The 121,896-nt window shown below is 44.5% G+C and overlaps 1 protein-coding gene across 1 annotated transcript; it reads right to left on the bottom strand.

Moving 5' to 3' along the window:
• Positions 1–4,232: 4,232 nt before the first annotated feature.
• ccdc92ba (coiled-coil domain containing 92Ba) lies at positions 4,233–69,992 on the bottom strand. Its single transcript, XM_078547816.1, has 4 exons — positions 69,936–69,992; positions 61,473–61,620; positions 36,527–36,574; positions 4,233–5,103 (listed from the first exon to the last, which is right to left on the bottom strand). The coding sequence occupies exons 2-4, from the start codon at positions 61,600–61,602 to the stop codon at positions 4,364–4,366; spliced, it is 918 nt and encodes a 305-aa protein (XP_078403942.1). The 5' UTR covers positions 61,603–61,620; positions 69,936–69,992; the 3' UTR covers positions 4,233–4,363.
• Positions 69,993–121,896: the final 51,904 nt, after the last annotated feature.

Raw genomic sequence — 121,896 nt, 5'->3', positions numbered from 1 at the left:
AAAAAGAAAGAATGAAGTAGCATTTAAAGGGTTAAGGAGAAGGAGCAAGCTGCAGTGGAAGCCACTGTCACCATGTGATCAAGGCAGCACCTCTGCTAACTTGCTGCTGCATAAGGCTGACATCCAACTCATTCAATGTTTGGCACCTTGAAGCAAAATCTTACAAGGTACTTGGAAATGCACAAGGCAAGTGAAGCTCTTCTATTGTCTCTTGGCCCAATTAACACAATTTCTGTTGAAATTAACCCAACTGACCGCAAAACGCACCTCCCCATCTTAAAATAGGTGCTGAGGATCCGGCGCTCTGAAATCAGGGCCTATTAACCCCTATTCATCCCCTTTTCTTGTCACACGTCCAGGGGATAACGTGCACCAATGAAGCTGCAGCAGTACAGAGAAGTCAGGTAAAACCCATCCTTCACACAAGGGAATTCAACAGTAGGCATGGAAAATTAAAAAAAAACAGAACTCAAAGGGAATTGATGGCAGTAACCCCGCCGCATTCTTTGATTGGCCGGCTAACTTTGCTCTTGTGTTTTATCAGATGGGTTGAACCTTCAATTAGATTAAGATACTGTTATTTCATTCCCTGGAACCTTTTATTCGCCATTTACTGTTTGAGATTTTGAACAGGACTCTTCGGGAATTCAATTTAAAGTCTATTTTTGTAAATTGCATTTGCACAAAGCCCAGGCTTCAGTCTGCCAATCATGCTTTCAAAATACATGACAGGACAGCAGATTCAGAGTCAGATAAAAGCGGCTCTGGAGAAGAGTCATACGGACTCGAAACGTTAGCTCTGTTTCTCTCTCCACAGATGCTGTCAGACCTGCTGAATCTTCCCAGAATTTTCTGTTTTTAATTTCGGATTCACAGCCAGGTTGGTATTTAACTGACTGGAGGTTACGTATTCCAGATGTCGGGCCTAATAATCTCCGGAGTTTAGAGGAATTGGCGGTGATCTCAATGAAATGTTCAAAATTCCTAGAGGGCTTGATAGAGGCTGGTTTCCCTGGTGGGTGAGCCTTGAGCTAGTGGTGGTCCGTCTCAGGATAAGGGGTCGGGTATTTAGGACTGAGGTGAGGAGAAATTTATTCACTCAGAGGGTTGCGAATCTTTGAATTTCTCTAACCCAGCGGGTTGTGGATGCTTAGTTGCTGAAGACTGAGACTGATGGATTTTTGAACACCAAGGGAATCAAGGGTGGGAAAGTGCAGTGGAGGTGGAAGATCAGCCATGGTCTTACTGAATGCTGGAGCAGGTTTTAGGGGTTTATAATCTACTCTAGCTCCTATTTCTTACACCACGTTCCTATGTCTTCTGCAGTCTGTGGGCAAAACTAACTTATATTTCAGAGCAAATAAACAAGTGTGAAGACAAAAGGATGATGCCAGAATATGTCCCTGCTAAGCTTCACAGTGAGAGGCTTGTTTAAGAGCAGGGGCTGCACATCTGAATGTTGGCTTGGAGGCAAGTGGCATCCGCCCCCCCCACCTCAAACAACATCACTGGAATGTGTTGACAGTGAAGCTGCTGCAATGGGTGCTAACTGCACTGTCCAGCATGGTACTGCATCAGGCAACCCAGGGTAGTCTGAAGTCAATCTGTTGGGTTCTCTGGGTCTCTACACTCTTAGCAACAAGGATGGATGGAAGAATGGTCAGAAGCTCAGCTGCGATGTGCCCCACTGCACAACTAGTCGAGATTCACTGCCTAGGCACACTTGGAGAAGGGAGCAGCTTTGGGCTAGTGCTCAGGGAACTGTGCTGGGGTGACAGCATCTTCCAGGGAGGAAGGGGAGAAAACTAAGAGCAAGAAAGGTAATGGAAGACTCCTGCCCAGTAATGGCATGACCCTCCCCCAAACCCCTTGAAGTCTCTTCACACCACTTGCCTCCTTCTGTTCTTCTGAGAATTTTCCTTTGCCAAACAACATAAAGTTATGTTAAAGGTGAAGGCACTGCCCCTTTAACTTGGGAACAGAGCCAAAAGAAAGTCTTCAGCAAGGTCACATGGGACATTATTTAGGCATCAAATTCAATTATAACTGCACTTACGTTTCAAACATTGCGATTTTGCTTTGATTTATCCTTTTTAAACTTGCTGTAGAGATAAAACGATTAACTATTAGTCTTAACAGAAACGTTCTTGTCAAGAAACTATGGAAATTCAATTGCGGTGCATGTGATTATTACAGTATCAAAGCCAGCTTATACAAATATGAATTCTGATACAACAGTTTATATATACCCTGCTAATTATGGAAAACAAAACTTACAGTCGGGCCCTTATTCATAATTGCAAACAGGGAGACTGCCCAGTTCTACCGGATAGTATTGGGCTGATGATTTATTCAATATATTAATCTTTTGCTCTCATTCAGAGATTTCCTCCCCAAGTCTTTTTCCTCCCACCCAGAAAATGATTATGGAAGTTTCTCGTGAGGGCAAAGTGTTAATTCCCGCCAGTGGTAAGGTTTTCAAGGTTTGTCAGTTAAGCAGCAACCAGGAAGTGTTAACCGGTAATTGCGGCAACCATCCAGATCTGATTAAATGTCATGTGTTCACAGCTCACCCCAGGATGTCTATGTCACTCAATAGCAAGTCTATATAAAAATTGATGGACCTCCCTTAGTATTGATAATAGTGAGTAAGAGAACACAAAGTTAGTGAGTGTTGTGGAGGGAAACAGCGCATTATGTTGATATTGAGAAAGAAAATCTGTGCGGTTCTGGCAATATGAGGCTAATTGGAATAAGTGGTTAGCGGTGAAGTGCTTTCTGACTGGTTTAAACTTTTAAGCCACAGTGTCTCAGTGGAAAGTGCTCTCACCCCTGACTCAGAAGGTTCAGAGTTCAAGTCCCACCCTAAGAGACCTGAGCACAAAATAGTAATCTGATGCTTCAGTACAGTACTGAGATGGTGTTAACATTAGATAAGATATTAAACCAAGATTCCATCTAGGTGAATGTAAAAGATCTTGTGGCACTATTTTGAAGAAGAGTTGGGGAATTATCCCTGGTGTCCAGGCCAATATTTATCTCACAATCAATATCGCAAAAACAGATTATCTGGCCATTGCCGCATTACTGTTTGTGGGATCTTGCTGTACACAAATTGGCTGACATGTTTCCTACATTACAATGGGTTGTCCTGAGGTCATGAAAGGTGCTATATCGATGCAAATCTTTCTTGAGGTGAACAGTGAAGTGTTGCTTTGTTTGGTTTTGAGAGTTTTTGAATAATTTATAGTCTTAGCAAATCTCTTGAGACACTGACTGTGGTAAGTTGGATTTGTTCTAACAGTAGGGCCGTTGTTCTTAAAGTGCTCCATGTTTCAGTTTGCTGCCAAGGGGGAGCCTGTGTCCCTTTAAAGTCACAACATCTAATTATTGGTCAGTAACCAGAGCCTAATCGTTATTTGTTGAGGGTTAGAAAATGTTTGTTCGTCGTACTGTACAGGCCAGAAGCACCCAATGATTTTTTTAAAGATTAACCATCGATGTCTCAATGGTTACGAACAAAGCATGTGCTAGATTCAATGGTTTTATATCAAGGGTTGTGAATCTCCCGTGATGCTGCTCATGGTCAATCAGCACCTGTACTGCTTTATAAGGACACAAACAATGTTCTGCTGGTAAAGTGTCACTTTAAGGCTTTAATGCCTAACTGGTAGTCGGTAAACACCGAGTGAGTTCATACAGAAGTCAGTTAAATAATGAAGATACTGTGCGTGTGGTATTTTCGGTTGCTGGAGTCTCTCTGTAAGTTCCACATCATTGCATTATTGCTTTGCATTTTTTTAAAAAGTGTGTCAGAAGTTTACATTAGGCTGATATCTGCAGCGTGATGAACAAGAGGTGTGTGCCTGTCTAGAGTTTTTCAATAAAATGATTGGATAAATGTAATATTCTCAAAGATTTGTTATGAAATTGAGTCCACCCACTGATTTGTTTTAATGAACTTTTCTGATGATCAGGCCCCTGAGGTTAAGGAGAAAGCACTGTGACATTTGCCAGTGCTCTTCCTGCCTACCTTTCGTTTTAAATAGTCTGCTTTTCCAAGATGTTACTTAGGTAGATTTAGGCCCAGCTTGGGGCTCTAGATCAATGAGGTGTGGCCTCCCTGTACTATATAAGGAGGGGTGGCTGCAGCTGAGAATAGCTGGTCATTCACCCCATTGACGTCTGTGGGGCCTTGCTTTGTTCAAAAATGGCTGCTGCTTTTGCCTATACAGTGACCGATTAGAAAATTCATTGCATGCAACATGCTTTGGGATGTCTCTGATGTGAAAAGGCGCTGTATCAACGCAAGTTCCCTCTTTTAACTGATTGTTAACCTTGAAAACCCAGGACAAAGCGGCACCTATTTTCGAAAACTTTCCCGCGCCTTTTGCAAATCCTCGCCGGCGCTTTCCTCGTCAGTGAGGGGGATCTCCGTCTCGGCAGGAGGCCCCAGAATGTTCGAACTCTTTGAGCTCCCCTCTGGTACAGTCCTGGGCGTTTGCAATGCTGCTGCCGGGCTGCCGCTCTCAAGTCCGCACTCCTGGCTAACGGGCGCAGCCGAACGGCTTGCCTGGTTCTGCCTCTGGCCGTAATGCCACCTCGCTCGTAGGAAAAGTGCAGGGTCAGGCATGGGGTCCAGTTCGTCCTGTGTCACCCGTCGCCTTTGCTGAGAGGAGCCTGTCCCCATTGCTCTGTCACTGCAGGTCTTATCAGTCATTTTGGAATGGACCTTATGGTTCCTTTTCAGTGATATTGATGTGTAGACTGGAGATGTAGGGATGGCTTTGTCAGAAGGCTTGTCTGAAGGCCGATTACCTTGCCTAGAGTTACTTAGCTTCTGTTTGACGCTGTGCAACTGAAATGAGAGATGAGCCGCAGTCTCAGACTGCTTCTGCAGTTCGCTATTCAGGAGGGTCATCCTGTGACTCCGTCTCTTGAGTTCCTCCAGGAACAGCCGCTCCCTCCTCCGTAGGCTGCCCTCCAGCGCAGTTATCAGGGCCTCTTTGTGGCAGAGTTCTTTTCTCAGTGCAGCGTTTTGCAGCTCCTTCTCTCTGATTTGAGCCTCGAGGGGCGCGCAGTCCTCCTGCTGCTCACAGTCGTCTGCAAAAGGATTGAGAAACAGAGGTCAGTTGAAAACTCAGAATACTTGCAACAGGCTCCTTTCAAGAAAATGGTTTAAGTCACGTAATCCCCCCAGGATCAGGAAATTCTCCCACTCTTACCACCTGCCATATTGGAAGGATTTTCTGGTTGATAACCAACCTGTTTGGTCACATTATGAACACACCTTCCATGGACATCAAGTCCTGAAGTGAGATTTGAACTCAGAGCTTCTGGCCCAGAGGTAGAAACACTGCGCTACAAGACCTTCTTTGTTTCTTTACTTGCCCCATTACCACTTCCTTTGGCCATCTCCATTGGCCTCATTGCTTGTACGGGAAAAGCTGTCCTCCTGAAGGCCTGACTCTCTCTATAAGCATGAATGCCAACACATGGTGAGCCAGCAGAAGACTTGAGGAACAGCATTCAACATGGGCACTTTACAGCCTTCCAGGCTCAACACTGAGTTCAATAATTTTAGATTGTACCGTTGCCCACATTTTGTTTCCTTTTTCTTCACTGGTTCTGTTTTTTTTTCCCCTCTCTCTTGTGTCTCTTTTTGCTTTCAGATGGCAACTGTTCATGACCCTGCCACCTCTAGACAAGTCTCTTATTTTTTTCCAGTTCTGAAGAAAAGTCATATTCAACTCAAAACATTAACTGTTTCACTCCCCATAGATGCTGCCAGACCTGCTGTGTATTTTCACCACTCTTCTTAATTTTAGATTTTGCTTTTATCTCTTTCCTCAACACCCTAAGCAGGACTTCCTTTGGATTGGTCCATGATTATGTTTGGCAAAGTAATGCAGTAGTTTGGCGTTGCCTCCTGCAGCATGGCTGACCAGGAAATTCTCCCACTCTTACCACCTGCCATTTTGGAAGGATTTGCTGGTTGATAACCAACCTGTTTGGTCACATTATGAACACACCTTCCATGGACATCAAGTCCTGAAGTGAGACTTGAAGCCAGAACTTCTGGCCCAGAGGTAGAAACGCTACCACTGTGCTACAAGACATCCTTTGTTCTTTTACTTGCCCCATGACCACTCCCTTTGGCTTTGTACCTCCAAGCCTTTAATCTATATTGCCTTCCACCCTGTCACAGACCTTTCCTTTTATTCTTATTCTCACCTTCCCCTATTTCATTGCTTAGAACTTATTACATCTGATGAAAAAGCATTGACCTGAAATGTTATTTCCATTTCTCTCACCAGTGATGTTGCCAGACCCGAGTATTTCCAATATTTTCTTTTTCTCCGTTCACCTACAATGGCTGATGACGCTATTCTTTATATTTTCCATCGCCTCACTCCCAGAAATGCAGCTTCTCCAAATTTCTCCCTCTATTTTTCAGTATTTTTTCTCTGACCATTGAAGACTTTTACTCATCCTGAAGTACGATTGCTGCAGCCCTCCAGTATCTCACCCACATGTCTGTTCTTCATAGAATCACAGAGCACAAACGGAGGCCATTAGGGTCATCATTAGGCTCTTTGAAAGACCTGTCCAATTAGCCCCACTCTCCCGCTCTTTCTCCATAATCCTGAAAATGATTCATTTTCAAGTATATATCCAATTCCTTTTCTAAAGTTACCACTGCATCTGCTTACACTAGTCAGCGTGTTCCAGAACATGACAACTCGCTATGTAAAACAAAAAATTCTTCTCATTCCTCCCCTGAACTTTTTGCCAGTGATCTTCAATCTCTGTCTTCTGATAACTGACCCTCCTTCCAATGGAACCAGTTTCTCCTTACCCACTCTATTTAAAACAGTCACAACCTTACCTTGAACACCTTCGACAGATCTCTCCTTAAGCAGCTTTGAGTCCCCACAGCATTTTTGACTTGGGGTTGGTGAAACATCACAGTTAAGCCTGAACATGTCCTCCCATAATACCCACACACATCTGTTTTCCATCGGAATAACTGGACAGTAATTTAAAGTCACAGATCATGCTCAGTCTTGCCTTCCCTCCCTAGCCCAAAGAGATCAACTGTAGGACTAGGGTCACATTTCTGACTGGGATCAGGTAATTGAACCGAGGCCAGGCAATCTGGAATCGCTTTGGGATAAGTTGATGTGTAATACACTACACAATCCATTTACTCACTAAGCCACTGTGACATTTACCTTATTGTTTCTTAAACATTTTATATTTTGAAATATTCCTGACATCAGGAAGCTGGGAATGTAGATAATAATAACAATGTTCCCAGTTCTGCCAAGCGGGCCATATTTGGAGTGTTATAGCTTGGTTCATCTCATACAGATGGATTTTATCCATTAGAGATGGAAACATAAATGATATATGTTATTTAACAGGGATGAGAACAGCGTTATGTTAAGAGACAAGAGAGATTGAGAGCTATCAATGCTTGAGGGATAGAACATTTTTCCTTTTTACTAGCCAGGTCAGCACCAGTAAACTCTGGGTCAGGTACAAACTCGTGTCTCATAATCTGCAGTGATCTGAGTGAAGAATCATCATGTCTGGCCGCTTCTCGGCCTTTTGGCTAAGATCAAGTGTTGCAGGGGCGACACCATGATCCTGCCAAGGCAAGGTCGGGATGGAAAGGCTATAACCAATCGAAATCCATACCGTGGGTTACCTATCACCGTCCGAGTCACGGTGAAGGACAGCGAAGGAGGATCACCTATGGATCGGGTCTTCTTCGCCAGGAGGATCCTGTTGAAGGCGTGCGGCTTCGAAGCTCCGGAGATCTACACCCTGCAGGACTTCCCCGAAGCTGGTTGTTTCGACGTGACGTTCAAGCGGGTGGCAGACTGCGTCCAGCTCCTGAGGGTGTTCGAGGAGAAGAGAGACCTGCCGGAGATGAAGATCCTGACGGCAGAGCCGCACTTTTCTCTGCCGTTGCAACGGGAACGTGTGGTGATGGTGCATGTGTACAACCCCTTCGTCCCTGTCGCCGACGTGGTCACCTTCCTCACCAGGTACTTCGATAAGGTGGGGAGCGGCACCGAGATTCGAGACGAGTTGGGGATCTGGACAGGCAAACGCCTGTTTAAGGTCACGCTAAAGACCGATGGTAAGGGAGTCATTTTCCACCCTCCTTCCAGTTTCGCTATCGGGGGAAACCGTGGCTACCTGGTCTACGCTGGGCAACCCAAGCATTGTCGCTCATGCGGCAAGGCTGGTCATGTGGCGGCCAACTGCAGCGCCTCCCTCTGCAAGATCTGCAAACAGGAAGGGCACCAGACAAAAGACTGCAAACAGGCCAAGTGCTGCAACCTGTGTGGCGAGGCAGGTCACCTCTACAGGACCTGCCCCAAACGCTGCCGTACTTACGCACAGGCAGCCAAAGCCGACGAGGGGGAAGCAGAAGAAATGTTTCGTGTCACTCCAACCACCAAGGCCCCCAGGGAGCTCAACGGGACAAAGGAGGACACAGAGAGAGACAAGGTGGAGAAAGAGATTGAGGCAACAGAGAGCCAATCAATGGCACTACCCCCTAAACCTCCCAGTCCTCAGGACAGCGAATCAATGGAGGAGGAGGCAGCAGTGGAAAAGCAGCAGGGGGAGTGGCGGACGGTGAAGAACACCAAAAGTAAGAAGGAGCGAAGAAGAAGCAAAGCCATTTCCCAGAAAAGCGGCAAGAGGCGTCTCCCATCCGACATGGACGACAAGGGCAGCAGCTCTTCGGATGATGAAGTGCCAGGGCGGCACCGACAGAAGAGGCGGCAAAGCTCCAGGGCGTTGGAGGACGAGACACCCGAGCTCCAGAAAATTGGAGACAACAAGGAGACCAGCGCACCCCAACTTTGCCTGCAACCTGAGGAGGCCAGTGCACCACAGCCCCTGGAATCTGGGAGCAGTGAGGCAATCATCGCACCCCAGCTCCAGGAAGCCGGGAACAGCAACACCCCAGAGGGGGTGAGTTTTGGAGAAGCTTCTCCAGCAAAGGTCATCTCAAAACCCGCTCTCTACGTGAACCTCCAGATGCCACCTGAGCAGAACACTGCCAAGGAGATCTACCTCAGCCCATCCAAAGTGAAGGAATTTGAGCTCACTACGGGTATGAAGGAGCAGACTAAAAGTCTGGGACTCTCAGAGACAGTGGGTTTGGTAGGAGAATAAATGCTTTAAAATGGGTTTAAAGATTGTATCCATAAATGTGCGTAGCATTAAATCTACTACGCGATGTGTTGCGACCTTGGACTACCTAGCCAAGGTCAAAGCTGACCTGTTGTTTCTGCAGGAGTGTGCGATACCGCACCTCAGCTCCTACAGGCAATGGTCACGATGGTGGTCCCATGGGCCATCGATCTGGTCGGGCGGAAATGACTCTCGTTCCTCCGGCCTGGGTATTCTGCTGCGGGGAGGCAACTTCACCGTCTCCGAGGTTAAGGAGGTGGTGGGCGGGCGACTCCTCGTAGCAGACGTAATGTACAAGAACGCTCCACTCCGGTTAATTAACGTGTATGGCCCGGCACAAGGGGCTGAGCGGCTGGAGGTTTTTCAGCAGCTCCCACTGCTGCTGGCGACCTCCAGGCCGGTCATTCTGGGCGGTGACTTCAACTGCATCATCGATGCGGCTGGACGATCCAGCAGGGCCGGCAGCAGATTGGATGCTACGTCCAGATCCCTGATGGAAACAGTTAAGGATGCCAAGCTGCACGACGTCTTCAGCAACCCTGCAGACGGAGCGCAGCGTAGATACACCTGGTCACGGCCAGACGGGTCCATTCGTTCCAGGATAGACTTCCTGTTTGTGTCCCGTGCACTCACAGTCAGATCCACCGACGTCAAGCCGGTGTTCTTCTCTGACCACTGCCTCCTACTGGCGGACTGCCACTTGGAGAAGGACCTGAGGGTGGGCAGGGGGGCATGGAAGCTAAATGTGCAACTGCTGACCCCAGAGAACATTGAGGAGCTCAAGAGGGATTACAAAGGTTGGAGAACCGTGAAACCCCTCTTTGAGTCCCTGACACACTGGTGGGAAGCGATCAAGGGAAACATCAAGAGGTTTTTCATCCTCAAAGGCACCCAGAAAGCTAGAAAGGAACAGAGGGAAATGTCCCGACTCCAGAAAAACATGCAGAATCTGCTCCGGCTGCAGTCGATGGGGGTCGATGTCAAGGAGGAGCTCCAAGAGGTGAAGAGCCAGCAAGCCTCGCACTTTGCTTCGGAGGCCTCCAAGATCATCTTCCGTTCCAGAGTCCGCTCCGTGGAGCAGGATGAGACGTGCTCACGTTTCTTCTTCCAAAAGGTACACAGAGAGAGCTCTGTGATCAGCAGCCTGAAGGAAGAAGACGGCTCAGTAAAGTCATCACGGTCCGACATTTTGAGGATCAGCAAATCCTTTTATGCCGGATTGTATGACGTGAAGCCCACGGACAGCACGGCCTCCCAGTCCTTCCTGTCCTCTATCACGGAGGTCTTAGACGACAGTACGCGGGAGAGCCTGGACAAACCGCTAACTCCTGACGAACTAAGGCCCTTGAGTCCTTCGAGAAGAGTAAAACTCCCGGAAGCGACGGCTTGCCGGCGGAGTTGTATTCGGCTCTGTGGGACTTGATCGGCCCAGACCTGCTAGGAGCGTATGAGAGTATGCTCCTGGCCGGTAGTATGTCAGAATCCATGAGGAAAGGCATCATCACCCTCATCTACAAGCACAAGGGGGAAAGGGAGGAAATTAGAAATTGGCGACCCATTTCACTGTTGAATGTGGACTATAAGATTCTGTCCAAGGTCATCGCCAATCGGGTCAAATCCGCTCTGGAATTGGTGATTCACCCTGACCAGACCTGCTCTGTGCCAGGCAGGAAGATCTCTGACAGCCTCGCGCTGCTCAGGGATACGATTGCCTATGTACAGGACAGGGGTGTGGATACCTGCCTCATCAGCTTGGATCAGGAGAAGGCCTTTGACAGAATATCGCACACCTACATGGGGGATGTGCTCTCCAAAATGGGGTTTGGGGAGGGAATTCGAAATTGGATCCAACTGCTCTACACTAACATCAGTAGCGCAGTCTCAATCAATGGGTGGGAATCAGATAGCTTTCCGATTAAATCTGGAGTCAGGCAGGGCTGTCCTCTCTCGCCTGTTCTTTTCGTGTGTTGCATAGAACCCTTTGCCGAGTCCATCAGGAAGGATCCGGGCATAAGAGGAGTGACGATCCCAGGCAGTGGAGGCACTCAGGTAAAAGCCTCCCTGTACATGGACGACGTCGCCGTCTTCTGCTCGGACCCGCTGTCGGTGCGCAGACTGATGCACATCTGCGACCAGTTCGAACTGGCCTCGGGAGCCAAGGTAAATCGTGGGAAGAGCGAGGCCATGTTCTTTGGGAACTGGGCTGACCGATCCTTTGTCCCCTTCACTGTCAGGGCTGACGGCCTGAAGGTTGCTGGGGATATGGTTCGGAGGGACCAGGGCATGCGTTAGAAACTGGAAGGAGCGAGTGGCTATGGTGAAAAGGAAACTGGGCATGTGGGAGCGACGCTCCCTCTCCATTGCGGGTAAGAACCTGGTCATCAGGTGTGAGGCACTCTCGCTGTTGCTGTACGTGGCGCAGGTCTGGCCCATTCCAGACTCCTGCGCGATGGCGATCACTCGAGCCATCTTCCGCTTTATCTGGAGGTCGAAAATGGATCGTGTCCGCAGGGACGCGATGTACAAGCCTCTAGATAAAGGGGGAAAAAACGTGCCCAATATCGCCCTCATACTGATGGCCACCTTTGTGTGTGGCTGCATCAAGCGGTGCGTAGACCCTCAGTACGCAAACACCAAGTGTCACTACGTGCTGAGGTTCTACCTGTCCCCGGTGTTGCGAAGGATGGGCCTGGCCACGCTGCCGCGGAACGCTCCAAGTAGTTGGACCGTGCCGTACCACCTGTCCCTCGTGGAAAAATTTATGCAGAAAAACACCTTTGACCACAAGTCCATCAGGCAGTGGTCAGCACGTAACGTCCTAGAGGCCCTGAGGGAAAAGGAGAGGGTGGACCCTGTGGGATGGTTCCCCGAGCAGACTGTCAAAGTCATTTGGCAGAATGCCTCATCGCCAGAACTTTCCAACAAGCACCAAGACGTAGCTTGGCTGGTGGTGAGAAAGGCCCTCCCCGTCAGATCCTTCCTACACGCCAGGAGTCTCACCCCCTCTGCACGTTGCCCTCGAGGTGGCTGTGGTGGGGAAGAGACCGTTGTTCACCTCCTTGTGGATTGTGCCTTTGCAAAGAAAGTCTGGAGAGAGATGCAGTGGTTGCTGTCGAGGTTCATCCCGAGCAGTTCTGTGACACAGGACTCTGTGCTCTACGGGCTGTTCCCAGGGACACACACCGAGACAAACATCAACTGCAGCTGGAGGATCATCAACTCGGTGAAAGACGCGCTTTGGTCTGCCCGAAACTTGTTGGTCTTCCAGCACAAAGAGTTGTCCCCGACCGATTGTTGCGGACTGGCACAATCCAAAGTCCAGGACTACGTGCTGAGGGACGCACTAAAGCTTGGGGCAGCTGCCGCAAAGGCGCAATGGGGAAGGGTCGCTGTCTAAGACCTTTCTGCCACAGCGCACCGAGAGACTGGGAACTGTTTAGAGCCCCTCAGGCTGTACAGCTCAAAATGAAAGGCTGTAAATGATTGTAATATTGTTTGTACTGATGCACCTGGTGATACATTTTGTAAAAGTTTAACCTGGATTGTACCCTTGTAATGGTGTTTTTGAAATGGTTTGGAATGTGATTGAAGATATTTTATGAATAAAGTATATTTTTGCAAAAAAAGACAAACTGTCAGAAATGGTGATGAGGGAAAACGGCAAACTGTGATCTTTAGCTTCCTGCCTTGAATCACTGAACAATGCCTTATGAAGCAACGGTCTGCTGGCTCTGCCCAGGTAATGAAGTACCAGGAGGTAATGTGAATTTAATGATGCCAGGAATCTAATTTGAGTTTTTATTCCTCCTTTTGAAGTGTCATGCTTATTAATGAGGAAACATTGGAATTAATGACTAACTGTAGAAAATCCCAAAACAAATAGTCCAAATATTATTGTTCTTTGATGCCTGGTCTCCAAATGAAGGCCTACAATCTATCCAGCCTTAGTAATACTAAGTCACCGTGAGCATCCTTGAAGCAGTGCTTTGAGTATCCTAATGGTCTTCACCATACAGAAAATACGTGGGTATATATCTATCTTCCATCCTGTGAACATGCCCATGCCAGCGAAGCCATTAGTGACCCTTTTTGTTTGGTATTTTCTTCTCCGTGCTCCAGATCTTGGCCTTATGGAAGGAGTTTGCCTGCATAATAGTCAGACTGCAAGCTCTACAACCTATCCAGACTGAAAGTGAAGATAAAGGTACTGCACATCTTGATCGGAGGACTCCCCTACGCCTATGAAACGGCACTAGTCACTCACATGGAAACTCAGCTCCAAAGGCTCATGGGCTGCCTGCTCCCATTCCTGTAACTTGTCTCCCTTACTAAAAAAATGTGCTTTTGGGACAGGGTGTCACATCCTCTGCCCTCGATCACTAAACACCACACCCCTCCCGGCTCAAAGTGGTTAGCAAATTCTGCTACCTTGGGCACACGGTGACAGGCAATCTGTCTTTTGATCCAGAACGCAATACATGCATAGGGAAAGCAGCTACCGCCTTTGGCTTATTCACGAAACATGCATGGCACAACATCAAGTTGACTCTGAGGACCAATTTGCAGGTTTGAGGCCTGTGTTCTCAACATCTTGTTGTATAGCTGTGAAACATGGATAACTTACAGCTATCCAGAAAGGAAGCTCAACAACTTCCATCTTTTCTGTTTGCAGTCTTTTCTGGGCATCTCATGGAAGGATCAAATCATGAATGCAGCAGTTATCTCAAAGGCAAAGCTCCCAAGTATGTTGGCATTCCTCAGCCAGAGACAAATTTGCTGGATCACAGGACAGAAGACAGAAAATCCTTGGGTACATGTCTATCTGGTGAGGTAGATGGAGCCAGAATACCAGTAGGGTGCCAAAGCTCCACTTTAAGGATCCTTGCAAATGTGACATGAAGGCCCTAAAGATTGATCCTCACACCTGGGAGACACTAGCCAATGAGAAAGGAAAATAGCGACTTCACCTATGGGCTGGCGTGCATTACCATGACGATCAGTGGCTACAGCGGCTTGGCAACAAGCACCAACATGAACAACAACCCATAACTACACCTGGCAATCTCTTCATATGTGGCCCCTGTGGCAGAACCTGTCTCCCAGATCGATCTGTGCAGCCATCAGCAAAAGTGCATCAGATGAAGCTTCACCAACCCCAACAGGCTTGATTTACTGTGTATCCATCGTCTTATGTGGATGGAAGGATGCCAACAATTGGGCCCCCAGCAACTTGCTGAACTGCCTTATTGTGAAGATTTGCATCCATCGGAATTAGAGGCAGGCTATCATGTGGTACTCCTGACCTGAGAATCCTCAACTGTGTATTTGGGAGATATCAGCTGGTGATTGTTCGTTTGAGTATTATGTGAAATGTTGGTTATGATCCCAAGCTAACTTCCACCTTTGTTTAATTTCTGTTTCTGATTTTCTCTTTTTCCTACCTCTCCCCATCTTACCCCCCCACCCCCACCAGCAATCCATAATGCTGGGGTAAATTCTGACCTCTCTGGTATGTTAAGAAAGTATGTTAAGATGGAGTTTAGAAGGATGAGGGGGGATCTGATTGAAACTTACAGAATACTGAAAGGCCTGGATAGAGTGGACGTGGGGAAGATGTTTCCATTAGTAGGAGAGACTAGGACCCGAGGGCACAGCCTCAGAGTAAAGAGAAGACCTTTTAGAACAGAGATGAGGAGAAGCTTCTTTAGCTAGAGAGTGGTGAATCTATGGAATTCATTGCCACATAAGGCTGTGGAGGCCAGGTCATCGAGTGTATTTAAAACCGAGATAGATAGGTTCTTGATTGGTAAGGGGATCAAAGGTTACAGGGAGAAGGCGGGAGAATGGGGTTGAGAAACTTATCAGCCATGATTGAATGGCAGAGCAGACTCGATGGGCCGAATGGTCTAATTTCTGCTCCTATGTCTTATGGTCTTATGGTCTTAAGCAAATAGCTGTCCATTTGGCAGGCTGTGGGAGCATTGAAAAGGAAAGGACTCGCATTTATCTAGCACCTTTCACAACTTCAGGATGCCTTAAAGTGCTATACAGCCACAAAGTACTTTCGAAGCACGGTCACTGTAGTAATGCAGGAAACTTGGCAGCCAATTTGCACACAGCAAGCTCCCACAAACTGTCATGTAAAAATGAGCAGATAATCTGTTTATGTGATGCTGACTGAGGGATAAAGATTGGCCAGGACACTGGGCAGAAATCTCCTTCTCTTCCTCAAAATAGTGCTCGTGTCCTCCTGAGGGTGATGGGGCCATGGTTTAACACCACACCTGAAAGATGACACTACCTCTGACAGTGCAGCACTCCCCCACTGCATTGGAGTGTCGGCCTAGATTTTTGTACTCAAGTCCTAGTTCATAAGTCTCTGGAGTGGGATCTGAACCCACAACATTCTGACCTCCCACTGAGGGGGGTCAGGAGCAGTCATTCCCTTGTTCTCACTTAACATTGGTCACTGAAAATTAATGGATTTCTACTATCTCATAATATCTGCCTTCCACATATAGCCATCTGAAGAGAAACAGGAATTATTCTAACCACATTTAGAGATTTTAAACGAGGCGAAATATGTTAGTCTGCTGTGGCTGCTTTAACTGTACCAATTCCCACTGACTTGTCCGAGGCCACTGTTACCCACTCCTATTAAAAGAAATCGGTACAACACCTCTGATAATCAAGACACTTTTGCCATTGTGTGCACCATAGGTCATGGTCAGCAGAATCTATCACCTCACAATGAAGGACACGTAAGGTGCTATCTGCATATTTCAGGGTTTTGATTTTAAATCCTCCACCCCTACACCCCCACCCCCACCCCCAATTGTTGAGTTAAATTAGTTAAATTGTCACAATTGAGTAACTCAACCATAACCTATTCTTGGCATTTTAGGACATTGAGGCTCACAGCAGGTGGGGTTCCAATGAACATTTAAACACATCACGTCCCAATAACGTCATCGTGACACGACTTAAACTTAACGATAGGTCAGGGGGAGGGCTGAGCTATTCCTGCCCGGCAGCAGGTCTGAGGTGGCAGTTGTCAATTGTCTAAACTAAGTGCCAAAGGTCAGCTCCATTGTGGTACTCGTTGTGGGCCAGGAGAAGGAGTGCAGCCGCCCCCGTGGGCCTCACAAGGAAGCCTTCGGCACCTCAGCCTGACCCACGTGGTGATGCTGATCTTCTGTCTGCCCTTGGTCACCGCCCCGAATGGCGCCAGACCAGCCCCGTGGGTCCCCAGCTGTGGCCTTCTGCCTCTACTTACCATTCCCATCTGCCCAAAATTATTCAGAAGTGGATATCAGACACTAGCAACACCTCCCCCACTCCAACCATCCCCTGTTAATATCGGGGCCCAGTTCTCTGCTTCCTACTTCAGTGATGACAGATATTCACATATTTTTAGGCCACCATCTTGTGGGTACCAACTTATTACTGCCCACCGAGGTGGTATTACTGGTGCTGTTAGGCTGCCATTGATAAAGAGTGACAGGAATGCTGAATTTCCGATGTCACTCGTTCCACAGAAACATGACAATCGTGTGTAGCTGCCCACTTACAATGGTTATTATCTTGCTTTGGCCAATGATGTGTGATAGGCAACCAGCCATGGTTCAGCAATGAACCTATGAGTTGGTAGACATTTTGGAGTGTTCTTTGAGTTCATGCAGACATTTTGTGGGCTTTTACATAAGGAGATTAAATAAGTGATATGGAGTGTAGAGTGTATGACAGGATGGATTATACACTGTGTGGAACATGAACATGATCGCCAAATAGCCTTGTCTCATTCTGTGTTTAATGTGACCTCGAAAACATTCTTTAGCAATCACTTTATTTGCAGGATGTGTACATTTTCATCTGTTGGCTAACTGAACTTAAGATTTGTTTGTGAAAGTAGGTCCATGTATTAAGATTAAATGACTAATCAATGGCTCAGCTCCCTGAGGAATAAGCAAGCAACTGATATAATGGGAACATGTAAACTGGTGCTGAGACAGTAAGTGAATCCAGTTAACAAGCAATTAATATGGAGGCTGACAACACTGAGGTCCCATTCCAAGATGTTTCTTATGAAGAATAAAACAGTAATGTGTCAAAAGAAAATGAACGATAAGACTTCAGCAGCCTGGCTAGATTAGTGTCACAAAAGGTTACTCTCACTGTGTTCAATTGTCATTCCATTTTCCTGCCTGTCTTTTGCCAAACATCATTTAAAGATTTTCCTTTTTTTCTCAAGGAACTGTCTAGTACATTAGAGCAGTTACCATGGTGACAGACAATGAACCCCCTGGGTGTAAGTTCCCTATCACAGTTATGACAATACAGGGAGGTACAGAGTGGAAGTCACATACTTCTTCATCAGGGGTGTGGCGGGTATTGAAATTAAAGGGGAAGGCACCCCAAGCTCCTTTCGTGAAGATTTTAGGGTAAACTATACAATGGCAATGGTACAGGCTTAGAAGCAGGACATCTGCCTGTAGTCTTAGTTAAAATATTGTGTGCAACAAGGAAAGTAAGACATGCAAGAGGAGAATGGAACACCTTTAAATAGACAAAAATTGGGAGTTTGTTTTTTTTTGTTTCCATTTTATGTCCTTGCACATCATTCACCAGAATGCCCCCCACAACTAGGAGAATCTGAAATAATGAAACATTGGTAAATTCAATTTATTGTGGATAAGCATAAAGTACAGCAAATAGGAAGATAAAAAATAGATGACTTCAGTTGTTACAAATTTGGATTTGGCACAGATGCCTTCTTGGGTTCATTGGTTTCAATCATTCCTATAAATGGTCCGAGTGTCTTACTTTTTTATGGGAGTTAATTCAAGCTGTCCTACATCTATTTGTTTGATCACTCAATCCTGAGACGTACAATCCTTGTGATCTGGACTGGATATTCTTGTATTTCACATACATCTCCAACTGTTCCAAAAGCAAGACAAGTAAACACTTGGTGATTGATACAAATTATGAAGTTGATTTATTTCACAGCAGAGGGAACATACTGAACAGCAGTTACGATTGGACTCTCTGCATCAATCTTCACAATTTATCTACACACAATGCAAACTAAAGAAAATGCCACACTTCCCCACATTGTTTCGTCATCTTTCTTGAAGTAAACAAGATAGTTTCTGACCGTCCTTTACCATTTACAGCCTTTCTGCCTCAACAAAAGCTTTTAATTTGTTTAGTTCCCTCCTGAAAGGCAGACAGATAAAATGATTTTCCAGCGCAATGGGTATTAGTCTTTTTTGACCATCTAAACAAGCTAACAAATTGCTTATTGTTCAGCCTCTGGGGAATATTATTTATCTTTCAACAAGATGACTTTTTTGGGAACTTGTGAGGAAACATCATGCTTAAATCCTACAGTGGAAAAATGGTCGATAAATCCTGAAATGAAGCATTTAAGTGGTCGCCAAATGATGTCAAGCTATTTAAAAATTACATTCAAAAGAGATGTGGCTCAATGGAAATCCAACACCTCTGACAATGCAGCATTCCCTCAGTGCTGCAACTGAAGGGAGTTAATTAGGGTTTGATTCTTTTTTTCTTTCTTCAAAGTTTTCCGATGCTAAAACCTGCTTGCGATTGCAGTTCTTGTCAATATTTTAATACCTAAGATCACCGCGCGGATGGGAGAGTGATGGGGTTATGGAGATGCTGCAGTATTTTGGGGAAAGATGATGCGTCCTTGTGGTATTAATTGCTGTGGGGACTATTTGCTGCTGAGTAAACCCCCTGAGTTCCACCTGAGTTGACATTTGTAATGTATTCTGAGTGCTGTTGGACAAGAAAACATTTGGATATAATTGAAATTCAATTTTACGTACCTATTGGAGTGATCTAATGCAGCAAGCAGTGAGAGATTCTGAAATATATTTGCATCATTAGTTGTCAGAAACAATTATTTTTGTTTATTCTTGGGGAGATCACAGAATCATTTGGTAGTACAGCACAGGAGGAGGCCATTCAGTCCACTGAGTCTCCACTGGCTCTTCTGAAGTATATGGACTCCCAGAAATGTAAAATCTGGTCACATGAAAACATGATTTCAATCTCATTCTGTTAATACTGTAATGCAGCATGACCCTTTGTATTCCTAAGAGGTGGCCAAGTGACTTGTTTTCACTTAAAAGCCAGGATACTAAACTCACAAAAAGGCTGCAATGAAGACTGACTTGACAGATACCAGACATAACAGCAGTTATGGCTATGAAGAGAGACTTTAAACAAATTGGGGCTTTCTTTTTCTCCATTTGATCACAGAGACTAATGGGGAGGAATCTAAAGAGAGCTTTTCAGCATTATGATTTTGAAAGGAAGAGTAGTGAAAGTAGTGAACAACACCGCCTGGAAGATCCCCTCCAAGCCACTCACCATCCTGACTTGGAAATATATCACCGTTCCTTCACTGTTGCTGGGTCAAAATCCTGGAACTCCCTCCCAAACAGCACTGTGGGTGTACCTACACCACATGTACTGCAGCGGTTCAAGAAAGCAGCTCACTAACCCCTTCTCAAGGGCAATTAGGGATGGGCAATAAATGTTGGCCTAGCCAGCAATGCCCACATCCCATGAGTGAATAAAAAAAGAGATTGTTTTCACTGGCTAGCAAATTGGATACAAGAGGTCACAGGCTCAAGAGTACTGGTAGAATAACAAAGCAGAAAGTGTCAACTTTTTTCAACACAAGATTTATAGAGCCTGCAATGCTTTATTGCAAATAGCTATTGATGCAGGGACAGTGATGTTTATTAAAAAGGAACTGGATGAAGCCATTCAGCCCGTTGGACCTGCTCTGCTATTAGTTCTTCAACTGGCGTTAATTATGGTAATCCCATTTCCCTGCTCTTCCTTGTATCTTTCTACAGTTTGCTTAAGAATCTCAAATCTTGGGCATATTCCCATGTCTATATTCAACTGAGGAGAAGAAGGCCACCAAGGTTAAAATGAATAGGGGAAAAAAATAAAAGGAGATGGCGTGATTAGACAATGCCAAGTTTTTGAAAGCTTGCAGACTGTAGGAGGGAGAGGCTCAGGGTTTAAAGAGTTCCACAATTTGAAAGAAATTTAGTTAATCTCTTGCCTAAATTCGCCAAGGACAAATTTGTTAAGCGGATAAATACCCGATGCAACATGCCATTTTGAATAAGATATTATCCTAATAGTGACTGACAGAAATTTACCCAGTGTATTAAATGAGACCAGATTAATTTGATGTTTTAATATTGGCTAAGTTGAAGACACATATCACTGTGCTGATCCGAACACATGGAATAAAAAACATCAACTTTTACTGGTTGTTTATCCGATTATAACTGGAAGATAATTACTGTGTAATTTTACTTTGAAGATTTACATTTTTTTTTGCTGTCTATGTTTAAAAAAAGAACCAACCAAACTGCCAGGGATGTGATCATAAGACAGCGTGTTTAAAATCCAAGTGAGTGAGAATTTCTGTTAAATCTACTCTTCAGGTCCTTGCTAAAGTGTGAAAGTGATCCCCTGCACTGGGACTCAACAGTTAGATCAAATAATGGGAACACAGTGCATCCATCTGAAGGTCAGAGAGACCTCCTGTAACAACGGGTAGCCAGATATTTGGCCTGACTTCAAGATTTTTAGGAGGGTGGGGGACTAGTAGCAATTGGAACTTCTTTAGCTATCAAGTTACTGAAAAGGAATGGAGTATTTGTAAAACAAAATGCCAAAAAAGCTGGTTTCAACAAGCACCGGGGCTGTACTTACACACCGCTCTACACATTTGATGTAACAGAGCTTGGTATTTCAGTGTCTTGCTATGCAGTGATACCTAATCCACCATGTTAGCTCTGCTGAAGAAATTATTGTAAGCCTCAAGAATCCTGGAAGATAACTCTTCGGTACTGTGTGCCTCTTGGGTAGCACTCCAGCCTCTAAGTCCATAGGTTCAAGCTCCAGGACAGACCTGAGAATATAATCAAGACTGATCCTTCAGCTCGATACTGAGGGAGTGCTATTTTGCCAGAAGCTAGGTCTGTTGGATGGTGAGGTTCTGTCTGCCTGTTTCAATGGACACAAAAAATCCCAGGCTTTTCAAAGAACAATTCCCAGTTTTATGGGAGTCCTGGCCAACAGCCATTCTTCCAGCACCACAAACACATCTACTCATTCAATAATTTGCCATTTGTGGGAGCTTGCAGTGCACAAAGTGGCTGCTGCATTCACCCCCAAAACAATAGCTACTTCAATTCAAAATAACTGATTGGCTGTGAAGCATCCTAGAACATTTATAGGATGTGACAGGCACTATATAAATGCAAAATGCTCTCTTTTTCCCCCACCTTGTAATTAAAATAAATACAGATGAAGACCAGCAATTTTAGCTTATCCATGCAGATGAGTTCAGGCAGTTTGAGCCCAGTTCAATGTGGGCAGGTACATATGGTTAAAAAAAAAACTCTTTCCAATTTGGCACTAATTGGTAAACCCACCTATAGAGGCTTCTCAGCAACTGCGGTGGGCGGCTCCCATTTGTCCGATAGAACTCCACAGGCTGATTTCCAAGGCCCAAATTTTCACAAAGTCGGAAGGGCTCCGTGCCTTAGCCAAAATGGCACCGGAGCCCCAAATCCGGAAGTCCCGTATCTGGCACCCACCGTTTTTGCCAATGTGGTTCATGGAGGCAGCGGCACATTTAAAAGTGCAGCTGCCTTCGCTCGGGGGCAATTTTCATCACGGAGGCTTCTGGAACACGACTCTATGAATTTGGTGAAAAGGTCTAAACCTACCAGGTTTCTTTGGCGGTCAGATACCCTTTTGGGATTTTTAAGAGTAGACGTTAGTGTGTGTAAAAGGTGGATAAGATCTGTGGAACTGTCAAGCTGTCAAGTTATTTAAAATCCCCTTCTCTTTATCTTTTGCGGAAAAAACCCAGTTTGCTGTGTCCCTCAGCTAAAAAAAAAATCGGTGCTTGCAATTTCAAAAGCTGTTTGTAGACATAAACCTAAGGGCTACCATTATAGTATTATTTCTGCTTGACTGCTTCCACAAACTATTATCACAATGGGTGGGGGGGGGGGGGCGGGGGGTGCCCTGTAAATTCACAGCTTGATTGACAGCTCAGAAAGGTTATTAAGGGATTAGCTGTCTTTGATCTGGGGCTATGAATACAAATGATGTTTTTATAAAGGATTAAGTACTTGAAGGAATTTAAATGTATTGAATGGTCTTTTATCAATGACAGTTTTAATATATAGCGCAGTAACTCAGAACTATATTTTGTTTCACCTCACGATGGCTCCTGAGGTCTTCCCATGGTGGATACTAAATGAGTTGGCATGGAAATTGTAAGGGCAAAGCATGGTGGGTTGGGGGCATGGGTTGGTATGAGTTGTTACTATGTTGGCAAAGGGGTTACAAGAGACCATGGAGGGGTATAAGGCTATAAGGGGCCATGAAGGGTGGATAGAGGGGCATAGGTTGGTATGGAAGGTATGAGGTACCATGGAGGATGGGTGGAGGCATGAGGTGGCATGAGTTTGCATTAATAGGGCATGGAAACAATCCACCTCAGCACTTGGCAGCCCCTGTGGCTGCCACCAAACCATTTCCAGGGGCAGCAGGCCTGACTCCACACACTCATTCCTAGAAAAAAAGTCCTGCTGCTCAGGGAAGTTTCTCCCAAGTCGAGATGGGGGAGTTGGGAAATTTCCCAACTCTGTGCACACGACTTGGGAGCAAAAATTCGGGCCCCAAGTGTAAGAAAGAACAAACTCACCAAAAAAATAAGCTGACTTTCCTGATCGCAGGATGTGCCAAAGCGCTTCATAGTCGATGAGGTTATTTGAAGCGTATCCAGTGTTGTAATAAAGAGAAACAGAGCAACCATTCTGCACATTGAGGTCTCTCAAATCACAATGAGTTGAATAGCCAGATGAACTGTTCTAATGATGTTGGTTGAGAGATAAATGGTGCACTGGACACCAGGGCAACTTCCCCTGTTCTCCCTCTTTTAGTTTCGCCATGGGATCCATCTCCAAGGGGGAACAGGGCTTCTGTTTTGCATCTCATCTAAAACATTGCAACTCCAACTATGCAGCACTTCCTCAGTACTGCTCTGCAATGTCAGCCTGGATAACTGTTCAAGCCCTGAAATGGGGATTAAACCCATAACCTTACAACTGTGAGGTTGAAGTGTTGCCCCTGACCGGAGCCAAGATTGCTGTCTCGATATTAATTTGTTTACAGTCATTTCCACCCATCAACTTTGTCAGAGGGACTGAGGTTCTTGTCTGCTGAAATCACCATCGAAGGTTTGCCAATCTGAGCAGCTTTGCAATGCTTTCACTCAGCTGGTCATCCATCCTGACCGTGTTGGCCAGGAGGCAGGGGCTACGTGTAACGACAGTTCCTGAGTACCCAAGGTCGTGAGCTTTACGCGACTTGATTGAAAGAGGCAGGTCAGCTCCCTAAAAACTAATTAATATGAACAAGGAGCAGGAGTCCGTCATTCAGCCCCTCAAGCCTGCTCTCTACCATTTTAATAAGATCATGGCTAATCTGATTAATGTGAAAGCAGATTACTCAAAGACATGTTGATAGGATGGGATAAAGGAAAGTGGAAGGGGAGCTCATGTGGAACATCAACATTGGTGTAGACCTGTTAGGCTAAATGGTCAGTTTCTGTGCTGTAAAATTCATTGCAATTTTAAAAAAAAAAATCATTCATGGGACGTGAGCGTCGCTGGCTAAGCCAGCATTTATTGCCTAGCCCTAATTGTCCTTGTTCAAAGGGCATTTAAGAGTCAACCACTTTGCTGCGGGTCTGGAGTCACATGTAGGCCAGACCAGGTAAGGACAGCAGATTTCCTTCCCTAAAGGACATTAGCATTGGTGAAACAGATGGGTTTTTACCACAATCGGCAATGGTCGTCATCAGACTTTTAATTCCAAATTTTTATTGAGTTCAAATTTCACCATCTGCCGTGGTGGGATTTGAACTCATGTCCATAGAGTATTACTCTGGATCTCTGGAATACTAGTCAGTGACAATACCACAGCCTCCCCTAAATTCCATGATTACTGAACAGTTCAGTCCACACTTGCATCCCATTCTGAAATCGCGAAGGCGACAAGACTGCTGTGCTTGTATAATATCTTCACAAGGGACCTTTTATGACTGAATTACAGAGGACTAAGTATGTTTGACGAACAGACTGACTACTTACCAAAATAGCTACACGGCAGCAGAGCCTGGAGCTGAAAGCTTACTGAGTGAAAGGGTGAAATTATCTCCATAGAAAAGAAAGGTTTCTAAGATGCTGCATCAATTGGTGAAGAGTGAATAATAGCTCAGCGAAGACTGCAAGTTTAGCCTATGCAGTATTTAACAATCTAGACATTTACCCAAAAGCAACTGCAAATCTTCTGTGAGTATCAAAAAGGTAAATATTCTTCAGTGTGACTTTTTTTTTTGTACTCTTCAAGGTGAAGGATGTTACTGGTGAAGCAATGAAATATTCAGGTCAGTCAGGTCAGGTGTCGCACACCAAGATACTGAGGTAAATGCCCTTCTATTGTGCTGGACAACATGGACTGGATTTTTCACTCTGGGTGGTGGGGGGTGGGGGGTGGGGGGTGGGGGGGGAGGTGCGGGAAACAGAAGTTGGGACTGTTTCCACGTCCTACACCTGCCCCTGGCCTGGGGTTAAACAATCATTGACCTGTGATTTTCCCAGAGGCGGCCAATTAAAGATGGTGGACAGGCTCTCAAAGCCAGAGGCCCTCGAGCTTGAGAGGAGCACCAGGCTAGAATGCAGGGGTTCCCAAACTGTGGGTCACAACCCCCAGTGGGGTCGCAGAAGTCACATTCGGGGTCTGGAGTTCCCCTTCCTCTGCAGTAATGGTGACTGTGGAGAGAAGACTGCACATTCTCGAGACTGTGGCTGGATTGACTGGATCGACGCTGCCAAACAGCAAGGGGCAGGCAGTGAGCCCAAAGCACCCTTTAACCTAAGAAACTACTTTTAGCAGGGTATTTGAGTGGGCCCATGATGTTTGTGTGTGCTGACTTGGCGCAGGCAGAGGCCTGCAAGTGTAACTCTGTCACTGCCTGATTGCGAGAAAAAGTGGGCTGAGCTGGGAAGGTAAGCGGAGGCTTCAAAAGTTACTGTATTTCTGCTCGTATCTGCCCCTTTACGTCGTGCTGACAACTCTTGTCTCGCAGGCACTGGCAACTCGACCCAACAGGAGGAGAGGAAGGGGAGAGGGGCTGGTGAGTGTGGGGGAGAGGGTTGGAAAGAGAGGCTGCTGAGTGTGTTGGGGGGAGCAGGGGTTGTGAAGAGGGACTGTTGAGTGAGAGTATTTGTGTGTTGGGGGGGTGCGGAGCGGGGGTTGGGAAGAAAGGTTGCCGAGTGAGTGAGTGTGTGTATGTGTGTGTGTGTGGGGGTGGAGCGGGGGTTGGGAAAAGAGCTTGCTGAGTGAGTGGGGGAGGTTTGGGCAGAGAGGCTGGGGTGTGTGTGGGGGCTTGTGTGGGATTGTGAGGAGGGGGCATGTGCTTGGGCGGGGTTAGTGAGGGATGTTGTGAAGTGACCATAAGACATAGGAGCAGAAATTAGGCCATTCGGCCCATCGAGTCTGCTCCGCCATTCAATCATGGCTGATAAGTTTCTCAACCTCATTCTCCCCGCCTTCTGCCCGTAACATTTGATCCCCTTACCAATCAAGAACCTATCTATCTCGGTCTTAAATACACTCAATGACCCGGCCTCCACAGCCTTCTGTGGCAATGAATTCCATAGATTCACCACTCTCTGGCTAAAGAAGTTTCTCCTCATCTCTGTTCTAAAAGGCCTTCCCTTTACTCTGAGTAAGTGGGGCATTTGTGTGTGTGTGTTGGGGGAGAGGGGCTGATTCCAATGTGTGAGAGGGTGGGGTAGGACAGGGGCTTTACTGAGTCTTCTGTCACTGGGGAATATGGAGGGCTTGGCAGAAACCTACATATTTTTATTCATTCATGGGATCTGGGCATCACTGACTAGGCCAGTATTGCCCATCCCTAATTGCCCTTGAGAAGGGCAATGTTAATATTTATGTTTATATGTTGATCAATATTGCACAAATTTTAATAATTATATACTGAATGTTACGCTGCTGTTTTATTGCTGATTTGTCTTTGCTGGCATCTGGGGTCACGTTAATTTTCAGATGTTAAAATGGGGTCACCTTGGAAAATAGTTGGGGAAGCATTCCTAATATGGAAGGTAATGGGGCTTCAATCTTCATTAAAAAATAAATTCAGTCGCTTGGCCACCACAGTGGGAGTGGGGGTGTGTAGGCGGGGGGTGGGGGGGTTCCATCTATAGAACAGCCTGTGGCTGCTCCTAAACCCAGGCAAGAAGGGTGGCCTGTGGGTGTCTGGAGGCTGAATTGGCCTCAATAAGGCTGTTGACATTCAATGGCATTACCATCACTGAATCTTCCACTATCAACATCCTGGGGGTTACCTTTGACCAGAACCTGAACCGGACCAGCTATATAAATACTGTGGCTACAAAAGCAGGTCAGAGGCTAGGAATCCTGCAGTGGGTAACTCACCTCCTGACTCCCCAAAGCTTGATTAGCACCCCTTCCACATACATTAACACTCCCCACCACCAACGCACAGTAGCAGCAGTGTGTACCATCTACAAGATGCACTGCAGAAACTCACTAAGGCTCCTTAGGCAGCACCTTCCAAACCCACAACCACTACCATCTAGAAGGACAAGGACAGCAGATATATGGGAAAACCACCACCTGGAAGTGCCCCTCTAAGCAACTCACTATCCTGACTTGGAAATATATCACCGTTCCTTCACTGTCATTGGGTCAAAATCCTGGAACTCCCTTCCTAGCAGCACTGTGGGTGTACCTATGCCACATGGACTGCAGCAGTTCAAGAAGGCAGCTCACCACCATCTTCTCAAGGGCAATTAGGGATGGGCAATAAATACTGGCCCAGCTAGTGACGCCCACGTCCATAAATGAATAATAAAAAAAAGAGACTAATTGGCTATCTGCACACACATCAGTGGGGCTATTTTAGCTCCCCCCCAAACCAATCTCGGCCCCGGGGAGGGTAAAAAATCAAGCTCTGTGCCTCTTCCAAAATCTGTCAAGCCTCCTAGTTATATACAGTATTATTTGTCCTATGTGAGTCCATCCAAGTGAGTTAATGCTGTACTATTGGATCATTTATGTTGTTGGGCCATACCCACAAGCAACTGGATAGAGACAACACACACACACATTTCACATGGGATCTCAGAGTCACCAGACAGCGGAGACCCATCAATCTGGGCTGCATTTGTACCCAGGTCCAGAAGTGGAAAGCCAATGTGTAGCTCAAAGAACTACTTGGCCAAAAGATAGTGCCTCTTGAAAATTCTCTCAGTGATGCACTGGAGCATCTGACCAGATTATGTACTTTTAAGTCTTGGAGTGGGATTTGAACCCAAACCCCCAGGGGGTGCAGGAACAGAGGCACCTGAGGGCATATGTGCACAAATCATTGAAGGTGGCAGGGCAGGTTGAGAAAGTGGTTAATAAAGCTTATGGGATCCTGAGATTTATAAATAGAGACGATAGGATACAAAAACAAGGTGGTTATGGTGAATCTTTATAAAACACTGGTTCGTCCTCAACTGGAGTATTGTGACCAATTCTTTGCACCGCACTTTAGGAAGATGTGAAGGCATTAGAGAGGGTGCAGAAAAGATTTACAGGGATAGCTCCAGGGATGAGGAACTTCAGTTACATGGATAGATTGGAGAAGCTGGGCCGGTTGTCCTCGGAGAAGGGAAGATTAGGAGAATTGATAGAGGTGTTCCAAATCATGAGGGGTCTGGTCAGAGTAGATGGAGAGAAACTGTTCCAACTGGCGAGGGGGTGGAGGACCAGAGGATACCGATGTAAGGTGTTTGGCAAAAGAACAAAGGGTAACGTGAGGAAAAGCCTTTTACGCAACACGTGGATAGGATCTGGAATGCACTGCCTGGGAGTGTGGTGGAGGAGGATTCAACCATGGTTTTCAAAAGACAATAGGATAATTATCTGAAGGGAAAAAAACATTGCAGGACCACGGGGAAAGGGACTAGCTGATTTACTCTTGCAGAGAGCTGTGCAAACACACAGGCTCAATAGTACCCCCATTTGCTATAACCATTCTATACTTTTCTAACTGTGAGGCAAGAAAGATGGCCACCAATGAGCCAAGCTGATATTTGTTATTAACTGCCTTAAGGGATGGTGGGGAAAGATTTCTTTTGTTTGTAGTTTCTGGTGAAATCCTAAATATAACACCATTTAATGAGAGCAAGTGAAGTTATTCACAAAGACTTGGCTTTATTGATACTACAATGAGCTTTGTGCCTCTTATTCCCATGGTGTTCAATACACATCATCCACATAATCTTCCTCCTTCCTTTGTTCAAATTAAAACTTAACACATCATGTCTCACTATAATTCAATGTTTCCCAGTTCATGAAAACCACAGCACTCTGTCTCCCCAAGTCCAGTCATTCTCCTACAGAGTATAAACTTTTAAAACCTAGATTGGTGTCACCTACGTGTAATACTCAATTTATTTCAAGATCTATTCTTAACACCCTCAATGGCATCTTAGCAGAAGGGTCAAACCTTTTGTACTAGTTTCTGAATTTTATTTTAAAAGGATTTGTTTTATTATTAGAAGATGGCTGGATTGTGGGATCATATGAAGTGTGTATCCAGCCCAACTAGTTGATTAAACTGAGAGGGTCAAACATGTGTAAATTGTTTCGTATTAACATGCCTACAAAGGCTTACTACACAAGCTGTTCACTGTCACAGGATGCTGCATCATGTACAGCAATTTCAATGTTTGTATCATCTTTCTCCTGGTATCCTCGATGGATATTTCAGACCGTTGTCAGATTCTGGTGAGATTTTTGCTGAATGTCTTAGCTTTTGGGTGTCAGCCGTGGCCCAGTTGGTAGCACACTTGCCTCTGAGTCACAAGGTTCCGGCTTCGGCTCCCACTCCAGGGCTTGAGCATAGAAATCAAGGCTGAGGTTCTGGGGTGTGAGGGAATGCTGCACTGTGGGAGGTGGCACCTTTTTGGATGAGACTGAAGCCCCATCTGCCTGCTTGGGTAGATGCAAAAGGTCCCATTTTGAAGGAGAGCAGGGGAGTTATCTCTGGTGTTCTGGCCAATATTCATCCCCCATTCAACACCACAAACACAAATGTCTGGTCATTATCACATTCGTTGTTTGTGGGAGCTTGCTGTGTGCAAATTGGCTGCCGCGTTCCCTACATTACAACAGTGACTATACTTCAAAAAGTACTTCATTGGCTATAAAGCACTTTGAGACAAAAACAGAAAATGCTGGAAAAACTCAAACATGAACCCTCACCCCTTTTTTAATCCCTTTTTTCTACATCCGTTTTTATTTTTTATCCACTAATTTTTATTTTTATTCATTTATCCATGGTTTTATCCCCCCTTCTATCCTATTTCCTATCCTTTTTTCTCACTCCATGTAACAGGCAAACAAGAACGGACAATTTGATTCAACTTTTTTAACATTCGTTTATGGGATGTGGGTGTTGCTGGCTGGACCAGCATTTATTGCCCATCCCTAATTGCCCTTGAGAAGGTGGTGGTGAGCTGCCTTCTTGAACCGCTGCAGTCCCCCCGTGGTGTAGGTACACCAAAGGTGCTGTTCGGGAGGGAGGGTGATTTTTCAGTGTAGAGAATTGGGCTTAAGCTCTGCCATTACTGGGCTACTGCTGTCCATTTATGAGTGAGAAATTGGGTGAGTGCTTTGCCAATACTTTTGTAATGGCATTGTGGGGACAGGGTGGTGTGAGTGATGCCAATCGATGAGGCAGTTATGGAATTTCCCTGGCTGGGGAATCTAGAACATGGGGGGTCACAGCCTCAGAATATGTGGCCGGCTGTTTAGGACTGAAATGGGGAGAAATTTCCTCACATTGTGGAATACTCTACCCCAACGAGCTCTGGATGCTCAGTCATTGAGTAGATTCAAGACAGAGGTAGATAGGTTTTTGGGTACTATGGGAATTAAGGGACATGGGGATAGAGCAGGAAGGTGGATTTGAAGTCCAATATCAGTGATGATCTTGCTGAATGGTGGCGCAGGCTTGATAGGCCAAATGACCTTTCCAGCTCCTATTTCTTGTGTTCTAACAAATTCTGACATTGGGTTTGCACCAAAATCCAACTTTAGCAAGGGTATGGTTACCTCAGACTTTGTTTCAATCTTAATATCATTTACTGATTAATAATAAAAAAAAACCTTGATTTCCCTCGAGTGCGCACAGAAATAAATGAGAAATAAGTGTGATTAAAAATGGTTCAGTACACAACATAAATCATAAACTCAGCCTTTCAAAGTGCTATGTTTCATAAGTTTTGGATTGCATTAAGTGTTAGTGCGAAAGGAATTTTAGTGAAACCAGCAGTATCTGCCCAGTTCATGATGCTGACCGTTACAAATTTTGTGAAATACTAGGAGGAGAAAGGAACACCTTCCATAATTATTGATCCAAATATGAATTTCTGAGCTTTAATATTAGAAATATTTATTTTACTTGTGAGAGAAGCACAGTAGATCCATACGGAGATTGACCAGGGAAAATTGTCTTCTCTTCATCCAGGACTTTGTCGTTCCTGGTATCAGACATGACTCAGTGGATAACACTCTTGCCTCTGAGTCAGAAGGTTGTGGGATCAAGTTCCATTCCAGAGCACAACATTTAGGCTACACTCCAGCGCAGTACTGCAAGAGTGCGGCACTCAGAGGTGCCATATTTTGGATGAGATTTTAAACTGAGGCCCCTCTGGCAGAATTAAAAAGATCCCATAGGCACTATTTTGAAGAGAAGCAGGGGAGTTAAACCCAGTGTCATTTATTCCTGAAGCAGCATTACTAAATCGGATGTGGGATGGTGAAATTTTGCCGTGCCTACAACATAAATGAAACTATTGTGAGTTGTAAAGGAGTTTTGTTCCCCATTCTGATCCTAGAGAGTCAACGATATGGGATTGTTGTCTTTTAACAGGTTACACTATCCCATAACAGGGTGTTGCAATATGGAAATATGAAACTCTGCTGCCTGTGTTCATTCTTGCACCCAAATCCTGTTCATGCATCACCTCGCTGACCGACATTGGCTTCTTCTTAAGCAATGCCTCGATTTTAAAATTCTCATACCTTGCACCTCCATTTCTCTAATCTCCTACAACTCTCAGAGAGATCTAGTTCTGATCTCTTAGAGGATCCCCAATTTTAATCGCTCTGTCATTGGTGGCCATGGCTTCAGCTGCCTAGGCTCCGAGCTCTGGAATTCACATCCTACACCTCTCCCTATTCCTGCCTCCCTTTCCTCCTTTAAGGGGCTCCTATTAACATCCTGGGGGTTACCATTGACCAGAAACTGAACTGGGCCAGCCATATAAATTCTGTGCTTACAAGGGCAGGGCAGAGGCTGGGAATTCTGCAGCAATTAACTCACCTCCTGACTCTCCAAAGCCTGTCCACAATCTACAAGGCACAAGTCAGGAGTATGATGGAATACTCCCACTTGTCTGGATGAGTGCAGCTCCAACAATCAAAAAATGAGACACCATCCAGGACAAATTAGCCTGCTTGATTGGCACCTCATCCACCGCTGTCAACATTCACACTCTCCACCACCGATGCACAGTAGCACCAGTGTGTACCATCTACGAGATGCACTGCGGGAACTCACCAAGGCTCCTCAGACAGTACCTTCCAAACCTGCGACCTCTACCATCTAGAAGGACGAGGCCAGCAGATGCACGGGAACAGCACCACCTGCAAGTTCTCCTCCAAGCCACACACCATCCTGACTTGAAAATATATTACTGTTCCTTCACTGTCGCTGGGTCAAAATCCTGGAATTCCCTGCCTAACATCTCTGTGGGCGTTCCTACACATGGACAGCAGTGGTCCAAGAAGATGTCTCACCACCTTGTCAAGGGCAATTAGGGCAATAAATGCTGGCCCAGCCAGTGACGCCCATATCCCATGAATGGATAATAAAAAAAAACCTTTAATCAAGCTGTTGGCCACCTGTCCTAATGTAGCATTTTGTGGCTGAGTGTCAAATTTTGCTAAATAATGCACCTTGGGAGGTTTTATTATGATAACAATGCTATATAAATACAATTTGCTATCCTTGAAACAGTTTGTTTTCATGAAAAGGCAAGCACTCTGAGCTCTGCTGATGGCTTATTGAGTTTAACCAGTGAGTGAGTTGGCTGACAAGGTCTCTCTGACTTGGGTCCTGATCTAATCTCTGCTGAGACAGCGATTTGCATGATATAGTTGGCATCAGCACTGCTGAGCTGGGGGGGAATGCGCTCAGGTTTTTGCTCTTGTGTATTACCTTTATCCTGAGAGAAAACATATGACTTCTGCTGGGTTTAAGGTCACTGAGTTAGCCTGCTGGGAATCTTGAGCAGGGATCTACACTGTACCACTCATGATGGCTCACTTGAGTTCCAAGATAGGGTCACACTCCCCATATACAACAGCCCCATGATGTGCTACTATGTTCACTAGCTGACAGGGCGCTATCCCAACAAAAAATTGCCCTCTTTAAAGCCTTGTTATAACCTTCCTTGACTCACATACCATAGCGCTGAATAATAATCGGCCACCATGTTCTCCTGTGAAGGCTGACTTGAACAGTCACATATCAACCCCAGGGCCACAAAATGAGGCTCCCTGACACCACTGGTGCTGATGCTATGGAAACCCTGAAAGACAAAAATGGTGCAGGCTACACTTCCGACACAGGAAGAGCACTAGCGTGGGTGCATTGTGCGCGTGCCAGGTGTGTCAGGAGAAGTCCTGTCAGGATTTCACTCAGCCGCTGCGGCTGGTTTCACACACATTTCAGAAACTTGGGCTGCACATGTTCACTGAACACCTGTGGTAAACACTCTTAGTTCAGGCATTCAACAGCACCAGGGAACCACCCCATCCTCCATCCCCAACTAGTCTTATTTCCAGGACCAGGCATCAAATTTGTAGGTGAAGGTGCTTCTGACTCACTTCTGCTATTGCAAAGCTAGTGACACTTGCTGTCGCTTGTTTTTGGAGGTTTTGCGGTGAGCTGCTGCATACATTCAGCGAGGCTAGAGGAGTTGGTAGCCCAACTCTGCACAAGGTATGGGAGGCTGTGGTTACAGTGCCTTTGGACCAGCGAGAAAATCGAAAAATGTAGCAGTACCTGTAGTGAGGCAAAGCTCTGAGAGGAACGCCCTACCAGTTCCATTCTAATGAAAGCGGCTGACTATTTGAAGGTGGTGGTGACCCCCAGGGAAATGCTTCTAATGAATCTTTTGTGGGCCACTCCTTTCTTCCTTTTTCCATTTCTGGAGCCTCAAGTGTGTCAGGCTCAGAGTGGAAGGTCAGCTGTGGATGCCTGTATAATACCCTGGCACTCTACCGTAGCTGGCAGACAACTGACTTTGGATGCAATTCCCCCGCCATCCAGTCCGCTTTCTACATATTTAGATGGTCTACAGTGCCAAGGCTGAAACTGGACATTTGGTGTGCGAGAAATTACTGCATCAACCCACATCGTACTACTCGACACGCAGTCGATTATTGCTGTAATGTCCTGTAGCGAACAGCATAGATGCATTTACCTGGAAGTTAAATAAGCACATGAGGGAGAAAGTACTAGAAGGACATGTCGATGGGGTTAGATGAAGGAGGACTGGAGCATAACCAATGGCATAGACCTGTTGGGCTGAATGGCTTGTAACTCTGCTGTAAATAAGTTGCAGTAGTAGGACTTATTTGCCAAATTTGCACCGTTGTCATGTAAATTTGGTATGAGAATTTAATTTAACTGTGATAAAGAGTGAGCAGTACTTTCTTTCTCTGGTAACAATCTTCACTAGGTCTAGGTATCAAACTCACGGCAGCCAAAAGGATCTCCTGGAACTTACTGGGTTCTTACGAAATCCTTTGAGAGCCACAAAAACCGAAACAAGAGTAAAATGCTTGCTCCAGTCCAAGTGACTTGTGTAAGTGGAGAAAATGAAAATGAAAAAGTGAAAGATAAACCAATTAACAAAGGTGACTGTCGGTAAATATTCACCAGAAAATAACTACTTCATTCATTGTGGGAGGAAAAATGGGTATTTAGTAGAAGCTCTTTGTAACTTTCTCAATGGTACAAGGGACGTTATTAAAGAGATTCTGTATTGGTGTGAAAGTCATTAGCAATGCACGTTAAATCAGAGGTCATGGGCAAGTCCATTGGCTTTCGGTTTTTACACAAAAACAGATTTGACCCACACCCCCCAGAAGATCTGTTAAAATTCCATCCAATCCAAAAAAACAGAACTTCAATTATTCAGTCACCATAAAGCATCAAGTTTTAGCAGGGAACAGCAGCCCCATTGTACAATATTACTTCAGCCAAAATGGACAGGATAATTGGATGTGATCCCCAAGGCATTGGTACAAATTCTGCAATCCCATGTGATGATGAATGAAATTTGACATACTCAAGTCACCTGATACCCTCATTACCGGTTATCCATGGCTGTTACCATGACTCAATGATGCTTCAATTCCTAATGGGTTAACAAGAGATACATCAGCACTTTTGGATTTGAACCTGTGGGAGTGGCTTAAAACTTACATTGAAAAGAATTGCAGGTAAGGTATCAAATAGGGAATTGGGGTTGATTCTCCCAGTCGACTTCAGTAGCACCACTGTTCATTTTACATTTCCAATTAAGGTAACGGTACTATTGACTACCACAATGTACAAATCTTACCAAATTGGTCGTTTTCTGAGACTTCATGGAGTCATAAGCCAGCTGTGCAAAAGAAAGCCACTTTATTTAAACATTAGACTTAAGCCATTAGTGAGTTCATATTGATGCCTGTCTGTAATACTCATCTTTAGAATGGCCAATGGCACATCTGTTGTCAACTTGTGTGACCAATCCTGCTCTGAATGGCATGCCAAGCCTCTGAAAGCAGCTTCTGTCCGTCCCTATGCTGCAAACTCTTGGTTTTCCCTCATCTTGTATTACTGGTCCGCAGCCCCTTGTTTTAAATCCCTACAATCCAAACAGTTCTGGAGACAAGATGATGAGATGTGGGTGTAATTATCTCGTGGCAGTGGATATATCTAAATGAAGGACTCACAGAAAAAGGACTATTTTGGGAATATCAATTACACCAGAGTATAAGACATGAATGGTTTTGAAAAAAAAATAAATTAGGAGAAATTGTTTCCAGTGACACATGGATTAGGAACTAGAGGATATGGATTTAAGGTGATTGTCAAAAGAGCTAAATGTGACATTTTTTGATGCAGCAAGTTACTTTTATCAGGAATACACTGTCTGAAAGGGCAGTGGAAGCAGAGGCAGTGGTGACATTTGAAAGGAAATTGGATAAATACTCAGAAAAAATTAGAATGCAATGGGGAAAGAGCAGGGCAGTGGGACTAATTGGACAGCTCTACCAAATGGGTTGAATGACCTCATTCTGTGCAACACCATGCTATGCTGTGACACCGTCAACTCATCCATCATAGGAACTAATTAGTCCAAAGGACTCTAGTTGGTGTTATTTTTCCCATCATGTGAGACGATAGTGCACAAACCGCTGTTGCATCAGTGAAATTGTTAACGTTAGAAAACAGCTGACTATCCCCGTCATCACCAAGATATAGGTGACTCCGCATCCTTTCAGTGTTCTTCTTAATTGTCAGTTGTATTTTGGGATGACTACTGAGGTCTAGTTACTATTGCATAGCAGGACTGGTGGGATGGACCCACCCAGGTAACTTTGCATTGTGAAGGAGATTCCAAATCAGCAGGGTTGCACTGAATGCAGAAAACAAGCACAAGGCATCCAAATCTGCTCCATTTAGCTAGTCAGTGCCATCTTTAGAAATTGGAGGCTTAGCACTTTAAGGTGGTAGCTATTCCTCACTGTGAGGCAAACATGTTGCTGGTACAGTTACTCATCCTATTAATACTGAGTTAAAGTCCTAAGTATTGATGGCATCAAGGGGGAGGATCTGTGCAGGTGGCAATTTGTTGTTCGTAGGCTGTCATACTGATGCAGTAGTTTACACTAAAGATTATTTCTTTAGGCTGATGACTCAGATGTTACTTCTAGCTTTATGATGCAAAGTCTCACAACAAATCACCCCAACATAATAGGTTACCAGGTTGTAATCTCTTACCTGACTGGCCACTTTTTGACGACTTCAATGTTAGTTCATATGTCAACTCTGTAAAAGACAGCCAACAGCACAAATCAGTAGGTAGAAGGTTTAACCCTCGCGCACTAGTGTGCACAGGATTAGGAGGAGGGGGTGGAACAGGAGAGGGGCAGGGTTGCCATCTGTCTCTTTTATGGAGTCAACTGTCTGATATGTCTAAGCGGATATCAAGAGGGTAACGTTACGAGTCTGCACTCCGCAGTTGGATATTTTATCTTCCGGGGGTTCATATTGGATGTCTGGATATGCACTGGGCATGGTTTCCTGAGCATGGTTGTAAAATCCTGGGCATGGCAAGCCTAAATTCCTGATGTACACTTGCAGCAAACAAGGCTTCCCACCAAGAGCATGGACTCGTAAAATTAACGCCTCCCAAACAACGTCTGCTTTGATATGAACATAATTTTTCTCCCATTCTGCTTAAGACTTGGAGGCGCCAGTAAGTAACTTCAACAACATAGTTTACAATGAGTTTTCATCAGCAGCAATAACACAATGCTAAGAACTCAGGACAACATCCGTTTGCATTGCCTGAGATCCTTCAATGCACTAAGGCACTTTACAGAGGTGAAATGGAAGATGATGTGTAGAAGGAGCTGAAATAGCAGCATCACAGTACAGTGTGATTTCTTCTGCATTGCAATATATTTTGAATTGGCAAAAGGTAAAAGCCCTAGAGGGCCAGTAGATCACCTCCAGCTGGTAGGACTGTTCCCCGACGCCTCCAACAAAAGGCCATAATCGGTGACCAGCCACTTTCAGGCGGGTAGCCTTGCTGCCCCACCCCCCCATGCTGCATCCAGGAAAATAGCGCAGGGACTGGATGGTGTCAGGAAACTGGCATGTTGGCCAGCGGTGCAAATATTTGAGTCCGTTTACCTTGGTGTTTGCTTCCATTGGGAGCTCAAAAATCCCGGACTTGCATATCGATAGCAATGCCATGTCCATGTGCTCGTTCAACATTGCCAGCCTATTCACCAATGTACTGCTCAAGAAAGCCATAAACATTTGCACCACATCACTATACTATGGCGATCTAGACACTCTGCCATTGTCTGAATCTGTATTCGTTGAGCTAATGAACTCAGCAACTCGCACAGTTGAGTTCAGTTTTAACGACACCATGTATGCCTAAATAGATGATGTTGCCATGGGATCCCCTCTAGGCCAAGCTCTTGCAGCCATCTTTGTTGGTTTCCATGAGAAACATGTCCGCAATGGAATGATATCTAACCTCCTATCCGTCGGATATTTCTGATACGTAGGTGATACACTTGTTTTGTTTGAATCCGTTGCTGCATGTAAGAATTTCCTTACACTTCTTAATGGGCACTATCCTGTGCTCAAATTCACCTTCAAATTCGAACGAGCTCCCTTTCCTCGATGTGCTAGTTGAGAAATCTGCCAGTGGGTTCTCTACTACTGTCTAGCACAAGCCTACCTTCACTGGTCATTATACACATCGGCATTCCTATAATTCCACCCGCTATAAGATTGGCCTTGTCAGCAACTTTGTAAATAGGGCCTGAGCTATTTACTCACCATGCAACTTGATGCTGAAATAGGGCGCATCACAGCAATCCTGTGGGATAATGGTTACCCTGATCGTGTCATTGCTCACTGTATATTGTACAAACTCATAAATGGGCCTAAGGCTGCCACTTTGGGATTTGAAAAGTGCCCAGTCAACCTCAGATTACCCTGGAAGGGTAAAGAGTCTCAAAAAGTTGAGCTACAGGTGAAGCTAGCCATTTCACGCTGCTGCTATGTAGTAGCAACACTGGTGGTATTCTCCACTGACAGGATGCTGCCGTCAAGACAAAATGACATTCTGCCTATTGCACAAAGGAGTAATGTGGTATTTGAATTTCAGTGCCAGAGTGACGCCAGGTACACAGGCCATATGTCCCAACTACTGGTGGATCGTATCACACAGCGCATCCCTTCTGCTATTCTCAACAGGCAAAGTACTGACCTTACCCAGCCAGCCTGTGCTTGCAAAACTCAAAATGTAGTGTCCTACATTAGATGTGATTCTGTGATTGGTCAGCACTTACTAAACAATCTTGATTGCGCTAAAAATTACACTGACAATCAATTTAAGATTATCAGTCGTGCTCGCAGTGTGGCTCACTTATGCTACATATACTCACACACATGGCCCTGTCCTTTGCAGACAGAAGGAGCATGTCCACGCATTGTACCTTTTTCAACTAAAGAAAAGCTTGGGGGTCAGCCATCCTTGGTTCATTCCCCAGGGCAATGCTTTGACCAATCAGAGTTGACCTGTCTGATTTGAAATTAAACAAAAGCTTGGCAGTTAACTGTTCCCTGGTGCATTCTCCATGGCAATGCCTCTACCAATCAGAGTCCACTTGCCAACCAATTAGCACTCTCTTCTCATGCAGTATAAACTGTTGTTTCCTTTACAATTGGTATTCTTGTGAATCTGTCCTGATGAGTGCAAGATGAAAAGCTTCTCGACAGCAGGTCTCTTCTCAAGTTCTGTGCTACCAAATGGCTATCAGGAAAGACTGAACAAGCTGAAACACTTTTCTTTAGGAAAAGGAAGGCTGTGGAGTGACCTAATAAAGGGTTCGATAAGGTAGACAGAGAGAATATTGCTGCTTGTGGAAAAATTCAAAACTAGGTGCTAACAATATAGAATTGTCATGAATAAATCCAATAAGGAATTCAGGAGAACTTTCTTTGTCCAGAGCGTGGTTAGAATGTGGAACTTGCAACCACACGCAGTAGTTCAGGTGAATAGCACAGATGCTTTTAAGGGGAACTTTGATAAGTACATAACTTTTATAAGAAAAGAAAGTTATGGTGCAAGGGTGAGATGAAATAAGGTGGGATGGGGCTCATGTGGAGCATAAATACACACCAGTGAGGCCAAAAGCCCTGTTTCTGTGCTGCAATTCTATGTAGCGCCTTGTCATGTTGTCACAATACTTCTTTTAAAATAATTTTTGAAGTACACCCTTTTATGTAGGCAAATGTCAATCACACATCTCAATATCCCATGTGGTGAATCACTAATTTAGTTTTGGTGGTATTGGTTGAGGGAGGATTTTTGTTGAGGACATTGGGAGAATTTCCTGGTCATTACCTCTTTCCCTTGTCTCTGAGATACATTGGTGGAATCCAAAGTATTGTAGAAATTTGACACCTTTCCCTGTCCCCCAGCGTCCCCTTAGAAAGACTCGCATTTATATAGCGCCTTTCATGACCGCCAGGCATCTCAAAGTACGTTACAGCTGATGAAGTACTTTAGAAGCGTAGCCACTGTTGTAATGTAGGGAATACGTCAGCCAATTTGCACACAAACTCCCACAAACAGCAATGTGATAATGACCAGATAATCCGTTTCTTTGGTGATGTTGATTGAGGGATAAATATCGGCCGGGACATCAGAGGTAACTCCCCTGCTCTTCAAAACAGCGCCATGGGATCTTTGACATCAACCCAAGCAGGCAGATGGTGCCTCGGTTTAACATCCCATCTGAAAAACAGCAGCTCCGACATTGCGGCACTCCCTCAGTGCTGCACTGGAATGTCAGCCTTGATTTTTGCAGTCAAGCCCTGGAATGGGAGTTGAACTCGGAACCGTGTGATTCAGAGGCAGGAGTGCTACCAACTGAGCCATGTTGACACCTATGGTGAAATCTAAAGCATTGTACAAATGGGAACTAATATTCATGTAGGGAAGAAAATCCGGTCATATTTCACAAATGTGGAGAAAAGATGTCTATCATCCCGTGAATGATCCCCCAGAGGCCAGCAGAAAGCACTTGTGAATCACGTGCTGCTTGGAGTTCTCTGTGAGCTGAGCTGCTTACAGAGAACCAGGAACAGTAGATGATTCATAAAAGCTTCCTGCCGGTTGAGCCACTTAACAAGGCTCCCTTAAACAGCACACTTCCTTTAAGTGCGGAGTTTTAAAATTTATTATGCAAGCTTCATTGATTCAAGAGAAAACAAACACAAGTCCTTGTGCGTTCGATGAAACAGTTAAAGTTACTGAGCCCAGGACTGAATGCAATTACTGTATTATCATCCAGCCCTGAACCATTCCACAGAATCTCCGCATCAGTGACAATAACTCCCACATAGCTTTCAGGGCCAAGGCTGCCTGCAGCTCACATACATCCTTGAGCCTACAAAACATTTTCTTCTAACATCACTACTGATGAAATGGCTCCATTTTCCCGTTTTCATTTATTTTCTTTTGCTTCAAGCGGGGCTGTCACATCACATACTAAGAGTTGTGATGGAATACTCTCCACTTGCCTGGATGAACACAGCTCCAACAACACTCAAGAAGCTGGACACCATCTGGGACAAAGCAGCCGCTTGATTGGCACCCCATCCACAAACATTCACTCCCTCCACCACCGACGCACAGTGGCAGCAGTGTGTACCAGCTACAAGATGCACTGCAGAAACTCACCAAGGCTCCATAGGCTGCACCTTCCAAACCCATGACCACTACCATCAAGGGCAAGCTGATACATGGGAACACCACCACCTGGAAGATCCCCTCCAAGCCACTCATCATCCTGACTTGGAAATGTATCGCTGTTCCTTCACTGTCGCTGGGTCAAAATCCTGGAACTCCCTCCCTAACAGCACTGCGGATGTACCTACACCACAGGGATGCAACGGTTCAAGAAGGCAGCTCGCCACCACCTCCTCGAGGGCAATTAGGGATGGGCAGTAAATGCTGGCCTAGCCAACGAAGCTCACATCCCTTGAATGAATAAAAAGAAAGACTGATAAAGTGCCATACTAGAGACATCCTACAGAAATGAAAGCATGTAGTATTAAAGCTACATTTGGAGACGGCTAGAGGATTGACAGAAAACAGGAGGGGTCAAAAGTTCCTTTTAGGATTGTTGGAACGTGGATAGTGGTATGCCCCAGGGATTTGTCTTTGATCCTCTTTCACTGGTCTGGGCCTACTTTTAGGCTTCTGATACGTTACTAAGAAACCAAACCATGCGAGTGTGGCAAAGTGCTTAAGTCCTGATTTTCCCCTTCTTCCCCGCGGGTAAGGGGTCGGGCCTGTGTTTCAGCATTCAGCAGCACAGTGAGACCAGCAATTCAACTCTTCACTATCACACAGTTTTGGCTGGAGCCCCGGGTAAAACTCAATCTGGCAGGTATTTATGCCTCTATTCCGTGCAGCACCGGGTGCATCAAGCTGTGTCATTAACCGAACACAGTAAGCTCTGGCTGATTGATTCGTGCATCAGTCAGCATTGAGACTCCAATTTGCTGACGATGGCTGTGGGGAACATGCATTTGAACTTTAACATTACTTTATAAAGTGGAAGGTCCAGGCTGATTAAGAGACAAGAGGGTGTAAGTTATGCGGTAATGATTGGGTGACAGTGAGCCTGCATTTCTACGCGACCTTATAGCACAAACTGGGACAAAAAGCTGTGCGAGGGCAGCGGGGTGGAGATGAGGAGCAATATTTTTAATTAGCAAGTTGTTATGATGTGGAATGCAGTTGTTGAAAGGGTGGGTGAAGTATATTTTGATGGTAATTTTCATAAGGGGATTGGATCTCTACTTAAAAAAGACAAAACTTGCAGGGCTATGGGGCAAGAGCAGGGGAGTGGGACTAATCTGGATAGCTCTTGCACAAGTCTGATGGACTGAATGGCTTCCTGCTATGCTATATGATTTTATGGTGCCAGTAAGGTCTTGCTCATAGTGGGGTTGGGGAAGCAGGGGTTTGGGGACCTTTAGACGGACAACGGAATCAAGTCACGGAAATAAACAGTGGATAAACGCTCGAAGGGGAATGGGACTAAATGAATAACTCTCTTGGAGAGATGCAGTGGGCAAATGGCTTCCTTGTGCTCTGTGGAGATACTCATGATTCTAATCCCCCCGCGCCGCTCTTCTGTACCCTTGGAGACTTGAGAGGTCTAGAGCAGGTTGCCCGCCTAATCGTTCAGTTGAGGCAGGGATGTGTGACACTGGGGTGGGTGGAGCAGAAAAGGTAAGCCTGGGGATCGGGAGAAATAAGTGCCTTAAAGATGTAAAATCAGTCTGAATATTGAGTTCATAGATGGGCTATCACCAGATTGTGGGGAATTAAATTTAATTATTTTGTGCAGTGAACGTAATGTTGTCACTGCCATTCAAAATAAGATCACAGCAGAGAGCAGACTGTGTTATTTGTTTCTATATCACTTCCTCTGTCACACTGGCACCAGCTACAGAATAAGGAGATGTGAAGGAAATCATAAGTTTTTTCCATGAGCATTGTATTCACATGAATCAGGAGGGACTGCTAATCACGTATTTACATATGCACCAAGCTTTCTCTTTTCCTTTTAAAGCACTAAAATAAATTGATCATTGACGTTATTCCAAAAGGTAACTGGTCTTGAGCTGTTAACCACTTAGGGCTTGTCAAGAACTGAAATGATGGGCAGAAAGCTGCACTGTGTACAGTCAGCGACAGTTCCGACATCCCTCAGTGTACACAAAAAGACAAAAGAAAGACTCCCATTTATATAGTGCCTTTCACAACCTCAGGATGTCCCAAAGCACATTACAGTTATTAAAGTGCTTTTTGGAGTGCAGTCACTGTTGTAATGTCAGAAATGTGACAGCCAATTTGCTCACAGCAAACTCCACAAATAGCAAGGTGATAATGACAAGATAATCTGTTTTGCGTGAAGAAGTTGGGCCAGGACATTGGGAATAACTACCCTGCTCTTCTTTGAAATAGTGCTACATGATTGGTTATGTCCACCTGACGGAGCAGGCAGATCTTGGTTTAACGTCTCATCCAAAAGATGTCATCTCTAACAATGCAGCGCCCCCCTCAGTGCAGCACTGGAATGTCAGCCTGAACTTTTTTTGTGTGTGCGCTCAAGTCTCTGGAGTCAAACTTCAACCCACAACCTTCCGACTCAAAGGTGAGAGTGCTACCAACTGAACCATGGCTGACACTGACCGAAGTGCATCAGCCTTAGTGAAGGGGATATTAGTTTGATTCAGAGAGTGAGAGTTAGATGCTGAAGTGGATTAGAACAAAAGTTGTTCTGAAACAGATGCATTCAATGGATGCAGTGGTGGTCATCTTCCGACATTTTATAGGCTCTGGAACAGTTCCTACAGATTGGAGGGTAGCTGATGTAACCCCACTATTTAAAAATGGAGGTAGAGAGAAAACAGGGAATTATAGACCAGTCAGCCTGACGTCAGTAGTGGGGAAAATTCTAGAGTCCATTATAAAATAGCTGAGCACTTGGAAAACAGTGGCAGAATCGGCCAGAGTCAGCATGGATTTACGAAAGGCAAGTCATGCTTGACAAATCTACCAGAGTTTTTCGAGGACGTAACTAGTAGAGTTGATGAGGGGGAGCCAGTGAATGTAGTTTATTTGGACTTTCAGAAGGCTTTCGACCAAGTCCCACATAAAAGATTAGCATGTAAAATTAAAGCGCATAGGATTGGGGGTAGTGTATTGAGATGGTTAGAAAACTGGTTGGCAGACAGGAAACAAAGAATAGGAGTAAACGCGTCTTTTTCTGAATGGCAGGCAGTGATTGGAAGGATTGGCACTGGAACCCCAGCTATTCACAATATATATTAATGATTTAGATGAGGGAACTAAATTTAATATCTCCAAATTTGCAGATGACACCAAGCTGGGTGGGAGGGTGAGCTGTGAGGAGGATGCAGAGATGCTTCAGTGTGATTTGGACAAGCTGAGTGAGTGGCCAAATGCATGGCAGATGCAGTATAATGTGGATAAATGTGAGGTCATCCACTTTGGTAGCAAAAACAGGAAGGCAGATTATTATCTGAATGGCTATAAATTGATAGAGGGGAATGTACAACGAGACCTGGGTGTCCTTGTACACTAGTCGCTGAAGGTAAGCATGCAGGTGCAGCAGGCGGTAAAGAAGGCAAATGGTATGTTGGCCTTCATAGCAAGAGGATTCAAGTACAGGAACAGGGATGTCTTGCTGCAATTATACAGGGTCTTTGTGAGACCATAGCTGGAATATTGTGTGCAATTTTGGTCTCCTTATCTGAGGAAGGATGTTCCTGCTATAGAGGGAGTGCAGCGAAAGTTTACCGGACTGATTCCTGGGATGGCGGGACTGACATATGAGGAGAGATTGAGTCAGTTAGGATTATATTTGCTGGAGTTCAGAAGAATGAGGGGGGATCACATAGAAACCTATAAAATTCTAACAGGACTAGACAGGGTACATGCAGGGAAGATGTTCCCGATGGTGGGGGAGTCCAGAGCCAGGGGTCACAGACTGAGGATATGGGGTAAACCATTTAGGACTGAAATGAGGAGAAATGTCTTCACCCAGAGAGTGGTGAGCCTGTGGAATTCGCTACCAAAGTAATTGAGGGCAAAACATTGTATGTTTTCATGGAGGAGTTAGATATAGCTCTTGGGGCGAAAGGGATCAAAGGATATGGGGAGAAAGTGGGAGCAGGCTACTGAGTTGGATGATCAGCCATGATCATAATGAATGATGGAGCAGGCTCGAAGGGCCGAATGGCCTACTCCTCCTGTTTTCTATGTTTCTATGGAAAATCATACCTTTCATATATAGGTTCCAAATTGTTATGAGAAGGTTTGTTAGGGCACTACACTGGACCTCAGAGCCCTTGGGCAAGTGATGGGTAAACCTAAATCCATCAATCCTGCCTCCTCATCGTTCTTCAGTGAACTCGTGCTGGGGAGTGAGTGTGCTTGCTTGTCTGATGATGACCAGTTCTGGCTTGTTTTTGTGTTGTCCTAGAGAGTGAATCATTTGCTGATGTTCAATGACTGGATCCACAAGTAGCCAGTTAAGCAAGAGGTTGCAGAGCGCTGGATGTGTTTCATAGGAACTAAAATTACACTCCTGCTACCCATCTTGCTGTTAAATATCTCCCACCAACTGTCTGCTGTTTGATCTGCCATTTTATTTGTACAACAAATTACTCTGGGGTTAGGTCCCTTTTTCCCTCACTGAAATGAGCTCCATTTCCAGTCAAATGTGCTTAGCTTGGATTCTTTTTTTATTTAATTTGTTTCCCATGGAACCTAATGAGTTACTATTCTCAAAATGTTTGCCTACCTGCAGGTTTATGTTCTGCTTTATAACCCAGACACAGATCCAGCATTGCATCCTCTGTGGCCAGATGTGCAACAGACAGATAGGAACCCCTCCCCATTTTCACCACAAGCCTTTGCTGTATCCCAGCAGCACCAGTTTAGAGTCATAGAGGTCTACAGCACAGAAAAAGGACCTTCGGCCCATCGAATCTGCACCGGTCAAACAAGTATCTAACTATTCCAATCCCATTTTCCAGCACTAGGCCCATAGCCTTGTATGCCATGGCATCGCAAGTGCACATCCAAATCCTTCTTAAATGTCATGAGGGTTTCTGCCTCTACCACCCTTTCAGGCAGTGAGTTCCAGATTCTCACCACCCTCTGGGTGAAAAAATTCTTCCTCTCATCCCCTCTAAACCTCCTGCCCCTTACCTTAAATCTATGCCCCCTGGTTATTGATCCCTCCACCAAGGGGAAAAGTTGCTTCCTGTCTACCCTATCTATGCCCCTCAATCATGTCCCCCCTCAATCTCCTCTGCTCCAGGGAAAATAACCCCAGTCTATCCAATCTCTCCTCATAACTAAAACTCTCCAGTCCAGGCAACATCCTGGTAAACCTCCTCTGCACTCTCTCTAGTGCAATCACATCCTTCCTGTAATGCGATTCCAGAACTGCACGCAATACTCCAGCTGTGGCCTAACCAGCATTTTATACAGTTCCAGCATAACCTCCCTGCTCTTATATTCTATGCCTTGGCTAATAAAGGCAAGTATCCCATATGCCTTCTTAACCACCTTATCTACTTGTCCTGCTATCTTAAGGGACCGGTGGACATGCACACCAAGGTCCTTCTGATCCTCAGTACATCGCAGTGTCCTACCATTCATCGTGTATTCCCGTGCCTTGTTTGTCCTGCCCAAGTGCATCACCTCACACTTATCAGAATTAAATTCCATTTGCCACTGATCAGCCCATCTGACCAGCCCGTCTATATCCTCCTGTAATCTAAGGCCATCCTCCTCAATTTTTGTGTCATCTGTGAACTTACTGATCAACCCTCCTACATTCAAGTCTAAATCATTTATATATACCACAAACAGCAAGGGACCCAACACCGATCCCTGTGGAACCCCAGTGGACACAGGCATCCAGTCACCAAAACACTCCCCGACCATCACCCTCTGCTTCCCGCCACTCAGCCAATTCTGGATCCAAGTTGCCAAATTGCCTTGGATCCCATGGGCTCTTATATTCGTTATCAGTCTCCCATGCGGGACCCTATCAAAAGCCTTGCTGAAGTCCAAGTAGACAATGTCAAATGCATTGCCCTCATCTACACACCTGGTCACCTCTTCCAAAAAATCAATCAAATTGGTCAGACATGACCTCCCCTTAACAAAACCATGCTGACTGTCCTTGATTAATCCCTGCCTCTCCAAGTGTAGATTAATTCTGTCCCTCAGAATTGCTTCCAATAGTTTCCCCACCACTGAGGTTAGACTGACTGGCCTGTAGTTCCCTGGTTTATCCCTTCCTCTCTTCTTGAATAACAGTACCACATTGGCTGTCCTCCAGTCCTCTGGCACCTCTCCTGTGGCCAGAGAGGTATTGAAAACTATTGCCAGAAGATTTTACCCGTCAGTGAGCGGGGCCCGCCCCCGCACACCGACCAGAAGATTCAGGCCCAGATTTTTTCCCCCTTGTTAATTGGGTTTAAATTCCACCAGCAGCTGTGGTGGTATTTAAACCCATGTCGCCACAGCAAGGATTGATAACCCAGCGGCATTACCACTACACTACCATCTCCCCTAACTCGTTTTTGTATACTCTCTTTCACATAAGAGAAGTTATCCAGACACAAATAAACGCCAAAATATAGAAGAAATAAATATCAGGAAAGGTAACCAAAAGGTTGGTCAAAGTGGTGGGTTTTAAGGAGGGTGTTATTCAAGAGGGAGGGAGTTCCATAGTGTTGGGCCTAGGCAGCTGAAGACATGGCCATCAATGGGGAGAAGGAGAGGGGGTTACAGAAAGGCCAGAGCCACAGCAATGCAGCGTAGAGATGCTGTAGGGCTGGAGGAGATTACCGGGAAAGGGAGGGATGGTGTCATGAAGGGATTTAAACACGATGCTGAGAATTTTAAATTTAAGATGTTGGGGAATTGGGATGTGGGTCAGCAAGGACATGGCTGTTAAGTGAGCAGGGGTGATGTGGGATAGGATACAGGTATCAGGATTTTGGACAAGTTGATGTTTATGTAACATGGAAGTTGAGGGACTGGAGCCTTGGAATAGACAAGGTTGAGATGAAAAGGGCATGGGTGAGGGTTTCATTGGCAGAGGCACGATGTAATGGAGGCGGTTGTGATGAAGAGAATATGGCTTCTTTTTTCCTCATGTTTAGCTGGAGGAATTTGTGATTATTGATCCACTGGCAGCGGTGGGCAGGATGAGCAAGACAGGAAGGGGGTTAACGAGGTTAGCATCCTGTGGGCATGCTGGGCAGGACAGTCAGTGAATGAGGATTATAGGGCAACTTGAGTCACTGCTTGTGAGGGGGCAGCAGCGGGTACATCAGTTGGCACATTAGAGAATCCCAAGAGAGGCACAGAGGGTAGCTGTGGGTTTATGCAAGGGGGCATACAAGTTTAGAATGGCAGCAGGAGTGTAGCAAGATCAAGGAGCTGTGATGGGTTGGGGTCGGGATTGAGGGAAGAACTGAAAGATGGTATAGCTGGTTGATGGCAAGGGGAGAAAAGGAGAAGAGAAAAGGCCAAGACTGTCAAAAACATAAATAGAAGTAATGGACTCTGGTCTGGAATAGCAGCCAAAATGTGCATATAAAATTAAAGGCCATAAACCCATTGAAAGACAGATCTCCTCCTCCCACTCCAACCCCACCCAGCTGAGCCTTGGGAACCAAAACAAACAAAATGACTTCAATCACTAACCGGCTTTCCACAAGCAGAGCTGTATCGAGAAACCCTTACACATCTGTCCTTCCAAAAAACTAAAAACATGCAACAGCCTTAACAAATATGCATCAGAATAGAAATTCTTAAATACAACAAGCAATAATAAACACAGATCTAAATTAAAATATAACTAGAAAATACAACAGACAAAATTAAATGCGCTTAAGCCAAGCTGCAGTTACGGAGCAGATATTGTTTAATGTGACACGCTAGAAATGATACTGATGTGTCGCGAGGCATTATGCTCGATATAATTTCAGGGGAAATATCAGAGGCAAGGACCTAGACTAAATACTAAAGTAGCTGGTCAGAAAACTGTAGGTAGCAGAGTCCCACACTAACTCCCACCACCTCCCCTCCACAAGGCTAAGTAATCCCCTGCCCAACCCACTCAGAGGATTTGGCGGGGGTTGAACAAGGTCAAAAAAACCCACGTCTCTCCTGCTACAGAATGAACTGTGACACACAGTCTCTCTGGAGGCTATGTAAAAGATCCTGGCCGGATTTTCCATTCAAGCTTAAGCTGGCTCCAGCCAGCATAAAATTCTTTGGGAGCTGATCCACTGGCTGTCCGGGATTTTTCCACAGGGAGTGACTCGAGATGTATAATATAGTTGTTATACCACACAGATGACAGAAATACACCCCTGAGGGTATTTTCTGCTGTTTGCATTGAAGCAACGTAGATTCTACCGTCCATTTCTGGTGTCCACCATGCTGTTGAAACGAGGGCTGGTGGAGGGAGCTTGATTCAACATTGTAAAGTCCCAAACCTAACAAAATTAGCATTAATCAGACTGCCAACCACCGAACAGACCTCCGAAGCCCTGCCACAGCCAATCACCACCAGAGGACAGGGATCCCACTCTGCCAAACCTGCATTGAGGTTCCATTCCGACTCCATCTTTTTATTTAAATGTAGATTTTCCACTTATTCAGTCAACAGACACAGATTTTAGCCCAGTGATCCCTGTCATTAAAATACTACCTTTTGGAGAGGGCCTGATTTTAATATTCTCACCCATGTATTCAAATCCCTCCATGGCCTCGCTCCTCCCTATTTCTGAATCTCCTCCAGCCCCACAAGTGTCTGAGATAACTGCACTCTCCATATTTTGGCCTCTTGGATATACCCAATTTGAATCTCCACCATTGGTGGCCACACCTTCAGTTGCCTATGCCTCGAGCTCTGGGATACCCTTCCTACACCTCTGCCTCACTTTCCTCCTTAAAGACACTCTTTAAAAAAAAAACTACCCCTTTGACCAAGCTCTTGATCATCTGACCTAATATCTCCTTATGTGGCTTGTGGTATCATACTTTGTTTTATAATTCTCCTGTGAAGCGCCTTGGGACATTTCATTTTGTTAAAGGTGCGATATAAATATAAGCTATTGTTGCTTCACGGGCGTGATCGCCTCACGATCCTCACTATTTCACCGAGAGGAGCAGCAGATGTGGAATCTGAAATGCCGTCACTCGGTTTTACGGCTCTGATTCAGCATTACCACATTCTCTTCAGCTGCATTCCTGGACGTACTGGGTTTCAGTCAATAACTTACTGGCAGCTGACCTAATGCTTTGTATTGAAGTTCCTCGAAACCTCATCCTACCTTGAGAATTCGGTGACTTTGAAAACCTGGCATTCTCGCTTGCAGGAGGAGAGATTACAGTTTAAGAGCCTGCCTTGTCGTCCCTATCCCTCTGCAGCTGCAGTGGGGAGCCATTTTTCACAAAGACGGCAGCCAGCTGGGACATGTTCTTTCACCTTGAGGACACGAGACTGAACCCCGTCCCCAGATCGTTGCTGAAAGTCATGCGTGTCACAGCGGTTTAGAATGCAATCTGGTCACCTCTCAGGCTTCCAGTCTAGACTAACGGAGGTGAATCGTGATAGCGCCTGTCTCCCTTTTTCCAGTCATTAAGATCCAATTCTGTGATGTGCCATACTGCACATTCCCTACAATTTTCAACCTCGCTCAGACCCCACAACAAGGGACCATGTATGAATTTAACAAGCAGCTAGGTGAAGGTTGCTAACCCAGTAAAAATTGGGGTGAGGGCTGGCTCAGGAATGGCTGCCTCCTGGTGTCACAGTTCCTCCTTTAGCCTCAGGGAGATTCTTAAATAATTAAAGGAATAGACAAACAAGCCAAGGTGAGGGATCACGTTTACAAAATACACAAGCCTTTCTCAAAGAAAGAAGGAACTTGCATTTATATAGCACCTTTCACAATCTCAGCATGTCCCAAAAGTGCTTTACTGCTGATGAAGTACCGTTGAAGTGTACTCGTTGTTGTAATGTAGGAAACAAGGCAGCCAGTTTGTGCACAGCAAGATCCCACTAAATGATGGCCAAGACAGCAGAAGAACCCTTTGAAAACCATGATGGCACATTTTGCCTCCACCCAAGTAGGAAGATGGGGCCTTGGTTTAATGTCTCATCCAAAAAAACAATACAACACTGTCATTATTGTACTGAAGTGCCAGCCTAAATTTGTGCTCAAGTTTCTGGATTAGGGCCTGAACCCACATCCCCCGACCCAGAGATGGGATTGCTAGCACTCAGGTGAAGAGCCCTATTGTGGATCACTTACACCCCCTGCAGAAATAGTCTTGAACTCTAATGACCAGCAGTGAAGTTCGCTTTAGTTCTGATAGAAACTCATCTGGCTGCTGCATCCTTCACAACTGTCTCCATGACACTAGTCTTTATGCAATAACACTCTGCCTCGTGTGACATCCCCACCCCCAAAGGGTCTGCAACAGCCGGGCAACCTTTGGGTTAGCAATTGCATCCCCAGCATCAACTTGACTCAGATCTTTGAGGCAGGGTGTGGAAGTCTGAACCAGGTAAGTCTCGAGAAGTTCTGTACAAATGAATCCAGCGTGTTCGCTAACAGTAGCACTGAAGTATCTCGGGGGAGGATCTGCAGTCTGCACTGTTCACGTGAGGCTGGCAAAGGATTCGGCTGTTCAGAGTTGTTAGATTTGGTGACTTTTCCTGGCGTTCACATTATGGCAATAATGCCTCATTTTGCATTAGAGGACATGAGTGGTAGGCCGTTCAGATGCTGACTGATTATGGGTAGACTATTGAGCCTTGTTCACTGCCCTGTTCCCAGAATAAGGGGCCGATCATTTAGGACTGAGATGAGGAGAAATTACTTCACTCAAAGGGTTGTGAATCTTTGGAATTCTCTACCTCAGAGGGTTGTGGATGTTCCATTGTTGAATACATTTAAAGGCTGGGAAAGATAGATTTTTGGTGTCTCGGGGAATAAAGGGACATGGGGAACACGCAGGAAAGTGGAGTTGAAGTGCAAGATCTTACTAAATGGCAGAGCAGGCTCAACAGGGCACATAGCCTACTCCTGCTCCTATTTCTTGTGTTCAATTAGATCACAGTTTATCTGTATCTCAACTCTATTTCACTCCCTTTGCTCCATATCCATTGATATCCTTGCCAAACAAAATCTATCAATTTTCGTCTTGGAAATGTTCAATTGTCCTTGCATCCACCAAAATTTGGGGAGAATTTCAGATTTGTATGTGGAAAAAGTGATTCCTGATTTCACTCCTGAATGGCCTAGATCTTATTTTGAGATTATGTCTCCCCATTCTTGATTCCTCTCCTCTCTCCCTGCCCTCAACAGAGGGAATTTTCCTGTACCTACCCTATCAAATCCTTTTAACATTTTAAATACCTTGTGTTTACCAGGTACAGCAACACATTTGACCTTAAACAGACCGTGTACCTTTTCTCATTCCTCAGCAAGAACAGCCTTTTTACTGCAAATTGTCCCATTGTATTTCACACTGGGGCTCAGTATGTTTTTGCGCTGACATGCATGGATTTTGACGGTGTCCCACTGAGGGATCAGCTACTTCCACAACGGGTAGTTGTGCGATCCAGACCAGGGACAGTCCCAGATTAGGCCGAATTAGCTGATCTCATTTGGGACAGCAGTGGTGGGGGCCTTAAATGTGCAACAGATGGCAACTGGATTCGATTCAGCTGTGATGCTCCCTGCAGTTGAATAGGTCGCTGACTCATGCTGTCTAAGTTCACATTTGGGGCCAGGGCCTGCACGATCATCAACCCAGTCAAGAGCTAAATTGATGGGAAAATGAGAGATTTAAATAAAAATACTAGGTTAGCATCGCTGCAGAGGTGTTGATAATTTTTGTCTGGGCAACAAGACAATCATAATAGTTGTATGGCCGTAATTAATACAGCCAAGAGATATTTATTAACACTGAGGTAAACGTTAAAGGAGAAGTGCCCTCTTCCTGGGAAAGCGATGTTGAGTGAGTTTAGTTTTAAGAACAATCTGCATCACATGACTGGTTGTAGCTGATGGACCTGAGGGGCAAAGTTGGAAATTCAGTGACACCTTCACATGAATACACGTGTTTGTTTCGGTTAGAAAAGTCCAACTTTGTCGCTTCTTCAAAGATTGTTAATTGGATGGTCACAGCAGCTCTTTCAAATCTGTCGAGGGTGCCAAGCAGGACAGAAAGGTCAAGCTGAGCCTCAGAGCCTAGGCTGGCTGGAGGGAGGGGTTACTGCTCAACCACAGGTAGGCCAAACGCTGTTAACACTGGACAAAGAACTGATGCTTATGAATCACAACCGATCTTTTCCAATGGGTGACCCGCTTTCTCCCCCTTTTTTCTTTGGATGATTTTTCAGTCAACCCCAGCCAAAAAACCCTCACCCTCCAAAAGTATTCTCATTCTCCACCTCCCTCGACCCTATAGCTGTCTCTAAATTGTTAAGACAGCTTGCGCTGCAGAAATTTCCCCCGGTCTGCCTCGGAGAGAAAATTTCACTTGACTAGTAATCCAGTGATCCAGGCTAATGCTCTAGGTTCAAATCCCACAATGGCAGCTGGTGGAATTTAAATTCAATTCAATTAATCTGGAATTGAAAGCCAGTCTCAGTGATGGTGACCATGAAATGACCATCGATTGTTGTAAAAAAACCCATCTGGTTCACTAATGCCCCTTTAAGGGAAGGAAATCTGCCACCCTTACCTGGTCTGGCCTACATGTGACTCCTGACTCGTGGCAATGTGTTTGGCTCTTAACTGCCCTCTGAAATGGCCACTCAGTTCAAGAGCAATCAGGAATGGACAACAAGTGCTGGCCCTGCCATCTCATGAAAGAACAATATTAAAAAAAAATGTCCATTTAGCCTGAGGTATGCTTTTACTGTTGAGCCCTTTAATAGCTTTTCGCAAACAATGCTTTCCAAACAGGAAATCTTACCAATCACAAACCAAAATAGGAATGAGGAAGGTTATCTGTTCAGCTCCAGTCAGCTGCTGCTTGTCCCAATCAAAATTTCCAGCCACTTCTCAAACGGGTAAGATTTTTCTCTGCACTGCCTGAGCCAAAACATGTATTCCAGGTATTGATCATTTCTCGCATCAAAAGTTTCCTGATGTTCTTCCTAAGTCTGCCTTTTGACAGCGGGACAAGTCTCAAACTGTAACCTTTTCGCTTGCTGTGGTGTTCTGGGTCTCCCTATTCTGTACACTACATCTTGGAATAATAATGCTGCCCATTCAGATGGAAATTCTGACGGCAGCGCAGTATATAAAGGTTGAGGTGAGAAGCTGTTTCTTCGTCGTGCGAGGAATGATATTGATCTCTCCTTGCGCCCGCAGCAGTTAAACTAAAGGTTGCAGACAGCTCTTCCCTGTCTGGGGTTTGAGCTATTACTGGCCACGCATTCAAATATACAAGAGGACTCCCCTGAACGCAACTGGGGGAGAAAATTAAGCAGCTTTACAAATTGTCTCTACTGACTATCGCCATAGTTGTTTTTGAAGCTAATCTGCTTCCTAGTATTTTGATAAATTAGATGGCGCTGGCCAAGCTGTTGTCACAAGATTGGCCTGGATGAGAAAGGCCATTCAGGCCCATTTGACCTCATTCTTAGAGTACCGCTGTTACCTCTGGCGTTCCCCCACACAGATTGATCCTTGGCCCCTCCAATTTCTCATCAACGTGCGCTGCCCTCATCAACATTATCCAAAAACCCCTCGGGTTCCACAAGTGTGCTGATGACACCCAGCACTACCTCATGCACACCTCGCTTGACCCTACAGCTGTCTCTAAGAACTTTCCCCCAACTAAATAATGGAAAGATCAAAGCCATTGTCGTGAGGGTCCTGCCACAAACTCCATTCCCTAGCCATTCACTCCATGGCAACTGTCTGAGGGCAAAACATATTGTTTGCATCCTTAGTGTTTTTTATTTGACCCCTGCAATGGCCTTTGACCACATATCCAAGTCTTCACTAAAACTGCCGATTTCCACCTCTGTAAAATCGCCTGACTCTGCCACTGCCTCAGCTTATCCGCTGCTGAAACCCTCATCTATGCATTTGTTACCTCTAAACTACTCTAATGTAGTCCTGACTGGCCTCCCATTCTCCCCTCTTCCATAAACTTAAGCTCATCCAAAACTCTGCTGCACATATCGTAAAATCACCATGTCTCATTCGCTGGCCTACACCTGGCTCCGAGTTAATTTTAAAATTCTAAGATAAAAGCAAAATTCTGCGGATGTTGGGAATCTGAAACAAAAACAAAAATATCTGGAAAAACTCAGCAGGTCTGACAGCATCTGCGGAGAGGAACACAGTTGACATTTCGAGTCCGTATGACTCTCCACCAGAACTAAGGAAATAGAGAAATGAGGTGAAATATAAGCTGGTTGAGGGGGGTGGGATATAGGGCCAGTGATAGGTGGAGGCGAAGAAGAGATTGCCAAAGATGTCATATACAAAAGGACAAAGGGGTGCTGACGCTGGTGATATTATCTAAGGAATGTGCTAATGGGGACATTAAGGGTAGCAAGCAGGACAAGCAAGTGGCAGATGGCCCTAGTGGGGGTGGGGTGGGGGGAAGGGATCGAAATGGGCTAAAAGATGGAGATAAAACAATAGATCGAAATAAATTTTAAAATAGGTGGGAAAAGAAAAATATATATATTTTTAATTATAAATTATCGGAAAGGGGGTGGGGATGGAGGAGAGAGTTCATGATCTAAAGTTGTTAAAATTCTCATCCTTGTTTTCAAATCCCAGTGGCCTCACCCCTCCCTTTCTCTGTAATCTCTCCCAGCCCCACAACCGTCTGAAATATCTGCCCTCCTCCAGCTCTGGTCTTGAGCATCCCCAGTGTTAATTGCCCCACCGTTGGTGGTCATGCCTTCAGCTGCTGAGGCCCTAAGGTTGGGAATTCATTCCTTTCCTAAACCTCTTTGCCTCTCGAACTCTCTTTCCTCCTTTTGAGACACTCCTTAGAATCTACCTCTAACCGAGTTTTTGGCCATCTGCCCAAATACCTCCACTTGTGGCTTGGTGTCAAATTTTATTTGTGAGGTACCTTGGGATGTTTTACTGAATTAAAGGGGCTATATAAATGCAAGTTGTTGTCATTGTCTACCATCTGCTGACTTCAGCATCTTTCAATTCTTAATTGAGTCCAGTGGCCTAGTCTCAATGACCTTGTTTGCCTAGGTGTCCCTGCTGTGGATGACTCTGTTACTGACGTCTGTCTGCAGCTTGCTTTTGAAGGTGAAGGTGAGCTGAACTTGTGCCCCGCCTTCTTGCTGCCCTGGCGCAGCTTAAAGAGTTTTGTTTAGCATTCGTTTCCTCGCTGTCAATTATCACTTTAAAGTCACCTTGAAGTGTCTTGGTCTCAGGTTTGTAGAGCTCGCCTGTCTAAGGCTGGGGGAATCATCCTTATTAATGTCCTCTGCTATTGTCTCCAGGTTTCGGATGGCCACCGGTGACTGGAACTGTACACAGTTCTCCAGTTCTGTGCTTACAAAGGTACCACTTCAGCACAACTCGAGATTTGAACACAACCAATTTGTCTGCAAAACCAAGCGTTCTTATTTATTATTTTAAATTTACAGTCACATATTGATCCTGAGGATGCAACTCTCATATTCCATTCAAATCGCTACTTGGAAAAGTTCTATTTTAATGTATGCATTAGATGTACCACTTATTCCTTCTTCATGTTTCAAGAACTTTACACGCTCACATTGAGCTTCATTTGCCACTGAGTAAGCCCAGCCTGCAACCTCTGCGCAGTACTCCTCATGAGACCGTGACTGCCTCCTCTCAGCCTACGTTGTTCCTCCTTCCTCCAAGGTTCCTCCTTTCTCCTTCAGGTCATCAATGTGTAGCAGGAACAGGAAGTGTCCCAGCATGTACCTTGCCAGAACCTGACCCACACACACCTGACCTGCCACTTCCATTGTGATTTGGTTTTCCTTGGCTTCCATCCCTTTAGTGAATAACTAATCCGTGTCTCAGCCTTGATATTCCTGGTTTCAGAGACAAACCAGAAACGAGCTGCCTCATCCCTCCTTGCTGTTTATCCTTGGGTGGTATCACTTTTCCGTGAGCTAACTACATGTGTTTTTTATTTATTCTATCACGGGTGTGGGCATCTCTGGCTGGGCCAGCATTTATTGCCCATCCCTAATTGCCCTTGAGACCTTGAGAAGGTGGTGGTGAGCTGTCACCTTGAACCGCTGCAGTCCATGTGTTGTAGGCACACCCACAGTGCTGTTAGGGAGGGAAGTTCCAGGATTTTGACCCAGCGACAGTGAAGGAACAGCGATATATTTCCAAGTCAGGATGGTGAGTGGCTTGGAGGGGAACTTGCAGGTGGTGGTGTTCCCATGTTAGTGCTGCCCTTGTCCTTTGAAGTGGTAGAGGTCACTGTTTTGGAAGGTGCTGTTGAAGAAGCATTGGTGAGTTGCTGCAGTACATCTTGTAGATGGTATACGCTGCTGCCACTGTACACCAGTGGTGGAGGGAGTGAATGTTTAAGGTGGTGGATGCCAATCAAGCAGACTGCTTTGTCCTGGATGGTGTCAAGCTTCATGTGTTGTTGGAGCTGCACTCATCCAGGCAAGTGGGGAGTATTCCAAAATATTCCTGACTTGTGCCTTGTAGATGATGAACGGGCTTTGGGGAGTCAGGAGGTGAGTTACTCGCCGCAGAATTCCCAGCCTCTGACCTGCTCTTGTAGTCATAATATTTATATGGGTAGTCCAGTCCAGTTTCTGGTTAATTGTCACCTCCCCAGAATGTTGATAGTGGGGGAGTCAGTGATGGTAATGCCATTGAATGTCAAGGAGAGATGATTAGATTCTCTCTTGTTGGAGATGGTCATTGCCTGGCACCTGTGTGGCACAAATGTTACTTGCCACTTATCAGCCCAAGTCTGAATGTTATCCCAGTCTTGCTGCATATGGATAAGGACTGCTTCAGTATCTGAGGAGTTGCAAATGGTGCTGAACATTGTGCAATCATCACTGAACGTCCCCACTTCTGACCTTATGATGGAAGGAAGGTCATTGATGAAGCAGGTGAAGATGGTTGGGCCTAGGACACTACCCTGAGGAACTGTTGTAGCGGATGAGATGATTGACCTCTAACAACCACAACCATCTACCTTTGTGCTAGGTATGACTCCAACCAGTGGAGCAGTTTCCCCGATTCCCATTGACCAGTTTTGCTAGGGCTCCTTGATGCCACACTCGGTCAAATGCGGCCTTGATGTCAAGGGCAGTCACTCTCACCTCACCTCGAGAGTTCAGCTCTTTTGTCCATGTTTGGACCAAGACTGTAATGAGGTCAGGAGCTGAGTGGCCCTGGCAGAACCCAAATTAAGCATCACTGAGCAGGCTATTGCTGGCCTGGCACAGTCTCTCTGACCAAGTACAGTTAATTTGGTTCCAGTATTCACCATTGACCCACTGTAAAGAGGCTGAGCAATCAATGCAGTTGACTAATGGCAGCCCAATCAGACAGACAGTCTCCTCTTCCCCTACACTCTCATGATACAGTTTCAGCAGGGATGAAGTGTCAGAGCGCTGGATGAGATCATAATAAAAAATAAAACTTTCTGTACAGCTACAAATGCTCTTAGTGCAAGGCCAGGTCAGATTGATAGTTCGACACACTGCTTATTAGGTAACATTCAGAGCCTGTATGATATTGCTCACTTCAAGATAAGGAAACCACAAAGAACAGTTTTCATCAGTGTCATGGTGAATCAGAACTAAATGTTCATTTTTGTTTTGGATATGACACAATGCAATGCTAAATCTGCCTGAGAATGTTCCAGAAATGCTTTAATCGGTAATACAAATGATAAATGCAGGAGATGCACACTGAATTAGTCAGTGTTTAAAGGAGAAATGCCAGGTAAAGCTTTGAGTTGAAACCCTAAATTAGATTTGAGTCTTTGAGCTCAAACAGTTTGCACGTCATTGCACCTATAAATCAGACATGATGGAAGTTAAAATTTTAAAAACCAGCAGAAAGTGTGTAACTGGTCAGTGGGCATCTGAAAAATTATGGAATGGTCGTGTATGAGGAAGGCCATTCAGCCCATCTTAGGACATTCATTCATCCATCCAATTCAGCATTGATTTACCAGGATGATGTCAGGACCCCAAGGGTTAAATTACAAGGAGGGATTACGCAAACTTCTGACAAGAGGTCACCGATCTGAGAGGTTTAACTTTCCACAGATGCTGCCAGAACTGCCGAGCCTGATTTTTTTGTTTTTGTTACACAAATTAGGGTTGTATTCCCTGGAATTTAGACCACAAAAGGGTGATTTGCTCAAGGGTTTCAACATATTAAGGGGAACTGATAGGGTAGATAGAGAGAAGCTAATTCTACTGAAGGCCTAGGACCTTCTTATCCGATCTCTCAGGGGTGAGGAAATATGTTTACACAAAAAGGGTAGTAGAAATTTAAAAACAATCTTCCACAAACAGTCATTGATCCTGGATCAATTGTCAATTTTAAATCGGAGATTGATAGATTTTTGTTAACCAAAGGAGGGAGGTCACAGATCAGTTATGGCCTCATTGAATGTGGAATAGATTTGAAGGGCCTAATGGCCTCCTTTTGTTCCAATGCTCGCCTACCCGGCCTCCTCTCTCCATTGCAGCATCCAGCTGGCTTATAAATGACTCCAAATGATAAACTGCCTCCACTCTTCTAAGCAGGAGTCCGTTCCAAGAGTAGAACAGTCTAGAGTGTGAAGAAACATTTCTCAGCCTCAGTCCTAAACTTGCTTTTTGCCAGTTTGAACCGGTGTCCACTTGCCCAATTTTTATAATTTAAAATCAATTCCCACTTGCCTTTTACAATCCTCCAAAATCCAAAGCCTCTGTGAGATCACCTCTAATGCACCTCCTGGCAAGGCTGAAAACATCAAGGTTCTCCAGAGAGCTTCACATCATCTGTGACAGATTTCACTTGAAGACTCCCTGATTATTTTGACACTCGCATTTGCTTCAACCTCCTGCTTCCCCCACAGACCAAGCTCCTGACACCATGAGCAATAGATTAAAGACTAACTGAGGTTAAAAACTAAAGGATGAGTGCAGTTATCATTACACATTGCTGTGGGATGAATGAATCTGTTCCAGTAATTTTAACTGTGAAAGCTGTGTGTAAGTGACTGTGTCTATTATGCTGCAGTAGACTACCTTTATAACAGACCGCTTCTCGGCCCTTTGGCTAAGATCAAGTGTAGTCATGAAGCGATGGCTATAACCTGTCGAGCCCCGTACCATGGGGTACCTAACACCGTCCGGATGAGGGTGAAGGACAGTGAAGGAGGAGCACCCATGGATCGGGCCTTCTTCATCAAGCAGATCCTGTTGAAGGCGTGTGGATTTGAAGCGGAGGAGATCTACTCCCTGCAAGACGCTCCCCAGTGCTGGACTTGACTTTCAAGCATGTGGCAGCTTGCGTCAAGTTCCTGAAGGTGTTCGAGGAGAAGAGAGACCAGCCGGAGATGAAGATCCTGACGGTGGAGCCGCTCTTTGCTCTGCCCTTGCAACGGGACCGTGTGGTGACAGTGCATCTCTACAACCCTACGCCCCTGTCGCCTATGTGCTCACCTTCCTCGCCAGGTACGTTGACAAGGTTGGGAGCTGCACCGAGGTTAGAGGCGCCTTCAGGATTTGGACATGCAAACGCCAGGTTAAGGTCACGCTCAAGACTGATGGTAAGGGAGTCATCTTCCACCCTCCTTCCAGTTTCACTATCGGGGGAGGCCGTGGCTACCTTGTCTACGCTGGGCAGCCCAAACTTTGTCGCTCATGCGGCATGTCTGGTCATGTGGCGGCCAACTGCAGCGCCGCCCTCTGCAAGGTCTGCAAACAGGAAGGGCACCAGACAAAGGACTGCAAACAGACTAAGTGCTGCAACCTGTGTGGAGAGGCAGCTCACCTCTACAGGACCTGCCCCAAACGCTGCCTCACTTATGCACAGGCAGCCAAAGCCAATGAGGGGGAAGCAGAGGAAATGCTTCGTGTCACTACTACCAAGGACACTTGCAACCCTCCAACCACCAAGGCCCCCAGTGGGAACAACGGAACAAAGGAGGACACAGAGAGAGACAAGGTGGAGGAAAAGATTGAGGCAGCAGACAGCCAATCAACAGCACTGCCCCCTGAACCTCCCACTCCTCAGCAGAGCGAATCAATGGAGGAGGAGGCAGCAGTGGAAAATCAGCAGGGGGAGTGGCGGCTGGTGAAGAGAGCCAAAAGGAAGAAGGGGCTAAGAAGGGACCAAGCCACCTCCCAGACAGGTGGCAAGAGACATTTTAAAACGCGGCTCAGATCTTGGTCTCAGCAGCAAAGCCACATTTGAAGTCGCAGTTTTGTGCCCTTACCACCCCATCTTGTTTTGGCCAAAAAAAAACATATGGGTAATCCTCTCCCCTCCCCTCCCTTGGTTGAGGACTGAAACAGAAACTCACCAGTGCAGCGTTTCTGCAGTTGCAGGATCTCCATGTGCAGCCCGTGCAGTAAGTCCATATGCTCCCCTTTTAAGAAGGCGATGTTCCGCTGAACACTCTGCAGCTGTCGCTCCAGGGACGAGGTCTCCATGGTGACCGGGGAAACAGCCTGAGACCGGAGGAAAGTACAGATTAATGATCAGGAAAGACAATGACGCGAAGCATAGTCAACACGTTCAGAGACCACCAACCAGCCCCACAACCCCCAACCCACACAGCAAGGGCACTGAATAAATCCTCCCACTGAGCTCCAGAGCAGTGTCCTTGCTGCTCCTGTGCAACAAACTATTTACAAAAGAACAATTCATTTTGACTTCAAAAGGAGGCTGTGCATTAAATTATGCATGCTTCTAAATATCAAATTTTGAAAGTAAAGCTCTGATTGTAAAATTATAAATTATGAATTGCCAAAGTGATATTTTTTTTTATTCTTTCATGGGATGTGGGCATCACTGGCAAGGCCAACACTTGTTGCCCGTCCCTAATTGCCCTTGAACTGAGTGGCTCCGTCCCTAATTGCCCTTGAATTGAGTGGCTTGCTAGGGCATTTCAGAGGGCAGTTCAGAGCCAACCATATTGCTGTGGGTCTGGAGTCACATGTAGGCCAGACCAGGTAAGGATGGCAGATTTCCTTCCCTAAAGGGCATTAGTGAACCAGATGGGATTTTTCAACATTCAGTGATAGTTTCATGGTCACCATTACCAAAACTAGCTTTCAATTCCAGATTTATTAATTCATTGAATTATATTAACTGCATTTAAGTTCCACCAACTGCTGGGATGGGATTTGAACCATGTTCCCATGAGCATTAGCCTGGGCTCTGGGTTACTAGTCCAATGACATAACCACTAGGCCACCATCTCCCCACATATCTAACTAAATACATGGAGGAGGATTTTTTGGCGCCATTGGGACTGGGAGCCTGTGGGGGGTGGTGTAGGTGCAGATGCAGAATTTCACACTACCGGCTGGCGTTCCCTGACTCCATCCTGTCCCCGGGTCATTTTCCCTGGAGACAGAGTTGGGATGCCAGCGGGCTAGCCACTTGCAAGCGATAAGTAGGCAACTGAAATAATTAAAGGCCTGTTAAGGCCTAATGAAGGAGGCAGGCTGGGATTTTCAAGCCAGGCTTCAGGTTCCCACCGGCACCGGGGTGGGGTTTAGCTACCTGGAGATGGCCTCCTCGAGTCCAGTAGCCAGGCCGGCTTAGAGGCCCTCCCTGTCTGCCTGGGTGCAGCAGCGGCTGCAAGCGGTCTTGTGGAGGGGGCCACCCAGTGGTGGCCTGGCTGCAAAGGCCATTTTTTACTTTAAGTTTGAAAAGGATCGGAGAGTGCACCTCCATTTTGAAGTGCCCTCTCTCTCACTTACCCTGCCATGGCTTCCTGCTGCTGCTTTCAATCAGGAAGGCTTCCGATTGGCCCTCCAGCTTTGAGAGCCTGCCCGCCGTACTTATTTGGATGGTGAACCCACCCTCTGGCCATTAACTGGCCGCTCTGAGGAAAATCATAGGTGAGTGACTGTTTCCCATAATATGTGGGCTTTTAACCACCATTTGAGCCTGATGATGGGGGCACTGAAACCTGTGGGCAAAATCCTGCCCATGCACATTGAACCACAGTGTCCTTTGAATTCAAAGAGAGAGAGAACTGTTCCTTTGTAAATGTTAAATTTATGGGAACAATGAAATACAAATGGCCTTGCCAGAAGCAACATTAATGCAGAAATAAGTAACACCTGCGCTGATTGTAAAATGATTAATTATGGCAAGCGTTATTTATCTCTGCCTTGCGAGCTATCTCTCGTAACTTGTATAATAATAAAGGGTTTGGCACATTTGATCTCATAAGATCCAAGTCATCTTCTTACCTCTGGCTTCTGCGCATTTCCGGTATTTTGCTATTTTTTTAACCCAATAGGAGTAGGCCCCACTAGCCTGTTCTACCATTTAATCAGATCATGGCTGATATGTATCTTAACTCCATCTATTGAATTTGGTCTCATATCCCTTAATACTGCTGCCTAACACACACCTATCAATCTCAGTTTTGAAATGTCCAATTGACCCCCAACTTTATTTGGGGAAAGAGATTTCCAGATTTCACAGAATCTCACAGTGCAGAAGAGGCCCTTTGGCCCATCAAGTCTGCACCAACATGTGAGAAACACCTGACCTACCTACCTAATCCCATTTACCAGCACTTGGCCCATAGCCTTGAATGTTATGACGTGCCAAGTGCTCATCCAGGTACTTTTTAAAGGATGTGAGACAACCGGCCTCCACCACCCTCCCAGGCAACGCATTCCAGACCGTCACTACCCTCTGGGTAAAAAGGTTTTTCCTCACATCCCCCCTAAACCTCCTGCCCCTCACCTTGAATTTGTGTCCCCTTGTGACTGACCCTCCAACTAAGGGGAACAACTGCTCCCTATCCACCCTGTCCATGCCCCTCATAATCTTGTACACCTTGATCAGGTCGCCCCTCGGTCTTCTCTGCTCCAACGAAAACAACCCAAGTCTATCCAGCCTCCCTTCATAACTTAAATGTTTTATCCTAGGCAACATTCTGGTGAATCTCCTCTGCACCCCCTCCAATGCAATCCTTCCTATAATGTGGCGACCAGAACTGCACACAGTACTCCAGCTGTGGCCTCACCAAGGTTCTATTCAACTCCAATTTGATCTCGCTACTTTTGTAATCTATGCCTCGATTGATAAAGGCAAGTGTCCCATATGCCTTTTTCACTACCCCACTAACATGCCTCTCCACCTTCAGAGATCTATGGGCACACAAGCCAATGTCCCATCGTTCCTCAGAACTTCCTAGTGTCATGCCATTCATTGAATACTTCCTTGTCAAATTACTCCTTCCAAAGTGTATCACCTCACACTTTTCAGGGTTAAATTCCCTCTGCCACTTATCTGCCCATTTGACCATCCCGTCTATATTTTCCTGTAGCCCAAGACACTGAACCTCACTGTTAACCACCTGGCCAATCTTTGTGTCATCCGCAAACTTACCAATCCTACCCCCCACATAGTCATCTATGTCGTTTATATAAATGACGAATAATAGGGGACCCAGCACCAGACTGGACACTGGCTTCCAGTCACTAAAGCAGCCTTCTGTCATCACCTTCTGTCTCCTACAACTAAGCCAATTTTGAATCCACCTTATCAAATTACCTTGTATCCCATGTGCCTTTGCCTTCTTTATAGGTCTCCCATGTGGGACCTTGTCAAAGGCTTTGCTGAAATCCATATAAACTACATCAACTGCACTACCCTCATCTACACACCTGGTCACCTCCTCAAAAAATGCAATCAAATTTGTTAGGCATGACCTCCCTCTGACAAAGCCATGCTGACTATCCCTGATCAAACCTTGCCTCTCCAAGTGGAGATAGATTCACTCCTTCAGAATTTTCTCCAACAGTTTCCCTATTTCCATGCCACTGTGTGTGAAGAAGTGCTTCTGACATCACCCTTGCCTCTAATTTTAAGGTTATGACCCCATGTTCTGGACTACTTTTCATCAGAGGAAATACTCTATACACACAAACTCCTTTGACCATCTTGGACGCCTCAATAAATCACTTTTAATCTTTTGTTCTCTTGGATTTACAAGTCTAGTCCATGAAACCTGTCCTCGTAATTTAAACTGTCACATTTAATTGGCTGCAAAGCCCTGAATCAAAATCTCAGTGAATACACTATGGGATCTCTATTGGAAACCTGTAAACAATTGCTTACTTGGTCCTGCCAATTTTCTAACCCTTTCACATTTCAGATAAAGATCTATCCCTTCACTTTGAATAGCACTTCTTCAGCAGTGGATGTCCATCCAACAGGCAATATTTTGGTTATAACTGTAACACTGTGAAATGTGTTTTTGTCTTGCATTCGATTTCTATTTTCAGATAGTGAGTGGGGCACCTTACCCAATGCACCCTGCATGGTATTCTAGACTCTCAATCTGTACAGTGTTGGTATACTTTATACTTACACTGGACGCGGTACAATGAATGTTCACTAAGTTGGTTCCTGGGATGACAGGGTTGTCCTATGATGAAAGGCTGAGTAAATTGTGTCTATATTCTTTGGAGTTTAATAGAACAAGAGGTGATCATGTTGGAATGTACAAGATTCTGAAGGGGCTCGAGAGGGTAGATGCTGAGAGATTGTTTCCGGTGGTCAGGGAATCTAAAACACGGGGGCACAGTCTGAGGATAAGGGGCTGATCATTTAGAGAAATTACTTCACTCAAAGGGTTGTGAATCTTTGGAATTCTCTACCTCAGAGGGTTGAGGATGTTCCATCGCTGAATACATTTAAGGCTGGGATAGACAGATTTTTGGTGTCTCAGGGAATCAAGGGATATAGGGAGCAGGTAGGAAAGTCGAGTTGAAGCCCAAGATCAGCCACGATTGCATTGAATGGCAGAGCTATACGGTCTACTCTTGCTCCTTTCTCTTGTGTTCATAGCAAAAAGAAATGGGTATGATAATGTTCTCCCCCTGTGTCAGGCTCCAGTAAGCTTCCAAGAACACCCACTACCTTCCCAAGCTGCAGCTCACTGTACTTTCTCGCAGGTTATTCATCTAAAGAGCAATTTGAGGATTATGGGGGAGTGAGCCTAATTGGCTCTTTCCAAAGAGCCGGCATAGGCCCAATAGTCTGAATGGCCCCCTCCTGAGCTGCATGGTTCCATCTCCAAGAACCTATATTTCTTTTAATTTGTTTATTCTTTCGTGCGATGTGAGCATCGCTGGCAAGGCCAGCATTTGTTGCACATCCCTAATTGTCCTGGAGTCAAGTGGCTTGCTCAGCCAGTTAAGGGATAACAAAAGCAGAAAATGCTAGAAAAACTCATCAGGTCTAACAGCACCTGTGGAAAGAAAACAAAAGTTAACATTTCAAGTCCGTATGACTCTTCTTTGTCATACAGACTCCAAATGTTAACTCTGCATTTTTTCTACCCACAGATGCTATTAGACCTGCTGAGTTTTTCCAGCATTTTTTGTTTTTCTTTCAGATTTCCAGCGTCCGCAGTATTTTGCTTTTATCCAGTTAAGGGATAGTTAGGAGTCAACCACATTGCTGTGGGTCTGGAATCACATGTAGGCCAGACTGGGTAAGGACAGTAGATTTCTTACCCTAAAGGACACCGGTGAACCAGATTTATTTATTTATTTATTTTTATTTATTTTTTTAAACAGCAAACAACAGTGGTTTCATAACAAAAATAGAAATACCTGGAAAAACTCAGCAGGTCTGGCAGTATCGGCGGAGAAGAGCAAAGTTGACGTTTCGAGTCCTCATGACCCTCAGGGTCATGAGGACTCGAAACGTCAACTTTGCTCTTCTCCGCCGATAGGTCATGAGGACTCGAAACGTCAACTTTGCTCTTCTCCGCCGATGGGTCATGAGGACTCGAAATGTCAACTGTGCTCTTCTCCGCCGATGGGTCATGAGGACTTGAAACGTCAACTTTGCTCTTCTCCGCCGATGGGTCATGAGGACTCGAAAGGTCAACTGTGCTCTTCTCCGCCGATGCTGCCAGACCTGCTGAGTTTTTCCAGGTATTTCTATTTTTGTTTTGAATTTCCAGCATCCGCAGTTTTTTGTTTTTATAACAATGGTTTCATGATCACTATTACTGAGGCAAGTTTTTAATTCCAGATTTTATCGATTGAATCTAAATCCCGCCAGCTGCCGTGGTGGGATTCGAACCCATATTCCCAAAGCATTAACCCGGGCTTCTAGATTACTAGTCGAGCGACATTACCGCTACGCAACTGCCTCCCCAACTGCAAAATACCGCAGACGCCGGAAATCTTAACTACAAACAGAAAATACTGGTAATACTCAGCCGCTCTGTCAACAACTGTGGAAAGAGAAACAGCAAAAGTTTCATGTTACTGACCTTTTGCAGACTTGAAGTGTCAACGCTGTTTCTCTCTCCAAAGATGCTGCCAGACCTACTGAGTATTTCCAACATTTTGTGCTTTTATCTTGTTTTCAGCTCATTGACTATGCATGAACTTGCCAGCAAGGATTGATGATGATCGGGGGAGATCGCCAACATCAATTGTAGCATTCCGAATGTCACTCTGGCTGAGAGAATTGAACCTGGAGCACTTTAGGGTCAACATGGTTCATGTCTCAAAATGGCATTTACCAACCCAGCCAGCAGGGGATGTTACAGCCGGATACTAACAGAGTAAACTTTTGTCCTCGCTGATTCTGCACATTTTCAGTTTGAGTAAAATGCCTATAATTTCCAAGCAGTTGACCTGATCCTTAAGGATGAATGTGGTACGATTATACAAAAAAAAATCATGGATATACGAATCCTCTGTCGAGTGTTCTGCATGGTAGGCAGCAGTGTTGTGAATCAATGCTGCTTACAACGTTACTTCTCAGTGAGCAAGCTGTGCTATTATCATTATCAAAACCTCATTATCAAAAAGCTTTCTCAGTTAAGGCATTATCCCAGGTGGGATATTTGGCCCAGTGTACTGGTCTAAAAATACTGTTTCACTTCTTATCCCAAGTAATTGATTGTAACACCAAGTATCGAAATGCGGTGCCAATAAAACGCATCCCCGGGAGTTAAAACCATATGAAGTTGAGAATTGCGAGGAACTGATCATAAGGGGCTCCAACTATGGTGCCCACCATTACTGATGCTGACTGCAAGGCTGTATTATCAGTAAAATGTCTCGCTAAGGGCTTATAACCAACATACAGTCAAGACCTATGAGGGGGGAGGTGTTGGCAGTGCCATTGAGTGGGTGGAGGTGCCACCATTTCCAGCAGTCCAGGCGTCCGCCATGTTAGTGTGAAGAAACATCAGGCAAAGCTGGTCATTTCCCCAGATAGCGGGAGGCGAATTGAAATTTGATTCACCGGAGGATGCTCTTGCACAGCTCCTGGTGGGGCTGCTTGTAGAGCTGAACTTGCGGGAGTCTGATTGCTCCTGTCATTTTTTTGCAATTCCCACAGGGAAGAAAGTCATGGACGCTTTTTTTTTAAAAAAAAACACGAGCTGTTGACTGGTGGCCACACAATACAGAAGCATGTGTTACAACCTTTACTTACCCAATCCAATTCCTTAACTTCCCTTTTCCACCTGTCTCTTTGCCCGAATTTCCTGAACTTGAGTATTGACCTTGCCCTCTGGTACCTCACGCACACATCCAGTTTTTGGCAAGACTGTTTTGATTAATGGACACATCAAAGCTAAGCCCAATCCTATATTCGCTGCTATGGGCCTCTGGATGATGATTAGGGATGATGTCCCTGGCTGACACTTGTCCTCTCACTAGCTCGAAGACACTGAGCCCAATTGCAGTACTCCGGTAAGACCATTAAGGAGTAAGCCATTCAGTGCCTTGGGCCTGCTCTGCACCTCACCTCCATTGTCCTGCTTTTGTTGGCCTGGCTCACATCAGAAACTGAACCTGTACACGCTCTGTACCGCTTACATACAATGTGTTATCAATGCTATCCCAACATGTGGCCCTTTCAACTCCACCCTTTGACTTATACTGCTGTCAGCGTGACAGAACAAATGATGGCTTCTAGAGAGAAAAAAAAATAACCTTATAAATAGATCACCCATCGGTTGGTACAGTTCTGAAACGAGAACAGAAATTGCCTCAAATGCACAACAGTTCTGATACAAGATCACCACCTGAAACGTTGATCTGCTTTTGCTTTTTGTTTTAAAGATGCCGATGGTTCCAATGTGCATTTGCCTCTGGCTCTGCCTCCAATGCTCAGCATTTGCAGTTTCCTGAGCGCTCTGCACAGCTCTGTTTATTTAGCAAAGGTTGTCCTTCTGGGACTGAAGCACGTCTCCATTCTCCGAGTCTGATCCAGATAGCAGGCAATGATCACCAAACAGGCCACAAACGCCCAGCTGTCAGGGGTAGCCCATTATTCATTGCACTGACGAAGTTTAAGATCACGCCTTTAGGCCTTTTTTTTTAGGACTTTAGAGAAGGTGGGATCGATTGCCCTCATTATTAGAAATATGAAATAAATATCTAGTGCATAAATTACTGTTCAAAACAAGGACTGCAGCACCTTTCACATAGTCAGTTGGAAGAAATACTTAGTATCCAGCTGGAAAATTGGGTGTTGCGCATTTTTGGATGGATTTTATTTTTCCATTCGCGGGATGTGGGCTTCGCTGGCTGGGCCAGCATTTATTGCTCATCCCTAGTTGCCCTTGAGAAGGCGGTGCTGAGCTGCCTTCTGGAACACATTTACACTTACAATGAATCATGAAAGAACCCAGAGTCCTGGCTGCGAAGCAAATAATCTTAACCTAACGTCAGCAAGCTCCGAAGCGAGGTTATATTGTATAAGTACCAACATTCAACAAATATACACTAGTCAAGAGTTTCTACGTTACCTAGGTCAGATCAGCCATGATGCAAGCGAATGGCGGAACAGGCTTGAGGGGCTGAATGGCCTCCTCCCGTTCCTATGTTTCTAAGTTCCGTTCTATGTAGCAATTTCCCACAGAAACTCAAAGTCACAGGCAACAAAATTCTGTACCACACAAACTGAAAAAAAAACGCAAAACGGGACAGAGGGCTAAGTGAGGAGCAAATCAAAATAAATGTGTCACTGGTTAGCTTAAGAGTAAAATAGAAGTCTGAATGTGCAGTTTTCGCTGCCAACGGGGCTAAATATAGCAACTTTATATTGTAAAGGGGCTCAAAGTCCCAGCACTAGTTTTGCTGCCACCCCTTGAAGCTATCTCCCAAAGTGCAGAAAGCGCCACCATATTAGCCTGCCGCGGGCCATCATTGTCCATACGAGACTGTTTTGACTGACCCTGCATCGAATCCAATAACCGGTCTGGTTTGCAAATGATATTTAACATCCTAAGGCTGATAATTATGGAAACTGAACAAAGCAAATGAAATCTGATGCAATTTGCTCCTGCTGCTGTGTCTCCCAAGAGGTCCTGTATCATTGGATTGCTCAAACTCCTCCGCTAGGTCATTCGCCTCCCCCCCCCCGCCAAGGCCGCCACTCGAACGAGCGACAGCTGTTAACATTGTTGCTGCTGAGGTCCCCAGTGGAAACCATCTTTGTGATGCAGAGTTATCGAAGCAATCGCTGAGACCACTGACTCTGTGTCCATTATTTCTACCTCAGTTCCTTACTCCAAAGTCACCTAGTAATAGAAAGTGGGATTCACTCCCCTGACTGTGGAGGCTGAGACAACCGGAGATTTCAAGACAGAGATCAATAGCTTTTTTGAAAGGAAAGGGTATCAAGGAATATAGATTCAGACGTTTACAGCACAGGTGGAGGCCATTCAGCCCATCGTATCTGTGACGGTCAACAAAGATCTGACTACAATAATCCCATTTTCCAGTGCTTGACCCATAGCCTTGGAGGCTATGGCAACGCAAGTGAACACCTAAACACTTCTTAAATGTTATGAGAGTTTCTGACTCAACCACCCTTTCAGGCAGTGAGTTTGAGATTCCCACCACCTTCTGGGTGAAAAGTTTTCTCAACTCCCCTCATAGCCTCCTACCTCTTACCTTAAATCTATGCCCCCTGGTTAGTGACCCCTCCACTAATGGAAAAGGTGCTTTTGAATATGGAGCTTAGTTGGGTCAATGGAGTTGAGATACAGAATTTTTTTTATTCTTTCACGAGATGTGGGCATCACTGGCAAGGCCAGCATTTATTCCTGCCACAAATAGTTCATGAGAAGGTGACAGTGATGATTTACTTGAAAGGTGGAGTTGGTACAAGGGACTGAATGGTTTACTCTAGTTCATTTGTACTCAAATGTCTATAATATATAACAACAAACTGCATTTATATAGCACGTTTAATGTAGTGAAATGTCCCAAGGCATGTCATAGCAGCGTCATCAAACAAAATTTGACACCTAGCCACATATGACAATATTAGGTCAGATGACCATAAATTTAGACAACGAGCTTTAAGGAACATCAAAAAGGAGGAGCGAGAGGTGGAGACATTTAAGGAGGGAATTCCAGAGTTTAGGGTCCAGTCAGCTGAAGGTTCTGCCACCAAGGGTGAAGCAACTAAAATCCAGGATTTGCAAGGGATCAGAATTGCAGGAGTGCAGAGAACTTTTGAAGGCTTGTAGGCCTGAAAGAGGTTACAGAGATAAGGAGATGGAGGCCAGGAGGGATTTGTAAACAAGTTTAAGAATTTTACACATTGCCAAGTCGGAAGCTAATGTAGATTGGATAGCAGAGAGGGCTAATGGGACTTGGTGCAGTTTACGATATAGGTAACAGCATTTTGGATGAGCTCAGCTTATGTAGGATGGAACCTACAACCAATGAAGTATTGGGATAGTCAAGTCTGGAGGTGACAAAGGCATGGATGAAGGTTTTGGCAGAAGGTATATTATTTAAAATAGAAACTCTAGGATTTCTTAGCCACCCTATACACTCATCTCAAGAGTAACTGAGCTACAAGGAGAGGAAGATCCCGACTTCAATCCACAGTTCCTGCTTAATTGGTTAGTTTGAGCCAGAGCAGCAGTCAATGCAATTGACTTCAGTGCCCTTGTGTTTGGAGGGGAACATCAGCTGGAGTTCCCACTATCCAGTGATTCCTGTTGTAAGTTGAGTGGATGGACATTGGATAAGGACACAATCAGGGAAAGCCATGATGGCTACCTCCCAGAGTCAAATAACCTACTGTGAAGGTTCACACATGAATAATGGCCATTTGGTTGAGATACTGCAGATAGACCAAAGTCTCGAGAACCAGACTCTAAGCAAGGGATCATGTATTACAGCAGGCGGAGAGGAGGAGGTGGTGCGCGGTGGGGGACGAAAATTGGAGATGGCAACAGAACTGGTTAAGGAAATAACAATTTTTTGCTAATGAATCAAGACCTGTGAAAGGTGCACCCAGCCTGGTCAGCCTTGCAAAATCCTCCTCGCTAACATCCAGGGATTGTAGTGTGAAAGGATATCAGTGTATATCCTTGATATCAGTGATGAAAACCCTTTCTTTCGGTTCACCATTAGTGACCTGCAAGCGAAGACTGTGATGAGGAAGATGTGGATTTGATTACACAGGGAGACATGAGCAAGTTAACCAGAACTGCATTGGAAATGCCATCAGGAGCGAGTACAAGTGGAACATTTCCTTCCAATCCAAGGTGAAAATGTCATCATTGTGAAGCACTAGAAATTTGTGTGTGTGTGTGTGTGTGTGTGTGAGAGAGTGACAAGCCATATTCCTATTTAGGGTTATAAATGAAATTTTTGAACAAATGAAAACGGGGCAATTATTTTTTTTAAATTTCAGTCAGATAATAGAATGCCTTATCATAGAATGCCTTAAAGGTTTGAATTATTAGTAAGAGATATCTAGCTACATTGGCATTTAAATGTCACCCAGAATGATTCCCTATTTAAAAATTAAATTGAAACATAAAACATTATGACCTGACTATTTAACGAACAAGGATCAAATTCTGTAGTTTTGATCATTAAGCTTCCCTCATTTGAATTTAAGAATATAACTTACTTTAATATGTCTTAACTTTTAAAGTAGAAAATGGCCAAATGTTTAACTGGCTTCATAGTCACATCATATCTAAATCGCACTTCTAACAATTTCCCGTTGTTGACAGCTCTGGTGAGTTAAAATACAAAATGGTCTGACTTTTGCACCATTTTAGGTTATTTTATCTTCTCTGGCCTCCAACCAAGCAGGTTGCAGTGGGATTACACCTACAAAAGCTAGCTGAGGTTGAGAAAAATATTAGTTGGCGGTGGTTATTCTGTATTCTGTCCTAGATTTCAGCTTTTAGTTATTCAGCTGGAATTTGTATACCTCTAAACGGTGGCCCTTTTGGGTCATCGGGATAATGGAACATAGGATCAGGAGGAGGCTGTTTATCAGTTCGGTTATGGCTGATTTGCCTCTTAACTTCATTTACCGATCTTAGCTCCAAATCTCTTAATACCCTTCCCTAACAAAAATCTAGCAATCTCAGCCTTGAAAGCTCCGATTGTCCCAATAACTGCAGCCTTTTAGGGGGCAGTTCCAAGTTTCTACACTTTTAAGTATGTCAAAGTGGTTCCTGATTCTCCCCCCATCCTCTCCCACCTCCCCCCTCCAACCGAGTGGCCAAGCCCTAACTATAAGATCCAATCCCCTTGTCGATCCCCTCTCAGAGGTGATAGGGTAGATTCACAGAAACTATCAAATCCGTTTAAACAGCTCCATCAGGTCACCCTATAATTGACTATACTCTAGGGGAATACAAACCAAGTTTACACAACCTGTCCTCAAAATTTAACCCTCTAAGCCCCAGTATCACTCCGGCTCCTAAATTTCTGCTGTACTTTACAAAATCCAAAGGAATTTGGATTTGCAGGAGTCACAGGATGTTTTTTTTTACCCGTCACATTTATGCTTAAATAAAAAAATCATGTTTGCTCAACTTTTATTACTGAGGCGGTGTAGAACAGCTAGGACATCTCAAACGTGCATCATTACTGGGTTCTACCTCAAACAATGGGGTGCTTTTCTGTTCCATATGGCGTGTTCTGCTGACAGTCTAACAATGCTTCAACCATTCCCAAGTGAGCATTTACCGTGAATACATTCACAGGTAGATTTCTCCACTTCCATTTTTTTTTCCTAGTTACCTTTTCCCCTCCCCTTCCCCCATCCATGTTGGCCACTCTGCTTTGTTGAAGTAATGGAAGGCTTTGCTCAGACATATCAGTGTCACTCCTTACTTAACCTGCTAGCAAAAAAAAATCATTAATTGAAATGGATACCATGAGCAGTTTTGTCTTCTCTTCTTAAACAGTCTGGCTGAGACTGACAATAATCGCTTCCCATTGGACACACTCAGTACATGCGTTGCCTGGACCGGGATTTTATGGTCATTCTCCTTGTGCATCTGACTGGCTAACTGCAAGAGCTATAAGAGGATATTGTGTTGCCTTTGGTCCCTCAGCATCATCCATCGCCTTCTCTTAATGAAATTGTTTCAGGCTCTCCATTCTATTGTTTGTGCCTGGGTGGTTGAGGAAAGAATCCACGGATTGCGATCAGACAGTCATACACCTTGTTCACCAAGCACTGCTAATGAGTCTGTGAGATTAAAGGTGCACTTGCACTGGTGAGGCCCTCGGAAAGTTGCAATAAAGGGCTAATGTTAGGGCCAAGGTCCCTACAATGCTCAACATTGTACATAACAATAAAGAATGATGAGGGATGTTGGGCGTTTGCACAGTTCCTGTGACATTGGGTGTGAAGTTGGACCTGGGCAGGGATGCAAAATCAATGATATCACATCGGTTGCCTGATATCCTATCCGCCCGGTATTCAATCCCATTAATTTAAAGAGAACCGGATGCATGTCACAAATGGGCTCCAAAAGCAATTTGGTCTGTTTTGCATCATCAGGTCCAATTTCACCCTGAACAGCTTAGCTTTAGAACTACCTCAAGAACCCAACCTAGATTTTATGATCTTTATTAATAATGCTTTCAAATGTGTGTGTGTGTGATGTACAGTAGGCCTGTACTTTCATGCAAGGCAATGTGTAATTTAAGGAGGCAGACTCCTAGCCCCTTCGTGCATAACTTTCTCACATTTGCACTATTCTCTATGACAACCACTAACTCACAAGCTGGCTTTAACAGATCACCATGTACATTCAAATCCACTGAATGTAACACACTCGAACAGGAACTAAATGCCCCTCACCATTGCTGCTTATCGTGAATCTGTAGACAAATATCTTTCATTTCCCAAGAGCACGAATTTGAGGCTGAACTTTAGTAAAGCTCAATTTCTACTTGTTTTATGCTGAAGTGCAGGGCCAGCCGCAGAGAATAGCGATGGCTTTCCATTTATAAATTGTAACTTCAGCATGTGTTTAGCCCATAGCGTTGGGGAAAAAAAACACAGAAACTGGGGCAGATGGTAGAAGATGCAACAATGCTTTTGCTGACAGGGCAGCCCAATGAGACAAAATGGCAAACTCTCTTACTGACTTCAATACTGGAAATGAATGTATATGTGTACAGAAATACTTGGTAACACGCTTGCCTTAGTCTGAAGGTTGTGAGGAATTCAAGCTCCACAAGGAAGGTAAAACGCATCATCTACGCTAGCCCTTCAGTGCAGTACTGTGGCAGTGTTATATTGCTGGAAGTGGTCTAGTTGGGGACCGCCAAGTTGGCATTGAGGAAGAGTTGATAAAGATGAATAACACCCCAGGCCACAATAATACTTCTTTTAGCCTAATTACACAGCGTCTGCTTCATTATCACTGTGCATGTTCTCCAAAATCATGTTCGTAGCTGGCGGGACTACGATCATACTGCCTCCACAGAGTAAACTACAACATCCTACCTGTTAGAAATATATAACCAACAACACACCTGCCCTCATAGGGGGAGATTAAAGACCCCGTAGCACTAGTTGTTGAAGAGCAGGGGAGTTCTGGCCAATGCATATCCCTCACCCATTCACGTTTGTTGGACTTTGCTATGTGCAGATTGACTGCCTGTTCCCTAAACTGGCTGTAAAGCACGTTGGGATGCCCCAAGGTCATGAAAGGTGCTATATAAATGCAAGTTTTTTTTTACTAATTGAATCCACCTTGACCCCCTGGGCAAGGACATGCGTTGAACAGTAATAACTGGATTTGTTTACAATTCCATAGAGGGAAGATGTGACTGGAGAAAGAGAGAGAGAGAGAGAGATGTGGGGATGAGAGGTGAAGACTGAAACCGTCTACAGGACAAGTCGATTCCCATCCACGAGCTGTAAGTGCGTGCAGAGATTCCCAGCATCGACGCAAGGCTTTAGGAGGTTTGCTCGCGTTGTTGTGCATTTGACGAAGGTTGGACAGGGAGAGCCATTGTAAACAAAGCCAAACAGGGGAGCTCGGCGCACATCAGTCTTTAGTTTATACTTTTCAACCAGAAGGAGCGCACAGGCTGCATATCATATACTGCACTGGATAGCAAGAAACAACTGCAGCCCAAACCATTTACATCTGAATCTTAATAGTTTCTGTAACCAAAATCGAGCTATAATGGCAAACTGTGGTGCGCTTGCAATGACTGAAATAAACAAGACTGTACTCACAAGCTCCCAGTCTCGGAACTGATTTGCTGCAGATCTGAACAAAGGCACAAATTCCAAGGACGTCTCCTACACACAGGGAGATGGGGTTGGAAATATATTAACCATCGCAACAGCAATTCTGCAGCAGCTTTTCCTCCCCCCCCCCACCCAGTTCACAGCTGAGCTCCCCCAGAGCGGCTCATCCCCGGAACCCGTCCCGACTTCAGCCAAGTGTCGACTGAAGGGCGGAGCAAAGCGGAGCGCCCCTCATTCGGCACCACAGCTGATCCGCCGCCGTAAACACGGTGCAATGTGACCGGAAGACCAGGGGAAGCGCTGATGTCACCCACTCAACCAGGTTTCTCCTTGCAGTTTTTTTTTTGAGTTTCCAGTTGCTCCATTGCAGCCAACAGTGTTTGTTAACCGAGAGAGAATTAAAAAAAAATCACGACCTCTACCACCTAACAGGACAAGGGCAGCAGGTGCATGGGAAAACCACTACCTGCAAGTTCCCCTCCAAGTCACACACCATCCTGACTCCGAAATATATCCGTGTACCACTGACCATCAACACTCCCTTTGTCCTTCAGTTCATGACATCTTTGTCAATCCCTCCTTTGTCCCCACCTATCGCTGACCCTCTATCCAGCTCCACCTGCCCCACCCACCCCCCTTAAACAGTATAAATTTCATCACATTTCCACTTCTCTTTAGCTCTGATGAAGAGTCATACGGACTCGAAACGTTAACCCTGTTTCTCTCTCCACAGATGCGGCTAGACCTGCTGAGTTTTTCCCAGCGTTTTCTGTTTTTTGTTTTATATCAGTGCACCACCCCCCCCCAAGCCGAAATCCCGGAATTCCCAATTTAACAATAACTCCACCACGCTGACTTTTTATGCTTCTTTCGTGCGATTTGAGGGTCCTTGACAAGGCTGACATTCATTGCGCTTGCCTAATCGCCCTTGAGAAGGTGAGGGTGAGCCACCTTTTGGAACTGCTGCAGTCCATGTGACGAAAGTACACACACACACACACACAGAGGGCAGAATTTTACACTCCGTGGGCGGGCGTGTGCCCAACCCAGTCGAGCATAAAATAGCACGCGATGACGTCGGGTGAGTGTCCCAACGTCATCGTGCACTCGCGATATTTCGGCCAGTGGGCACGGTTGAGAGTTGGAAGTGCGCCTGCCAACAATTAAGAGGCCTGTTAAGGCCGTCAGTGTAGTAATTGACCTGGATTTTTTGCCGCCTGTCCAACGCTATGGCTGGCGGGCGGGCAAATCAGCCAGGCGGCCTTTGGATTTTTGAGGAAACCTCATCCAAGGGTGGGATGAGTTTTCCGATATTAATTTTAAAAAAGCATTTGGGCAGAATTTTTATCATCAGTATGTTTAGGTGAGCGATTCTTATGGGTGGAACTTTTTTTTGGAATTTCATAATGTTTATTTTTGGCTTTAAAATTCTTCAGCTCCCTGAGGCAGCTCTCTGCCTTCAGGGAGCTTTCATTGCGTGCTCCCCTACGCCCGCGCTGACTTCAGTGCTCACCCTCCTCCCAGCCCCGCCTCAACAGCACTGAGCCTTTCAGCATGTGTTTCACACTGGCTGGCCGTTATTTGACCAGCCAGTGTGAAATCACGGTTGGGGGCCAATCACAGGCGGTGGCCCATTTCCCGGCTGCTCCTGGGCCCGCCCACCATGCCCGCCCGATGACCCGAAAATCCTGCCCAGGATTAAGGAGGGAGTTCCAATCAGTGACAGCAAAGGAACGGCGATGTAATTCCAAGTCAGGATGGTGAATGGCTTGGAGTGGAGCTTGCAGTTGGTGATGTTCCTATGCACCTGCTGCTTTTGTCCCAGGCGGTAGACGTTGCTGGTATGGAAGCTGTTGTTGAAGGAGCCTTGGTGAGTTGCTGCAGTGCATCTTGTAGATGATTCACACTGCTGCCACTGTGGAGGAGGGAGTGAATGTTGAAGGTGGTGGATGGAGTGTCAGTCAAGCAGGCTGCTCTGTCCTGGATGGTTTCAGGCTTCTTGAGTTTTGGTGGAGCTGCACTCATCCAAGCAAGTGGGGAGTATTCCATCACACTTTTACCTTGTACTTGTAGATAGTGAACAGGCTTTGGGGAGTCAGGTGGTGAGTTACTCAGGTGGTGAGGTGTGAGTGACTCCCCTTGACACCAAGGCCACAGTTGACTGAGTTTAGCATCAAGGAACCCTAACTAAACTGGAGTCAATTGGAATCAGGGAGAAAACTCTCCACTGGTTGGAGTCATACCTTGCACAAAGGAAGATGATTGTGGTTGTTGGAGGTCAATCATCTCAGTTCCAGGACATCACTGCAGGAATTCCGCAGGGTTGTGTCCTAGGCCCAACCATTAGATACTGAAACAGTCCATGTCCAAATGCAGCAAGACCTGGACAATATCCAGACTTGGGATGACAAGTGGCAAGTAACATTCATGCCACACAAAGTGCCAAGCAATAACCAACAAGGGAGAATCTAACCATCACCCTTTGGCATTCCATCGCTGAATCCTGCACTATCAACATCCTTATGGTTACCATTGACCAGAAACTAAACTGGACTAGCCATATAAACACTATGGCTACAGGAGCAGGTCAGAGGCTAGGAATCCTGCAATGAGTAACTCACCCCCTGACTCCCCAAAGCCTGTCCACCATCTACAAGGCACAAGTCAGGAGTGTGATGGGACACACCACACTTGCCTGGATGAATGCAGCTCCCACAACACTCAAGAAGCTCAACATCATCCAGAACAAAGCAGCTCGCTTGATTGGCACTTCTTCCACAAACATTCACTCCCTCTACCACTGATACAAAGCTGTAGCAGTGTGTACCATCTACAAGGCTCCTCATACAGCACCTGCCAAACCCACAACCACTATCATCTAGAAGGACAAAGGCAGCAGATAGATGGGAGCATCACCACCTGCAAGTTCCCCTCCAGGTCATTCACCATCCTGACTTGGAAATATATCGCCGTTCCTTCACTGTCGCTGGGTCAAAATCCTGGAACTCCCTTCCTAACAGCACTGTGGGTGCTACACCACATGATCTGCAGTTGTTCAAGCAAGCAGCTCACCACCACCTTCTCAAGGGCAATTAGGGATGGGCAATAAATGCTGGTGCAGCCAGTGAAGTCCACATCCCATGAATAAATAAAAAAGAAACTCACCACAGGATTCCTAGTCTCTGACCTACTCTTGTAGCCACAGTATTTATATGGCTAGTCCAGTTCAGTTTTTGGGCAATGGTAACCCCCAAGGTGTTGATGCTGGAGATTTAGTGATGGTAATGCCATTGAATGTCAGGGAGGGATGGTTAGATTGTCTTTGGTTGGAGATGATTATTGCCTGACACTTGTGTGGCACGAATGTAACTTGTCACTTATCAGCCCAGGACTGCAGTGGATTCAGAAGAAGAGTCACAAACACCTCAAGAGCAACTAGCAATGGGCTATAAATGCCAACCTCACCAGCAACCTCAGAATAAATTGAAAAGAAAAACAAACCCAGTCCTCCCTCCAGGAAATGTAATTATTGTCCTCAAACTAGGTGACTATAGCCATTTCTAACCTCAAAGCTGGGTGTTTGAATCCGGTAAAATTATTTCCTGTCAGCTTTTTTTTAATGTGATAGAATTTTGGGGGTCCTTATTTGTCATAAACGTTCTTTTGAAAATAATTCAATGATATACCATTGTAATCCTCACCATGTGTAATGGACGGTTTGATTTCTTGGAGCTGGTAGTTATATATGAACCATTAAATGTCATATGTGGCTCAATGGACACTGCCATCACCTCTGAGTCTGAGGTTATAAGTTGCAGCACAAAAATCCAGGCTGATGCTCCAGTGCAGTACTGAGAAGGTGCTGCACTGTCAGAGGTGTCACCTTTTGAATGATATGTCAACTCAAGGCCTATGCTTTTCCTGATATGTTATTAGCGACGTAGATTTTGGTGTACAGGGCACAATTTCACAGTTGGCGTATGATACAAAACTCAGAAGCATTGTGAACTGTGAGGAGGGTAGTGTAGAACATCAAAAGGAATAGACAAGTTGGTGGCAGATGAAGTTCAATGCAGAGAAATGAGAAGTGATACATTTTGGTAGAAACGCCATTGAGAGGCTGTCCTTACCTGGTCTGGCCTACATGTGACTCCAGACCCACATCAATGTGGTTGACTCTTAAATTCCCTCTGAGCAAGGGCAATTAGGGATGGGTAATAAATGCTAGCCAAGCCAGTGATGCCCACATCCCATGAATGAATTTTTAAAAAGACAGGCCTCACAGACTCTTAAATGGGTCTGAAGAATTGATCCAACTCTTCCCAAAGGAAGCACCAGAGAATATTACTGTCCTCCAGATACTGTTTAACAAATTTTAGCTATCTTATAACAACCCAGATATTATAAGGGGTCCGAGCATCTCTCCTCAACAATGTACCTCTCCACTGAATAGTATGTGGGTTTTCAAGGTTGGATACAGAAGACTATATGAGACAATATACTTTCTAAATTATATTAAAGTTTATTAAAGAACTGAACATGAAATTCACTTTTGATGGTAATCGCAACACTGATAATTCTAGGAAAAGAAAGTATAATCTTGTTTCTAATAGAGAATCAAAGTCTTATTAATGTTACAGAGCAATATTTAAGGTATCCTTCAATATTTAAAATAATATTTACCATAAATCCCCAAGTAGAAAGTTACAAAGTTTAGTGAAATACCTCTATCCCAATTAAGGGATATCATCTACGCTACAGCAGCTATGCCTTTACCTTGAGAGACCCTTGAGTGAATCCAATGAATATAAAAATCCTACAGCATGGTTCCAATATTTATACTGTAAAAAAGCTGAACCAGCAGGAAGCATGTTGAGCACTCGTGCTGGACAACGTCCTTTGTTTTAGTCAATATCCTTCAAACAAACATGGTACTGAGAAGTGCAGATGATGGCCACTGCACTAGATTTCCAGAATTCAGTCCACAAGTTCTTTCAGGTCATTTTTAAGGTTATCCATTGTTAGATTGTAGTATCTTACAAATTTATCAATGCCTTGCTGAGGTGATGTACAGGCCAGTTCCTGTTTTTTTTTTTCAGGACTGCCGTGTGTTAGATGATGTGCCATATTCTATGCTAGAGGATGTTGTTGTCTTTGAGCACACAATTATGCCCAGACATGTTTATAAACATCTTGAACCTTGTCCAGCAGATGAACGCTGCTCTTAATTTTTAATCTCTACTTCATAAGAGAATCACAGAATTACTCTTTTAATTTTATAACTCCACATTTATAGTTGGATTCTCTTATAACTCAGTATTTACAGCTGCATTCCTTCACAAGTTGTCAATGTGAGTTGAAAGCAGAATCTCTAATGCACCATTGCCCTTTCTCAGGAGCAATTCTTATTACCAACCCTGACTCCAGTTTGCCCCCTTTTCTGCCATTGTCTCCTCAAAGCACTAATACTCAGAGGTCTGATTCCACAGATGCCAACAGCCCTTCATTACTTCTGCCCAGTGCCTAATATATTTCTTGTGTGAGTTTTGGCAGCTTTCCAACAGTGGGCATCATCATGCCCAGGCCCAATCCTCTCCAGCTGGCGTTCACATGACCAGGGATCAAACCTCTCAGTATCACAGCATGCAATGCATTTACTCATTGAGACATTGGGAGATCCCTGCAGTAATTACACAGTATCCGTGGCAGCTTCACCATCTCTCCCCCTCCCCCACAAAAACATGTGCCAAATGAATATTGAGTGAATGGCACGAACCCAAAGTCATGCATCAATCAGTGGCATTGAAGTACTCCTCTATAGCTACTCCTCAGCTGCTGTTGAATGTAGATGAACTATATATACATTTTACATAAGCAGAGATTTTAATTTATCTGGATATATTCAATAACAGATATGTTTTTTTTTTCTCATCACTTTGATGATTATTTGCCAGTGTTTGGAGCCTTAGCTTATGTTTATTAACCATATATGGAATTTAAAGGAAAGGCTGAACGAAGAGTAGGCAGGCTTCAGAGCAACAAAGAGAAGCAGCAATATTTGCCCACCCAGCCATTAAATGGTAGGACACCCAGTCAACTTGCACTGTTTAATTGGAACGAGGGCAAAGCAAATAAATAATGAACGTTCTCTTCCCAGATTTGAGTTTGCGAAAACTTAACCACATCTACATATTTAATTTGTGCTATTCAAAGGGAAAGAATACGTGGCACATTGAGCTGGGACACCAGTCCTTCCCCCCCAAAATATCTCTCGTGGTGAATTCCTAACCTCAGACTGAGCCAACTGAGAACAGGGAAGGACCATTTTCAGGGAGAAGGAGGGAGAACTTGAAGAGCGTCAGGAGCTGTACTGCTGTATGTGCACTTGCAGTCGGAGGCAAAGGCTAGGTTATCCATCTCTGCTATTGCTGCACGAATGTCACATTCTGAGGGGGGCCGGGGGCCGTGGGGGAGTGAAAGAAAGGGAAAATTAACCCAACTAAAATTGATTGGAGGTTAAGAAAACGTTATATAAAAGCATTATGTTGGATCCAAAACACTCCCAAGCGTTGCAATTCAAAGTTTTAAAAGTAGGTTTAAAAAAGTGAAATAGCCGGTCAATTCATGCTTGGTGCTCATCATTTGGCTTCTTGCCAAGGTCAGAAGTCAGAGGTTTACAAATAGCTGCCCTGAACCGTTAACTTCTTATAGAGCCTGCGGCGGGGGGCGGAATTTAGATTCATTTCCCACAGGACACAGCCTGTAATTAACCGGCCGCTTTAATTGTAGCTCAAATTAGTCACAACATTTCACAACTGCCCCTCAGACCTCAGGCGAACCGTGAACAATGCCACAGATGAACAGCAAATACATAAATACTAATAAGAAAACACTTCCAATCTGTTCGATGAATGAAACTGCTCCAAAGCTGGTCACAGGCTGTTATTTTGGTGTCAATATTGGAAAATACAATATTTCATTTGTAACAGTGATATTTTTCACCCCGAGTGAAAAATTCACAGAGACATATATACCATCTCAATTTGCATTTCTAGTTTATTGCTAATTTTATCTTTTTTGTGAACCATCATTTACTTTTTACTTCTTTTCCTTCATTCCCAATTCATCGTATTGCTCAAAACGCTATATAATCCGTATAATAGGTGACTCTTGGATCCTAGTCACTAGTTTGTTTGGACTTATGGACCCAGGTTGCATGCTGTTTCGGGATGGCCATGTTAGTACCACAGACAGAGTAGATCAGCTGACAGTTCTTAGGTAGAACACATTCTATTTATTTACAAAGGAATTCAGCAGTTACACTTGTGTGCTTTCAACTCAAACACTGTCTCTACATTACAGACTCTAACTCTGGACTACTGGGTTAGCCTGTGATCTATTGTGTGCTATTGGATACTAAGATCACGTGATCTTCCATCATAACATTCTTCTTAAAGGCATATTACACATCAGTTACCACAGCGACCTACCCCCCCCCTGACCTTTGTCTCTGACTACAAGTGAACATACAGCAGCCCTGCTTGTGATTAGTGTGCTTCATACCCGCTTGAGCCATGCTGCAATGAAGGTGCATCAACCTTCATTCTCAAACTGTACCTGGGGCTGATGTGCAAAGCTTAAAAATCCAATCTTTCCAATATGAAATCAAATTTAGCAGTTACTCCCTCAATCGCCAATTTAACTGGATTTAAATGAGATTCTGCTCTACTTTTGGAACCAGAGAAAATAGATATTTTTGCCTAACTTAAACCTTAAGGAATCTAATACGATACAAACTGTTCTTTCGATCTCTGTTTCCTCTTCTTCCTCTGCAGGAGGTGGGTTACAGTTCTCCTGGTTGCCTCCAGTGGTCCAAACATCTCATTTTTACAGCGGAATAGGGACCATTTCAGTTCAGCCCTATAATGTTCGCATATGCCCACTTCCAACAGGATGAATTGGGAATGATAATTCTGTCTATGTTCCCTTCCCTAATTTAAAAAAAAAATGAATAAAAAGTAATAACAGAAAATATCAAAGACGACTCCAATAAAGCTGCGAGTTTCAGCACCTTGGACAGGGGACTTTCGCTATCGGGACTTAAACCTATGGCGCCCTCTGGCGGGCAGCCATTTCACCGTGTGAAACTGGAAACTGCAGCTTCGTTGGAGCCTCCTTGTTTTCTTTCAGGACCTGAAAGTTCTCAATGTCAAACTTCCAGATTTGACCTGAGAGAGCGTGAAGTTTGCAGCCTTCCTCTTGATCTTTATAAACTGATGCAAGATCTTAAATTCGAATAGGTTACTATTGTCTTGGGATAGGTAGGCGTTTAGAGATGAGTTAAATGTGCTATCAAAAGCGATGTCAGGTTGAAGAAAACTGAATGTGGGCCAAATTTAATTATTAAAAACAACACATGCCGCTATTAATTTGCAAATCGAGCAACACCTTGTGGCAAGGAAGAGATACCCCATGAACTGCGAATCGCCACAATTTGCTGGTCGACTGGGGCTTTTCCACTTTTAGCTTTGTGAAAACGGCATCTCACCCTTAAACTTCCATATGTTTCATTAATTTGCTGCATTTGCGCATTAATTGTCCATTAAATTCACCACAGGAAATTAGCCTAGTAATCAACAATGTAGTGACCTTATTAATGATGTGATAATTGTTAGTGACTACCAATCAACCTCCCTTGCCCAGAAAGAAAACAGTTATATGTGTGAAGTCCCATCCTTCAAGTTGTGAACTGTTTAGCAGATTAAAGAATCATTTTTTTACCTTTCCTTCCTGTATCTTATTTCTCTGTGTTTCCCTCTCTTTATTTCTCTTTCTGTACCTGATTTAATATGGAAATCACTCACTAATTCACCCTCCTTCTCAATCCTTTCTGTTTATTTATCAATCCTTTAATCACGTTCATACATTACAATAATGACTACAGTTCAAAAGTATTTCATTAGCTGTAAAGTACAGGAGACAGCCGGTGCTTGTGAAAAGCGCAACATAATTGCAAATCTTTCTTTTTTATTAGTTAAGGAGATACACTGTGTTATGATTTCTTTTTCAGGCAATATGCAGATGAGCAAGTAAACAGGACGTAAAACAGCATCTGACCAGCAGCTAGTAGTGTGGGTGTAGGAATTGTAGTTGTGCTGTCCTTGTGAGTAATGGTTGCTGAATCCCTAAGGCCGATCGGTCTGCTGGGCCATCTTGTATAGTATCTTCAAATAAACTGAACCAATGTATAGTTTACCAGTCTTGCATGTGAGATTGATGGGTTTGTGTAAAGCAGGCATGAAAACCACAACATATGTTGGTCCTGTCATTCACCAAGGTAACTTGTTGCCTTCCTTGCTTCTTATCAGCTCACACTTTCAGCAATGTTGTCGTAATTTTTTTTAAAAAACCTAAATGGGCACAAGCAAGTTTAGCTAATGGAACACATCACAAAGATGCAAAATCCTGCCCAAACTGATGGACAATAAAATTGCTGGTAAATATATTCAGTGTCTTAATATCAGCACTAGCATTCATTTTCCTGGCTCCTGGACAAGTTATCTTTGTGTCCTTTTTGAGTCAGTGCCAGTTTGCTAATTCGGTGCCAATCTGCATAGAATTCCAAGCAGGTTTGTGCCATGGACATGTGTCAAACAGAATCCAGATTCAAATAAAGACATTTCACATCGATCTCTTAGAGGTGTTGGGCACAAGAGTCTTTCATCTCATCATGGGCTGCAATCAAATCCAGCTTTCAGAAGCAAAGGAATTGTTCAAATCTAATCCACTGTCCCGTTCCCACTGTCCTTATATTGCCATATACATTTATGATCAATAAGACATTGGTGCATTTAAGCTTTCTGCCCTCATTGTCATGATTTGTGTCCTCCTACTTTGTAGAGTTTTGCTTATTTGTGTTGAAATCTCAATTCATTGTGTGTCCTATATTGCCCAGGTAGAGTCCCAACTGAGCAGGATAAAGCTTAAGACGTGAGTTTCACTTGAACTATGAAACCGATTTTTTGCATGAAAGGACTAAGTTAAGAGGAAAGACTGGAAAATCCCGTGTCCTTCAGACTTGAATGGGGATACAGAGATGGCCTTAGCGAGATCTTATGGAAAATGGGTTCACCCACCTTCACAAGGAAGGTACTATCTCACAATGGGTACTATCTCACTGGACCCCACTGGATGTCAAGCCAAGAGGCAAAACCAGAGCATGATCTTCACTCAAGGTTATGTATGTTGTGTAATCACTGGAGTGGGATTTGTATCCTGCATCTGCTTACACAGAAGCGGGAACGCTACCATTCCGCCAAAAGCTCATTCCTAGAGGTTGGGTATTGGAGGCAAAAGCCTGGAATGGTTTTAAGGAATAGCTGGACCGCTGATGGGAGGGCTGGATGGAGGAGATAGGACGAGATAAATGCTCTTCCTTATCTATATTTATGTTGTGATATTGGTTCGAAGTGCATTCATGAATAATGGAGCAGAGTGTTCTCTTGTGCACTCCTACATCCATTGCAACTTCCCACTAGCAGTCTGTCAGGAACTGCACCAAGATGAAGATGAAGAATGTGTTGGCTGTGTTTGATAGTTTCAGTAATCTAATGCACCATCAATCAATTCCCTTACCTCTGTCGAGCTTGCAAATGTACTGTCCTTTACATAATCAGGCTGTTTGTAGCTTGACCCAGGAAAATAACCAACTCCTGAACTCTTGGTGAACAGTTGAGTAGAGTTTGCCTATCAGTTTCCTTTTATAAAGCTACTTGTTCTGAATTCAGATTGATCATTTTTCAAATCATATGTGATGACATCGGAGCAAAGCGGCAGAGTTTGTGCATTAATGTTTTTTTTCTTTTCATGGGATGTGGGCATCACTGGCTAGGCCAGCATTTATTGCTCATCCCCAATTGCCCTTGTTCAGAGTGCATTTAAGAGCCGGGGTCACAGGTAAGGATGGCAGATTTCCTTCCCTAAAGGGCACTAGTGAACCATATGGTTTTTACAACAATTGACAATGGTTTCATAGTCATCATTGGACTTTTAATTCCAGATTTTTATTGAATTCAAATTACACCATCTGCCGTAGAGGGATTCAAACCCTGGTCCCTAGAGCCTTACCCTGGGTCTCTGGATTACTAGGCCAGCTACAATACCACTGCACCATCACCCAATGGTATTTTTATTATTATTGTGCTCTCTTGTGCCTCATGTTTTGAAAGCTACTACAATATAAGTGCCTTGGCCTAATGCTTTGGTATCCATGATTCTGTACTCTTTCTAATCTACCACACAATTAGTGTTTGTTCTTTTTGCAACACCTGAAGTTGTGCATGGTCATTGTTTGAGAAAGGTAGGGTATAGAGGGGGGAAAACTGAAAGTCAAGCCAAACCTCTCGTTATGATAGGACCCGAGAGCAGTAGGGGCAAGGTCATTGGATGTACTCAAGATTGAGTTAGACAGATTTTTTTCAATGCTTATGGCAGGCACGCAGGAGGGTGGAGGCCACAGTCAGATAAGCCATGATCGTATTTAATGATGGAGAGCCTCGATGGGCTGAATGGCCTACCCCTGCTCCTATTTCTCATGTTCTTACAAGTTACCCTGCTAATGTGTTTACCCACTGAGCTAGAGAGTTGATACGAAGTTACCTCTCCATTGTTAGATCAGGAATGGTAAATCTGACCATTTGTTTGTTTCTGACTTTTGCCCTTTCTTGGCATCTCATTGTCCCCCAATATCTATTTCTTTTACCCTGGCTTGAACTGTAAATACTGTTTCCGACTTCCAAAAAAAATCAGCATTTCCTTTTCCTTCCCTTGCCTTCTGAATTTATGGATTGCTAAATTTAGGAAACTACCAGTCAGGCTGGTGACGCGCAGCCAACATTCATATTAGCATTTCTCTGTCCACTATCTCAGCACAGGCTCCAGCTGTGCTCTTTTCAGCTAGGTACCAGCTCCATTGAGATAGCAGCCAGAGGAATGTCTTGTGAAGGCATAAACTTTTCACCTGTTCATATTGACGATATTCTATTGACAACCCGTTGTAAAAGTTTTACCTTTTACAGACTCGCATGAACAAAGAGCGCGCTGAGAATGAGCCCTCATGCACCAAATTCATCTTCTTTTGACTCGGCTTTTGACTTTTTCATACCCTGTTTCTGTCAAAGTGCTCAAACTAAAGCTATAAGGAATTCCTTGGAAAAGTTTTCAAAAGTAAAACCTGGAGACACCAAATCTCCTTAAGTTGGAAGAGAGTTTCTGAGTGCAGTGAGCATCGTATGTAGAACTTTGAGATAACCTGATGATTAATTCTGGATATTAAGATGTATCATTTTCATACACTTCTTCATTCTCTGGTTGTAGCAAGGCTGGCATTTATTTCTCACCCCTGGATGCTCTTGAGAAGGTGGTGGTAAGCCTTCTGAGGGGCTTCCTAGGCCACTGTGTAGGCAAGTTGAGAGTCAGTCATGTTGGTTTGGGACTGGAGTCTGGGTGAGGATGGCGGGTTTCTTTCCCTAAAGCACATTAATGAACCAGTTCGGTTTTTACAACGATCTTTTATTAATAGCTGCTTTTTATTTCCAGACTTTAAACTTGAAACTACCATGGTAGAATTTAAACTCACTGGATTATTAGTCCTGGCCTCTGGATGACTGGTCAGTAATACAACCACTGTACTGCTCTACCCACATATTAATACATCATCTTAATGCCATCATTGGAAAATGTTGTAAACACAATTAAAATAAGATAAGTTTCATGTCACAATGATCATATCTTGTCTCTTCCTCTTCGTTTTCTCCATTTCTTCTATTCCCAGAGGTCCAAAGGTGTTGTTGTACAAACTAACAAAGATAGACATCATTCACATTTCATTATTGCAGGCAGTTAGAAGATGTCAATGCTTAAGAGTAAAATTATCTAATTGAACATTCCCCTTAGGTATGTTTTCCTATTTTCTTTATCTTATTTTAGCTCATGTTCCATTCTCAACAAGCCTATTGTTGATGTCATTCAGTGATCAGCTTCTAGAGTGTATGTGAGCACCAAGTCAATCACCCCAATGTAGAGTACACCGATTGGTGTGATGGATACTTTATTATATTTTATTCCTATCCATATGGATTCTAAGCTGATAGCTGTTTCCCTTTTTTCTACTGCCATTAAGTTTTCCTGAATAAATACAGCCACTCCACCTCCCTCTCCATCTTTTCCAAACATGTTATACCCTGCAATGTTTAATTCCAGTCCTGATTTTTCTGTAGCCCTGTCTCTGTAATCCCTACTATATCTGATTCCTTCCCACGCATGATTACCTCCAGCTTCCCTGCTTTATTATCGACACTGTGCACATTGCTGTGCAGGCATTTTAACTAATTTTAATAGGATTTCCTCTCACTCTGTGCCTAACTATCATTTTGGACTCCTGTTCTGCAACTCTATTTATTCTCTTGCCATCAGTAGACTCCCTTCCCTTATTCTTTCCTATGTCCTCCTGCCCTGTTTTGTTTATCCTGTGGTGCAGCCAGCCTGTTCCTCTTAAAGGCAGTCTGCCCCTCATAAAGGGGAACTGCACTCAGTGGGAGGGTGCTTCGGTTGGGGTGGTTCACTCTGATTTTTCCCTGCCTTCCTGAGGGTGTGACTAATGTTAGCGATTGGATAAGGCTTTGGCCTATTGAAGCTCAACCCTCTAGTACGTTAACCCTCCCAACCCAACACCCAATTTTGAACAACCCAAATGATTTGTCTTGGAAGAGTATTCCCAACTTAGAAGCTCGTCACTCAATAGAACCCAATCAACCAGAGACAGGAAATTGTGAGAGAATGAAGGCTTCCATTTGCGTTACAGTATGTGAATAGTGAATTGTGAATACCACAATATGGTAAATGTAGCAACCTTAGGATAGGATTTTGGATCAATGGTTCACAAAGCTCTCTGCCACGGGAGTTTTCCCTACTGAGCTTTACCTGTAAATATAACATTAAAAGTGGGAAAGCTGTGCATAGACTATGGCTGTCAAGAAGGTTTATCAACCACTTACTTGAGTTGCTTAAGGACAGTATTGGACATTATTGCTTTGGACAAATAAAAGGCACCTTCATCTTCAATAACATTTTCTGCCAATCTGTTAATGATAAAGAAGAAATTAAGACCCAGGGAGCATGTACTCACTTCAGGTTATGTGTGGCTGCATGCGTTCAGTGCAGAGGCTGCGTGTGTTCAGTGCAAGTCAGGGCAAGGCTATATACAGGCTGGCGGGGAGGGAGCAGTATACATGGTAACCTACTATGTCACTTAATCTCTTGACTGCTTCGTGGAACACCTCCACTCAGTCTGCAAGCACGACCCCGAGCTTTTTGTTGCCTGCCATTTCAAATCACCACCTTGCTCTCAAGCCCACATTTCTGCCCTCGGCCTGCCTCAATGTTCCAGTGAAACTCAACGCAAACTGGAGGAACAGCACCTCATCTTCCAATCAGGCACTTTACAGCCTTCTGGGCTCAACATTGAGTTCAACAATTTCAGACCAGGAACTCTGTCCCTTGTTTTGATCGTTGTTTTGCCATGTTCCAGCCTGAAGCATGTTTCTCATTTCGTTGCTTTCAGACAGAGCTGTTCCTTATTCTGTCATTAACATCAGCCTAGACCGATGTTTTGCTTCTTTACTATAACCATTACCACTCTCTTTTGTTCCATGACATCTTTGTCATATAATCTCTCCCGCCCCCCTACACTAGCCCAGAACTTCCCTTCTGTTCTGCCCCCCACCCCCCTTTCAATGTCCTAAAACCCATCACAGCCCAGACCTTCCTTCGGTTCTGAAGGGTCATAGTTGACTCAAAGCGTTAACTCTGGTTCTCTCTCCACAGATGCTGCCAGACCTGCTGAGTTTTTCCAGCACTTTCTGTTCTTTTTAAACAAGCTTCTGTCAGTTATGAACACATTACTGTGCAGAAACTCAACAGCATGTTCAACCTGATGGTTCACTGTAAGAATTTAACGTATCTAAATCAAATCAATAATCAATAGAAGTACTTGATCAAAGCAAAATACTGCGGATGCTGGAAATCTGAAACAAAAACAAAAATAGCTGGAAAAACTCAGCAGGTCTGACAGCATCTGCGGAGAGGAACACAGTTAACGTTTCGAGTCCGAAGGACTCTTCATCAGAATTTGATCTTTCAGATGACCTGTGTTCCTTTTCGTTCGTGGGCCCCAAGCTATAGAAAAAGCATTTCCAACAGGAGGTTGCAACCATCCTGCAGCCAGCATGAACAGTCACATTGTGAGCATTGAGTTAAAGGTGATGGTATTATACAAACCCAATATAAGTGAGAGTACAGTTCCGCTCTATAACAGACGCTATTTCTTTAGCTCCTTTGTCTCCTATGCCATTCCACTGAAGCCTGTTCAGAGAGAAAGAGAGAATCTTAACTACTAATTAGCACTTTTTTAAAAAGGAAGGTTTCTGCCTCAGCTCCCTTGTGTTTTTAAAGCTCTGTTGTGGATTGTTATTAAGAATATTAAGGCTTGAGCAGCCCAGTGCTTAACACTGCAGCTCTCACAGCTACCCTTGCAGTCAAGTTGTTCTGACTTGGCATTATAAGCCGACTTGCATGGAGATGCCCCTGTAACCCAGGCTCATTTCAGTAATACATAGTCTGTGTGCTTATCCCAATACCTCTGTTCATATGCTACTATTGATTACAGAGCCAAAGTTCAAGGTGAATTGGGTACACGGTGTGCTGTTCTCAGACTCTGCTGCAGATATCTGATTATATTCCGGAACAGGCTGAAGGGGCTGAATGGCTGTTGACTTCAGTGGAATGTGGGATGTAAAACCAGCATTGCATCAATTTCCTGATGGGCGTATTTGGTTAAAATTATTCCCAGTGGCCTCACAATCAGTTTTATTATAGTCGTTTGGTAGTACACAACTTGAGTATTGCTGAGAAAAGACATTTTATTGAAGCTTTTCGTCTTGCACTCATCAGGACACTTCACAAAAAGACCAATATAAAGGGAAAACAACAATTTATACTGCATGTGAAGAGAGTGCTGACTGGTTGGCAAGTGGACTCAGATTGGCAGAGGCGTTGCCATGGAGAATGTACCAGTGATGGTGACTGACAGTTAACTGCCAAGCATTGTTTGAAGTTTAAACCAGGCAGCTTGACCCTGATTAGTCAAGGCATGTCTTGAGGAATGAGTTGGCAAATGGCTGTCACTTATTTTGTTTGGCTGAGACAGGCGCAATGTATGTACATGTTCTTTCTGTCTGCAAAGAACATGGACCTGTGTGTTAATACATGTAGCTTGCAGTGCACACAAATGCACCACATTGTGAGCCCGACTGACAATTTTAAATCAGTTTGTCAGCGTAATTCTGAGCACACTGAGGATTATGAAACAAATGTTGTCCAGTCACGAAATCAAAACTGAGTATTCAGCAATACTCAGTTTTTTTAATTGTCTGAGGTTTCCAGTTGTATATTGAAAAATGTGTTGTAGAACATCAGTGAAATGCCAGTGGCTCTAATGCAGTTGTGTCACATTTGGAGCTTTTCAGACATTTTTCCATGGAAGGGAGTACTTGGCAAGGTTTCTGTCCATTGTCTTCCACTTGGGGATTTTTGCAGGAGGTGCACAATGAGCGCAATCGATGGTCACATTAATTAAAAAACGTTCAACAGATTTTCCTTAAATGAGTCCTTAGAGGACATGGAGATTAAGGTTTGTGAAAGATTGTTCCAGTCCAGTCCTTAATTGTTCTTGGGGAAAAAGGAGTTAGCAAAGGAAGCGTGTTGGGGTGTGTACGGTTGGAACTATGGTTATTAACTCTTCAAGCTCAATCACTTTAAGGCTTTAAGGGAGTGGGTGTGAATTATATTCTAAAAGCTAAAATGAGTCTACAAAGGTTTAAAATCTAGCTTGTAGCTGGGATGGTAGGAAACTCAGTTGAAGTCATCACAGATAGCTGACCGAGAACTGCGATTGGCACACATTTTCATTGTACCGACAGTATGATGAAATCATCAAAGAGTGTTTAAGAAAAGAACCCCAGGGTATGGTTCAGTCTTGAGTTCAGATGATGAACTATGGTGCCTTATGAGCCACCAATGAAATTAGTATTTCTTAAACCATTATCAGATGTCCATTGTTCTCTATGCAAACCACTGATCATATCAGCAGATAACTTTGATTGTCTAAGTGCCTTCAGCCTCACTGCTACATATTGATTATATTTATTATGTTTCTTAATATGAATTTGTAAATAGCCCAGCAGACATGCGGCTCTCACTATCATACTTAGACCATCAATTATTGATTCAGTTTACTGACTTAATCATATTGTCCCAGCATATCTCACAATTGTAATGAACAGGAAGGCATTCGTGTCAATTACGTCAACTTTATGTGATTAGAAGCTGTGTAATGTGCCATGGATGGTGTCTCCTGTTACAAACTAAACTTTATTAATCTCATCACGTGGCGGCTGGGGTTGTAGAGTGAGTGTTTTGGAGGTTTAGCCCAGTATGCATCTAGTGTTGTGTTGCCTCTTTCTGTCTGGCTGGGTCATCCTGTTCTTCAAGAGTTAACACCTCTCCGATATGACCTTCACGCTCCAAGCAGGGAGCTTTGTTCACCATTGGTGCAAAGCCGAAACCTGGTCATGCAACTATCACCTTCTCTATTCCAAGTGGATGGGAAATCGAGGGATGTGCATGCCTGAGTTTCTAGTATGCGCAGGTGTGGCTACCCTTAAACAGCACAACTCAGTTAATTACCCCAAGTGTCAGCAGGCAACGTGCCTGTTGGGATGGTTGGGGAGGGTGGGGTGTGGCTCATGTTAACTTACAACCCTTTGAGATCTCTGTGTTCCTCCAATTTTAGCCTCTTGTGTACCCGCAACTTCCTTCACTCCACCGGTGGTGGTTCTGTCTTCTGCAGCCCAGGCCCTAAGCTCTGGGATTGCCTCATAAACCTCTTGACTCCTGAAAACCTACCTCTGTGAGCAAACATTTGGTCAGCAGTCTTAAAGTCTTCTTTTGGCTTTGTGACAATTTTTGCCTGGTTACGTCCCTTTGAAGCAACTTGGGGTGTTTTCCTAGGTTACCGGTGTTGTATCAATACACGTTATTGGTGCCGAATTGTTAGATGTGTAGTTTCTAGAGTCACTGGAAAACGATTGACAGAACAAACTCTAGTCCTTTTTTGACATTATCTCCCTATTTAGCTCTGGGCCACTTGTGGTGTCTCTAACTGTTGGCTGGACAAGAGGAACTAACTCAGCACAGCCCAGGTACAGAACGTCCAGCACTCTGGTTTGCATGGCTTCATCCAAAGTCACGGCAGGTAATCAGGAGACACCCCCCACTGCCAATGTGGAGTGTAATGGCACCCGCCTCCAGTTTTCCATGCGCTGATTTATGAGCATCAGCTGCATCCCGGTGAAGAGAGAACAGAGAGACAATTGGGGACCTTCCTAGTGAGGGGCGAGGGGAGAGAGAAGAGAGATTGAAGGAAGCATCCCCTCTGGTGTCCTCTCCTATAACCAGCTCGAGGGAGGCTACAAGCAGACCAAACCTCGAGCATGGTAATAGGGGCATCAGTGGTGTGAAGGGGAGGGCTGCAGGAATAGATTAAAGAAAGAAACACTGAAACATCAGAGGCAGTAATGAGTAAAGACTGATTCTCTATTTAAACGCCCATCAGATCTTGTCATGATGATAGCTGGAAGGGAATTGGCAATTTAAACATTTTCAAAACCTTAAAGAACCTCATCCTTTCTTTGGAAATATTTACTGGCTTGTCTTTTATTTGAAATGTTTTTCTGTTTCTATTGACCATGTTTTCACCTCCCGCAATTCGTATTTTGCTGTTTATTCTCACAAATTTAAGCCATTTGCCATTACTATCTGAGAGGCTTTGAAATCAAATGTGGATGACAGGATTAAATTTGTATGCAAGTGGTGGGAGGCCTTCACACTGCATTTTAGATAAACTAATATTGCTTGCTAAAGCACCCTGTGTGCTGGTTCTCTGAATGAAACAGTTAAAATGCAGTAATTTCCAATGTATTGCTCAGCAGCGCAACACAGTCCCCTGGGCTCCTAAGGACAAACATTAGATTGCACAGCAAAATTTGGGTTATAAATGCAGATGTGCCTGCTTCTGTGCTTCCATCTCTCTCTAGCTTATTCCCTCTTTCAGGAGGTAGTGTGATAATAGCAAACATTGTGGCCGGGATTTTCCTGTGGGAAGGGCCAGAAAATCCTGCCCTGTGCCTCTTGCCAACGTAAGATGGCCATCGATAGTCGTCTGCACATGCACACTGGTGCACGCATGCATGGAAATCCAATGACTCCACTGCACCTAATCTGCTAGTACCCCTCTGGCACCCCATTCTCCACCTCCTCCTTCTCCTCACCCCCATGCCCCTCCTCCTCACTCCCCCACCCCCCTCCTCCTCATTGCCCCAACCCCCCCTCCCCTGTAAGACCCCGCTTGACTCCTGCTTGGACCAAACTCACTGCCCGAGACCCAAATCTGACTGGAACCCCCACCTGGAAAACCGACTCCCTCTCCATGAGTGACAGGTGCTTTGGCCAATATGCTTCAATTAGGAGTTAACAGTTGCTGCCTAAAACACAGGCGTGATGGTATGAGCAGCGTCATCTTTGGTCCTGGCTGCTATCTACTCTGCCACTCGCAGTGATGTAAGAGAATGAAATACTAGAGGAGCAAATGTGCAGCGTTGGTAACAAACGCAGCCAATAGCAAATAACTTACAGGATCTTTCTCTAAAAAGAGGTGCAAATTAACTTTTTATTATCTGTGTTTCACAGCGTTCTAATTAACTCTAGGGATGGCTGATAGAAGATGTGTAGACAATGGTGTGCGGACAGAACCATGCCTGGTTATATATAATGTAGGTAAAACCCATTCAGCCCATGACTCGATGTCCCACCTGGACTTGTACATGAAAGGATGGCCACTTGGTCAAAGTAAAAGAGGATTGCTGGTGCCCTCAAAATTGTGTGTCAGTATCAATTACTGCTTTGAAAGGAGGGTTAATGAGGATGAGCAAGTGGTGGAGACTGGTACTCACTCAAGTTCCATGATTGTGGTATTCTCCAACAGCATCTGGGCTAGATACGAGATCCCCGAGTTACCCAAGGAGTTGCTGCGTAATCTGCACACAAAGAACAAAATCATTGTTTTCACAGCACTTTGTACTACACTTTCCCAACAGTGACAAAACTTTGAGGAGGGGATCTCGGCTGCCTGGGAGCACTCACTGCCTTGGCTACAGACGAAGGGTGTAGGGACTCAATGCAACAAGTCGTTAAACTGCTGCCCTCAGTAATCCCGGTAGATACTGGAGGGTGCTCTGCAGCATTGCTGCTTCCCTATGGAGGTGGGGGAAATTAAAGAGTCAATCAATCTTAATCACGCAGAGGATTGGAAATGGGGAGTCCACTTAAAATAATTGGCAAAAGAACCAGAGGGGGAATGGGAATTTTGTTTTGTTCAGATCTGGAATGCACAGCCTGAAAGAATGGTGGAAGCAGATTCAATAGTAACTTGTAAAAGGTATTTGGATAAACACTTGAAAGGGAAAATGTCGCAGGGCAATGGGGAAAGAGCAGGAGGTGTGACTAATTGGATAACTCTTTGAAAAAGCTGGCACAAGCATAATAAGGGCTGAAAGACCTCCCTCTGATCTGTATGATTCAATGATTGTATAACAGGTCACCCACATGAATTGTCATTGTAGGTGCTGCAAGGACCACATACATTAAGGTACCTGGGTGACAATAAAGGGAGTTGGTAGCCCTTGATACCATTCATGGTACCAATAATTCAAAGGAATAATGACACTTGGGAGTAACCACTCCCCCTCCAACCTCCCTTTCCTCTCCAAAGTCCTTGACATGCTCCCAAGTCCATGCCCATCTTTTCTCTAACCCTTGTTTGAATCCCTCCAATCAGATTTATGCTTTGTCACAGTGACAGCCTTTATCAAAGTCATCCTATGTGACTGTCATCTTTTTTCTCCCCTTTCCCCCACCACCATCATGAATTTTTTGAACACCTCTCAGTCACTGCTGACCCAAAACAAGGCTGGTTGGGAATTGGGGGTGATAGTTATTAGAACTTTCTTACCTGAGCGAGTGCAAGTGTGTTATCCCCGACGAAAGGGCAGCACAACCTTCTGGACCTATCTTGCACTCTGACAGATCCAAATGAACTTTGTCTTTAATGTTTTCTAAAATATAAACAATGGTAGCACAGTCTGCAGGTGACAGGCGAACAAGACTGAGGTCAATCAGTGATCCTACATGCCTAAAGAAGGTCAAAATCAGCTGCAGTGCGGTGTTAGCCTGGAAGCACTTCATCACAGTGAAGAGTTTGTCTCTTTCGTTTCCACCAGATTCTTCATCGTGGCTGCTCTTCATCCACTGGAATAAGAAGCTACAGAAGTTCTCTTCTGTTTGATTTTGGTCAAAGTCGAAGAGGCCTTCTAGCAAGTGGCCACAGCTTGTGGAGAGAAATCCACAGCTAACTGCAATCAGGTCGCTTGTAACTGTTGAGACAATGTCTGAGTAATCATCACTACCTCCCCTGCAAACGATTTCATGAATCAGAGCAACAGATGCAAAGAACACCTGCAGAGCTTTACACGGGAAAGTGTAGTAGGTTCTTACAAAAGTTAATGAATCCCGTACTAAATGACTTGTTACAAAATTGGTTGTGATGTAGGATTCATGGAATGGAATGTTAGGGACACTCTTCAACGAAGGGAACAGTTCTCTTGCCAGACTCCATAAAGCCACCTTGGCAATGCTCAGGAGGTCACTTGAGAGAGTTTTCAAAATGCAATGCATCTGTAGGTAGGTTTGGCCCTCATTCTGATATCTGTAAGGGCTGACGTGGTGTGCGATGAAGTATCGAAGATAGTGTAGCAGGATTTCCGATGTGGTGATGTTGCATATCTCATGGACGGACGTGAGGATGGTGGAGTGTAGGAACACACAGAAAGCAGGAATGCTGCACATGTCCCACAGCAAGGGGTCTCCTGCAATGTAATTTATCTGTGCCTCATCAATGGACTGCGCCAAAAAGTTGAGTTTTGAAGAACCTGAGAACCCTTTTATTTCCACTAACTTGCTGAGCTGTGATGTTGGCATGAGTGACACACTCTCGGGTCTGGTCAAAAGCATAATGGAACAGTTTGATAACAGTAAGCCACCAATCAAATGGTTCATTAAATTGCTAATTGGCATTGGCTGTAATGGATTGCAACTCTTAACGCATTCCCTTGCATTTTGGGGTTTGAGGAAATCTTGGGCTCCATCAAATATCAGCAAAACAGCATCGTCAGCTAAAGCGCAGAGAACCTCTTCAGAGGTCAGATGGTCACAGAATGTCTTAATCAATTCCACAAGGCTGATGTCAATATCAACATTCAATCTCTCCAGAAAAAAATAAAATATGAACTTGAAATTTGTCAACAGTTGAGATGATGTCCAATTAAAGATCATGTGTTTTACCAGTGTGGTCTTTCCGGATCCTGGACATCCCTCCAAGATGACAAGTCTAGGAATTGCATCTCCCTTTGAAGAAACTGGGGCGAAAATCTCTTGCACCTTTATTTTCTGTTCCATTGGTACTTTTGTTTGATGCTGGCATTCAACCAACTCCACTGGTGTGTAACTGCAATGGAGGAGAAGTTCTTCTGTCGCAAGCTTTTTCTTGATGTGATGCCTGTTCTTTTCGGCAACTGCACTGATTTCTGAAAAGGAACAGGACTGATGACAGGCCTGCGTATACACTTTGCCTTTTAGTTTACCCTGTTCTCAAACTGGTTAGCAGAGGGCGCTTTGATATGTCGTAACACTGAAGATTACTTAATATGGGAAAAGAAGTAAAGAGAACATTTGAATTCACGTGAAGTCAATAGTGAGGAAATGCACTCAGTGTTAAGCAATATTTATTTTCCTTTTGAGTAGTTCATTTAAATTTGGTTGCAGCATGACATTAAATTATCAGTAATTCCTTCAGGTCAAGTAACCCCTCCTTTAATTATTCGTCTCATCCAATGCCATACAAAACATTTGTCTAAACAATGGACAGTTTGCCCACCAGCCAGGCTTTGCCAATGCCACTTTGTAACTGGCAATTGGAGGTGCTTAGGCTAGCCGTGCCTCCAGTCCTTCCTTCCTTCTTGGCACTAAGTGCCAGACATTCAAACAGCACCACCCCACCGTGCTATGGGATCTCACCATACTGTTAGGAAATAGAGATGGTTTAAGTCAGTGATATGCGTATTTGGGTGTGTTAAGAATAAGGTATATCTTTAATGTTTAAGTTTGATTTGTATTTCTGTATTTGTCTGTTAAGAAAAGGAGAAGTTGAGTTTTAGTTTCATTTTAAAATATGCCTGCATTTCTAATGAAATTTTTACTACTCTTGAAGGGGAGTAAGACAAACACAAGAGTAGAAAAAACTGTGCTGTTGCCTCGCAACAGGCATCTAGAGAGGGACAGACACACACACACACAAAACTAAACAAAAGCACTTTGAGTTTAGTTGGAGGCAGTTGGAGCATAGGAGGGACAGATAGCAAGTCCCAAACCAAAGCTCAGTTGAAGTCAGGATTTCAAAGAGACTGGACAGCAGAGGGACAGACAGCAAGTGCCAAACGAAAGTTGAAGCCAGCTGCCGAGAGAGGCTGGACAGGAGACGAAACTACAGAAGCAGGTTCCAGAACCTAAAGAAAAAGATCCCCAAATCCAGGGGAGTTGAACAGGAAAGGTGTAAAGAGGACAGTCTAGTCAAAGGACAGGAATCCAGGAGAGGTCCTGTTCTATGGAAGTGAAAGTAAGGAGCAGAGAGGAAGGGTCCAAGCTTCAAGCTTAAAGAGGCGAAAGCTGCAAGACACAGATTTAAAACAATATAGATGTGCAAGAAGCCAGAAGGTCCAAAGAGACAGCTGAAGGCCTGTAACTCTTTACTACGGGCATGTAAGGCAGTGGTATTCTGCTGGCATGGTTGAGTCAGTGAGAGAGAGTGCATGGGAGAAAGCTTGAATGCATGTGGTGATCCAGGGGAGAGGAACATTGGAAGGAGAGTTTGAAACTCTGGAAGTGAACCCTAGTGGAAGATACCTGAGAGAAAGTGTCATTTGGGAGAAGATTCCAAAGAGAGTTCTTGGAGAGTGGAGATTGGAAACCCTTGTGTGAAAGAGGGAGTTCAGTGAGACTAGTTGGCTCACAGTGTGACAAGCTTCTGGGGGAAGTTGAGGAGAGTTCATATCATCTGCTTGGAGCGGCATCTGTCACTTGGTTTCAGAGTGTGGCATGTTGACCTATTGGTTTACATGGACTGTGTATTTATTGTGAACATTAGAGTATAAGATAGCTTTTGTTCCTTGTGTTATCCTTACAAATCTGTATATATCTGTGAAGGTATAGCTGTGGGTGAAGGAGTATTGTAATATAGTTCATCCTTTCTTGTTTAATAAATGTTTTATTCTTTTGTTAAAAGTTCATCAGCTGACTCCTGTGACTCTGTTCAGTATTCACTCTCTACGTATCTGAACAAAAAATATAAGTTAGAGTCTATTAAGCCAGATTCCACCCTGAGATCTGGCTTGTCCAGTAGTAACATCAGCTGGGATCATAACAATACAGGGAAATTACAGGTTTGCCAATCAGTGCGCGAGGATTTCACTGCAAAGCGTTCTATGCCCCCTTGAGAAAATAAATATAGCGAAAGGCATATAAGACACCCATTATAACTATCTCAAATTGATAAAAACAGATCATATTTACAAAAGCCTCATCCATAGCTGTCTTATCGGGATGGTGTATTGTGTGTTTACTGTATTCATGGAGGAATGATATGAGCAATGGCTGTTATTGTCTGGTGGCATGTAGCTTTAGATGTTTTCTTTCCCAGTGAAGAAAATAATTGTAAATTGTGGAAATCTGAAATAAAACATTGCAACTGATACAGGTTAACTTACAAGCATGCACTAACTGTCACAATCACAACCTGGCATACAAAGCCCTTGTATTAGCAAAATTTGGAATTTTTGTTGCAATGTAATTAGACACCAACTTAGAAATAAATCATAGCTTTGCATCTCTCAAAGATGCAGCTATTGCTTCACTCTGGTGGATTGTCCGTGGAGTCAGGTGGCTGTAAAATTGGGCATCAGTCTCAGTACTCTTAAATAACCAAAATGGCCATTCTGTCTCCTCTTGACACAGATTCCCAACAAAAAAAAACTCCATTGTGTCTGGTGAGTTGGACATTATACTTGCGTTGTTGATTGATGCACTGTTGTGACCTAGAAGACTAGCACAAAGAGAGGAAAGGATGATCAGGCTGGATCTTATTTCTCTTGAAAAGAGAAGGCTGAGGGGTGACCAAGTCTTTCAAACTGTGGAAGGTTTTATATGGAGTAGGCATAGAGAGAGAGTGTTTCCACTTGTGGGGAAGATCAAGGCTAGAGGCTGTCGATATGATAGTCAGCAAAAAACCAAACAGGGAATTCAGAAGAAACTTCTATGTCCAGACGGTGGTGAGAATGTGGAACTTGCTACCTCAGGAATTAGTTGAGGTGAACATCATGGATGCATTTAAGGGGAGGCTAAATAAGCATATGACAGAGAAGAGAATGGAATATTATGCTGACAGAGAGAAATGAGGAAGGATGATCCGATGGAGCATGAACGTCAGTATGAACTGGTTAGGCCAAATGACCTGCTTCTGTGATATATATCCTATGTGATTCTAAGTGAAGTCCAAGGGAGACATCCCACTTAGAATTGACTTGATCTCACTATCATCTATAATGCAGGTTTTAGCTCTGCAGTGTTCTCGCTGTCAGTGGTGTTAATGATGGAAGGAACATTTCATTTGCTCCAGTTTGAGGCTTGAATGTGCATCAGTGACACTACTTGCACTTTTGCATCAAGTCTCAAATGCAATCTAATATTTATTGCTGCATAGATGGTTACACAAGTCCCAATGTGTTCCAGCAAGTGCCTAATATAGACTGTAATAGACATGCAGACCCTGAAGAAATACGGGATTCTAGGTGAAACATCAAGCAAAGTAATTAGATTGTAATGTTATCTCCAAGGAAATAAACTAACTAACTCAGGCAAACTTCTCCAAAATCTTACATGTAACATACCTGTGGTGCATTTCTGAAGTTCACTTTTGGGTCTTAAATATTTAACACAGTGACCGAACAGCGACGCCTGGTCTGGCCAGATGTGACATAACTTCAGCAGTAGATCTACGAACAGCTGGCAAGTATTTTCACCTTTGGCCTGCACCAGGTCCAGGATCTCTCGGGCCTTTTCCGTGTCTGTAATCTTGGAATTGATGATCTGTTTGTCTTCGTTGGTGACCAGTTCTTCAGCTTGAAGATGATCCAGTAAAGAGGGAATGTTCCTAGACAGGCTGCTGATGAGCTCGACCCGGCAGGTCTGCAGCAGTCTTCCTGATAGTGCCATGACACCCTGCAGTCAGCCAAGCCACTTAAAGCGCATTGCGAAGGTACATTCGGCTCTTGGTAAATAAATGTATCGCAGTGATACTGTGCAGCACCATGCATTACTTGATAAGCTTAAAATAGGAGGGTAATGAATACAGAGAATATTTCACCAAGGGAGCCTCTGTTTCTGACAGGAAGTGTGAATACATTATCTTTATATGGAAAACTTTAAAGGCTGGTTAGTTAGAAAAGCAGCATCACTTTCTGTTAGTTATTTATGCTGCATTATAAAGTTATCAAGTGACATGGTGAGTATCAGTTCCATAATCCAGAGTGTTCATTTGTGTGGTGTTGAGTGGAACTGTCCTCAGTGGAACAGCTTCATCGGTCTTGCAGTGATTATTTTTGCACGTTGCTTATAATATCACACCATTAACTTTCCAAGTGAAATGGAAGCCAGAATGGACCACAGGTGGATAGGTGATGGGCAAGTGCTATGTGAATGTGAATCAGTGTGGTAGCTTAAGAAAAAAATTGGGAGGAGGAATTTGATTGTGACTGTACTGGCAGTTCATTTGGACATTCACCTTGTTTAACACAACACCTACCTGTGTGTTGAATCTGGCTTCCACAGGGTCTCATTCAAAAATCATAACCTGGTTGTTTTATAGCGGTGACCAGAGGTTAGATTTCAGAATGAATCTGATCTGTGCTTTGATGAAGTTAGTATTGGATATAAAGAAGGAGGTTGCCTGGTCAGAACCAACAGGTTGTGCCCTATAGTTTCTGGCAACTGCAGATCCTTCTACATTGCAGGTCAAGATCGATGGAAATGAGCCCTGCTCAACTGAAGCACTTCTTCTGGTGGCTAATGGTGTCTTGGCAATGATGGCGATGAAGAAGTCTGCAACTCAGATCATTCCACCCTTCTAACTGAAGGAGGAAGCCTTTTAATGGCTGAAGCCTATTGGGACCTAATGAGAAAATTGTGGGTTAAAAACATGGAATGGAAAATTGTACCTCAGTCGTTCTCATGTGAATGTTATGGAATCACACAGCTTGCTCCAATTTCTCAATCAACTGTTTTCCGCATGTTTGCCTCTGGTATTTTATGTAATGTCACCCAATCCCTCTCTTGTTTTTCCTTATCTACAGGGCAGAACAACTCTTCCAGGCCTCTTACTGACCAGGAGATTTGCCCTCCCTTTTTAGAAAAAAACGAGCTGACATTTATATAGTGGCTGTCATGACCTCAGGATCTCTCAAAAGCGTTTCCAACCAATGAAATAATTTTGAAATGTAGTCATGGTTGTAATGTGGGTTAAAACTGGTAGCCAATTTGTACACAGCCAGGTCTAACAAAGAGCAGTGAGGTAATGACCAGATAATCTGTTTTAGTCAAAAACAGAAATACCTGGAAAAACTCAGCAGGTCTGGCAGCATCGGCGGAGAAGAGTACAGTTGACGTTTCAAGTCCTCACGACCCTTCAACAGAACTAAGTAAAATTAGGAAAGGGGTGAAATATAAGCTGGTTTAAGAGGCGGGGGGTGCGTGGTTTGTTGGGACAAGCAGTCAGTGATAGGTGGAGATAACCAAAAGATGTCACAGACAAAAGAACAAAGAGGTGTTGAAGGTGGTGATATTATCTAAAGGAATGTGCTAATTAAGAGTATAAGACAGGACAGATAAGGTACAGGTAGCTCTAGTGGGGGTGGAGGAATACTAAAAGGTAGAAATAAACAATGGTGGAAATACATTTAAAAATAATGGAAATAGGTGGGAAAAGAAAAAATCTATATAAATTATTGGAAAAAACAAAAAGGAGGGGGAAGAAACGGGAAGGGGGTGGGGATGGAGGAGAGAGTTCAAGATCTAAAATTGTTGAGCTCAATATTCAGTCCGGAAAGCTGTAAATGCCTAGTCGGAAGATGAGGTGCTGTTCCTCCAGTTTGCGTTGAGCTTCACTGGAACATTGCAGCAGGCCAAGGACAGACATGTGGGCAAGAGAGCAGGGTGGAGTGTTGAAATGGCAAGAGACAGGGAGGTCTGGGTAATGCTTGCGGACTGACCGAAGGTGTTCTGCAAAGCGGTCACCCACATCTGCGTTTGGTCTCTCCAATGTAGAGGAAACCACATTGGGAGCAATGAATGCAGTAGACTAAATTGAGGGAAGTGCAAGTGAAATGCTGCTTCACTTGAAAGGAGTGTTTGGGCCCTTGGACGATGAGGAGAGAGGAAGTGAAGGGGCAGGGGTTGCATCTCCTGCGTTTGCATGGGGAGGTGCCGTGGGAGGAGGAGTAGGGGGTGATGGAGGAGTGGACCAGGGTGTCACAGAGGGAATGAGCCCTATGGAATGCCGACGGGGGGGTGAGGAGAAGATGTGTTTGGTGGTGGCATCATGATGGAGTTGGCGGATATGGCCTGGCGCATTTTCCAGGTTGGTGCCATTCAGCACCAGCTCCCTCCTCCATAGGGAGGATGGAGATTTTGGACTGTGGCTGTCTTCATGACAGAATCTCTTGTGATAACCATGTAAGAGCATCTGTATTTCCTCTCTCTGGCCCTCTCCCAAGTCTGAGAAGGTTCTGCGTGGCTCTCCATTTAATGATCTTCCAATACAGGCAATTCTCACCTACAGTGAAATGGCGATGAGTCAAACTCGGATGACACAAAATTCCGGATATTTCGAAGCCACCAACCATTCCTGCCGGCAGAATAGCAAGTCCCATGGAATGATGCCCGCGATAAGCCAAAATTCCATACTGGTAACTCCGGATTAGCCGAGCTTGCCTAAGCTTTTCATATGACCGTGCTATCCAATCAGAGTGGAGTCAGACCATACAAGGGCGCAAAATCATGGAGCGCTGGGCAAGCCATCATTTGACATCAAGATCTCCCTGTGGAAGGACGTGCAAAACGGTGAGTACGGCTAAACCTGTGAGAAAGTTAAAAGCGTTGTCGATCGGAGGGAAGGTCAAGTTGATACAGCAAGTGGAGAACCATGGTGGAAAGCGGAAAGCAGACACAAAAATATTGAAAACATGTTTGATTGCATTGACGACATGGTGGACTGCGTCGTACATGTCTGAAGACAACACACTGAGCAGAAAAAGTTTATGCAGTTTTTCCGGAGCTAACTTCCAACACTGTCCAATGCAAGGCTCCGGCCTTTGACAAGGTCCATAAGACCATAAGACATAGGAGCAGAAATTAGGCCATTCGGCCCATCAAGTCTGCTCCACCATTCAATCATGGCTGATAGGTTTCTCAACCCCGTTCTCCTGCCTTCTCCCCGTAACCTTTGATCCCCTTACCAATCAAGAACCTATCTATCTCGGTCTTAAGTACACTCAATGACCTGGCCTCCACAGCCTTCTGTGGCAATGAATTCCATAGATTCACCACTCTCTGGCTAAAGAAGTTTCTCCTCATCTCTGTTCTAAAAGGTCTTCCCTTTACTCTGAGGCTGTGCCCTCGGGTCCTAGTCTCTCCTACTAATGGAAACATCTTCCCCACGTCCACTCTATCCAGGCCTTTCAGTATTCTGTAAGTTTCAATCAGATCCCCCCTCATCCTTCTAAACTCCATCGAGTATAGACCCAGAGTCCTCAAACATTCCTCATATGTTGAGCCTTTCATTCCTGGGATCATTCTCCTGAACCTCCTCTGGACCTTCTCCAGGGCCATCACATCCTTCCTGAGATACGGGGCCCAAAATTGCTCACAATATTCTAAATGTGGTCTGACCAGAGCCTTATAAAGCCTCAGCAGCACATCCCTGCTTTTATATTCTAATCCTCCTGAAATAAATGCCAACATTGCCTTTGCCTTCCTAACTACCGACTCAACCTGCAAGTTAACCTTAAGAGAATCCTGGACTAGGACTCCCAAGTCCCTTTGCAGATTTCTGAATTCTCTCCCCATTTAGAAAATAGTCTATGCCTCTATTCTTCCTACCAAAGTGCATGACCTCACACTTCCCCACGTTGTATTCCATCTGCCACTTCTTTGCCCATTCTCCTAACCTGTCCAACTCCTTCTGCAGCCTCCCCGCCTCCTCAATACCACCTGTCCCTCCACCTATCTTTGTATCATCTGCAAACTTAGCCAGGATGCCCTCAGTTCCTTCATCTAGATCATTAATGTATAAAGTGAAAAGTTGTGGTCCCAACACTGACCCCTGCAGAACTCCACTAGTCACCGGCCGCCATCCTGAGAAGGACCCCCTTATCCCCACTCTCTGCCTCCTGCCAGACAGCCAATCTTCTATCCATGCTAGTACCTTGCCTCTAACACCATGGGCTCTTATCTTACAGAGCAGCCTCCTGCGCGGCACCTTGTCAAAGGCCTTCTGGAAGTCCAAGTCGATAACATCCATTGGCTCTCCTTTGTCTAACCTACTCGTTACCTCCTCAAAGAATTCTAACAGATTTGTCAGGCATTACCTCCCCTTGATGAAACCATGCTGACTTTGCCCGATCTTGCCACGCACTTCCAAGTATTCTGAAATCTCATCCTTAATAATGGACTCTAAAATCTTACCAACGACCGAGGTCAGGCTAATCGGCCTGTAATTTCCCATCTTTTGCCTCACTCCCTTCTTAAACGGGGGTTACATTAGATTTTCCAGTCCTCTGGAACCCTCCCTGACTCCAGTGATTCCTGAAAGATCACCACTACGCCTCCACTATCTCTTCAGCTATCTCCTTCAGAACTCTGGGGTGTAATCCATCTGGTCCAGGTGATTTATCCACCTTCAGACCTTTCAGTTTCCCTAGCACCTTCTCCTTGGTAATGGCCACCATACTCACCTCTGCCCCCCGATTCTCTTGAACTTTGGGGATGTCACTCGTGTCTTCTACTGTGAAGACTGACACAAAGTACCTATTCAGTTCCTCTGCCATTTCTTTGTTCCCCATTACTACTTCTCCAGCGTCATTTTCCAGCGGCCCAATGTCCACTTTTGCCTCTCTCTTACCCTTTATATATCTAAAAAAAAACTCTTGCAATCTTCTTTTATATTACTGGCTAGTTTACCCTCATATTTAATCTTCTCCCTCCTTATTTCTTTTCAGGCCATTCAAGGTCAGGCCATTGTAGGCACGAATAAATTCAATACAAACTTCTTCACACGTTTATTGCGTTACTGTGTTTTTATTTGCTATTTGAATCTGTTGTTTTTGACATAGACCCTGTTTGTAGGCATATCGGGTTACATAGAGGTGATTTCTTGTGGGAGTGGGGCCTCCTTGGCTCTCACAAAGCTCCACTTAACGTGAATTTGTGGGCAGATCCCCTGGGATTTGACTCATTGGGATTTTACTGTCAGTGAGTTGCAGTCACAAAGGTAGGTCCCTACAAAGTTTTGATTCACAATTGAACTAAGACTGGAATGTATGAGTTAATTCCATATTGATGATGGCCATTAAGGATTAATGTATGAGTTAATTCTACATTGGTGCTGGCCATTAAAGGGTTAATGTATGGGTTAGTTCAGTACTAGTGCGGGTGTTAAGGGGTTAACGTATTCGTTCCTTTACTATTGATGGTGGTCATAAATGGCTAACATATGAGTTAATTTAATTATCTGTTTAGCTTTGCAACCTGCAGTGATCAATGTGATTCAAGTTGTGTGATTGCAGTTTCATCCTTGGCTAATTCTCAAATAGGGGCATTTATCAATATAATTAAGTTTGAGATATGATGTTTGTCTATAAGAGGCAAGGTATGCTGATTGGATCAAACATCATGCTGATTGCAAAGCAATCAGTCAAGAAACACAGAGTGAATTTCACACCCACTCACTTTTTTTTCTAAGTGTTGGAGACTCTCACCCACTATCAGGCATATTGGGCAACTGTGGGCTCACCTGGTTCCTTTCGATGCAGGAGTTTGTGTCTGTTATCACTACTACAGTATATTGATGGATTTATCAGTCTTGCAGGTGGAAGGGGCTACCTACATACCAATCCTGCAGGTATCATGCCAAGTGCATGTCTGTTGTCTATAATGTGACTGTGAAGGAAATGGCCTTTTTCTCAATTGCTCATGCAGATTAGCCAACGGGGAAGATCTAAATTTTTGGGATCCAGAAACCAAATCCCAAACTCGTTCTCTCAAAAAAATTGCAATTATTAAACAAATAAAAAAATTTAGAAACTGTCTCAAAATCAAGGCTAATTAGATATTTCCTAGAATCTTCCTAGAATCTGTTTCATTGGCTTCAGCTTCCCTCCGCTCCATCATTACAACCTCGAATAATCTGAGCATTTTTGCAAAGATTGCAGTTGGCCCATACCATTTTCACTGGATGTGTACTTCCTTGCAGCATTGAAAAGCTGGAATTATGTCAATGATGCAGAAAGAGCTTCTAAAAGGTGAACACAGCCTCCAGCAGACTCTGAGCTCGGCAAGCAGCGTGTAGTTTGCCTTGGGTCCTTTTCTTCATTGCCCACAGGAGAGGAACAAAGTTAAATTGGTACAACCCATTCGGTTTCCTGTTCTGACCTTCCAACTAGGACCAGAGGAGAAGCTGACAGAATCTATGTGCAGCTAACTAATCTGATGGAGATTTACCCTGTGCTGCAGGCTGGGGCGTTTAGACCAGGCTGTTCAGACTCACTGTGGTGTAGATGCAGGCAATCCCATCCAAGTAAGGAAACTACTCTGAATTATGGCAAGCAAAAAACAATCAGGAGAAACAAAATGGGAACTTGTCAAATGGTGAGTGAAGCTTTCAGTTTTTAATCATTTAGGTTCTGACGTGATGGTTGGGCATCTGCATTGAATTAAGTGAGGGATGATTAAGAACCTGCCGTGTTGTTAAGTTATGTTTCTGTACTGACTGTTCCAGCCACCGTTCTCTATGGTTTTAAATGTCACAATAGCCCTGCATTTAATAGTGGGGAGGTTCTCCTCTCAATGCTTATGTTGGTCAATCACTGAAGTGATAGAAAAACAAAGGAATCTGAATCATACCACTTCTCCATTATTTAAACAGAGAGAGATGTCCTTAAAGAATCACTGGCCAGATGTTTAACTATTTGAGGGCTGCGGTTCCATATCCACATTGAGCAGCTGAAATGAAAAAAAAATTGCTAACTCTTTTAAGTGAAGGCCAGAAATGATTAAAATCTGTTCTGTAGATCTGTGCAGTTTTCTGATTCTAATGCCTGTTCAATGAAATTAGCAGATTTGCGACTTGAACGGGAAAGATGGGTTTATTTTCTAAGCTCCACAGCTGTTTCCATGCTCAGATCAGTCCCGCATTTGTTAAGAGGATTTTGTTTTTAACCTTCCATTTTATCAATCCACATATAAATAAAGTTCTGGAGCTGCCCAGCACAGCACATTGTGGGGTAGGGATGGGGGAGAGGCAGAGTTAAATCACATAAAATGGGTCAATGTTTCCCATTTTCTCAACATATTGATTGGATTTAAAATAGCAAGTAATGTCCAACACCTGACTGCAGTGTGATTTCGTTACTCTCAGAATGTTTTGTGAATTCTGGTCAGTTGAAACTCTTGACTGTGTTGTTATGAGTCCAGGATCTAAATAGTTAAACTATATGATAAGTAAAATATCGTTTGTATAGATACCACAACTATATCTATAACATCCTGTTGTATTTATAATAAGCATTTGATATAATTTTCATTGTATTTGAATATAATTTATTTCATACAAAGATTGCATTAAATATTGACTGAAGTGTCAACATGCTGGTGTTTTAATAGGTCCAGTACTGACTGACAGATCAGCTTTATACAGCTCAGTAATTTCTCCTTGTGGATTCATTACAATGGACTGGAAATGTTTTCATTGGTGGACATTTGATTATTACTGCCTGCTACATTTAATATCCTGATACATAAAGAACACATTTCTTATGTCTGCAGTATCTTTTCAAAATGGATCAAGATGATTTGCAGTTTTTAACTTGCAAGAGTTGATTCTACATAAGGAACCTCATAAGATAGACTTCACTCTTTCAAGTGTCAGCTGTGGCTCAGTTGATAGCGCTGCATCCCATGTATCAGAAAGTTGTGGGTTCCTGTCCTCACTTCAGGACTTGAGTGGGGAAAAAAATCAAAGTTGACACTTTGGTGCAGCAATGAGGGAGACCTGCACTGTCAGGGGTGCTGTTTTAGAGATACGTTAAACTGAGGCCCTGTTTGCCCCCTCAGGTGGATGTCAAAGATCTCACGGCTCTATTTTGAAGAAGAGTATCTCGGTATCCTGGTCAAAATTCATCCCTCAAGCAACATCATGACAACAGATTATCTGGTCATTATCACATTGCTGTTTGTGGGAGTTTGTGGCGTGTACATTGATTGCTGTGTATCCTACATTGTAACAGTGACCACACTTCAAAAAGTACTTCATTGGCTGTAAAGTGCTTTGGGATGCCCTGTGGTCATGAAAGGTGCTATAGAAATTCAAGTCTTTTTTCCTTACCAAAGAGAGTGGACAAACTTAATTATGGTTTTAACAAGAAATTCCCGGATTACAGTTTTTCTTTTTGAAAATGAGTAAGACACAGGATAAATCTTAATTGTAGTTTATGTATTTTGGAATATAAAGGAAAAATTGCAAAGTACAATTAGATGATAACTTACTCTCATTTTTACTTCTGTGGTGCCACGGGGAAGAGGGTGAGAGACAGTGTTCATGAACTGGCTGAGGCAGCAGCATGAAAAGCCTATGTAATTTTCGTGCAATACCTTCTGTGCCCACCAGGAGGAAAGCTCCTCTGTGGAGTAATGATGGACACAGGGGACCAGCGGTATCTATTTATGTCTGATGGTCAATACACATCACTGCAGGGAGCTGGAGTGGTGCAGTGGGTAGATCTCCTGCATCTGAACCAGAAGGCCCTAGGTTCAAGTCCTGTTCCAGTTCTTGTTGGCTATGAAAGAACCAGCTGCTGCTGCTGCAGGCAAGCCAGTGTGTATCAGTGCTAGTTTCCAGCACAGGTAAATGGGGGGAGCTGGTGCCATATTAAAAATAAACAATGGTCATTATGAAGGGTGATCAACCAGCACTTTGGTGACCCCATGTAACATCCATGTAAATCTGAAAGATGAAGGAAAGCATGGGGGATCTTCAATAAACACCTCTGCCCCCTGACAGAACTGAAGTTACTCCTCTGTGCGGCTTAGTCTGAACTCTATACCTCAATGTTTTTTTTTATTCATTCGTGCGATGTTGGCATGGCTGGCTAGGCCAGCATTTAGTGCCCATCCCTAATTGTCCTTGAGAAGGTGGTGGTGAGCTGCCTTCTTGAACCGCTGCAGCCCATGTGGTGTAGGTACACCCACAGCGCTGTTAGGGAGGGTGTTCAGGATTTTGACCCAGTGACAGTGAAGAACGGCGATATAGTTCCAAGTCAGGATGGTGACTGGCTTGGAGGGGAACTTTCAGGTGGTGGTGTTCCCATGTGTCTGCTGCCCTTGTCCTTCTAGATGGTAGCGGTCGTGGGTTTGGAAGGTGCTGTCTAAGGAGCCTTGGTGAGTTCCTCCAGTGCATCTTGTAGATGGTACACACACTGCTGCTACTGTGCATTGGTGGTGGATGGAGTAAACGTTTGTGGATGGGGTACCAATCAAGTGATCTGCTTTGTCCTGGATGGTGTTGAGCTTCTTGAGTGTTATAGAGTCATAGAGTTTTACAGCATGGAAAGAGGCACTTCGGCCCATTGTGTCCGTGCCGATCATCGAGCCCCTATCTATTCTAATCCCATTTTCCAATTCTTGGCCCATAGCCTTGTATGCTATGGAGTTTCAAGTGTTCATCTAAATATTTCTTAAATGTTGTGAGGGTTCCCACCTCTACCACCCTTTCAGGCAGTGAGTTCCAGATACCCAACACCCTCTGGTTGAAAAAAAAATTCCTCAAATCCCCTCTAGACCTCCTGCCCCTTACCTTAAATCTATGCCCCCTAGTTATTGACCCCTCCACTAAGGGGAAAAGTTTCTTCCTATGTACCCTATCTATGCCCTTCCTAATTTTGTACACCTCACTAAGGTCTCCCTTAGCCTTCTGTGCTCTAAGGAAAACAACCCCAGCCTATCTAGTCTCTCTTCATAGCTGAAACGCTCTAGCCCAGGCAACATCCTAGTGAATCTCCTCTACACCCTCTCCAGTGCAATCACATCCTTCCTATAGTGTGTCGTGACATCACTTTGAAAAAATAAGTAACATACGTCATTTGTCTGTGTGAACTTCCATTATAAATTTCTATATCCCCATTTGCCAATGTAACTATGTCTCACTGGAATTTTTCCCATCACTTTGGTACCATAGGGCCTAGGGCCCTAGGTTTTGTGTCTCCCAACTCCTCATCCTGTACTTTTTTTATTCTTTCACGGGATGTGGGTGTCGCTGGCTAGACCAGCATTTATTGCCCATCCCTTATTGCCCTTGAGAAAGTGGTGATGAGTCACCTTCTTGAACTGCTGCAGTCCCTGTGGTCTAGCTACATTCAATGTTCTTAGAGAAGGAGTTCCAGGATTTTGACCCAGCAACGGTGAGGAAATGACGATAGAGTTCCAAGTCAGGATGGTGTGTGGCAGGGAACTTGCAGGTGGTGGTGGCCCCATGCGTCTGGTGCCCTTGTCCTTCTAGGTTGTAGAGGTCGTGGGTTTGGAAGGTGCTGTTAAGGGAGCCTTGGAAAGTTGCTGCAGTGCATCTTGTAGATGACACTCACTGCTGCCACTGTGCATCACAGGTGCAGGGAGTGAATGTTGAAGGTAGCGGATGGGGTGCCAATCAAGTGGGCTGCCTTGTTCCAGATGGTGTCAAGCTTCCAGTTGGAGCTGCATTCATCCAGGCAAGTGGAGAGTATTACATCAAAATCCTGATTTGTACCTTGTAGATGGCGGACATGCTTTGGGGAGTCAGGAGGTGAGTTACCCGCCACTGAATTCTCAGTCTTTGACCTGCTCTTCTAGCCACAGTATTTATGTTTCTGGTCAATGGTAACTCCCAGAATGTTGATAATGAGGGATTCAGTGACAGTAATGCCATTGAAGGGGAGATAGTTGGACTTTCTCTTGCTGGAGATGGTCATTACCTGGCACTTGTGTGGCGCGAATGTTATTTGCTATTTATCAGACCAGGCCTGAATGTGGTCCAGGTCTTGCTGCACATGGACAAGGACTGCTTCAATACCTGAGGAGCTATGAATGGTGCTGAACATTGTGCAATCATCAGCGAACATCCCTACTTCTGAACTTATGATGGAGGGAAGGTTATTGATGAAGCAGCTGAAGATGTTTGGGCCTAGGACACTACCCTGAGGAACTCCTGCAGCAATGTTCTGGGAGTGAGCTGAATGACCACCACAGCTGTAACCATCTTCCTTTATGCTGGGTATGACTCCAACCAGTGGAGCGTTTTCCCATTGACTGCAGTTTTGCTGGGACTCCCTGATGCCACAGTTGGTAAAAAGCTGCCTTGATGTCAAGGACAATCACTCTCACCTCACCTCGTGAGTACAGCTCTTTTGTCCATGTTTGGACCAAGGCTGTAACGAGGTCAAGAGCTAAGTGGCCCTGGCAGAACCCAAACTAAGCGTCAGTGAGCAGGTTATTGTTGAGTAAGTGCTGCTTGATAGCACTGTCGACAACACCTTCCATCACTTCGCTAATGATCGAGAGGAGACTGATGCCCAGGTATTTGCCCAGGTTGGATTTATCCTGCTTATTGTGGACAAAAAAATACCTGGCCAATTTTTCACATTGCTGGGCAGATGCCAGTGTTGTAGCTGTACTGGAACAGCTTCACTAGGAGCACGGCTAGCTTTGGAGCACAAGTCTTCAGTACTACGGCCTCTGAGGCTTCAGAGAAACTCCTGTGCTTCAACCAACTCTGCTTTCAGATAAATAATGATTTTAAAGAAAAACATCATATATAAAAATAAGGACAGAATGTATGACTTTAAAATGGGGACTGAACTATATCTCCTCCCTTTTCTTGAATTCTACCTTGCCATTCTACCTTGCCCTCAAACTTTGTTTCACCTGAAGACTATGCCCCATGTCAGATGTTCACCAGTGTACACACACAGTGCTATGTAAGATCTGAAGTTGCTACAAACGTCATATTTGTATTGTATGGGAGCTGTGTATTTTTATCAGCCCAGTTGGATGAGTGATTAAATCTGGGCTCTTCCTGGTCTGGAAGGCTTGGTCCAAAGATTGTGCATTTACCCTCTGTGCCTCCAGGGTTCCTTCTTATTCATTTAAGTGAACTTAAAGGGACAAACGTGCTCAGTGACATGATGATATCATGTCCAGCTCCAGCTAGTGCAGCACTGCTCTGTTGGAGGCACGGTCTTTCAGATGAGACATTCAACCAAGGTCCTTTCTACCTGCTCAGGTGGATGTAAGAGATCCCATGGCGTTATTATAAAGAAGAGCAGGGGAATTACGTCTGATGTCCTGGCTAATATTTATCCCTCAACTAACATCACGAAAACAGATTACCGGGCCATTATCATATTGCTGTTTGCAGAACCTTTGTCAACACCCTCAGCGTTTTCTCTCTCTCCGCAATGGGGAAGCCATACAAATACTGTTTGCCAACACAAAAAAGCTGACTTTGCTTTATTGAGTGTAAATCCTTGAGCTGGAAGATTGGCTTGTTCGCCGGCATCAGCACATTGTCACGTCTATACATCAAGATATTTTATGCAGTTCACACGCTGGAATGCTGTCTTTACCTGGCTCTGCAAAGGAATCGAATCATAAGCATGATATGAAGGAATGCCATCCTCTTTCAGCTCCCAATATTTCTCCTGATAAACCACCTCAATGCTCTTCCATGAATGTCATGTTGCAGTGTTTTCTGTTGTGCAGTTATAACACTAACAGGACTGAATAAGAAAACTGTGGTTCAGCCAAAAATAGTCAGCATAATGTAGGTAATTGATTACCTCTTCTATTAGAAGTGGCAGGGAACAAAGTTAAAACTGTAAACTAATCTGCGGAATGTACTGTTCTGCTGAGGATGGCTTTTTGTTTACTGGGCTCTCTATCTCAGATGCCAGTCTATCCCTGCAGAAATGTGCTTATGTATCCTGTTATTTAATTACTGAACAACTGCTATTGGCCCAGGATCTCCTGAGATGGCATAACCGGCAAGTTACGCCAAAGTTTCCTGACAATCTCGTTAGAATATGCTGGAGCGGAAAAGTGCAGCGTAAGATAAACAGGAATCCTCACTTAATAATCAGAGCTCATTGAAATTTCCAAACTTTTTATTTTAACTTCATCCACAGGATGTGGGCGAGGCCAGCATTTGTTGCCCATCCCTAATTACCTTAAAAACGTGGTTAGGCCACAGCTGGAATTTTGTGCACAGTTCTGGTCACCACATTACAGGAAGGACATAATTGCTCTGGAGAGAGTGCGGAGGAGATTTACAAGAATGTTGCCAGAGCTTGAAAATTGCAGCTATGAGGAGGGATTGGATAGGCTGGGGTTGATTTCCTTAGAACAGAGGAGGCTAAGGGGTGACCTAATTGAGGTGTACAAAATTATGAGGGGCCTAGATATGTGTTGGATCCAAGGCCCTGGTTTGTTGGGGCTAAAGGATCCGGGTTACACACTTGTTCCAGGATGACTGAGTTGGTACCAAGACAGAGAATATCAGTAGACCATTCTCAGAAGAAACACATTCTGTTTATTTACAAAAGGAACTAGCAGCTACACTTGGGTGCTTACAACTCACAACTCTGTCGTTACTCTTCAGACTCCAACTCATGACTACTGACTACAGAGGTAGCCCGCGCTACTCTGCTATTGGGTACCACGATCATGTGATCTTACCTTTAAGACATATGTTGTAATGTATATTACACATCTGATTACTACTTTAGGGTGGACAGTAAAGACTTGTTTCCCTCAGCTGAGGGGTCAATTACCAGAGGGCATAGATTTAAGGTGATTGGTCGAAGGGTTAGAGGGGACATGAGGATAAATTTTTTCATCCAGAGAGTGGTGGGCACTTGGAATTCACTGCCTAAGTTGGTGGTTGAGGCTGAAACGCTCAACTCATTTAAAAGGTACCTGGATCTGCATCTGAAGCACTGTAACCTGCAAGGCTACAGACCAGGTGCTGGAAGATGGGATTAAAATGAGCGGCTAGTTTCTTTTTCTCTTTTTGGCCGACGCAGACACGATGGGCTGAATGGCTTCTTTCTGCACTGTAACCTTTCTATGGTTCTATGGTCCTACCCTTGAGAAGGAGGTGGCGAGCTGCCCTCTTGAGTACAACTGAAAGGCTTGCTAGGCTGTTTCAGTGGACAGTTAAGAGTCAACCACACTGCTGTGGGTCTCAGATCATATATAAGCCAGACTGGGTAAGGATGATACATTTCCTTCCCTAAAGGACATTAGTGAACCGGATGGGGTTTTATGACAGTCACCATTACTGGTACTAGATCTTTTTATAAATTCCAGGTTTTTTAATTAACTGAATATAAATTCTCCAGCTGTCACGATGGGATTTGAACTTGTGTCTCAGATCATTAGTTCAGGCTTCTAGCGCCCCTGTCCAGGAGCATAACCAGCGCTTATATCCCGTACTTATATCCTGTTCATTCTTTAAGTCCTTCTTTATGCATGAAAATTAAAATTTCAAACCATCCAACCCGCACTTGTTCACATTAGGCAGAGCATTTTTAGTGTAATTGTGGAAGTTTCTTAATACAATCATCCTGATGCCACGAAGAGACATTCATTGTAGATCTTAACAGAGAAAAAAAAGAAAATCCCACCTTTTAAAAAGTTGCTATTAAAAACTCGAAACATGAGGCTTGATTTTCTGTGCCCCCGCTGGACATGTTTTCAACAGGGGGCATGTAAAACAGGATGGGTGCCCACCACCTACCTGCCCACCCCCGTAACATGGTGGGTGAGTGGGCGCAGAAATTGGCAGCCCATCCGCCATATTTAAATAAATAATCTAGGGCCAATTGAGCTTGTTCACAAGCCAATTGACCCGATAATATGCTGACAACATGATAATATGGTTGGCACAGGCAGTCGGGTGGGAGTGGGCAGGTGGACTTTGTTAAGTTTTTGAAAAGGTGGGGAGGAAGGGGAGGTACTCTTTTTTGGGGGGTGTCCTTTGCAGCCCCCCTAAGATAGTAACCCCCCCCTTTCTTCTTACTTACCTGCTCTCTAAAACCCACCAGCCCCAACCCCTGGCTCCTTCCCTAAGTTGGCCAAACCCTCCCCACCCAATAGCCCGGATTGACCTTACTCCAGGATCCATTGAACCGCCTTCTTGGAACTGGTTGCAGACCCGGCCATACCCGTTAATGAGATTCTGGCACTGCCAGGGCTGCTGAAGGTGCCGGCCATTCAGATTGGCTGGAGGCTCCCCAGGGCGGGCCTTCCTCCCCAGTGAGGGGTGGAAATCCTACTGGCAGGCAATTTAGCCCATTGGCAGCGCATTATGGTTGTGGGGTGGGCCGGCGCGGAGCGAGTCGGCTTCTTGCCAACTTTGGTTCCAGAGGAGTGGGGGAGGGGGGCTGTCCATCTGCCAACAACCACCCCATCCCCACCCCCACCTCCCCAATACCCCGTAATATACAGCCCGTGATTTTGCATCTGATTCTCACCTAAAACTTTAGACGTAAATTTACTACCTGTTTAGAACTGGTGTATACTCATGAAATTGACATGAGCTACCATTATGCTTGCAGGCGGAGCTATGTTAATGACAAGCTTTCTGGAATCAGTATAAAGGACAGTCCGATTTGGACATGCTGCAAAAATAGGTGAATAAATTTTGGTCAGGATATCAGGGGAACTTACTGCTTTTCCTCAAACAGTGCCACAGGACCTTTCCCTTCCAACTAAACGGCCATTGCTTTAAAATCTCAACCAAAGGACAGCACTTCTGACAAAGTCGCACTCCTTCAATCTTGTCCTGAAGCGTCAATATACGAACAAGTTCACAGCTTCTGACACAAGAGACAAGATCCATATTGACTGAGCCAGCTGTGTGCAAATTGGCTGCTGTGTTTCCAGCGGCCACGTTTTGGAAGCACTTCATTGGCTGTAAAGTGCTTTGGGGCATCCTGAGGTTGTGAAAGGCACTGGATGAAGTTCTTCCTTTCTTTTCTTCTGTGAGTGCCGATAGGTTATACAATTGTCAGGGGAATGGGGTGGTTTCGCAGCCGAGTCTGATGTTGATCATAGATGTTCGCCTCCCAGATGGGGCCATCGGATAGTGATCACGGGTAGGACCATCGCCTGATTTATTTTTTTCTTCCCCTGCCCCAGACCCCCTCTCCTTAGTTTAAGAGCTGCCACCCTGGCTGTGATAACTGCACAGACTGGGAATTGAGCTTGAGGCCTCCTGGTCTGTGCAGCTCCACATTGTCCTTCAATTGGCAATTCATGGAATTGATTCAGAAATATTTAGGTAGCAAGAAATGACTAGTGAGCAACACAAGATGACATATCTGCATGAGGTGATTGTCTGCATCTCTTGTAGAAACACTTGTGTTTCACTGGAAACCATCTAACAGAGGCCCACTCATCAGGAGCTTGCAGAACAGTAACCTATATTTAGCTCTTAGAGCACTTAGGATTTCACTGACCATAAAGGGATCAGGTAATTTTGTAACTTAATGTAGGAGATAAAATGTGGCTCTGTGTATTCCTAATGTACAGCATTGAGCATTGATAGGCACTGTGTCATAATGAAACTATCCCAAAAATGGATTCAATCAGTCAAACACTTGCAAAACCTTTGTGACTATCTGTGAGAGATATCGCAAAATCTGGAAATCCATAAACAGTGAAGGAGGGTATATGGAATAGAGATGCATCTATTTGAATGATGGAACAAGCTTGAAGGGCTGAATGGCCTAGCCCCGTTCCTAGGTTCCTCAAAATGGTTGGGTAATTGCCAGCAGAGAGCCACACTTACGGGGAACGCGCCCAGAGAATGGGCCATGCCATTATAAGCGCTCATCCTTTGATCTGCTCTCCTTTCGAGTTAGTTCTTTACTGGGAGCATGAGAATCGGTTTTGTGTTAAGAGCAAACTAATAAGCAGGGGCACGAATAGATGATGTGTCATAGTCAGCTGCCTTCAGCTGGGAGAGCTTCAACCTCTGCTGTGGAGTATTACTCAGAGCATATAAATGCTGTTTCAAACTACAACCCAAGGATCTATCATGAATACAGAATGTACTGCAAGTCAGCCAATCTGAAAAGGGCAAAGTTAGGTGAATGTTTTGGTTGTGGACCCTTTCTCAGAACTATGTTTGGTTCTGATTAAGGGCCTATACTTGAGACATTAACCTGCCTTTACTCTTTCTCAGACACTGACTGACCAACTGCAGATTTCCACATGTTCTGTTTTTAATTTCTGTTTGCCAGCACTTTCCATTTGTATTTTCTTTTTATCTTAAATTTCTATCATGGGTGGGCTCCTATCCAGAGCAGACTGAAGGTGGCTAGCCGGCAGAGCAGGCCTGCAAGCCACTTGGTAATCCCAGTGGGAGGCTGAGTCCGTTTTGAGGGCAGGCCCCAATAGTATGTGACGACTGGACTATGGCCAAAAGATGAGCACCTGGGGCAGTCCGCTGCCATTATTTTGGACTATCGAGCCAGCCTCCAGCCAGGTGAGGGGCAGTATCGGGCAAAGGGGATAGAGAGGTAAGGCCCCTAGTTTTGTAAAGCCCACAGGAGAACTCCTGGTCCCCAAAAAAAACAAACAAAAACTTTGTTGCTGATTCGTCTTTCATGGGATCACCCGCTGTTACCAGGCATAGCATGTGGACGTGATTTGCCCAAAGGTAGCATTTTATATATATTTACGGGACACCTCAAAGAGTTTTACAGCCAATGAAGTACCTTTGAAGTGTAGCCACTGTTGTAATGTAGGAAACGTGGCAGCCAATTTGCACACAGCAAGATCCCACAAACAGCAATGTGACAATGACCAGATAAGCTGATTTTGTGATGTTGATTGAAGGATAAATACTGATCAGGACACTGGGGATAAATCTCCTGCTCTTCTATGAAATAGTGCCTTGGGATCTTTCACATCCACCCAAGCAAGCAGATGGAACTTCGGTTTAACTTCTCAACCAAAAGACAGCGCTTCCTGATAGTGCAGCATTCCCTCACTACTGCACTGGAGTGTCAGCTTACGATTAGTCACAATATCATCATGTCAATGAGCACATTTGTCCCTTTAAGTTCACTTAAATTAATAAGAAGGAGCCCTGGAGGTGCAGTGGGTAAATGCACGATCTTTGGACTGAGCCATCCAGACCAGGAAGATCCCAGATTTAATCACTCATCTGACTGGACTGATCTCCTCTCCAGTTGTTCTGAGTGTTGGCAATGACAAATTAAAAGAGGAGGGCGGGATTGGCTTTGGCTCTTGCGTTCTTCCTGTAGTTGAATTTTCCTTTTTTTTATTCATTGATGGGATGTGGGCGTTGTTGGCTAGGCCAACATTTATTGCCCATCCCTAGTTGCCCTTGAGGAGGCGGTGGCGAGCTGCCTTCTTGTAATGCTGCAGTCCATCTGGTGTAGGTACACCCACAGTGCTGTTAGGGAGAGAGTTCAGGATTTTGACGCAGCGACAGTGAAGGAACGGCGATATATTTCCAGGTCTGGATGGTGAGTGGCTTGGACGGAAACTTC

Source organism: Cetorhinus maximus, chromosome 9, assembly GCF_964194155.1.
Source record: "Cetorhinus maximus chromosome 9, sCetMax3.hap1.1, whole genome shotgun sequence".
NCBI lineage: Eukaryota > Metazoa > Chordata > Chondrichthyes > Lamniformes > Cetorhinidae > Cetorhinus > Cetorhinus maximus.
Note: the sequence above shows the minus strand (reverse complement) of the source record. Positions and strands in the feature narration are given on the sequence as shown.

Coding starts and splice junctions, on each gene's coding strand:
- ccdc92ba (XM_078547816.1), bottom strand. CDS start 61,602: ATGGAGACCTCGTCCCTGGAGCGACAGCTGCAGAGTGTTCAGCGGAAC. Junction 36,575..61,472: donor ACTGCAGAAACGCTGCACTG/GTGAGTTTCTGT, acceptor TGTCTTTTACAG/AGTTGACATATGAACTAACA. Junction 5,104..36,526: donor GTCAAAAAGTGGCCAGTCAG/GTAAGAGATTAC, acceptor ATCCTTTTGCAG/ACGACTGTGAGCAGCAGGAG.